The sequence below is a fragment of the Hydra vulgaris genome, chromosome 15, assembly GCF_038396675.1.
Source record: "Hydra vulgaris chromosome 15, alternate assembly HydraT2T_AEP".
Taxonomy (NCBI): domain Eukaryota; kingdom Metazoa; phylum Cnidaria; class Hydrozoa; order Anthoathecata; family Hydridae; genus Hydra; species Hydra vulgaris.
The window spans coordinates 24,417,501-24,531,394 of record NC_088934.1 but is presented as its reverse complement, the minus strand read 5'-3'; the positions used below and the strand labels follow the sequence as shown (position 1 = coordinate 24,531,394).

At 29.2% G+C, this 113,894-nt stretch overlaps 3 protein-coding genes and 1 long non-coding RNA gene across 5 annotated transcripts; 1 reads left to right on the top strand and 3 right to left on the bottom strand.

Annotated features, from left to right (window-relative positions):
• Positions 1 to 12,161: 12,161 nt before the first annotated feature.
• LOC136072067 (transmembrane prolyl 4-hydroxylase-like) lies at positions 12,162 to 91,799 on the top strand. Of its 2 annotated transcripts, none has more exons than XM_065820187.1 (11): positions 12,162 to 12,422; positions 40,786 to 40,867; positions 42,821 to 42,958; positions 49,448 to 49,527; positions 54,647 to 54,708; positions 56,615 to 56,649; positions 65,235 to 65,400; positions 81,213 to 81,270; positions 81,484 to 81,617; positions 89,334 to 89,424; positions 91,245 to 91,799. In XM_065820187.1, exons 1-11 carry the CDS (start codon positions 12,168 to 12,170, stop codon positions 91,557 to 91,559), a joined length of 1,416 nt encoding a protein of 471 aa, XP_065676259.1. In that variant the 5' UTR covers positions 12,162 to 12,167; the 3' UTR covers positions 91,560 to 91,799. The 2 variants fall into 2 exon arrangements, with proteins under 2 accessions (XP_065676259.1, XP_065676258.1); XM_065820186.1 differs by having other exon boundaries at positions 49,445 to 49,527.
• Positions 21,246 to 24,357, bottom strand: LOC136091596 (uncharacterized). Its single transcript, XR_010644105.1, has 3 exons — positions 21,829 to 24,357; positions 21,691 to 21,759; positions 21,246 to 21,422 (listed from the first exon to the last, which is right to left on the bottom strand). It is a non-coding gene; the product is annotated as an uncharacterized LOC136091596 (long non-coding RNA).
• LOC136092297 (uncharacterized) lies at positions 59,164 to 61,752 on the bottom strand. Its single transcript, XM_065820188.1, has 6 exons — positions 61,619 to 61,752; positions 61,052 to 61,245; positions 60,297 to 60,431; positions 60,043 to 60,168; positions 59,686 to 59,939; positions 59,164 to 59,465 (listed from the first exon to the last, which is right to left on the bottom strand). Exons 1-6 carry the CDS (start codon positions 61,735 to 61,737, stop codon positions 59,289 to 59,291), a joined length of 1,005 nt encoding a protein of 334 aa, XP_065676260.1. The 5' UTR covers positions 61,738 to 61,752; the 3' UTR covers positions 59,164 to 59,288.
• Positions 91,800 to 105,127: 13,328 nt separating the features above from the next.
• On the bottom strand, positions 105,128 to 108,737 carry LOC136092172 (uncharacterized). The gene is made up of 3 exons (XM_065819903.1): positions 107,145 to 108,737; positions 106,726 to 106,974; positions 105,128 to 106,639 (listed from the first exon to the last, which is right to left on the bottom strand). The coding sequence occupies exon 3, from the start codon at positions 106,478 to 106,480 to the stop codon at positions 105,512 to 105,514; it is 969 nt and encodes a 322-aa protein (XP_065675975.1). The 5' UTR covers positions 106,481 to 106,639; positions 106,726 to 106,974; positions 107,145 to 108,737; the 3' UTR covers positions 105,128 to 105,511.
• Between the last annotated feature and the right edge of the window lie 5,157 nt (positions 108,738 to 113,894).

Sequence of the window (113,894 nt, the reverse complement as noted above, 5' to 3'; positions counted from 1 at the left end):
TGTTTTCTGGAGAATTGTTTTGCTGATAGATATGGAAGTAACGGTTTCGATTGGCAATCACAGCAGCACAGTTTGAGGAAAACCATGGAGGAGAGTGAGGCTTGACCTGGAATTGTCGAGAGGGAATAAAAGATTCTATGTCAGCCTAAATCCACGAGCTTATGTAGGAAGTACATTTGTCAACAGGAAGACGAAAGATTTCTACCAAACGGCTATCACGAAGGAAATCATGGAAAGAATACCAGTCAGCATTAAGGTAGTTGTAAGAGGTACGATTAAAGGGGGATTCAGGTGAGTTAGAGTTAGAGATTGAGTTAGAGATTGAGAAAGGCAAAAGTTGTGAGCTTTAATGGCTGCAGAATCACTGACACTAGAGCCAAGCCATTCAGAGTGGTGAGCATTAAAATCACCAACAACAACTATATTAGCTGATGGATAAAGAGAGAGGGCTTGGTCAATATGATCAGAAATAACATCAAAAAGAGTGCAGTCTTGAGATGAAGGAGAGGGATATAGAACAAAGAGAAAGGCGATAGAGTAAAGTGGTGCTAAACGAAAGCACATGAAAGAAATAGATAATAATAATAGATGAAGAAGGGGTGCGAAGCTAGTCAACAGAGAGAATCTGTTTACCTCTTAAGTCTTTGCCTAGGAAGCCTTTTACAATACAGTAGCCGTATGCATTTAATATCTGCTCAAGATGAGTATTTTTATCGAGACACCATCTCTAGCCTTTACTCAAGCAAGAGCCCCAAATCAGGGGATGTTTAAAGTCGGAGTTGGCATCTCCTAGCCTTTGCCTAAAAAGGCGTATCCTACAAGACAGCAGGACATGAAGCTTAATAACTTTTTTCTTTATTATTTTTCAGAGCTTATTAGAACTAATTACCTGAGCACATTAAATAATATAAGTACTCTATCACGACATATGCGCAATAAATTTCTTTCGGTGCTTTGATGTTTTTAGAAATTTTAAGCCTTTTTTATTCTATTCTTGTCGTTTGTTACAGTATATAATATCTTTACACATGTTATTTATATAATATCTATAGAACTTCAAAAACGTTTTATTTTGTATTTTAAAAAATCAAAAAAGATTAAAAAAAAAGCAAATAGTGGATTTGAACCATGGAACTTGGCATTAGAATTGTACTACACATGTTTTAATAGTATTTAATAATCAAAAGACTTGATAAAACATCAAACAAATGCTATAAATTAAAATTATGGAGATATTGCCGCAGTGCACTTTTTAAGTAAAAGTTACTCTGTAAAACTTGATTTATTTTTTAACATTACATAGTTTGAAGTTTACATAAGTTAGATATTTGCAAACGTTTTTGCTCCCATTTTCTTATATAAAAAAAAAAGTGCTGCGACTCTTTTTCTTTCCATTTCCTTGGTTGCAATGATTGCCGTGAGTACCGTGTCAATCACTCACGAACTAGCATTGACATTTTGCCTAATATATTATATGATTCAAAGTAAGTAATTATATACATAGATTACAGTGATCATGATGGCTGCAGGGTAAGTTGAATCAAATTTCATGGGGTAAGTTGAATCACAATATAACTGCAGGTTTGACAGTTTTACGTACTTTTCTAAATTTTTTTTATCCATTTATTCAACCAAAAATTAAAAAGTCAGAAATTTTATTGTAATTTTCACAAATTCGGGTTAGGTGCCACTCATATTAGTTATACCAGTTATATCTTTATCAGTTATAACTAGATTGGTTATAACTATAATATTAGTTCAAAACTAGTCAATGGAAAGACACCTAAATAAAATAAACAAAAAAGAATCAATATTGTTGATTCTTTTTTGCTTATTTTATTTATTGATACTGTTGATTCAACAATTTTAATAAATAAAAGCAAGCGTAAATTAAAATAATTAAAAAGCTAAATACGATTAAAAGTAAAAAATACATCAATTAATGTTAACAATATAATGAAATTATATATAATGCGCTTATGTTCACAATAAATAATAACAATGATAGAGTTTACAACATGCAACTATAACAATATTATTAATTATAACAATAACAATATTATGATAATAGTAACTGTAATAATAATAACAATTAGTTTTTATACAATAATTATATAAACAAAGTTTTTAAATAATTATATAAACAAAGTTTTTAAATAATAATTATATAAACAAAGTTTTTAAATAATTATATAAACAAAGTTTTTAAATAATAATTATATAAACAAAGTTTTTAAATAATTATATAAACAAAGTTTTTAAATAATTATATAAACAAATTTTTTAAATAATAATTATATAAACAAAGTTTTTAAATAATTATATAAACAAAGTTTTTAAATAATTATATAAACAAAGTTTTTAAATAATAATTATATAGACAAAGTTTTTAAATAATTATACAAACAAAGTTTTTAAATAATAATTATATAAACAAAGTTTTTAAATAATTTTATAAACAAAGTTTTTAAATAATAATTATATAAACAAAGTTTTTAAATAATTATATAAACAAAGTTTTTAAATAATAATTATATAAACAAAGTTTTTAAATAATTATATAAACAAAGTTTTTAAATAATTATATAAACAAATTTTTTAAATAATAATTATATAAACAAAGTTTTTAAATAATTATATAAACAAAGTTTTTAAATAATTATATAAACAAAGTTTTTAAATAATAATTATATAGACAAAGTTTTTAAATAATTATACAAACAAAGTTTTTAAATAATAATTATATAAACAAAGTTTTTAAATAATTATATAAACAAAGTTTTTAAATAATTATATAAACAAAGTTTTTTAATAGTTATATAAACAAAGTTTTTAAATAATTATATAAACAAAGTTTTTAAATAATTATATAAACAAAGTTTTTAAATAATTATATAAACAAAGTTTTTAAATAATAATTATATAAACAAAGTTAAAAAGTTACGCTTTTTATATTTACTTTTTTATTATTTTTCCTGTTTTTAATTTTTTGATTTAACTTTTTTATTATTTTTTCCTGTTTTTTATTTTTTGATTTAATTATTAGATTTATTTTTTCGTTTTTTTCTTCTTTTAAAACTTCTTTTGAGCAGTTAATGTTTTTGAATTATTTTGTTTACTTATTATAGTAATAAATGAAATTATATACATAAGTTTGTAATCTTTCTTATAATATTAATCAAATTTATTTACTATATGGTAGGATAACAGGGGGTATTAGGCTCCATGTTTTCAGTACTTTTTTTACACTTTGAAATAAATAAATAAATATTAAATTCAAACTGTAAATGTTTTTAAGTGATAAACTTCACATTTTTCTATTTCATTTTTTTATTTAAGTGCAAAAGCTTTAGTCAACAAAAAAAAAAAGCCATATTGTGAAAAAAAGGTAAAAAGTATCAACTAATGCTGACTGAAACTTTAAAAAATGGGGGCAATAAGCTACAACATGTTAAACATATATTTTTACATTGTTTATAGGCGATTCTCACAGATCCAGTCTATGGCTTCACTGTCAGCTCCAACTAGAATTTTTGTGCATTAAATGTGGTACCAAACATCACATAAATTGCAGCACATACATTCTTCTTCTTGACCTCAATGAATATAGTGACGAATATAGGAATTTTTGGTGTGTGGGGGGTGGGGGTGGGGGGGAGGGAGGCTGAGGAGGGGAAGGGGGCGGTGGTGGATGTTGAAATATTTTTGTGTTTTGTACCACATTTGCGTCTCCTAAAAAATAAAAAGGTCCTCCATTTCTAAGATATTTAAGGACTTCCAGATTCTGGTAGGGAAGAGGGATGCACCCCTCCCCCGGCTAGATTCGTTACTGCATGAATATCACAACTAAGGCACACAGTGTTGTTATTGTCCTCATCATTGTCACTACCATCTCTATCTGAAAGATTTCTTTTTTTTTCTTGAAGCTTTGTCTTTTTTTACTGCTTCTTCTCTCAGTTATTTCAAACATTCATCACCTGTTAATCTTTCTCTGTAGCAAAACCTGATGACTTTAGCCGACCTACCACACTCAGAGGTTTGGGTATATCTGGGCTATAGTTCTTTGAGAAATTATCTTTATGGACATAAATGAGAAAAGTCTCTAAAGAATGACTTTCCTGAGGAAAGAGTTGACAATAATATATATGTACTCCTTCTGCCGGTTGTGAATATGAATGTGATGATGTTGTTGATGATGATGATGATGCAACAGTTAACAATGATTTTGATAGTAATACATGTAGTAGTGACGTAACTATTTATAGATGTAACTCCATAATGCTTGGATGCCAAGTTGACAGACATCTGCTCACCCATGACAGAATTGTAGTAATTTTAGTAAACTGTATTGTTTGGCTGATTGCATTAGACTTCCTGCCTCCTTCCTCTTTCTTTTGGTATGCCCGAATCATTCTGCTAAATAAAGAGGGCAGTAAGCTTTATTATCAAAGCTATATTTAAAGAAAAATTGAAACTATATTTGTGTAATTTTATTAAATTAAAACATGGATTTTAATTATCTGATCAATATTTGATTGGTTGTGTTTTAATTACCATTTTTAACAGTTCAATAAAACATCAATTTTTACAAACTAATTAAACTAATTAATAATCAACAGAACCATATTATTCAACAATCAACAGAACCATATTTCTCAACAATCAACAGAACCATATTTCTCAACAATCAACAGAACCATATTACTCTTAGAAATCCTTTCCATTCAAAATATTTAATGGAAGTTTAATATTAAAGAGAACTTTAGAGCTATTTATAAACAATCTCTTAGTCATTTATCCAACTGTCATTTTCTGTTGCTAAAATTGCTAACTTTATTTGCTCTACAAAAATTTTTTTTTAACTCATTCATTATTTATTTGCTGCGTTGAACATATGCTCAATGAGTAGTAAACTATTTTCGCAGCCAATTTTAAAACTATACTATAAAAGCAAATTAAAATAAGTCACATACTATAATACTATAATATTAAACTATAACATTATAAGTCACATAATAAGTTCATCAAGTTTTTTTTTATCAATACTTATTTAATCTGTTTGACATCAAATTACAAATTGTTTAAAATTGAGTTGGGATCGCTAAAACAATTTCTAAAGAGTCTACTGTTCTCGGAAATGTATTTTTGATTATAGTTATATTAACGGAGATTTTCAGCTGGTCCTGTTGGCAGACATTGAACCATCTTTAGCTAGTAAAGATTATTAATAGATTTAAAAAAGATAGTTAGTCACTTCTTTCTCTTCTTGTTGATAAGGTTGTTAAATTCAATGAAAATATGTGTCAGATAAGACCTAACATTCTATTTGCTTTAAAAACAAGCAGATATATAATCTTATTTCAGATTGTTTTTTGACATGACAACGTAGTTTCAAATTTTACAATGCTCAACTGATAATCAGTAAAGTAATATTTTTTAAATTTCTAGTGACATGCATTATTTTACATTTTTCTATATTTTATTGCATAAAATAGAATTTGTCATGCTGTAGATTATTACAACTGTTATCACAGATTATTTTAAAAACTTTCGCAATCATCAGCGTAGAGCTTTCATCTATTTTTAGTTAATCTGAAAGGTCACGGATCTAGATTAAAAACAAAATTGGCCCTAGAATCCCAGCATTGGGGTACACCACTTGAAACATTAAACTATCTAGAAGCAATGTCTTTAAGAACAACTTTTTGCCTTCTTTTTGATAAAAAGGACTCAATTCATTTAAGAACTAAATCTTTTTATACTGTATCTTTCAATTTTCAATATAAGTTTCTTATGATGAATCTGTCAAATGTTTTAAAAATATCATTAAAGATGATGTCGATAGGATGTTATTGATCCATTGCTAGAGTTAAAATGTCTTGGCTTTCAAGTAAATTTGAAATGCAAGATTTACCAGGTAAAAAACCATGCTGATGGTTATCATTTTCACCGTAAACTTGAGTAGCAGTATCAAATTTTGATTTGGTTTTGTTATTGTCTTGAGTAAAAACAGATTGAAAAAAAGGGTTTAACAAAATATGTAAAAGACTGTACCATTAGAAAACTTTTAAGTGCGAATTCCTTCCTTATATTTTTGTTTGCTGTTCACGTAAGTAAAAAATTTATTATCTCATATTCAAATTGTTTCAAAACAATAATAATAGAATTTTGAGTCTTACTTTTACTAAGCTTATACTTAATTATTAATTCGTGATTATTTCTGATGCAACAAACTTTGATCATAATCGTTTTTTTTTTATAATTAATTTCTTTTTATCAGATATAATCCACGTTTTACACACGTTTGTTATGTGGATTACAACTGAAGAAGTATTAAGAGGATTTTTAACATTCAAGGTTGTCTATCAGAATTTTTTAACTAACTAAGGTTGTCTATCAGAACTCCAGACTTGCATGAGCAGCTATCTAATGAAGATCTTTTTTTTTTAATTGTGCTAATGTAGGTTTTGTTTTTCAAAAAGTTTGTTATTGACAGACACCATTTTCCTGCATCTAACATTTACAATGTTGATGAGATTGGTATAAAAAGTTAAACAAAATAATTGCTTGTAAAGGTATAAAACAAGTCGGAGCAATAAATTTTCAAGAGCAAGAGACACTAGTGACAATAGTATTAACTGTAAATGCTTGGAAATGCTGTACCTCTAATGTTTCGTTGTTAGTCTATCATTCATGATAAACTAAATGATTGTCTTCGTGCTTCCAATGGATCAGATTGGATGAAGGAGAAGCGCTTCGTTACTTAAAGGCACAAATTTACTCGGATTTTTAAACCAATTAAAAAAAGCCCTGTGCTATTGCTTTTAGACAATCATCAATCTCATTTATCTATTCAGTTATTAACATAGTGTATAGATAATGGTTTATTTTTGCTTTTTCCTCCGCATTATTTGTATTAGCTGGGGTCTTTCAACCCCAGCAGTTGTAAGACCCCAACCATAAAGTAAAATACTTACTAGATCAAAGAGAAAACATACAGAAATACTTACAGATATCCCAGTAAAAAATCGGTTTAGAGCTGAAAAAGAAAATAGTTCTAGAAGAAAAAGTTGTTGTTAAGCTTCTTTTATGCCTTTTTTTTTTTGAATTAAAATTAATTAGTAGGAAAATGTTGTTTGAGTTTTGTTGTTATTAAAGTTCGATTTTTGCTTGATTTTAACGAACGTTTTTTTAAACATTTGTTTTGTTTTTTTACATTTTTTAGATGTAAAAATGTATTGCGTTTTTTAAATCCAAAAAACATAACTCAGATTTTACGAAAATTGTTGCAATTTTTTAAACTGGTTCACTATTTATTGACTTAAAGAATACTTTTTTCAAAACACACTTGGAGGTTTTAAAAATAAAGGAATAAAGCCTCAGTTTCTTTTTAAAACAACTTTTTTTATGTTTATATGTAATGTTATCATAAATTCCGTAAACATGTCAGACCTACATGTGGTGTAGAAACAGACCTATAGGTCGTGTTTTGCTCCAATGAAGTTGTTTGCAAGATATTTGGGTTACGAATACTATAGGAATATCTGTTAAAACTACAACTCAAAGAAAACAAAATTAAAAGAAAAAAGTTTCTAAATAATAATGACAATACAATTTTCTTCAAACCTATACTCTATAGATAGTATAGGTTTGAAGAAAATTGTATTGTCATTATTATTAAGATTTATTATTTTTTCATTGTTATTTTCTATTAATTTTGTTTTCTTGGAGTTGTAGTTTTTTCTTTTAATTTTGTTTTCTTGGAGTTATTTTTTTGGGTTTGTGACATGAAATTATTTAGGAATTGTCCAAAAATTACGTCACGCATTCTTTGATCATTTTAGACCCCTCCTCCCATCGTAACACTTTAGTAACAAGTTCCGTATGAGTTGTCACAAAACCACTAACCCCTCCCCTTCTCCCCCCCCCCCTCCTCTTTAAGCGTGACGTAATTTATGGATGACCCCTTATATTAGGTATGTAACTTTAAATTTTAATTTTGTAATACATTGGAAAATGCTTGAATGCAATATTGAATGCAGTATTCAAGATAAAAATTTCATTAAAAGTTGGACTATTCTACAAAAAGCTAAAGTTTATTACTTAGGCAAACCGAAACAATAGGGATTTTAAAAAGGCTCTAGAAGGGCATTTCTAATATATTAAAAATAATAATTTCCATTACATTTTTTTATCAAAAATATTTTTTATAGCAAACATAAACTTCAGTAAAACTATAAACATGCATCAAGTATATGCAGGTGATATCAACAACGTTGTCTCTTCTGCCACACTTATTTTTCCATTTCTTTTGCTACCAAGAGGATTGTATTTAGTCTTATATATACAAAATGATCTTTTTGATTTGGACTTAGGGTGGCTTTGGCAATAAACAAAAAAAATCAAGCAAGTATATACTTTGTGGAAAGAAAAAATTAAACTCAAGTTTGATAATAAAAAAATAATTTTTTTGTGCCCAGGCTCCGATAACCAAGACTTTTAGTAAACGTTCTTCTCTGACATAAGCATGAACATATTGTATTTGGGGATATTCCGCGATGACGATATCTTTACTTATTCCTTATACAGAAGATGGAGTTGTTTTTATTTTCACGAAGAGGCGGCATAGGTAATTCATATAAATTTGCAGCAGCTTTTGGATAATAGACACTTAACATATTTTTGTATTAAAATAATGCAAGAAAAAGACAACTTTTTGTTTTAATGATAATCTTATTTAAAGTAAAAGAACACAAAATATTTAATGGATAATATATAAGAATGTTAAAGAATTATTTTTATTCAATTTCACATACAGCGGGCAAAAAAATAAATGGCGTTAACATTTTTTTAAATTGTATAAAATGATTGTAGTTTATTTTTTTTAAAAGCAAAAATAAGAAGAATTTCTGAATTTAAACAAAAAATAACACTTTAATATTTAAATCACCAGAATAACAGACGTCACCGATCCTACCAAAGATTTCGTTTCTTCTCAAGTTATTTTCCCTTATGCTTTGACTATGGCTGCTTTTAGATCATTTTGTCTTCTGTAAGCTTGTACTCCAATTTAGAATTCCGGTTTATAATGTACCACAAATTCTCAATGGAATCTAGTTTGGGAGACTGGGCATCACATTAATATAGCAACAAAGGAATACTTTCTTTCAAATATATTCCTTTGTTGCTATGGCAGTATGTTTCGGGTCATTTTCCTTTTAAACCACACAACTGTTTCCAAATCTAAGTTTAAGAGTAGAGGAGCTCAAATTTTACTTTAAAATATCTGTATACAAATAGGATTTCGTAGTTGATTCAATGAAAGTCTGAAATTGTCTGAACAGGAATGTCTAAATTTCAGCTATGTTTTTTGTGAAAATCTTGATTCCTCAAATCAAGGAACTATTTAAATTTTTAGGACTCGTTGATTTTGAGGAACTTTAAGATTTTTTTAGGTATATACTAAGTATATACCAAAAATACCTATTTTAAAAAGTCTCAAAATTGTCAAAATTTGTTGTAATCAGAATTGAAAAACTTGGTTGTCGTTATTTTTGTATCCGTATGACTTTATGAAGCAAAAAATACAATTACAGGCACAAAAATTATCAAAGGTTGAAAGAATTAACAAATTTTTTATCGAAAACAGTAAAAATGGCTCCTCTACCTGCCTCGCTTTAAAACCCCGTTAACCAACCAAATGAAAAGATAATTGCCCCATTTCTTTTTCTTATGAAAGCTCTTTGAATACACTCTAGCCTTATACTAATGTAAAAGTTACGATGCTCTTGTTAACATTTTGATGAAAACTGTGAATGCGAAAAATGGTTTATAATATTTTTTTTTTTATATAGTTGGTATATTTGAGCCTCAAATATGAATAAATCATTTTGGATAAAAGATCCAAAAGTGGTTTTTGTTTAACAAGAACAAGTAAAGTCTATAAAAAATCACATTTATATCGTTAAATCGAATATAGATAGGTATTTAGTCATCATTATTCAACCGGCATTATTTTTATGTTCAAAATGTTTCGGAGACTGTCTAACTTCAAACTCAATTTTCTCTTTCAGACGATGTAACCAGATTTTTATACCAAATGAACTCTGAGTGTCAATAGTTTAACAAATATATTATCATTTTTTTGTTCTCAATTCGAAGGTTAGGTCCAAAATAAGCAAATTGTAAATCGAAAGACAAAGCTGCATCTAAAAAAAAGCAGAGCATCAACTTTCCACATATCATTCAGATTCTCTTTGTTGTTTCTGTATACACCAGCAGCAAACAGGATGCCAAAAGTGCGTCGAGCTCGGCTTAAACAAATAGCTTCAATATTTTTTTCAACTCTTCTGCCCTTTCAATTTGTTTCTCGTAATATGATGTCATAAAACTCTCTACTCATAATTGACATGAACAACTTTTGGTGTATCTGATGTACAGACGGCTGATTGTGGGAGGCCTATCTCTTTATCGTGGAATGTTAAGAGACCTTGTTTGTACACTTGGAAGTAGATTACTATGCCAATCAGTTTTATCCATAGATGTCCAAATGCTATCGGCTATTACAGGCTAATCCTCAACACTTTTTTTCTGAGTCGTAATCTTCTTTCTGTTTGACAAATATTTCTTGTTCAATGTCCTCTACAGTACATCCACTTTTGGTACATAGTTTTTATCATCAGATGCAATATGTGGGTCTTCCTCATGTTCAGAATCAGATTTCTCAATCCGTTTTTTTAGTTCAGCGGACGTTATAATAAGAAATATAATAAGAAATATATAAATGCAAATGAGTAACTATCAAATCCAACTAAATTATAGACTTAACACAGTATGATACTAATGGTTAGCGATCTTTAGTATGCTTCAAAAGGAGGTTTCGCAAATTTTGAAAATTGCAGACTCCGGAATGCTTCAAAAGGAGGTCTCGCAAATTTTGAAAATTGCAGTCTCCGGAATGCTTCAAAAGGAGGTCTCGCAAATTTTGAAAATTGCAGTCTCCGGAATGCTTCAAAAGGAGGTCTCGCAAACTTTGAAAATTGCCGACTCCGGAATGTTTTTTCGCAAATATTCGCAACCTACTTTTGAAGCATACTAAAATGTTGTTTACTGAATGTCTCTTTTATTATCGGATATTTTGGAGTATGATAATTCAATTAACTTTAATATTTAATTAAATTATATAAAAATAATTTCTAAAAATTTTTCGACTGATATGGAAACGTCATTTTTTATTTTACAAAATTTTTCGGAGTCTGCAATTTTTAAAATTTGCAAGACCTCCTTTTGGAGCATACTAAAGATCGCTAACCGATACTAATCTCCTCGTCCTTTGATAATGGCAGTTACATGATACCAATTACGCTGAATGATTTACTGAATACATTTTCAGCAATGGTTTAAAAATAAACATTTGTAACTTAATATGAATAACTACTCGTAGATGGCTCTTCAAAATATTACGCGGTACTAACTGCAAATTAAAGGTTATTTTATCCAAACATAGCTTATACATTTATAAATACCTCACAATAATACAAATTTGAATAACAATTCCTACAAAAGTTTGCATCACACAAATCCCCACAAAAGAAATTTGTATTCAACAATCTGAAAATTAATAATACTTTACAAAAAATAGATTAAATAATGTTTATTTATATCTATATAAATACCGTATGCATAACATACTTGAACTGTTAGTTTTCATACAAAATAGTTACAATTTTACTTATGTTGCCTATTTGCGTTTTAATGTAAAATTATGTAGCTCGACTTTAAACCAACAAATTTCGTGTAATTGCACGTTTAATTTAATAAAACAGAATAAGACGTGCTCAACCACATTTTTTTTTACAGCAACGATCAAGAATAGCTAAATCATTCAGAAAGAATTGAGTGTTTACTTTTGAAATACTCGATGCTTCTTTAACGTTTCGAAACGTTAAATTAAAAATTTGTTCTTGAACTCTAAATAAATAAATAAATAAATAAATATATATATATATATATATATATATATATATATATATATATATATATATATATATCACATACATTTTTCTCTGATATAAATCTGTTTTTAATATTTTTTTATCAGAACTTTTTTAATGTCTACTATTGTATAAGCAATGATTTGACTTTTTTATTATTTAAATTTAGAAAATATGAACTTGTTTATACTGATTGGGTTGCTAGGAAATGTCTTAGCAAACTTTGAAGAAAATTATTGCGTGTTAAATGATGATGGTACTGAGTGCCTCGAAGAAGAAAAAAAGAGTAGCTTTCTATTGGGCTATGAAATTGATAAAAAAAAAGGTCTTTCTGATAATATTTCACAAACAAATTATGAAGAGTTATTGGCAAAAATTGAAATTGATAAGAAAATGCCAAATGGTTTGTCAAGGCGGAATGGTGTAAAGGTATGGCTTACGCTTACTATTACAAATCATTAGGGCAAGAGACTCTAAAACCTTTCATTATCCTAATTTACTTTTATATTAATTTAAAAGTGAAACTTAATTATATTTAACTTCATTTTATTAGAAGGTTTTGTTGCCTCGGCTGTTTCTAATACAAATAATCTCCTTGGCAAAAATCTTATTACCAAAACACTGTTTCACCTATAAAAGCTAAATGTTCATGAATTATTATTTCTTTCCATGGAGGAAAGACAGTGTAAAAATAAAACTAAATTTAACAAGCTACAGTGATTGCAATTTGTTTAGGGTTAATTTCGGAATGACAGAGTTTTAGTGACGTCACAAAATGATTTTGCCCACACATCAATTCCATAATAAACTGCGTTATTAAAATGTTTTAGTGTTTCAACGAAACGTTTGTCTACATATCAATCCCATAATAACTTGCGCTACAGAAAACAATTCCATTTTTAGCTCCGCTACCCATACGCTATACTTTAATCTACATTTTCTTTTTAATTTTAGGAATTTGAAATACGAAAAGCTCAAATTATTAAATTTCATTTTAGAATAAATAATTTTCGATACAATCATAAATACAACACATTTTAAAATATCTCAATATTACCAAAATGGCAACTATATAGTTAAGTGTAATTTGAATAGGCTATTTAAAGGCTTGCAACTTGTTTTTGTTGCAACCAGTGTTTTAAAATCCATTTTGAGTAAAGTTTAACATTAGATTTAAAATATAAATTTTTTTCTAATATTTCGATATTTAAAAAAATTTACTTTTAAAATATCCAAATATTTTAAAAGCAAATTAATATGCCGGTTAAAGTACTGAAATATCTTAAAAGTAAATCTTTTAAAATATCGAAATATTTAAAAATATATAAAAGTAAATCAATATGCCGCGGCATATTAATTTACTTTTAAAATTTCTAAATATTTTCAAGAAATAATTTTATGACAATGAATTAATCTTTTCTATTATAATTAGTCATTTTAATAGGAAAAGTTAACTTATTATCTCATCTTCCCCACAAACAAAATGTGTTAAAAACATGAAGTTTTTAGCAATAATTGTTTATTAAAAACTTCATGTTTTTAACACATTTGTAACTATTATAAACTTAAAATAATAAAAAATTTGGAAGAAAATAAAAACAAATGACATTTCAAAAAAAAAAATCATAATTCGTTATGTGTTCATTAGGGTTATGACTTTTTTTCAAGCCCCTGCTCCGGTACTGTAGTTAGATGAAAATTTACCTAAAAAGCACGAAATGAACTATTATTTGCATATCTTTTCAAAAAAGTTCACTCCGCCATTGAAAAATTTATTATGACATAAGTACTACTATGTAATACATAGTAAAACTTAAGTCAAAATTGATTTTTCAATGGCGGGGTGAACTTTTTTGAAAAGATATGCAAATAATAGTTCATTTTGTGCTTTTTAGGTAAAAGTTCATCAAACTACAGTACAATAGCATGATGTTGAAAAAAAGTCATAACCCTAGTGCCTATGCCTTTTCCAAAACTGTAGTTTGGAGTTGGCGTGTTTTTGCTAAGAAGTGAATAGTTTTGAATAATGTCTTCTACTTAAGTTGCATACTGTTATAAAAAAAAATTAATAATAATAATAATATATATATATATATATATATATATATATATATATATATATATATATATATATATACATATATATATATATGTGTGTGTGTGTGTGTGTGTGTGTGTGTGTGTGTGTGTGTGTGTGTGTGTGTGTGTGTGTGTGTGTGTGTGTGTTCCTAAAGAAAAGAGTAATTATAAATTAGTAAAACACTTATCTAACTTTCTTTGAAAGTCTGTTTCGCTTTCTGTAGGTTTATCTTCCTGATATATATACATATATATATATATATATATATTTTTTTTTCTTAGTGGGGTTCACACAAATTTGTTAATCACAAAGAAACATTTCTAGAAAAGTTTATTAACTTACGACTTTATTAATTTACATACTTTTCCCATAAGAGATTTGTTTCAAAACACCTCAGATGTTGCGTAACATATATCACACACTAGTCCGAAATGGCTCAAAACTTGAACTTGAGTTTCCGAAGAAACCCTTTGGGGGGATTAAAGTACACATGGTCTAATTTAAAAAAAATTAAAATCAAACAATTTCGTCCGAGAAAGAAAATTGATTTTGAATTTTTAACATTTTATAAAGAAATACCGGTTGACATAATTATTGAAAAAAATGATTTTGACTCATTCTAAACTGGAAATATTTCTATATGCAGCATATTTGAGTGTTTGGAAATTAACTTTTATGTTATTGTGTTTAAAAGTTTATAAAAATCTTTCTTTTTATTAAGATTTTCACTCATTCCTAAAAAATCTAGTATAAGAATGTTAATATTCAAAGATCCTAAATTTTCAATGTATATTTCTAAACACCTTATTTTGAAGTTCAAAGTATAAGTAATTATAACAGGACAGAAATAATGCTTTTTGAATTAAGGTAAAATTGCTAAATTTGTAGTTTGCCCAATGTCATTATAAGGATGGCAATCTGGCAAAATACATTTTTCTCTTTTTTCGGGAAAAAGCATTGACCCTTAGTTGCTTTGGTATATGAATTGTGTCAAATCAAGTTATTTCAACAAAAATGCCTAACTCAGCTAAATCCCATGATGGTTGCAGAAAAACCGTTTATTTTCTTTAAATGAGAAAGTCTGAAAGAGTTTTAACCTTCTTTTTGATTGAGTGAGTCAAAGAAATATTTTCTGATGAAATTGATTTTGCCGATCAAAGGGTTCCCTTGGGAGTTTGTGATCGCTCCAGAGTTATTCTTCAAAAAAGGCACAATGGCAAAAATGTGACACTTCCAAGTCTTTTTAATTTTGACCAAAGTGAACTCATCCCTCAACAAGAGGCCAAAACTGTGATTGTCTTATTTGCAAAATTGGCCACCGCAAGCTAAATGAGAGAAACATGAAGCATTGGAAATATCAAGCATTCCATCATCATCTTCATCATCAAAATCTGAGAAAAGATGTTCAGGCTGCTTAACAATCATTAGAAGAGGTTTTCCAAACACTTGCAGTAAATATACCTTCAGGGAGAATATGAAGCTGCTTGCATCTAAAGATTGGAGAGCAGATTGCATCATCTGTAATTTTTTCAAAAGATGCATCTCCCCATGCAACCATCAAAATAAGAAGATCTTGGGGTGGAAGACCATTGCCTTTAAGACAAGGTATTGTTTTGGAAGATTTGTTTTACTTTTTATAATACAGATATATTTGTAATTCCACCTATGAATTGAAACAAAAAACTAATATTATGATTTTTTATCAACTTCCCATGGACAAGTCTTTGCTTAAAGGAATAAAATAATACTTACCTTTGTACGAAATTAATGAAAAGTAAAAGAAAATTCTACATAGAATGAACTATTTCATTTTTCTCACTTCTACTACGTTTTTAGGCCCTGCATGTCTAAAGAAACTCTTCAAAAGGAATCTGAGTTGACTGCCCAAGATTTAGTGCATGTGCAATCTAACACAGGATTATCAAATACAGGAATTAAAAAACTTGCTACAACTCTCAATCAAGTGTCAAAATCCAAAATAGTTGAGACTAACTTTCGTGAGAAATTCTCTCAACTTAATAAGCAGCTTTTTGATCACTTCACCCAAACAACAATTGATGTTCATTATGATCAGAATCAAATCAGTCATCAAACAGTGGTCCACTGCAAAAAACTCTCTGCATTTACAGATAAAATTTTGAAGAGAAGACAAGTTTTTACCGATCATATAAAAATTTTTGGCATAGATGGAGGTGGTGGTTTTCTTAAAATCACCCTTGGAATCCAGGAGGATCTATCATCTCAACCACTCTGTCCACCTAAAAGAAAGTTATTGACTTCTCAGCTATGAAAGGACAGTAGTGTTAAATGTCAGTTTCTTGTAGCCAATGCTGAAGATGTTCCAGAAAATTATGAAAATCTGAAAATAATCCTGAACCTAATTAAACCAAACAATGTGAAACACTTTGTTTCATGTGGCATGAAAGTAGCTAACATTCTGTGTGGATTGCAGTCACATGCTAGTACCCATCCATGCACATGGTATGATATAGACTCCAAGAATTTGCTCTTCACATCAAATGTCAGCCTTTTCATGGAGGTTAATTTGCTGGGAAGGAGTGTCACAAACTTTTGAAAAACATTGATGTATTGCAACAGCTTGCTGAGAAAAATTTCGCTTTTGAAACATTTCCCATCATTGACACGTTCAGGAAGTTTGATTCTGTTGTGACAGCTTGCTTTGGCAATGCACTGGATGAAAGCTATATTGATAAAATCAACAGCTTTAAAAGCTACTATCTTCAACTTACAATGGTCAGTGTCACTCTAAAGGTTCATTCAGTTTTTATCACATTCAAGACTTTGTTGCTCAGAAAAAAGAGTCTATGGGGCGTTACAGCGAACAAGCAACTGAGTCAATTCATCTCAGCTTTAGTGTTCATTAGACTAGATTTAAAAGGTCCTCTCATCACCCAAAATATGGAATGAAATTGGAAGCATCAATGGTCGAATTTAACAGCAAACATTTGTAGAATGTAAAAAGAAATAATGTGATTTTTATTTTTTTGGAAAAATAAATGTGAATTAAAGTTGTTTAGTGTTTATCATTTTAACTTAATTGTGATAAAAAAGACTCAATATTATGAATATTATGCTTTTGTTATATTCAAACAAAATTTCTACAACTACCACTTAGTACACTAATGTTTTTTTTAAACTAAGGATTTTCCTAAATCCATACACATAATAACGGAATGTTTCAGCACGCAAATATGCTACATACAAAAACATTTGGATGGTATTTCCAGTTTAGAATGAGTCAAAATTATTTTTTTCAATAATTATGTCAACCGGCATTTCTTCATAAAATGTTAAAAATTCAAAATCAATTTTCTTTCTCGGACGAAATAGTTTGATTTCAATTTTTGTATTTTTTGAAATGGGAACATGTGTACTTTAATCCCCCGAAAGGTAAACCTGGCATTGAATCCACTGTTCTCTTGATCTGCTGTAAGCAAATGATTCAAAACAATAGATGTATTGATACTCTTCATCTTTAGATGAATTTAACACTGTAGAAGTTTTTTTTTTGGCAAGATTTGATTTTATCAATTCTTTTTTACTTCCAATGATTTACGATTCTTCTTATTATTTTTTTATTAGTTTTTTTTTTTTTACTATTAGCAAGTTATGCTTTGACAGGTGAGTCAGTAAGAATCATAGTTGAACGTTTTTTCCAACCTCTTTTTGATGCTAACTTTGGACCTGCTTTAGGCAGAGGCCTAATACTCTCAGGTGGTATGATTAAATTTTTAAAAACTAATGAGGTGTTTGGGTGCTGATTTGAGGTTTTGTTTGATACAACTGGATTTTCTATTGTTATGTCTACCCGATTATCTGGTATCGAAATAGATTCATTAAACCTTTTATTTGTTGGTTTATTTAACAAGATGGCTCCTACTTGTTTTAATCCTTTTTTGGCAATAACCCTTTTAGTTCTTTGTACAGTAGTTACAGCTGTTTCATCCATGTTCCAAATGTCTTCTGGTGAGAACAAGTAGCTTTGCAACAAAGTACTGCAAATTGCTAAAAAATGATGCAACATTCTGCATATTGAAACTTGTTGCTCGACTTAAACTAGTAGCTCCAGATTGCCTAATGGAAATATTTGAATGGCGCTTTATAATGGAAATATTTGAATGGCGCTTTGTAATGGAAATATTTGAATGGCGCTTTGTAATGGAAATATTTGAATGGTGCTTTGTAATGGAAATATTTGAATGGTGCTTTGTAATGGAAATATTTGAATGGCGCTTTGTAATGGAAACATTTGAATGGCGCTCTGTAATGGAAATATTTGAATGGCGCTTTGTAATGGAAATATTTGAATGGCGCTTTATAAATCCTGTAAACCAATCCTTACCAGCTTGTTCCTTTACAACCCAAGAATTGGGAACTTTTATATTAATTTTAATTGCAAGCTTTTTTACTTCAGTAGGAGTTAAACCAAAATAAATTTCGGCTGCTCGCAACAGGTAGTGATAAGTTCTTTTTCTACTTTGTCTGGCAACATCTGTCGATTTTTGTATCCTATAATATTATTGCAGGTGGAGTTTTAATTTTTGTCAACTAGATCTGTTGTAGAGCTTTGTGACGGGTTAGTAATGATAATTTTTTTACAATAACGTGTTATTGTAATTACGTTGTTCTGAAATTAATGCCATTGTTTTTTGCTGCTAATTTAATAGAAATGTTATTAATCTTTACATCTTTAACATCACGCATAATGACATCTTCAGAAGTAAAACCTCTATTAGTTTTTCTTTTAAAATTTTTTACCATTTTTTACTAAGCAAAGAAAAGAAATATATTTGCAAATAATGAATACACATAGTATTCATTATTTACAAATATATTTCTTTATATACATATATATATATACTTATATATATATATATATATATATATATATATATATATATATATATATATATATAAATATATACACACTTATATATATACACTTATATATATATACACTTATATATATATATATATATATATATATATATATATACATATATATATACTTATATATATATATATACTTATATATATATATATATATATATATATATATATATATATATATATATATATATATATATATATATATATATACACACACACATATAAATTACATACTCCTTCTCATCGCTAATTTTAATATTGTGAAACTGCTTTTAAGAAAGCAGGGGTGGATCCAGACCATCTAGTAAGAAAGGGCTTAAGATCTTTTTAATTCGGTGGATTCAGACCATCCATGAAGGAAGGAATGAGGTTGGGGACAATTTTTTGATTCGGTGGATCCTAACTCTTTAAAAGTAGGGAGGGGGCAGTATTCAGGTTTGAATCATAAAACTTTTTAAGTTAGTTTTTTTAGAATATTAGTCTTACACTATCTTAATTTATATAACCATGAAATTACGCCATATTGATATCCCAACAGTCCGATTTTTTTTTTTGCACCACAAAAATTTATTAAAATTTCGTTTATCATTTTAAAGTTGCAAAGTATATATCTTAACATAAAGTTACTAACAGTATTTATATTACAAGATTCAGCCTTGAATGAAACCGCGGCAACGGCTCCCATTCCAAAGAAAGTTGGTAGACCTAGTAAATGTTTGGGAAATATTTGAGACATTACTCAGATCAGGAAAAAAGCGTGTATTAGATTCTATACATATTGCTATAAACAAAAACATAACCGCTAAAAAAAAAGAAGACGTTTTGCTCGTTTAAATCATCGGATTGTTAGTTTTTTTCTTTGAAAACTATAAAGGAAGAAAGCTACCATTAAATAGAGCTGTACTGCAAAAATATCTTTTTGAGAGAGAAAACGATCCTAATAAAGAAACAAAACTCAATCAGCAATCCTCTAGTTATCGATATTATAAAAAACTTTTGGTTACCTATTTGTATTCCAACCAAGTCTAACATAAAGGATTGCGCTGATCAGATTGTTCGTTTGGTAAAAGAATATTAAACACTGAAAAAAAATTCTTGAAAGCACAAGAACAAAAAGTAAAACAAAAGTTATATCTTTTACATTGAATCTGTTTGATACATCACATACAGTGAAACTGGACAATCTGTTTGATACATCACATACAGTGAAACTGGACAATCTGTTTGATACATCACATACAGACACTTACACATTGCTGAAACATTCTGGTAATGACGAGTGGCTTATTGATTGGAAATTCCTAAAATGCCAACGAAAACTTTCTCAAGAGGGCTCAATGGCTGGTGTAGACAAAATATCTGGTCAAAAACAATGTTGTTCAGTAATGAGCCTAGTTAGTAAATGGCAATTAAAAGCATCTTTGTTGCACTTGTCTATAATACAACATCTGTCTATAATACAACATCTGCATCATCTGTCTATAATACAACATCTGTCTATAATACAACATCTGCATCATCTGTCTATAATACAACATCTGTCTATAATACAACATCTGCATCATCTGTCTATAATACAACATCTACAACATCTGTAATACAACATCTGAAAACAGTGTAGTGTATAATGGAGCTGCGATTTTAGTTGAGAAGCAAATTGGTCGTTCTCTACCCCAGTGAAAAAGCGCACATGGGATACGCGTGGATTTTTTCCATATGGAACCCATGTGGGGATTATTATTTTGTCCCATGTGGGTTTCATATGGTAAATCCCACATGAATTCCATATGGTAAATCCCATATGGGATACGCGTGGGTTTTTACCACATGTAACCCATATGGGGATTATTATTTTGTCCCATGTGGGTTTCATATGGTAAATCCCACATGGGTTTTATGTGGTAAATCCTACATGGGATATAGGTGGAAAATACTACATGTTATAGATCTTAAATGCCACATATATTTTAATCCAAATGGTATAAAAGTAGTCAATACTAGACAAATAAAAGTCTGAATGCTTCTATGATAATTTTTAAAGTTCTTTTAATTTAAAAATTACTTAAATAGTAATTTAAAATTAATCATCGAAGCGTTCAGAGAGGCTTAACTTAATCTGGTATTTGCTACTTTATCCCATTTGGTATTCAAAATGTGTAGCACTTTTGATCTTTTACATGTGATATTTTCCACCTATAACCTATGTGGGATTTACCTTAAACAATTATAACGAAATTTTATAAAATTAAAAAACGTGTTGCAAAATGAATTTATTTTAAAATAAATGCTAGTAATCAATACATCCAAAATGAATATTAAAAATATTATTTTTTCTTTTGCGATTTACACGCCGTTTTTTGTCGATTGAATTAATGAAATCGCTTCGGCTTGCATAATACCAAGGTTTTTAGTATCTTCTAACTTTCTTCAAACATTTTCTAAAAAAAAAAATAAAGAGAGACAGAGAGAGAAAGACAGAGAGAGAGAGACAGAGAGAGAGAGACAGAGAGAGAGAGAGAGAGAGAGAGAGAGAGAGAGAGAGAGAGAGAGAGAGAGAGACAGAGAGAAAGAGAGACAGAGAGAGAGAGAAAGAGAGCAATTTTAATAAGGAATCTTATTAGTCGAGCAATTTTAATTATTAGCCAGGTTGAAGTCATTAATGACTACAATATTTCACAAATAATTATTTCCTAATTTATTACTTACAATGACTAACGCATTATGGGTAATTGAACACATATTATGCGTAATGAGCTTGAACCCATGAGGAGAATCCTGAAAAAAAGTGACCAATTAGGATAAGTAGTTAAACAAAAAAACAAAAACAAAAATGTAAAAACCTACGTTTTCAATGATGTAGACGTTGGGTGCAATAGCCACTGGATGCAAAAGTATCTTTTTTTTTTCGTAACACACACGGCCTTCTATGATAACAGGCCTTGACATCGCACAAAATGCCGTAAAAACTGAAGGCCGATTAAACTTTCACTTTTACTTATATTGATATACTTTTATATTAGGTAGGGTGTAATGGCAGTCTATGTTTTCTAATAATAATCTCTAGTAAAGACGGAAATATAAAAAGAAAACCAAAAAATTGTTAAAAGATAATCATATTTTTCGTATTTCAAATTTCATTAAGAATATTTATGTAATAAATAGTATCAATAACAAGCAGAACCATAACAAAGTATATATCTATATATTAGAAAGATAACTGTATTTTTAATTTTTTTTGCTAAAAATGGTAACAATAAAAATCACCAACAAAAGTTGATTCAAGCAAAACAAAAGTTTTATCAATATATCTCAACAGGGTAAATAATTACAAATCCAAACATATTGAGAGACATATAGGCTAATGAGAAAATAAAAAACATAACAAGTAATTAGCATAATAAATTACAAAACTAATTTTCACATAAATTATGATAGCTTTAGTATTTTGAGAGTGGTAATTAGAGAGTAATTCTTTAGCAGAATATTAGAATATACTCTGCATTGTTTTTTTGTGATTTTAAATTTATATTTAGCAGCAATGAACTGAAACTGAGTAACACAAAATGTTTTGCATAAAGGGTCAGTAGCACCTTGAAAAAAAAAAAGCAAAATATTGACCATTAGACAAGAGTATCAGAAGGAATTTCAAGTCCGCCTCTGTTTAGGCTATACAGATAACTTCCATATTTATAATAATAATTGGTAGAATAATCATAAATTTTTATTTCGCTTTTTTGCACATAGCCAGCTATGTAAACTAAAGCCACTAATGTAGATTTATTAACTGACCTTTCAAGATCATGTATATTATCCAGAAGTTCTTTTTCATCAGTAGAAATATCTCTAAAACATATGTCACAAGTATGACCATCAATACCATCAAACAATCATATAAACTTCGTCGCATAGCAAAATACTCATATGCTCTACATATAATATCTGAAGTATATAAAACTTCACCAACATTACATTTTTGATTGTATGTGTAAACTTTTTTTATTAAGCTAGAAAACAATAACATAGTTATTATCACTTAACAAAGATTGAATATCGTCAAATATAAGTTCATCCTCTTTTAGAAAATCATTTAACTCATTTGGTAAAATGCTTCGAAAACTGCTTGAAGTTACAGTTTACTTGCTGGTGTGGCTAAACAACTAGGCGGAATATTTTTAAAAACAGATGGTCGGTTAAAAGGTCGTTTCTTCCCATATTTGCTTTCAAAAGGTGCATCATTTGACCAATGAAGTTGACATACTGCTGTATAGTCTGTAACAATAAAACCAGTTCTTGGGATAGCTTCACTACATCTTTTTCTCTCCTCTAGATTCTTCGGGAATTTATAAATTGATATTTTTGTTGTAGTTGAGTATTGATATTTTTGTTGTAGTTGTAATTGATATTGTAGTTGTAGTTGTATAAATTAATATTTTTGTTGTAGTTGAGATAGTTTGACTTGCAAAGAGATACACAGCATTTTAAAGGCATTTTAATTATTAAAAAAACTTACCGTTAGTTTGACAATATTATTACCTTACAATGTAACGCCTTGAACCTTACAACGTTATCGTCTTGAAGTTGCGCTATCTAATTTATAAACCAATCAAATTTTTAAGATTTATTAAAAAAGCGTGAACACAAACTTTCGTCTAATGTTAAAAGATGAAAACACAGTATTAGTGAAATGAAAACACAGTATTAGGAATTGGCCTTTAGTTTAACAACTTTGTTGCGCAATGTCAAGGCCTGTTATTATAGAAGGTCGTTGTCACACATAATATAATATTCTGAAACTAATAAACTAATAAACTAATAAACATCTAAATTTCTATAAGTAAATTTATTCTTTGATCATTGCCTTCATATCCTATCTTATTTTCATATCATAATCTATTATGGTATTATTTATATAACATATCACAACAATATTATTAAATTTGTGATGTTCAAATACCATATGAACATTCTCTAACATGTTCATATGATATTTGAATATAGTTCTTGAGTATATTATCTGCAAACAATTGACTGATGCAAGTTCAAATATTGTCAAAAACCAAGCATGCATGCATGCATGGGACACTGCAGTGTCCCACAAAGAAATGCTGGTTTGAAAGTCAAATTTTCTTTATTAAAAAAAAAAAATTAAAATAGGGGGGAGATAGGGAAGTTTCTGTAACTTTTTTTAAGCTCCAAAAATTTTAACTTTATATATAATAAGGTTCATAAAACTTAAGGGACTTACGAAGTACATTGAGGAACAAAAACAGGATATTTACAGAAACTTTTCAATTTTTAATCTGGAGTACCACAGTGTAATTGGGAATAAAGTCGCTGGGTCCAGTATTCAAAGTAATATGATTTAAAGTAATATATAAATCAAATAAAATGCTTTAAAATGCATGCAGTTATACATATAACTCCTGATAGTTAACTATATGTATAACTAGTTATACATAAAATTTATTATATAAACTTATTTTTTAAGGTTATGCTTGAACAAATTAGTACTAATTAATTCAAATTCAAGATTTAGTTCAAGTTCAAGTTCTTATTTGTTCATTGTTTTTTCACTATTTTATATTTATTTGTTCAAATTTGTTAACTAGTACTAATTCTTACTACAGTAAGAATATTTATCATTGTTGAACGTGATTTTATTAGTAACTTAATTTTACTTTCAACATATTTTGACAACACCTTTTACATTTTAAATGATGACAGCTTTTCTATTGATGTTAAATTTATTACGTTTCAATAACTCAGATTGAATTTTAACTGAATTATTGTAAGCTTTGTAAGGGTTTGTTGTATATGAAATGGTGTAAAAATAATATATATATATATATATATATATATATATATATATATATATATATATATATATATATATATTATTTAGGCTATGGGATTATCCATAAATGATGCCAGTAGATAGAGGGGCAGTGTGAGTTTAACAATAATTGACAATGGGGAGGGAATGTTGAGACCAAAATAATGTCAATTAAAAAATTCAATTAAAAAAAAAAGTAAAATATTTTATTTCAAAAAAAAGTAAAACAATTTATGCTAGCTATGAGCAGGTTTTAGAGGTATTTACACCAACAATGTGGTCTAAAAACTTCTTGCTTTTGTTGCTTAAAACTGTAGAAGATTTTAGAAATTACAATTTAAATTCAGAAATTAGCTTGCTTATCTGAAAGAACAATTTATGTTTGTTTTTTTTACTTATCATACTGTTGAGAATAAATGTATAATTGAACCAGAAAAAAATTGATGGTATATGCATTTTTTATATTATATTAACAATTCAGATATACCATCATAATATGATAACAAAAACTGACATCATTTTCAATGGGAGATGGCAAAAAATTGACTGAGTTTGATAAAGGGTGAAGGTGTTCAATAAACAGGTCATCATCTGACATCATTATGCATAGATGACCCTATGATTTAGGTAAAATAAGTAATCAATTTCCCATATTTCTCTTTAGAAAGTGTAAGAAAAAAGCATTGTTATGCTGAAAACCTACCTATTGAGCAAGCTGTGACCACCTATTTTATAAATTTGAGAGACAGAAGTGGAAGTGCAAATCGCAAAAGAACTAATAACAATGCTCTAAATTGATTTTAACTTTGTAGACTAACATTAATATAGTATTTAGAAATAATGAATGAAGTTTACATGATTTTTATAATTTGTATTTATTTCCATTAGCTATCAGTTAAGTGAATTGGAAAAAATTTTTGTTAAGTGATTTTCTACTAATATATATATATATATATATATATATATATATATATATTATATATATATATATATATATATATATATATATATATATGTATATATATGTATATATATGTATATATATGTATATATATGTATATATATGTATATATATATATATATATATATATATATATATATATATATATATATATAATTTTTACTTTATTTACAACACCATTTGATATACAACAACCCCCTACAAAGCTTACAATAATTCAGTTAAGATTCAATCTGAGTTATTGAAACGTAATAAATTTAACATCAATAGAAAAGTAAAGCTGTCATCATTTAAAATATAAAGGGTGTTGTCAAAATATGCTGAAAATAAAATTAAATTACTAATAAAATCACGTTCAACAATGATAAACATTCTTACTGTAGTAAAAAATAGTACTAACTGATAAATTTGAACAAATAAACATAAAATTAACAAAAACAATGAATAAATAAGAACTTTAACTTGAACTTTAACTAAATCTTGAATTTGAATTATTTGGTACTAATTTGTTAAAGCATAACCTTAAAAAATTAGTATTTATAACAAATTATATGTATAACTAGTTATACATATAGTTAACTATCAGGAGTTATATGTATAACTACATGCATTTTAAAGCATATTATTTTATTTAAACATTACTTTAGATCATATTACTTTGAAAATTGGACCAAGAGGCTTTATTCCCAATAACACTGTGGTACTCCAAATTAAAAATTGAAAAGTTTCTGTAAATATCCTGATTTTGTTCCTCGATGTAGTTCGTAAGTCCTTTAAGTCTTAAGGACCTTATATCTAAAGTTAAAAGTTTTGGAGCATAAAAAAAGTTACAGAAACCTATCTCCATCCTATTTTTTTCTTTTTTTAATAAAGAAAATTGGGAAGTCTTTGACTTTCAAACCTGCATTTCTTTGTGGGACACTGCGGTGTCCCATGCATGCAAGATTGGTTTTTGACAACATTTCAACTTGCATCGGTTTATTGTTTGCAAATAATCTACTCAAGATCTATATTCAAATAACTATTATATTATCCTAATAATACGTCTATTTGCACAAATCTTAATCTTATTTCTATAAAGAAAGATAAACATTATTCGTGGTACTTACATACTTGCTTGCCATTCTCTATATTATTATAAAATATTTTCACACAATGTAAACGTAACGCAATGCAATGTCGATTTAAAAATATTTTTTTAGTTTTTTTTTTAAAGTTTTTTTTTTAGTTTCCAGCTTTCAAATTAATTCCCATGCAAATGCAAATTTCCCATGTGTGTAAATACCATATGGTTCCCACATGTAACCCATGTGGGATTACCCACATGGGTTTAAGGTGACAAATTTCCATACGGATACCACATGGGAAAATCCGTCCCACGGAAATCCCATCAATCCCACACGGAACCCACGCGGAGTGAAAAATAAAACCGCGTCCCACCCATGTGGGACGCGGTTTTATTTTTCACTGGGACTCCAACTTGAAAGTAGACATCATATTCCAGAGCTCTTTATAAAAGCAACATCCAACGCTACTTGTGGTCCAAATAAATCACCAAGAGTTCTGCTGTTTGAAAAGTTCAAGGAAGAATTTCATAACCTTAACAAAAATATAAAAGAACTTATAGTGTAGAACTGGCCTCATGATCAAAATAGTTTTTTATTTCAACAAGCACTTGAGGTGACAGTGAAATGCTTGGAGAGAAAAACATTTTCTCGTGATGACTATCGAGAATTAGTGAAGCTTATTCTATTTTTTTTGGTGGACATACAAAAAGAGGTCTCCGCATACGGTATTCCGGTTCTGATTATCATGCAAGATGGATGTCAAAAGCTATTTATAATATAATTCAAAACTATTTAGTACTTTTGAATTTAGTGATGAAGAAGCAAAAAAAGTTGAGATGGCTGCCTACATTTGCCTTTTTTACGGAAAGTACTTACTTCAATCTGCTATTACTGCTGCATCTCCAGCTAATAATGTGCATTACTTTTATTTAATGAGGAAATTTAAACCAATTGACTTTGAAAGAGCAGTAGAAACCATCGAGTCTTTTAAACGACGCATGGGAGACTTATCTTAGGAGCTAGTCTTTTCCTGGTTCGGCGACTCTGTGAGTTATACAGAAAAGACTATGATGGGTCAAAAACTTATAAACTTACCAAGACCAGTATTCATTTATTTTTTTTATTTTCTATCTTATTTACTTAATTTACTTATTTTCTTACTAAAAAAGTATTCACTTCATATAAACCGAAGCTTCCGATTATTATTTTGCGCGACAAAGAAAAACCTTGGCTAATGGCTAAATTTTCCATCAGAGGATTGGAACATTGGAAGACTTGTATGCAAACTTTCTTGTGTCAACAATATTGCAGAAGTATCGAGCTTATAGGAGACATCGAAGAGAGAGAGAGAGAGAGAGAGAGAGAGAGAGAGAGAGAGAGAGAGAGAGAGAGAGAGAGAAAGAGAGAAAGAGAGAGAGAGAGTAACTTGCTCAAGTTGTGGAAAAACATCAAAAAAAGGAGCATATTAATCAAAGAAATCAATTAAAATAAGTTTTCAACAAATAGAAAAAATAAGATTTTAGTAACGTTATTAATTGTATGTTTATTAGTCCATCCCATTTCGACCGTCATGAACAAATTTTAATACGCGGATTGTCGTAAAATATTCCCAAGACATTGTTTTCTAAATAAAAATTTTTTATTTTTTATTTTGGATAACTATTTATACTCGCACCACTCTTTTAAAGTTTAACATTTTTTGAGTTTTTACGGACACTTTCAAACAATCGGCGCGAATAGAAATTTACAAATCATTAACTATATAATAACATCATTAGAAGTAATGGAAGGTTTTTTATCTATATCGATTGTGCGCATTTTTATTACGATTATTTTTGTTAAATGGCGGTATTTTAAAAATGATCAAATTTGATATAACATTAAAAAAACGTGGTTTATTAAACACGATAGCGTTGAGGCCCAATACATTGCAATTAGATATTTGTTTGATGCTTTTTATCTCATACAGTTCACCCACTTCAAACCCTGACTATTTGTACAAGATTTGTACACTATTTGTAAAGGGGTTTGTACAAGATTAGCTAAGTTTCCTGGCCGACCATTATTCTTGATAACCTCCTGCCATCATATCGGAGAGCTTCATATAGCCGTAGCCCTAAATAAAACTGTTAAGCTGAAGAATAAAGTATTTATATCATAAAACCATAAAAAGTTAAAAAATAGTAAAGTAAAGGTAAAACTGCTTCACTTTAAAATACCTGTTTGCAAAAACAAAACGTATAAGTTTCTAATTTTAAAATGATTTACATTTAGACTTTTGAGAAGTGCAGAGATTATAGTGAACTTGCGGGAAAAAATCAGACCATTAGTTTTTATTTTGAGTTATAAAATTCTGAAAGAGATCAATAGAATGGCTGACTACATTTCTCTCTCCCGGGCATCGTGGTTTTTGACCTGCAACTTTTCTGATTTTGCAATTTTTAAAGTAAAACTTAATTTCATAAGTTTTGATATTTTAATCTTATTATTTAAGAATAATTTATGTTAAAAAGTAACAAATTGTTTAAAAACAATGGTTTGCAAAATGGTTTAAAATCAGATGTAAAATACAAAGAAAATAACTCAAAACCAATTTTTTTTCTAATGATAGATTTTTCTTAAAATCAGTAGAAATATAATAAAAATGAAATAGCACTTTGATTTTATCTTGTCAAAAATAAATGTAATAAGTATTTAGCAGTGTCATTTTAAACCTTACTTTATCTACATTGCATTATTTTTAATTTACATTTTTAAGATCAACAAAACTATTGGCAGATGTATAATGCACCCCTAAGGTTTTACCATGATTTGAATTTAACCTGCTGCAGAGGTTAAATTCAAATCATGGTAAAACCTTAGGGGTGTTTGGTGCTGGCGTTAGCGTCTTTTGACAATATAAAAATGGTAAAAAGTTCTGTATTCAAAAACAAAGGGAGGTCCGAAAAGATGTAAAAACAGATTGAACCAAAGCTGAAATCCTTATGAAAGCAGTTTTTATTAATAAAGACCAGCCACTAGGTCTTGAGCTGTATATTTCACCAGACTACTGGTTAATTATTAATAAGTCATAGTTTGAAAAAATGCCTACGGATTAGACTCTCTCAGACTTTTTAGATATAATGAATTCCAAAACATTTAAAATCTCATTTAAAATCAGAGCTTATTGCAAAATTGTAAATCTATTAAGCATAGTTTAAGAAATTTACTTCTCAAAACAAGAAATATATTGCTCGTTTTTTAAAAAAAAAGTTTTAAGAAAAATATTACGTAACAAAAAATTCAATTTTGCTGTGCTTACAGTAAAATTTATTCAAGATAATGTAGAGCGTGTGAAGAAGCTACTTCAAATAAAGAGTTTTAGTAAAAAACCATTAAAAAAGAAGAATAGTGGATTCAAGGACCTAGCTACGGCGACTGCTTTCTCACTTTCTCGTTATTGAACGGCTCTTAAAAACTGAGTTTTAATCTGATACCTAACTGTAAACTCTGAACCTTAAAAGTACATTAAAAAAATTTTTTCTTTCATATTTTCTAAAGATACTTGTCTTAAGCTGAAAATTTATATTTATATAAATAGTTATTGCTCATTAGCAGCGTTTAAACGCTGAATTTTGAAGCGAATTTTCTTCAGAAACAAGAGATCTGTGGCAGTGATGGATCCAGTATTTTTTGGTGTTTGAGATAGCTAACGTGAAGTAAAATCCAAACATATATATTTATACTTATGTTAAATAATGATGCTTTTTAAAAAGGTGCAATAATTGAAGGCCGGAAAAAAAACCCTAAATTTTTTCCCTCCTGCCCTAAACGTGAGAGCAACAAGTTGATGAAATAATTTTTTTGGTATTCTTAACTAAATTTATATTCATCAATAAATTTTAAGTAAAAAATTCAAACCCCCTCAAATTGAGAAGGATTTGAATATTATATTGTCATAATTTATGAATTTTGAGAGACAATACTATGAAAATTTAAATTTATCGTTAAATATAAACTTAGTTAAAAAAAGCAAAAAACAAAAGTCATAGCACACTTTCACACGATGCTCTGCTGCCTCATTCATCGCCTGAAGTTTGTCGACAATTTCATGTTTTGATAGTCTTCTCTATTAATCTAATCATGTGCTGGATATGGAGGAATTTGTAGTGCATGCTGAAAGAAATGCTAAAAATATGAATGAATCCGGCCAAATTGGGTCAACTAGAAAAGTACCATATTCTATTGTAGGATGTAGATAGGACTTGCCATATCCCACCAAAGTTGAGTCCAACTCTCATTGCGACAGAAGTTTTTTCAAAGATAAGAATGGGTTTCCTCATTTTATCTCTTACTGCTATCATAGATGTTCTTACTGCTATCATAGATGATATATGATATGATAGTTCATGATATGATAGATATATGATATGATAGATATATGAGATGATATGATATAATAGTTCTTACTGCTATCATAGATGAGAACAGAGCTTATGGAATTAACTCCTCAGATAAGTACCAAGTGTACCAACTAAATGCCTTGTGAGCATTTTCAACTAGAGTTGAAAATGCTCACAAGGCATTCAGATATAAAAAAATTTACGAAAAAATTTAGCCATCTCTTGCTGGCATCTTTTTCTATAGGCATCATTTAAGGGTAATTGCACTTTTTTATCTGATGAAAAATGTTTATCTGAGGAAAATATTTCTTGAACCTAAAAAAATGATATAGTAAATAAATTTTAATTGTTGTTAGTTAAAACTATAAATAGTAAGTTCACTACATTCCAATTGTAAAAAAACAACCTCACCTTTAGAAGATCAAAGTATTTGGACAAGCTGATATCACCATTTTCAAACCTTCCCAGCAATGACACAACAGTAATCCACGCACATGCCTGCAACAAGCAAACTAAAAAAAGAGCTTGAGCTCCTTTTGTAGAGACACACGTGCAGCAGTTCTCTTTACTGAAAATATATCATTAGAGTGTAGCTGTATGATATTCATTCAGATATTTTATGCTTAATTTATTAAGCTTACCTGTATTTGATGAAGTTGTATCGAAAACCAATCGAATAACATTTTCTTTACACTTTCATTCTCGGAGAAGTTTTTTAGTTGCCTTTGCTATATGGTTTCCAAGAGCTTTACCAATTTCTTTATTTAATTTTGGATGTGGGGGAGCGCGAAGGAGCTTTGTATCATCAGACATAACAATTGTATTTTCCAGACACAAGAATTGGCAATCGGTCATCCGTTCCTTTGGAATCAGGAGTGTCCATAAGTTTTCCACCCAAATCTGTGAGTATTTTTGGCAATGGCATCCAATTTTCTTTGATCTTCAAACTTTTCTTTGATATTCCTTGCATTTAGATATAGCTTGAAAGGGTCACTGCCGCGTGTTGCTACAAAGGAGTACACAGTGGCACTACCCAGCAAGTACACTTACGTTTAGCCAATGTATGTAAATACATTGTAAACGTCGGCTATTTTGCCCGATGCAAATACAACGTTGATTCAATATTAGTTTTATTATATTTATACTAATGAAGACTTAATAACGACATGATTAAAAATAGTTAGGAAAATTACATTGGTGCACTTAAGTAAAAACATCGTAAAAGTTGGTTATTTTTCCGATCAAAACCCAACGTTGATCTAATGTATAAGGATCAATGTTGATCCAATATACATTGGATTATATACAACTGGATTATATATATTGGATCAACGTTGCTTCATATACACTGAAAAAACGATGGATTATCTACAGTTGGATTATATACACAACGATCAATGTTGCGTTTGCATCGAGAAAAAGCAGATATACAATTATATGTTTGTATAGTTTATAAGAAGTATTTTTCATCTAAATATTTCAGTTGATTATGGAAACATATTTTGCTAATATATATTTCTCTTTCTTATATAACAAAATATCAAGCCACAAGAAAGCAAACATGAATAATGCAATCAGATGAATTTGTTATAAAGTTTAAACATGGTTATTATAATTTCAAACAAACGTTATCAGCAATGTCGATTCATCAAAATGGATGAAAGATACATGAATACTCACATACATACAATTATAAATATTTTATAAAAACATATAATATTAAAAGTGTATATATATATATATATATATATATATATATATATATATATATATATATATATATATATATATATATATATATATATATATATATATATATATATATATATATATATATATGTATATACTAAAATATAAAACAAATATATTTAATTACAATAAATAAATATAATGTTGTGCAAACGTAAAATGTAACGTTGAATCAACTTAAAATACAACGTTTTGCCAACGTAAAATACAAAGTTGTGCTAACGTAAAATACAATGTTGAATCAAGGTAAAATATTACGTTATGCCGAATTAAAATACAACGTTGGGCCAACGTTGTTATTTAGTAATTGGCGACGTCGCATTTGTAACCAAAATGATATAAAAATAACGTTGGCGGTCGATGTTGGGCCAACGCAACGCACAACATTGTTCTAACGTTTTATCAACGTATGTGTGCCAACTAGGTAAGTTGGGTTGAGATTTTGTTACGGATACTGCATGAAACATGGTCTGGGTTATTCAATACGTTATGAGAAAAAACGATATCTATGCCACATTTAACAATTCCTCTGTGTTTCCTATTCTGTGCTCTGGTGCTAACTTTTTAAACATTCTCTTCCTCGCAAGAGCTACTGCCTGGTTTAGGATTTATCATTTCAAAAATGCGTTTATATATATATATATATATATATATATATATATATATATATATATATATATATATATATATATATATATATATATATATATATATATATATATATATATATATATATATATATATATATATATATATATATATACAGTATTGGACATAACATTTGCAACCAACATCGAACAATGCTAAAATATGTTCCTAATTTTACATGTCTTAAAAACGAAACGAACTATACTACCACAGCAAACAGTTCAGGAGTCTGGAGTCATAGCATGCCATGACATGAGCAATTAGCTGTCAGGTGACAGCACACAGGCAGAATTTCGTTGACAAGTGCCATTTTGCAGCGGACAAAACAAGTGCAACTATTTTGGTTTGTTTTATTTTCTCAAGTCTGGTCCGTGTCAACGTCACGGAATTTTTTAATAATTAAAGGAAGTATCCAGAAGTTTCCAGAAGCATGCAGAAGCTTCGAGAAGTTTCCAGAAGAAGCATCTGGAAGCATCCAGTAGCATCCAGAAATATCCAGAAACATTCAGAAGCACCCAGACGCATCCAGAAGCTTCCGGAAGCATCAAAAAGAAGCATCTAGAATCTTCCAGAACAGGTTCACACAGGTTCATTTACTATATAAGAGACATGTAAATCGACATGTAATTCAGTCAGTATATGAAAGTCAATCAGTCAGTATTATCAAGACAGTTTATCGAAGTGAGTTTTATCAAGTGTTTTAACGAAGAACATCAATACAAGAAGTGAAATACAACAAGTGTTTCATTACATCAATACAGTCCACATCCAACCAAGACGTTGTGTTCCACAGAGCATTATTGTATCATCGCAAGGTAAATGTAACACGGTAAGCCTTGATAAGCGTGATTATTTATTTATATTATTTTTATGACTTCAAGTGCAAAAATGGCTCTTGACAGTTTTAGATTGGAACTAAGAAAGAAAATTATTGGCGATTACGTAAGTGGAATGTCATAAAAAAGTATTTGTGATAAACATCGCGTGAAAAAATTGACCGTATCAAGACTATGTTCCAAATATCGTTCTACGGGAAAGTTGGCAGCAGATAACAAAGGTGGAAGACCGCGTTCCACCACTTCTAAAGAGGATTCTATGATCGTTAGATCCGTCAAGAAGGATCCCTGGATATCATCAGTCGAGATACAAAAGCAATTAGAGCTGCCTGTATCGGACTGAACAATCAGACGACGTGCTGGTGAAGCCGGATTGTTTTTTCGACGCCCTGCAAAGAAACCGCTGATTTCACTAAAAACCCAGAAGAAAAGACTCCTGTTTGCTACATCTCATATTGACTGGAATGTGCAGAAATAGCGAACTGTCCTGTTCAGTGATGAACTAAAGTTCAACATTATTGGGAGCGATGGCATTTGCCGTGTACGTTGACCGGCCGGAAAACGCCTCGATTTACGTTACTGCCATAAGACCGTGAAGCATGGTGGAGGCAATGTAATGGTCTGGGGGTGTTTTTCTGCTAAAAATAATGGACCGTTTCATGTATAAAAATATCCTGAAAGATGTTATGTTACCACATGCTGAATGGAATATGCCAATAAAATGGGTTTTTCAGCAAGACAACCATCCAAAACACACTGCAAAAGTAGTCAAGCAGCGGTTTCAAGACAACCACCTATCGGTGATGGATTGGCCGCCTCAATCTCCGGATCTCAACCCTATCGAGAACCTGTGGGAGATCGTCAACCGCAGAATTAATCGTGAAGGTGTTCGTAATAAGGATCAACTGTCGGAACAAATCCAAAAGGCCCGGGCAGCGATTCCACAAAGTTTCATTGATCACCTGATCGAATCTATGCCTCGAAGATGCAAGGCTGTAATCGACAACAAAGGATTCGCCACGAAATATTGATAGCGAAATACAGCTTGGTCAACATTTTGTCGAGTTGCACTTGTTTTGTCCAGAAGGAAATCAACTTTTTTTAATACTTTTGATTAATTTATTAGTTTTCGTGTACAAATAATGAACTTTGTGATGAATAAAACTTGAAGAACGTTGTCTCTAAACAGTTATATAGTTATTTCTCTAAATTGAAAAAATGCAGCACTTTTATATAAAGAAACTAAATTAGCATTATTTGGTTGCACTCGTTTTGTCCGATACTGTATGTATGTATATATATATATATATATATATATATATATATATATATATATATATATATATATATATATATATATATATATATATATATATATATATATATATATATATATATATATATATATATGCACAGTTTTTTGTTTTTTTTTAATAACTTTTATCCAATATGTTGGGATTGTGGGTGAAACTATTTTACTGCTATTATAAATCTTCTTTTTTTGCATATTTATTTTTTGCACTTCTTTAAACTTTAATAATTTATGTGTATATATATATATATATATATATATATATATATATATATATATATATATATTATATATATATACACACACACATTTTTTTTATTTCTGACAACACGCAAATGTTGGACTAAAGTCAAAAGTAATTAAAAGTGACGTAAGATGTGTCGGCGTAAGAATCACTTTTTTCCTTCCGCTCTTCCCAAAGACAACAAACTATAGATCTATATATATATATATATATATATATATATATATATATATATATATATATATATATATATATATATATATATATATATATATATATATATATATATATAATGAAATCTATTTATTGTTTTAAACGCTTTTCTATAAAACAAAGCTTATATTTTCATCAAAATTAAAAAAAGATCTTTATTGGATCGAAATATGAATTTTGTATTAACTTAATTTTTACATTAGTTACATTAACTTTCAGACATGAAGCAAACCTCAAACTTGAGTTTATACTTATGTAAAATGATAATATTTTGCAAATTGCAGTAATTCAAACCTGAAAATAACAAAAACCCCAAAACTTGCGCCTTCCTTCAAAAAATGAGGACAATAATGAGTTTAATACTATTACTACTTTAAACTAAATTTTTATTCAGTAATAAATTTTAAATTTCATCTAAAAATGTTTTACTGTTCAAAAGTCATGATGTAAAGTTTATAACCTTCTCATAAATTAAGAGGAATGGAAACTTTACACGATTTCAAATTTCGAACACTCAAATACTGCTAGATGAAGTTCAAAATCTAGCAATGTATATAAATTTAGTTTAGAATGGTAATAGATTTACATAGATTGATAGAGTTATAGACGAGTATGCGATCACAATGTGTTTTAGTTGTAAGTAATGTCTGTATTAAACTAGTTCTATGTTATAATGTTTATCGCAAACATATTGTTATTTTCAGTCGTTGTTTACAGAACATGTTTACAGTAACAGGCATAAAAAAATTAATCAAAGAATCATCATCATCAAATAAGTTGACGTCTTTTTTTAACCTAAAAACTTAAAGATGTTGCAGAAAGTGTTCAATTGTAATATTACAAATGAACACTTTCTGTAGCATCTTTTTCAGGTTAAAAAAAGACGTCAACCAACATATACGTTGGTGAATTATAATTGTACGTGTCATATGTAACGTAGATAAATGTGTTGAAAGTCATGCATTAATATATGGTTATTTGTTAATGACTGTACTAATGACTATTGTTGTTAAAAGTGTTATCATGGGAGTTTTAACTTTGTTCATATATAAGGCTTTGTGTAAAATATATAAACGCAAACGATGCAGCAAGCGATTCCGTTATACCGCCAGTATTCGATGACAATCTTCAGCGGTTCATCGGCGAACTACGAACATGCATAACTACAATTGATACACACGAATCCAAAAGGAAAATGATAACATTAACATGTTTGCCAATATAGATCTATTCAGCGCAGTAAGATCTATGCTGCCCGCATACACAGAATATAAATCAGTTACCTATGAAGACATCGAGGAGAACATTATAAAACTTTTTAAACCGTAGTTATCCTTAATACTACGCTTAATACTACAAAAAAGTACGTCCAGCAGAAGACTTCCGAGCTTTCTACGAATTTTTAAGTTGTCAAGCAGTAAATGCGGACGCTTGTCAAATGAAACTGCGTCGTTTGAGAAAAATTATAAATGCAAAATGACTATTCTATTTGATTCCCTGCTGAATAAAATTTTTAAGAGAAATTCAACTGGATTAGTCGAATTGATGTGGTTTTATTTTCGAAGATTGTAACGAAAAACTGAAAGAGTTGCGTTACCGAGTGAAAGAGACTTGGCTTTTGGGAAACTGGTACTAGTAAATGGAAAAGCTGAGCTTTACTGTGACTATAAGACTTGGTCTAGTTTTGTGTATTTGAGTAGTTATTAAAGATGCATTATGGTTTCTGCTGGCGAGTGATACACATCATATTAATATAAGTGATTCGATACTTTGAGGAGCTAAAACTTAGCTAGTGAATGGGATATAAAGAAATACAGTTATAGAAAGAGCACCGTGGAATGGATAATCACAGTTTTGAAGGTAGAATATCGCGGAAGAATTTCTCATTTGTTAGTACGAAATCGGTTGAATATAAGGAGGTTTAGGTTTATTAAAGCACCTTGGTTGAAAAGAAAGTATAAGTATATAGAGCGGCCGCAGCGCATTGTTAACTTGATGGGAATTTTTTTTGTTTTTGTTTTCTTTAATTTAAAAGTCATTACAGTCTTATCACAAAGATGTCGCAAAACTTGCTCAGAGGTTGGGATCCTTAGTTTCTGAGGCAAGTGCTCTACCACTGCGCCACGGCTGCTCTAACTGTACATTAAATTACGGGGACTTCTACACCGGAGTGTGACTCTTAACTACCATCTTTTAATTTATTTTCTTTTGATACAAAGCCAAATTAATAGCACCTATCTTTAATTATTAAAAAATAAAAAAATAGTGATTTAAAATGTTTTAGTTATCGTAATCAAACTCGACTCAAATTGTATCAGTTACAGTTTTAACCTGGAATACTTTAAATATAACATTCAGTATATCCTCCTTTGTTCTCTTTTTGGCTTTTTTATGCCCTCTGTTGTGCACCCATAATCATCCTACATAAACACTGTGTCAAAAATAGTTTTTATCTACCCATTTTTTACATCTTTTAATTGTGATGACATTTTATTCAGTAAAGATATAAGCATAATTTTAACAGAATTATACCAATTAAGCATTTCAATAAAACATTCAAGGAATATTGTACAAAAAGACTTTTTAAAGTAATGAATAACAAATAAATACAAAAATAAAAAATGCACGTTTTTGCACCAAAAAAAATCTACTTAACAAAAATCAACTAAAACTGTTATAGGAACTCAATTTCTTAGTGTTCTTGTGTGTTTTAATAACTTTTGTGTTCTAATAACTTGTGTGTTTTAATAACTTGTGTGTTCTAATAACTTATTACCTCCACCATGAACTTTTATTACCTCATGTAGTCTGTTTTTCATAGTACTAACTGATTTTTTGGTAATATCTGGAGCTCCATATTAAGCTCCACTCTTCCGTAAATATTAATTTTAGTTGTTCCTGATTTCTCACATCGTTCATCCTAATTCTTCTACTTAATTCATCCCAAAGATGTTTGATGAGATTTAAATCTAGAGATTGTGGGGGTATGTGAAGTTAGTTAGTTTTTTTTAATTTTCCTTGACATGTATGGGTCATTATGTTGCTGAAAAATTAATGACCCAGCACGTCCCATTTTTTGAGCACTTTCCAGATTATTTTAAAGAATGTTTAAATAGACATTGATCTATAGTTCCATCAAGGAGTACGAAGTTTTCTTAAGGTTATTCTTACAGTTTCAGGATTCACTTCTAAATTGTAATCATTTTGTAGCATTCCAGCATGTTTTAAAGTACTTGTTTTAGGATTTTGATTTATTGAAGATAGCTTGATGATGCAATGATTCGATTTTTCTCAGCTATTCTGTGCAAAGTTTATCAGCTATTTTTATAGTAGATATTTCTTGATAATAAATTGCACAGTTACATGTGATTTCTTTTATATCTTGTTGTGATTTTCCCTCCTTCAACAGCCTAACAATACATGATCAAATTTCCACTGTAACTCTCATTTTTAATCATTAGTCTAACAAAAATAAAAAATATAAATAAAAAACAAAATTTATGCACAAATCTAGCTTAATCTAATTTATATAGAAAAACGTTGCTTAATAACAATTAATTAAAATATGTGAAAAGATTTATTAACACATGGTTTATTAACATATGTGCATGGAGGGTAAAAACTTTTTTGGCGCAAAAACATGCTTTTTTTATTTCAAAAATCTGTATTTTATTTGTTATTCATTATTAAAAAAAATTATTTTGTACAATATTTCTTGAATGTTTAATTGATAAAATTCAGTTGAAATTATGCTTATATCTTTGCTGAATAAAAAGTTATCACATTAAAAAAATGTACAAAATGGGCGAATGAAAATTTTTTTGACACATTCTACATGAAATAATGACTTTCTACATAAAAAATTCTCCTTATTTTAAACTAAAAGTTTATTTATGAATATATTATATGAATAGTTATATTTTAACAGTAAAAAAATAAAAATTTGGTTTTACACCTTTGGTAATTCCTATAAACTAATTGAAGACTTTGTGATGCTTAGTTGATACTTGGATCAAAATATATTGTGTAAAAAATTTTGTCAGATCTTTGAAAAAGAATAGATTTTTAGCTTCAAATGGAGCCTTTAAAAAGACATTCAAATTGCACAAAATCTAATTGCACAAAGTTATTAGGTACTATCTTAAGATTTCAATTGTATAATGATAATCAATTGTATAAGTATATATGACTAATATAATGTATAATTAACAACATACTATACTTACCTTGATTGTTCATGATTACACTTTTTGTGTTTAATTGCTTACAAGAAATGCTCCTTCATGACATCTGTAACTAATTGCATTTTTAGTGTTTATGGACAAACCTTTTAGCAGCTTACATTCTGTGTTGCACAGAACGTGAGCAGAAATAAATGTCATGACTTGCTTAATCATTTATCAGTAGACCATCTAACCTCTTTTAATTTTTGATACTCTTTTGCATGAGATTTATCAGAATATTAGAGCCAAGTTTGGACATTTGTTAGTAATTAATAAAAAAAAAACTGCATAGGGAAAGCAAATTTCAAACATAGAAATGAAATATTTTTTTAGGTTGGACACACTGAAGATGTCAATGTAGGAGATGGAAAAGTTGTAAAAGTTATTACTAGAGCTTTACGACCTCTACTTTTTGGTAACAATTTTTATAAATTTATTTTAAAGCAAGAGACTAACAAATAGTTTTTAGACAATTTGTTGCAGTTCTGAAAGTTCAGCAATATTGATAACTTATAATGATAGTTGTAATACAAATTCTTTATAATAATTGAAAAATTGAATTGACATATTTGTAATAGGCATTTTTTTAAAAACTTTCATTGACTTGTCTGGATTTTCAATATTTATTATTTTTTAGTTTTAATAATGTAAAAAACAAAATATTAAGTTAAAATAATATAAAAAAATAAAAAGTTTACTAAAAAATGGTTATGAATTGCTGTTTATAACTACTAATATTAAATTGTGATTCAACATTTAAAGACTACTAGAGATTTCTTTTAGACTTAGACATTTTTTCTGTATAAAACTTAGATCAGGTTTATATTAGAGAAGATACCATAACAATTTTAAATTTACAAATAAATTCTAGAATACAATATGTTACAAAACTTCAAGTTTTATTTAATATTAGAGGGTGTAGACTGCAATATAAAATTTCCTGAATCCAGGATGAAAAAACCCAGAGTTTTGACCTCCTGCAGAGTTTTGACCTTCATAGCTTTTTGTTTTTACACTTCTAAACTGTAATTAAGTTTTTTTAACCTCTGTAGTCTTAATTTGGATTAATCCAGTTGTTGAAAAGATGAAATTTCTGGTTTCTAAATAAAAGAAGTAAAATGCACTGCAGTATTATTATTTCATTATTAAAATATATTTAAGTTAAAATTATCAAACTTTATATTTGCTCAAAAGTGTTATAGAACAAGGTATTGGTTAACAGAAGACTTGAAAAGGTATAGGATGTATGAGTCAAGAAAACATGAAGATGGGAGAGAGTTTAAAAGCATTGAAGTGAGAGGAAAAAATCCAGATGAATAAAAGTTTTTAGAGCATGCAAAGACAAATACAGTAAAAGGATGTGACTTTGCAAGTTGACCATAGAACAAGAAGATCAATATCAGTACTGATTGTCAGACAGTTATTTATTAGACTCAAGATAAGAAGTTAGAAATTTTTCAATTAAAGACTCAAAGACCTTGCTTATAATAGAGAAGACTGATTGGATGGATCAGTCTTCTCTTGTATAAGCAAGGTCTGTATTAATATAATATAAATCTCTATTAATAGAAAAGTTATAAAAGATATAGTACATATACTAATAAACAAATAATACATTTATAACACAAAATGTCTACATCATTCATCTTTTTTTAAAATAGTAACAAACATAAGTAGGTCTGTACATTGAGTTTTGAATAAAATAGGCTAATGGCCATTTTAAATTAATATTTAGCTCTCAAATGAGTTGCTTTGTATAGGGTTTAGATATTAGTAACTAGGAGTTATTTTTGACTTTTTCTACTATTTCTGCATGTCAATTTTACATTTTCTAAAAAGTAAGGGAGGCTCTTTGAAGAAAAAATGAACTTGAGTTTATTGTTGGACAATAAGTGAATTTTTTTCACTAGACCAATTTTTTAGCTACTTTGACTTTGCCCATATACGCCTACATCTCTTAGTGACAATTAATAACAACTTTAAGTAAGATAAACAAGTAATTTTTAGTAATGAAAGCAAATAATTTAAGCTGTATTTCTATAGCTTTATTGTCAATTAGGTTGGTGCCATTTGTATAACATATGAAAGCATCTGATATAATAAAAAAAAGCTAAAAAAAAAAACTAGACAAGATGAACTTTTAAATGTCAAACACAGCAATTATCATGTGTTGGGTTTGGGTTCATGGGACCTGAGATATCTGAATTATTTTTTGGAGTTTTTTGTTAAACTTTGTTGCTAATAATAAGCTTCACACCAAGTTAAAAACGCTTTAAATCTGATTTTTTACTTATTGCCTATCTATTTTTTCTTTATTTATCTATGGATCTATTTCTTTTTTTTTTTTAAATGTTTTTTTTATGTTTAGAGATTCCAGATATACTCACACATGAAGAGTGTGATCACATTATTAAAAGGGCAATAGATCCGAAGGAAGGGGGTATGTTTAGCAGTAAAGCAAAAGGTGGTTTGACTCCTAATGAAGTGCAATATAATTATACTGGTGGTAAAATAATTATTTTTATACAAACTTTTAATTGAAAAAAAAAATATATATATATATATATTAAATTTTTATTTTATTTTAACTTACACTAATTTTTAATTAATTTAAGTTAAAGTTAAATTAGAGAGGCATTCAACTTAATAGAGTTGTTGCACATTATGTGGAATGGAGTTGCATTTTTTTTATTTTATATTATATAGGTCTGTACCAATAGCAGGTTAATGGTAGTTTATAAATCTTACTTCTTTCTTAACATCTTAACTTCCAACAAGGCTGCAAGCAACCGCTATTAGAGTTGAAAGTTACTGGAAGAGAAAAGATAAAGTTTATAAAGCAAGATAACGATTAACAGATGACTTAAAAGATTGCAAACTGTTTAAGTCAGGAAAACAAGAAAAGGGAGAAAAAACTAGATAAATAAGAACTTTTAGAGCACTTAGGAACAGTCACAGTAAAAGGATGAGACTTAATTAAATGATGAGTAACATGAAAACGAATTTTAGTTGATAGCACAAAAGGTGCTAGCTCTTTAGAGCAGCACCCATTATAGTATTTATAGAAAAGAGAAAACAATATTACGACAATGTGACAATTGAAGGTTGGCTGCAAGAACAGGCCCAACTATGTGTACAATGCATTTTTGCACCTTGTCTAAAAGAGAAAGGGGATCATTCGAAGATCCGCCCCAGATATGGCAACAGTATTCCATACAAGGCCGGATTTGAGATTTATAGAGATAAAGAAGAGAATCTGGGATAAGAAAGTGGTGACGATGAGGTGCAGCCATAGCAGATGATAATTTTGCCATGGATTTGATATATGGTTTTCAAGAAAGATTGGAAGTTAGAGTTCATCCTGGTAGACAAGGGGTAGATGACTCATCAAGTACGTTATTGTTCATAAATAAACAGGAAGATCTAGATTGTTGCAATAATGATTTGTTAAAAAAAAATAAGTTTTATCTGAATTAAAGTTCAACAGCTACCAAGAGCCCCATGCTGTAGCATAGGTTAGATCCTTTTCAAGCTCAAATGCCCCCTCCAAGTAATCAGAGAGTGTTGGCTTATTAGCAAGACAAGAATAAATGGTAGTATCATCAGCAAACAATGCTACATTAGATGTAAAAATTTCTAGTAGATCATTAATTTAAATTAAAAAAATATAGGGTCAAGGAAAGAACCTTGAGTAACCCCTAAAGTTACAGGAAATAAAGAAGAGTGCTGTCCATCAAGGACAACTTATACTTTATACTACAATTGGTAAGAAAGTATTCAGCAATCTTAAAGATGTTACCTGATACACCATAAAAAGAGTTTTATGGAGAAGACCAACATGCTAAACTTTATCAAATGTTGAGAGTAATAGCCCTAACCTCTCTAGATCAATCTAATGCACTAAAAAACCTATTGGTTATTTTTTTTGGTTATTGGTAAAAACCATTAACAAATAAGCAGTAGAATGAGAAGATCAAAATCCATATTGATGATCAGAAAGTTAATTATTAGATTCAAGATCTGGGAGATGCAAGCTCCGACTTGAGACAAACCCTGCCTTGAGGCTCTTGGTTGAGTGAGGGCTGGAGATAGTGCCTCGATAAAAATACTCAACTTGGGCAGATGTTAAATGCATCCGGCTACTGTCTTGTAGAAGGCCTCCTAAAAAAAGCCTTAAGGAGTAAACAGATTCTCTCTGTTGACCAGCCTCACACCCCTTCTTCATCTATTAGGCTGGCACAAATGTATTTTTAATACATTGTTTCCAGTTTAGGATGTTGAATGCTGGATCTTCTTGACTCAATGCATGAGTTTTGCTTGTACCTTTGTTTTTATGACTAGGCAACTCATTCTATTATCTCCTAATGTGGGTACAGCTCTAAAACTCAGTTTTATGGTTCTGAGGTCGGCTGGTAGTCAGGTTTCCCAAACTCTGTGGTAGCTCTCAGAGAGGCTGATTCCATCAACAGCTGAAAAATATCAAAGTATTAACAGTGCCATATTGCACATAGATGGTGTCCCTGTTTGTACTTTTGGTGTGCATTGCAGAGGCCACATTTGGAGCCCTTTGTTAGGTCTTAGGGTTTAATAATAGTAATGAGACAATTGCTTGGGCTATTAAACAGTGTTCTAGTACTATCTATGCATTGAGTCAAGTTCTTCAACAAATTTAAAAATGAATAAAGTATCAAAAACTATAAAACAAAAAACCAGCATCGTCACCAATTTCTCTTAACCTGTCATAACCTAATAGTCGTGGTCTTCAAAGTAACTTTTCTTCTGTTGAGTCTTATCTCTTGCAAAGTTCACCAGACCTAATTGCTCTTTGTGAGACTAATTTGAGTTCAGCTGTCTCATCCTGCGATCTTAGTGTTAATTTTCCTTTAATCGTAAGTTCCTTTAATTCATAACGACTCCAATAGTCACATGCTTGGCCTGGGCATTTACATTCGTAAGAATTCACCCATTTGTTGTAAAATTAGTTTTGAATCCACAGACTATTCTTTCATGTGCTTTCGTTTAGCACCACTTCACTCTATCGCCTTTCTCTTTGTTCTATATTGCTCTCCTTCATCTCAAGACTGCACTCTTTTTGATGTTATTTCTGATCATATTGACCGAGCCCTCTCTCTTTATCCATCAGCTAATATAGTTGTTGTTGGTGATTTTAATGCTTACCACTCTGAATGGCTTGGCTCTAGTGTCAGTGATTCTGCAAGCATTAAAGCCCACAACTTTTGCCTTTCTCAATCTCTAACTCAAATAGTCAACTTTCCATCTCGCTTTCCAAATAACCCGAATCATTTACCTTCTCCACTCTACTTATGTCTTGTTTCTGATCCTAGTCAGTGCTCAGTTTCTCCACATTTACCCTAAGGTGCTTCTGATCACAGTTTGATCTTTCTAAAACTAATATCTCATTCTTCTTCATTAGCTGAATCCCCCTATTATTGTACCTTTTACAACTACAGTAAAGCTGACTGGGATTCTTTCCGTGATTTCCTTCGTGATTGCCCTTTGGTAGAAATCTTTTGTCTTCCTGTTGACAAATGTACTTCCTACATAAGCTCGTGGATTTAGGCTGACATAGAATCTTTTATTCCCTCTCGACAATTCTAGGTCAAGCCTCACTCTCCTCCATGGTTTTCCTCGCACTGTGCTGCTCCGATTGCCAATCGAAACCGTTACTTCTATATCTATCAGCAAAACAACTCTCCAGAAAACAGACGTCTGTTTATTAATTGCTAGAAACCATTATAAAAAGGTTTTGTCTAATGCCAAAGCCAGCTATTCTCAGGTCATGAAATCTTGTATCTTATCTCAAAAATTAGGCTCTGGTTACTTCTGGAGAATCTTTAATAGTATTAACAAAAAGGGAAAATCTTTAATTCCACCTCTCTTGTATGTTTCAGACTTTGTCACCTCATCTAAAGACAAAGCTGAATTATTTGCTAAAAACTTTTCATCAATATCATCTCTTGATTCTACTAGTTACGTTCTACCTGATGTTGCCAACAAACAGGTTGATCTATTGTTTGACATTCGTATCACTCCAGCTTGTGTATCTTAAGTGATTTCCTGCCTAGACTCTTCTACAGCTTGTGGCCCAGACAACATACCTGATTCTTTTTTTCAGAAGTGTTTTGCGGAGCTGTCGTCTATACTCCCAAAACTATTTAACAAGTGCTTATCAGAGTCTTGTTTTCCAGCCTGCTGGAAAACAAGACTCTGGAAGCGGCATCTGTTATCCCTATCTTCAAAAGTTCTGGAGAGCAATATGATTCGTCTAACTACCGTCCCATTAGTCTTCTTTTATCGTAAGCAAGGTTTTTGAATCTTTAATTAACAAACACTTAATCTCTCATCTTGAATCTAATAACTAATAACTTTCTGACCATCAATATAGATTACGATCTTCTAGTTCTACAGCTGATTTGCTAACAGTAATAGCAGATAGATTTTATCATGCATTAGATAAAGGCGGAGAGGTTAAGGCCATCACTCTTGACATTTCTGAAGCTTTTGATAAAGTTTGGCATGCTGGTCTTCTCCATAAGTTTTGTTCTTATGGTGTATCTGGCAACATCTTTAAGATTACTGAATCCTTCCTTTCCAATTGTAGTATAAAAGTTGTCCTCGATGGACAGCACTCTTCTTCATATTCTGTAACTTCAGGGGTTCCTCAAGATTTAATCCTTGGCCCTCTACTCTTTTTAATTTACATCAACGATCTTCCAGATATTCTCACATCTAAGGTGGCATTGTTCGCTGATGGTACTACCATTTAATTTGTCAAGATAAGAAGCTAACACTCTCTAATTGCTTGGAAGGGGCATTTGAGCTTGAAAAAGATCTCACTTCTGCTACAACATGGGGCTCACAGTGGTTGGTGAACTTCAATTCAGATAAAACTCAGTTTTTTTCAGCCAATTGTTGTCACAATAAGTTAGATCTTCATATATTTATGAACGGTGATGTACTTGATGAGTCATCTACTCTTCATCTTCTTTCTTACTTCGGTTTCTATTCTCTATCTCTATAAATCTCAAATCCAGCTATGTATGGAATATCTGGGGCGGATCTTCAAATGATGCCCTTTCTTATTTAGACAAGGTGAAAAAATGCATTGTAAGCATAGTTTGACCTGCTTTTGCAGCCAACCTCCAACCATTATCACATCGTCATAATGTTGCTTCTCTTCCTCTTTTCTACAAATACTATAATGGGCACTTCTTTAAAGAGCTAGCGTCTCTTGTGCCATCTGCTAAAATTCATTCTTGTGTTACTCGTCATTCTATTAAGTCTCATCCTTTTTTCTATGGCTGTTCCTAAGTGCTCCAAAAACACTTATTTGTCTAGTTTTTTTCCTCAAACATCAGCTCTTTGGAATTCGCTTCCTTTATCTTGCTTTCCTGATTCATATAATTTGTAACATTCATCTTTTCTTTTCCAGTAACTTCCAACTTTAATTAGTGATTGCTTGCAGCCCTGTTGAAATCGAAGAATTTTAAAAAAATAAATAAAAAAAGATATGAGTTTTTTTTTAATTAAATACTTAAAAACCTTGTTTATGATAGTAAGAAGACTGATGGGATGGTTATTAGACAAGTTAGATCCCTCTCCAGAATTTTTGAAAAAAGGATATCTTCTGCAAGACTATAACAAGTATGTTGTTCAGACCACCTGCTTTAATAGAGTAGAAAATAATAAAGCAGAAAATCACTTTATATACAGAAACTGGAGTGATACAAATGTCAAGCAATGTAATAACCTGTTTGTAGGCTATATCGGGTAGGATATAGTTAATGGAATCGAGAGTGAGATTGATAAAAAGTTCTTTGCAAACAATTCAGCAATGTCTTTAGGTGAGGTAAAAAATCTGAACCATGCAATAGAGGTGAAATAACAGATTTGCCCTTATAATAGATATTGTTAAAGATGAGGTTTTGTGACCTGAGAATAGCAAGCTTTGGCATTAAATAAAACCTTTTTACAATTGTTTCTATCAATAGCAAGCAGACATGTGTTTTCTGGAGAATTGCCATAGTGATAGACAGGGTTGTTATCAGTCAAATATGTCTGAGACATATTTGACTGATAACATAAATTATGTCCCATGTATTTTCTATCAACGTATTTTGACATAATTTTATGTCTTAATTATTTTCTGCTGACACAAAATTATGTCAAAATGTCTGACATTTTGACATAATTTTATTTGGGACATTGTTTATGTTTTATATTCTTGAAATAAAAATCAAACTAACAATTTAATAACGCATTTCAGAATATTTTGATGAATAAAATTAAAATATCTTAACAAATAAGTTTGACTTCTATAAGAATATAAAACAGCAAATAAATCTGACATAAAATTATGTCAAAATATGTTTACAGAAAACATGTTGGAAATATTTAATGTCAACAGAAAACAATTCAGACATAAAATTATGCCAAAATATATTAATAGAAAATATGTTTGACATATTTTATGTCTGAAAATAAGTCAACAGATCTGCCAGACATATTATGTCATAACAACCTTGTTGATAGATATGAAAGTGATAGCTTCAATTGGAAATCGGTGCAGCTCAATGAGAGGAAAATCATTGAGAAGAGTGAGATTTGATTTGGATTTGTTGAGAGGGAATAAAAGATTCCATGTCAGCCTGTATCCAAGAAGTTACATAAGAAGCACATTTGTCAGCAGAAAGAGGAAAGTCTTCCTGTTTCTTCTCTTCTAAAATCTACTACTATCTAAGTAGTGAGTATTAAACTATTGATTTAAATGTTATAGAATCAACTAGAAATAATATATATAAATAAGGAAAATTGTTTCTTTTTTTGTAACCTTATGGAATTTCAGGGTTTAGAAAATGTAGTATATGTGATAAAATACTTTTTTTACCTAATTTTTTTTGTATATTTTTATATATTGTATATTTAAAAAATAGAATTTATATGCAAAAATAAAGTTTTCTGATTTTTCAAACAGAATTTGGCAAAGCTTCTGGATGGTTTGGGGAATTTTCAGCTTGGGATATAAATGATGATAAATATATAGACATTGATGAAGTATGTTACAATTTGCTATTTATCTTTTCCATCAAATTTATGTGATGTACTTAATGTTATGTGTTTTAAATATTAGATTAAAAGTTATGTAATGTGCTTTAGATATTAAAAAATCACTGATAAAATAAGTACATTCATCATATACATTTATGAAATTTGATTTATTTGTATAATAAATTGAGTTTATATTAATTTTCTATTGTTTTTAAAACATTTTCTATCAGTTATTATTTCATATATTACTAAAAAATATTTTTGTACTTAACTGCAGTGGCAGATACAACATTTTTTGCTGGATCCACAAGCTACATGTGTAGCTATCGATATAACATAATAATACTGCTAGTTACAAAGCTGCAATATGTAGCCATTGATTAGCTACAGATTGTTATGTTTTAGCTAACTACAATGCTATAATTCCATGTCAAGTAATAATTCAATGTCAAATGACCCAGAAATTTAAAAATGTCACCCTACATCTCAGATTTTGCTGATTTTTACAGAGTAAAAATCAGCAAAAGTAAAAAAAGTTGAGAGTACTTAGTAAAACAAGACTTCCTTGAAAATTTTAGCTTCTGGCTCCAAGAAAATCCTAAAATATGACCATTTTACTTTTAACAAATGTTGGCCATACCCCTCTTGTTCCCTCAGAATTGCAACATTTATTTTGAGCTTTCAAGTAACATAACTTTAAAAATATTTAATTAAAGGTTTGTTAAAAATTTTAAAAAACAACAAGATTATAAAATGGTTTTTTACTACTCTCAACCAAAATTATTTTTAAAATTATAAAAAGTTTTAGGGTTTTTTTATTCCCAAGCTCCAGTCATTGTAATCTTTTGCAAAATATCTTAATTTAAATAAACATAAAAATATTTGAAGTTTTCCCTGTGTCTGTCAGTTAGCTATTTCACACACCTAAAAATGCTGCATTTGTTGTTTCACACAGCAGAGAGCAATAACAAAAAAGACTAGGCTAATTGTTTAATTGTTTAAATTGTCTATAAACTGATACAAAAAATTACCAATAAATAGACAATTTTATATTCTTTAAGATGCTTTATTTATTTTTGTTTAATTAATCAATTTGTATTAATCTTTCAGTTATTATCGTTAACAAATCAGCAGTAGACCTAATGTATACGGTTTATGGTAAAAAAACAACTCTTAACGGCTCTTTGTGTTTAATTTTGACAAAATTAGGAGCACTTATTGTAAGAACCATTAAAATAGTTGAGAAAAACTAATTGAGTTTTAATCCTTTTTTTTTAAAAACCACAAAAGTATGACATAACAGACTAAAATATTTTTTTGTTTATTTAATTAAGAGTATTTTTTCCTTTTTTTTCATGTTTTTTTTATTTAGTTTAATCACTTTTATTTAATTGTTTTTTAACTGACTTGAATAAATATATTGATACATATATCAACTCACTTAAATAGGTTGAATATGCAAGGAGTGACTCTACATTAATATATATACAAACTTATATGTTTATATATATTATATGTAATATAATTATAAATAAGTACAACATAGGTTGAAATAAAAATAATGTTTTGTGCTGGTTGAACAGTTTGGACATGGTTTGAAATACCAGCAAAGTTTTAAAGAAATACTAGCAAAGTTTGGGGAAAAGGGTAATAAAGCTAAATTTAAAGGCTGTGGTGTGCAAAAGTTTGGTAGTTCAAATTAAAAACTCCAAAGTAAATCTAATATTTTGAAAGATGTTCAAGATAATGGGAACATTAATATTTGTTAAGAAACTAAAAAATATCAATCAGAAACTGAAGAATATCAATCAGACGACTGAGGAAGCACATCTTTTGAGAATCATTTTTTGAGAAAACTGAATCTAGTCAATCTACTGTGGATAGCAAGATGGTGTCAATTAAATTGATTTATGCCTTATTAAAGCTATAAAATCTGAAAAAAAGCAATTTATTAAAAGAAGCAACTAATTAAAAGAAGCAATTAATTAAAAGAAGCACCTAATAGAATTGTTATTAATATAAAATTACTTGATACTTTTTACAAGAACAGCTGTTCTGGTTTTCTTCATGATCAGTTTGTAATGAGTATTAATGGGTGGGGCCATTATGAACCTATTAGTTTGTTGAACAGTAACAACAATGAAATAAGATATCTATTTTGCAAATACAAGTTGATACATCAAGCCATTTACATACTTCTGACTTTTTGGTTGGTGTTCTCTTCAAATAAATACAAAAAACATGTTATCTCTTTATAAATAAATGCAAAAAACAATTTGGTTGAAAAGTTACAATGTAGTAACTGATAATGCATCAAATGTGTCAAAAATAAAACAGCAATTGAAAACTCAAGATGATGTTTAAGTTATTACATATGAATTTTTCAGCTCATATACTCAAACTATTAGTCCAAAACTTGTCAATTGCAACAAAAAGCAGAAACCGAATTAAGGAGCAGGTAGTTCAAATTGTTAAATATTTTAGAAATTATATAATACCATTTAATAACTATCAACAGTTAATTGAAAAAAAAAACATAGCGATAATTGACTAGAATATATAACAAATATTGTAAATAATCTTTGTGTAAACTACAGGAGAACTGTTAAAAATACTATTGCAGAATACTATTGCTTTTTACTATTTTTACTAAACCAATTGCAGATGCATTAGATCTGATGCAAAGGGACAGTCATATTATTGGTGACAGTTTAGTGATATGGAAAAACCTTTAAAAAGAATTAAAACCTATGCTTAGCCAAGATGCTAGGAAAAAGTTAAGCAAAAGAGTTCAACAGGCAACGACTCATCTCTTGAATAATATTATTGATTTTTAATACAGAGGTAAAGATTAACTGATAAAGAAATATGGAGGTTGGAATGATTTTCTTCCAATTTTGATTAGTTTTAAAGCAGAATTTGATCTTTTTAAAAGTTTATATTCCATGACAATATTGTTCAAACTATAATACCATGCAGAGTTGTTAGTCCTTGGCCTTGGCCTTAGCCTTGGTCTTGCCTTAAGGCCAAAAATTAAGACCTTGGCATTGAAACTGTTGGCTTTGGCCTTGACAATTTTGGCTTTGCAAAAAAAAAAAAAAAATTAAAGAATTAAAAGTTTTCATTCTTTATTTTTACGTATTTTTGTTTTCGACTTTCATACATATCTAAGTTTTTTTATTGACTTCGTAGAATTTTGTGCATAATCTTGGTTTATTTTTACATGTGGTTTATTGTCAGAGTGATTGTTACCTACAGTTTTGTTAATAATTGGCTTAAATGTTAGGCAAAAATTGAAGTCTTTGGTCTTAAAAATGTTTGCGTTGGCCTTGAAACTCTTATTCTTGGCCTTGACCTTAAAACTCTTGGCCTTGGTCTTGTCCTTGGCCTAGTAACTTTTGATCTTGTTCTTGGCCTTGGAGTTGTAACATGTGGTCTTGGCCTTGCTACTTTTGGCCTTGTTAACAACTCTGATATCATGTGTAGTGAAAATCTTATAATATTTGAGTGAATTAAGAATTACTGGAAGTTGTTGATCAGTTACCTACTACTTAATCTGCAGGCATTGAAAGAGTATTTTAATCATTTGGTCTTGTGCATTCAAGCATTAAAAATCAACTTGGAATTGAGGAAGAAAGCTAATTGGTATTCACACTATTTAATCATAAAGCGTAGGAATCAATGAATCAAGGAATTGATTGAGTCTTTAAAAGTTTGTAAACAATCAGTATTAAAAAAGATTTTAAAATGTTTTAAATTGATTTAATAATGATTTTATAATAAAGTTTAACTTATTATACAATCATTTTTAAATCATATATTTATTATTATAGTATATATTTAATATTATAGTATATATTTAGTATTATAGTTTAATTAAGTTTCAAAAAATGATATTAAAAGTTTCATAATTATATTTTATTTCAATATAATAAAAATTTCATTATGAAATTTAACAAAAATTTTATTTTTATTATATTTCAAAAGTTTGGGGAAATTCAATATAAATCAAAAAAATCTGATTAAACTAGGGAATTGATTTTTTTGAATTTTTTTCAAAGAATCCTAATATATATATATATATATATATATATATATATATATATATATATATATATATATATATATATATATATATATATATATATATATATATATTTATATATGGTGACCAGAATACTTTTATTTTAGTAGAGCGCAGTGCCATGGCCCCCACATTCTGAATCAGAGCCCCATGTTGCAGTCTTCTGCAGCCCTCAACCCCCCCCCCCCCTTACCCTAATGGTTGTGCATTGAAAAAAGAAATTCTTTTCTCTTGCAGATAAAAAAAAGGAAGGAAACCATAAGAAACAAATAAACTTTGTTATTTAACTAAGCGCTTTTACTTTTAAAATCATTTTTGTATTTATTTAGAGAATGTTTTAAAGTCAAATTTTTAATTTTTCAAAATTGATTTTTCAACTTAATAAGACTGAAAAAATTTTAATTACCTAATAAAAATTTTTAATTAAATATTAATTTAATAAAATTTATCTTTTGCACTGCTTCAAGACAAATCTTTTTATCAAAATTATTTTTTTTAATTAAGATCTTCAAGACTTAGTATTAAAATTAAGGAGATCAAACAGCCATCATTATGTTATTCATAAAATTTTGCTTAATAAATATTATGCCATTTTTCACTAAAATATGCTTGTCAAGTTTGGGGACAATCTAAGCAGCTTGCAAGACTAACTCATCTCCAAAATAAAGCTCTTAAGTTAATTTACTTTCAACATACTGATTCTAACTGTAACATACTCTATTTTTTATCTAAAGTTCTTAAATTGCGCAACCTTATTCAGCTATCAAATTACCTTTTTATTTGGAACCAAAATCACAATAACCTACCTCTTTCATTTATTAATTTATAAACAATATTTTTTTGGAAAAATATTATTTCTAAATCTTATAGCTTTCTACAACTTATTATTTATAATATGTATATATATATATATATATATATATATATATATATATATATATATATATATATATATATATATATATATATATATATATATATATATATATATATATATATATATACATTTATTTATATATATATAAATTTAACAATTTTTAGGTGATAAGTGTTATTCATGCCTCATTTTCATTGTGGATGTTAGAAAATGATATCAAAGAAATGTAAGAATTTTTGTTGTGTTAACAGATAAAAAATTTTAATCATTTAAATAAATAGAAAATAACTGGTGGTAATTGCTTGCAATGATGACGAATAAATCTAAAGTATAATTGCTGGCAGCAAAAAAACAATTTAATTGTAATAAGTATATGTTGACAGTGTTTTGCTTGTATAAAAAAAAACAGTTAAATTATACTTATTTTTAATAGCTAAGCTAATTAATTTGTATAAACTACCTGCAGTGCAAAAAAAAAAAGAATGAGAAAACTTTATTTAAACAAAAGTGTGTCTAAACTAAAACCCTCAATAAACTTTCCACTGGTTCGATGACTTTATATGAACATCTTCAAATAAAAAATAAAATTTTCTGATAAACTGTTTGAACCTGCAATTCTGCCTTCATAAATCATATTGGTATCCACAGTGCTAAGCTGATAATTGTGAAATAGACTAATATTTAATTTAAAGAAATAGGTTCAATTCTTCCTGCTGGCAATTAACTTCAGAATTATTCACCAGCACTGTTGCCAATTACTTTTTGAATAAATAAATTAAATAAAGATAAAAAAAATTTATATAAGTTTTATATACAATTTTTTTTTTTTTACCATAATTTTGCAGCAGTATGTTGTTGCAGTTTGTTATTGTTGCAGTATGTTTTTGTATTTTGAAGTTGTTGATGTATGTTGTTGTTACAGTAAGTGTTGCAGTATGTAGTTGTTGCAGTTTGTTGTTGTTGTTGTTGTTGTTGCAGTAAGTTGTTGCTGTAGGTTATTGGTGCAGTAGTCTTTCTTCAGACCTACTTATATAAGAAAATGTCTTACTTTAAACCAAAATTTGAAACTTAAATCAAAGTGTAAAGTTGTGTTTTAATTGTAGAGCAAGGTATTTTTGGTTGTTTTTTTTTCTTTCTTCTTTTCATTTTTAATAAACTTAAAAGCTGTAAATGAGGTTAATGTTAAAACATAGTTATCTAAATATGTATGTGATCTTTTTTTAACTTCACGATACATTTTTTGTCTTTATTTATTGATAAAGAATTTTTTATATTTAAAATTTTTTTATACAAAATATAAATTAGAATTTATTATTAAATATTATTTATAAGATCTTTTTAACTTAGATAACTAAAATAAAAAGGTGGTAAAAGATGGCGTTAAAGTGATTCTGTGATTAATTTAATGACTAAAAAGATGACGTTAAAGTGATTCTGTGATTAATTTAATGACTAAAAAGATGGCGTTAAAGTGATAATGACTAAAAATTTGCTGAAAAATTTTTTTAGCAAATGTAATTTTAAAAATTGTTCATTTCTTTATTGATTTTTTTGTAACTTTTGAGAGATGACTGATTTCTTCACATATCAAATTTATTTAAAAAAACGGAAATAAATATAAAAATAACTAATTTATTTTTGTGTTTTTTATTTATTTTTCTTTCATTATGCAATCATTATGTAAACTCATTTATAGATATATAGATGTATACAGGGGTCGAAATAAATGTCAGGCATTGGCACCCTCAGACTGTTTTTGAGACCTGTTTGAGGGGGGTAACCAACTCTTGTTTATTTTTTAATAAAAATAAGTAAACAATGATTAGATGCACTCCTCTAGCGTTCTCAAGAAGGGTTAGCGATGTCCAACATCTATTTCTTCCCCTGTATATATATATATATACATACATACATACATACATACATACATACATACATACATCCTACATACATACTATATAAACATATATATATATATATATATATATATATATATATATATATATATATATATATATATATATATATATATATATGTATATATATATATATTTAATAACAATAACTTGTATATAACTAATATATAAATTATTTTATACTATTATATATAAAGTTATTTGATTTAATTTTAGATGGGAAAAGATGAATGTGACTGTCATGGACGATGGTAATGTTTAATGATTATAATTTTTTATAAACCTATGCTTTTCTTTTTATACCTTATTCTTGAAAACATTGTAAAATTATTAGTTTATCATTCATATAATCATATGATTATAAATATATAGTAAAAGTTGAATCCTATTGATTATTGTATTTACTAAGTTTAAAAAAGATTTTCTATGGATATTTTTTTTTTTAATTTAATTTTAAGAATGAATACTAGGTTAAACCATTAAAAAATTACTTCTTTTGATGTAACATCAATATATGTTGCACAATGCACGTGATGTTGCGGTGATGTTGTGCAGCACAAAATCTGGATAAAATTGGAGAGTAATAAAATAACCCTGCCAGCATTCTATATGGGACCTATATGGGTCCTTTATGGGCTTGTACATGGGCCCCACATGAGGTGCCCATCTGGGGCCCATGCAAGTGTCCGTGGGGCGCAGATGGGCCCGATATGGGCTGCCCCAGTGGGCAGCCCATGTAGGGCCCATATGTCATCCCCAAACACTAAGCACGGGTCCCAGATGGGCAACCCAAGTGGGGCCTATATAGTTTTTTGAAAACTTTGTATGAATTTAGGATAGCTTATATAGCATATTAAATATCAAAATTTTATAATTATTACATTAGATTGTGATAGTCATTAAGTTACAAGTTTATTTAACAAGATCACATTGCATATACGTATGTATACAGCTATAGCCACCATAGGAAAATAAGCATCATATTAGTAATACCAGGTGATACATAATGCTTACAGGCAGAACAAGTCATTAAAGTTAGCTGCATGTTATAACAATATATATGCAGGTAATACAATTGCAGAAACAAAACTTGTGTTGTACTGTTACATTTTGAAATAAAGCATTTATAGTGGGAAAACAGTAAATAATTTGACTAAATAGTTTTTTTATGCATTTACTCAACCAAGTTTGCTTCATATAAACATTATATTATAGCTAGATTATACAGAAGATCCAGAAATATGACATGTATCCTAAAAATAAAACTGGTTAATCACACGAGTACATAAAAAAATTTTGACCCTTTTAATTAAACACATATTTTAAAGCTTTTTATTACTCAATAATGGCATTGTGGATACTTCTCGATGACATTTCAAAGTTACTGAAAGCAAGATAAAATTGTAATTATGTACAATGCAGCAAATACATTGAAGCACCATAAATAATGAAATAAGACGGCAAGTTTAATAGAAAGCATAATATTTGTTCACCAAATAGTAAACTCAAAAAACTCGAATGCATTTAGCATCACAATATACTAAATCAAGTTTGCATCATATATAACAATATATTACAGCTAGATTATGCATAAAATCCAGAAATATTACAACTAACAAGTACTCTAAAAATAAAAGTTGTTAATTACACGAGTACATAAAAAATGTTGTACTATTGACTTTGTTTATGAATTTACAGAATGAAACACATACCCTTATATATAATATTTTACAGCTCAATAATGGCATCGTGGATACTTCTCGATGACTTTATAAAGTTATTGAAAACATGATAAAACTATAATTATGTACAATGCAGCAAGTACATTGAAGCACCAAAAATAATGAAATAAGACTGTATATTTAAAGTAACAGTCCAGGCAATTTCAAGTTGATGTTATTTTATAGTGTTCGCTTTAATAAGCATTATTGGAAACTCATTTTTTGTTTATTAACTGCTCGTAAGTGAAAAAATGTATTTTTCTAACGTAAAATCTAATTAATATTCTGGTTTAGTGACGTCACTAAACCAGAATATCAAGTATAGGACAGCGTAAATGCTTTGCTATTCAACATGCATTGGTCCGTTTTTGTCTTTGCACGTGTTATTGACATCACGGCTTAGAATACTAGCTATTGTTGTGCACTCGTTGGCTACAGATTTATTTATAATTTGCAATTTTCAACAAAGTAGTTCCTTAAAAATATAACTTTAGAAAAAACAAATAACAGATAATTAAAATAATTTTATAGACACAATTCTAATAAAATGACACTCAACTTAAAATTGGCTGGACTGTCACTTTAATGCTCAAAACAATTTGTATCTATTACTCGTAAAGAAAGCATAATAATTGTTCATAATGAACATTGAACAATAAAACGAAATAATAGTATATATCTGCATGTGCACGTAATAAGATCAAGTGCTAATATGCATCAACACTATTTGTTTTCTTTTGTTTTTCTCTCTTATCTCTATCTGTGTGACGACCGTCCCGGTCTCTGGCACCTCCCAACCATTTTCTCACTTGTTGTTCAACATCTTTTCGGTTACAGTCCCTTGTGCAAGCACTTTTCTTGATGGCTTTTAACATTAATAATAAAACAAATTATTAAAATGTAAACAGCAAAAATTAGTAATAAAATGAAAATATTACATTCATGTTCAACAACCAAATAATAAAAATAAATTATTATTTTTATTATTTGGTTTTTGAACATGAATGTAATATTTTCATTTTATTATATGAATATTAACTTTGGCAATTATTATTTATTTAAAGTGTAAAATAAGTATTCAAATTCTGACATTTAACTGATATTCTAATTCAATAACAAAGCTAAAGAATGTAACATCAGTTAGAAGCAAGTATAACTACATTGATGTATCAAAACCCCAACTCACTGTAAATGACGGTGAAAATTTCTGATGTGCTGAACGATCTTTTGCCTTTAGTTCCCTGCATGTTAAACAAGATAGCCAAGTTTTTTACCATGAGGAATTTCATAATCCTTTTTGTTGTTTCCCAAATATCACGCCCACCCAAATCACTCAAATAGCCAATCTATGCACAATATGAAATATATTGGGCAATATTTTTTATGTAAAAAAAACAAACAAATTTCTAATTATAAACAAAATCTACATAACTAGCGATAACTGTAAAACATCCTTTCAATACATTGGATGGACAAATTTTAATATTAACTATATTCAGAATTGATTTAATGCAAAAAATTTCAAGCATTTTTTTTATAATATTTAAAAAAAATTTCTCAATTTACTAATGCATTAGCAAAGTCATTATTTTTCAGCCGTTCTTCTATTTCTTGAAAGTTATCCATTGATTGCATTGGAAAGACTACATCATCGGGAAGCTCTGTCTTATCTGCACTCTTGTTGTAATGTTGCAGCAATATTTGCAGCATGTTGGTCTGAATGCGTTGAGTCTCCTGAATTTCCTTTTGAGTTTGCTTCATCTCCTCCATTGGCGTTAAAATTCGTAATATTAAGGAGTCAGTAGTTGCCGATTTTGCTGCTATATTTGAAAAAAAAGCATAATAGTAATGAATTCGTAAATTTTGTCTTACATATAGATACACTGCTAAATGGAAAAACAAAACCAAAATTTAAATGCTAACATTGAACAATGTTCTGACGCTTCTGGGTCAGTATATTCTTTTGGTGCCCCGCCGGTGTAGTTTGGTTTAATAGTAGTGGTGATGTTTGGTCTACATGAACTATTCTTCGCAATACATCACCAGAAGCTGTTCATAAACAGTAATATTATATAATCAAAACTATGCATCTCAACATTAAAGTTGTATACCATAACAATTACTTTTTTAGGCATTAGTAAAAATAAAATGTAATCGAAACCGTAAAATAAACATACACTTAACATGTTCACTTTGCTGCGATAAAACTGATTCCTCTGATTCAATTTGTTTATTTGCATTTTCTGAAAGTGTGTCTCCTACTTCAGTTCGTTCATTTGCATTCTCTGAACGTGTGTCCATTGCAATGCATCCTAAAGAATATACTAACTTTCACTAACAATATAACTAATTAACTAATGCATATAATGGCTGTTATCAAATTGTAAACAATAATTTCATAAATGGTAACACGCTTAAAGAGGTAGTCTAGAAAATTTTAAATTTCAGTGAAGTAAAACTATTTAAGTGTTAGATTAATGTAATGTAATTTAACACAGAAATAATTATTTCTTTTAATGTCATCACCAGACCAGATCGATAATAATCATTTCAAAGTTTGGTTACAAATATTACCTTTTGGATGACCTTGAATTAAAAAGTAGTCGTTAAAAAAGCCATTATCTTGTTTTCGTTAGCATATTACATCTTTTTTGCATATTCAATAATATGTGTGTGTGTATATATATATATGTATATATATATATATATATATAATATATATATATATATATATATATATATATATATATATATATATATATATATATATATATAGTATAATTAAATTATAAATGTCTGGATTAGCCATTCAAAATTACTAATTATGCCAAGGTAAAATGTTACATCAATATATTAATTAATATTCCGTAACTTCAACAATGCAGAATTTATGTACACTCTTGTTATGAGAAATTTAATTAACAAAACTGACCTTGTGAGGTTTGGTGTGGCTGCACGGATAATTCAGCAGCAGATATTGTCTTACTAAATTCAGTGGGGGGTGCTGGAGGTAAAAATTCAGTTTGCCGGTCAGATAATTTATGACATTTCTTCTGTTTTTTTGATGTCATTTTTGAACTTGTATCACTATCACTGTTAGTATCATCTGCCGGTGCAATAATTTTTCTAAAAAGTACAAAGTGTTTGTGAAAAAATGAGACGGTACAGAAACTTGATACAAAGCTAGTTTAGTGATCAAATCAATTCTGCTATAGTTTTACTAATTCGGTTAACAAACCTTTTGCCATGTCAGTTATTTTATAATAGCTCTAATATATAATTTATACGACACTTGAAACATGCTGACTGTCTCGATACCATGCGAATTGCAATATATAATTACATTAACCTTTACCTTAAAAAAGTAAATCAATTTAGTTTAGACTCTGAATTTATCATTGTTTGCTCTGTAATATATTACTTCAATTAGTTAAATTGTAAATTTTATGTGAAATACATCACAAGATTTCTTTTATATAATATGAATGCAGAAATGTACCTTTTACGTCTTTTACCATCTTCTTCTCGATCTGTCTGCAAATCAGACGAATATTCAGCTTCTTTGCATTTTTCCACCGTTCTCTGATACGTAACTAAAATTATTGTAGAGTATACCATGCATGCGTTTCATTTCTATAAAGTTTTATATTTATATTATTATATAATTAATTTAACTGCAATTTATAAATAAGTACAAAAAATTTGTATCACTTCGAAAAATTATTCTGTATTACACATTTCATTAATAAACTATATATACAATATTACTACATTCAGTTATGTAAACCTGCTTTTCCAAGTGTTCTAATTTTGTACTTATTCCAATTCTTATTGGGATTAGCACTGGTCTGCACTAACTTCGAAACCTTATGTTTTGCCTCAGTGTCAGGCCAGAAACACTCATCTTCTTCTGCATAAGTAAACCATTCTACTGGAATGGTGTCTACTGTTCCGTAAGTTATGAATTCAACAACTGCAAACATTTCCTACTAAAAAAGTTTAGTTCAATTCACACAGCTGTACCAGTTATGTTGTTGCAAAGTTTATTAATTAATAAAAATTGTCTTAATATTAAAAACTATTAATTGCTATGCAACAATGGTACTGCAATATTGCCATCTTCAAATGGCAATAAAATATGTTTTTGGTTCAAATCCTTTATAGATATATAACTTAGTTTCTTTGATAATCTTCTCACTTTATAAATTCCTAAACTTGATGACGACAAAGGATATGTAAAAAAGGGGACAGCTTCCAAAAAGTTTTCATATACAACTATTGTATCATAATTTGATGACTTCAATATATTTCGCACAAGAACAATGTCTTCATGAATTTTAAAACAATTATTTCCAGGTGAAACCGTAATAAACAAACTAGCTCCTTTATATTGGCCATATTGTTCGTAAGTATTTCGTGGAAGATTATCCAAACTGTCATACTTCCTACAGTCATTTACTACATGAATAATTGAATGTACATTATATACAAGTTCATGCGACCCATATATAATTTCAAAGTTTTTCACAAAAGTTATTAGCAGGTTTTCAACATAATCACAAAACTTATTACACAACTTTGGATTAAGTAAAAATGTCATAGACACGCTTAACAGTAAGAAATTACAATAAACATTATCAGATACCAACTTAAATAAAATAGTAGGTCCAGTATATAATAAAAATTGGCGCAACTCTGTTGCCTTCCATTGTTGGTACTCATACAGTGATCTTGGACGTCTTGCAAACTCTTTAGGAAAATATTTTTTAAGTGATATAAGTTTTTCAGATACTTTATTAACTGTGTTAGCAGACAATCTATTTTTTAAATCGCCCTTGATCCATAAAGATATGATCCGCCTAACTATTCCCAAGCATACAAGGTGCATGTAATCAAGAGGACATTGTGTAACAAGTCCTACTGGCAATTCAGTTAACGGTGAAAGTGCGATATGATGATCTTCATCTTTTTGCATGATAAAGTCCGCATCAGTAGGTAGTGTTGAATTTGTATCATTAAACGTCATTCTATATTTTAAATGGACCCCTTCTTGTATACAGCGTTCACAGCCATTGTAACTGCAATGTCCTTTTATACATTTAATAAAAGCTCTAGCTGGGGCGTCACAAATTATCGCATTTATAAATATGTCATATCGTTTTCCACGGTATTCTAAACCTTCCGACAGAGACTTTATTTCTAAAATAAAATCATTTAAATATTCCTCTACTGATGTTGGCTTTGTCTTGCCTGTATAAAGTCCAATAATAAAAACTTGTTTTTTAGGTAATTCATTTACATATTTGAGTATTGGCCAAAGTTGCGTATTTGAACTATGAAAGAGTGGAATGCCGTCAACATTTATATTTAAAGATAGTGCAGAAATGTCTGATAATGTTGATTCATTTAATTGCGATAATGCACTCAATAAGGCAGTTTTTACTCCAACATAGTAGTATGATCCACCAGCTCTGGCGATGATATTAGAAACCTTCTTAGGTGTTTCCATCAAAGTGCGTTCATCTTTAGGAACATTTAAACCTGCCAACCATAGAATATGCAATAGAGCTGTTACTGCAGTAGTAGAAATATTATGTGTAACTACCCACATAGCTTGCTGATCACGAAGATCACATTTACAAACATTCTCTTCATCATCGCTACTGCCTACGAACTTGTCAGAATATTCACTGAAATTGGATTCATTGTCGCTATAGTTTCCATCAGTAAGATCATACGTACTTGCTTCACTATTAAATAATTGGCTTTTACTTTCAACATCGTATTGCAATGATACATCTGAAAGATTATTATCTATCTTTTTGGAATTTTCATCAATTTCATTTTCATCCAATATGCAAGAGCGTATTTCTACATCTCCACTGGTCATTATATTATTAACTGATTCATAACACAGACCTAAGTCATTGTTAATATCGGGCTCTTCATTATGTTCATTCACACTCTTTAGTAACTCATCCACTGCCCTTCTCACTCGCCTCCTTTTTGTTCTTTGACAACATTCAAAATTTTTGGCCATATTCTATAAATATTTAACTTAGATAATAAAAAATTTATCGCAGTAAAATGTGAATTCACAAATAAAATATATTATTAAAAATTTTATGACAACATTACCAACATATTTTATGATCGATGGCATCTCGGAAAATTGTTGAAAGCTTAAATTGAAATTATTTAAAGATACCGGATAATTAACTTAATGCATTATATTACTAACCACTAACCAATAAATTAAAGCCTAATAATTACATCAGTACAAGTACTAGTAAGTTATTTTCTGTCCTTTTATCGTAAAATAATATATTATACAAGCAATGACGTTTAAAACAAATTGATCAGTTTCTTATAAAACATATGTATAGTAAATATACTATTTTCAAAACAAAACATTAGTACTTACTAAATGTTCGCTGTTTTTTTCAAAATAATTTGATAATTAATATTTCACTATAACTATAGTGTTGCAAATTGGCGCAATTAACAAATTCCCGATCAAAATACACAAATTCATAATCTAGCTGCTATGGATGAACTGAACACTTGAAGTTAAAACAAGTTTTAAATGCTATTTTATTATATTCCAATCAAAATAAATGACAGAATACGAAAATTATATAATAATAATAGTAAATAATGAGTTTCGTAATTTTAATAATTTGCCCATATGGGACCCATATAAAATCATATGACAAGCCCACATCATGCCCGGATGCCCACGCAATCCCGGGATACAACCCATCTGGGCATGCTGGCCGGGAAATAGCTATTTTTTAAGAAATATTTTAAATTATCATTATAAAGATTTTAAAAGAAAGCGCCACAAGCAGTTCAGATCAGAAAATTCTTATGATTTTGAATATATCTGTTGAATGTTCTTAAAGTCTTCTGCTGTTGAATGATCAGAAAGTTGTTCTAGTTGTTTAATTAAATAATTTTATGATGTATAGTTGTTTTCAATTTGTTTGATTTGGTATGATATAAATTATATCTAATTAAACAAATTTATAAAACACAATTAATTAGAAAATAAGTTGTTTTAAATAGTTTCTTTTAGCAGAGTTTACTCTTTTTTTTTATCACAATATTATTAGGTATTATCAGTGAAGAAGAGTTTGAAACTTTAAATACATTTGGTTTGAAAGAATATTTGCACAAACTTAGTAAGAATGACCCAAGATTTAAAACAAGAACAAGCAATCAAGTGTGGTTAAATATGGATCAGTCAGTGGATCCACTTATTCATAAAATAAGAGAAAGGTAAATCTTTATATGTATATATATATATATATATATATATATATATATATATATATATATATATATATATATATATATATATATATATATATATATATATATATATAATATATATATATATATATGTATGTATTTATGTGTCTATATATATATATATATATATATATATATATATATATATATATATATATATATATATATATATATATATATATATATATATATATATATATATATTTATATATATATATTTATATATATATATATATATATGTATATGTATGTATATTTTTTTAGACCTCGGCGGGAAGCAAGAGCTTTAGCTCTCTGTTAATAATTCATAAAATGCCTGCATTCTATTACAACAACAAAATATTTAAGTTTTTTTATAAGCAGTAAAAACAACGCTCGTCTCAAGAATATTTTTATGCTGCAAGAAATGACATGTTATGTATATATTAACCAAAAGCTCTTCTAAGAAGCTATTTAGAGGAGCGGCTTGCATGGTTTGTCATGTTCATTTTAGGAGAGCTTTTTACTACTCTTGCATTCATTTACTCCTGCCAAGGCTTGAATACTTTATATATATATATATATATTTGTGCGGCCGTGGCGCAGTGGTTAGAGCACAGGAGATCCAGGTTCAAAACAAGCTTTAGACATATTTTCGCGTCACGGTAAGGAAGGATGCGTGAACTTCCTGATTAAATGCACTTCCGTGGTGCTCTGTGACAAGACCTCTAGGTCTTTTTGGGGCACTTAAAAAATATATATATATATATATATATATATATATATATATATATATATATATATATATATATATATATATATATATATATATATATATATATATATGCATATATTTGCAAATTTAAGTAGTTTTTTTTTCTTCTTCAGTAATACCTTAAGGAAATGTTTTTAAGATTAAGGGGCCCTATATATGTATAAATAAATATATCTATATATATATATATATATATATATATATATATATATATATATATATATATATATATATATATATATATATATATATATATATATATGTATGTATGTATATATATATATATATATTTATATATATATATATATATATATATATATATATATATATATATATATATATATATATATATATATATATATATATATATATATTAAGCAAGGGTGTTTGATTTTTTCTTCTGTTAAATCCGTCCATTACCTTAAAAAATTTTAACATATAATGACATAATTTTAACATATAATTAAGTTTATTTTTATCTAACGTTATGGAAATGATGAATATTATTTCCATAACATTAAATAAAAATAAATAAATGTCAAATTTTTTGACATTTCTTTTTATATAGTTTTTTTATTATAATTTATTATATATTTTGTTAAGCAATAAAATATTGAATTAGGTATTTGTGAGGGCATTAGTACATGCATGGACCTTGCTAAAAAATTCTATAATTTATACTTACTGAAAAATACATAGGTTTTGGTTAGAGAACCCAACCTATTTCAAAAAAGAGTATTGTTATAAATGCAAGCATAGGAACAAAGCTCTTGTTTTTTAATTGTTGCTTAACCAACTTAATTTTCAAAATGTATTTAGTGTATAATAGGTTGTCCCAAAAAACACACTTTTTTTAAATTTGAATTTACTACTGTGATCAAAAAGTAAGGTGAATTTTTAATTTAAACTTCCCGCCTTATTCGAGTCATCCAATCTTTTTTATTTTTAAGTTGGTAGGAATGTCATTAACATTTGCGCCAAATTACATGTCAAACTCATAATTATTTTTTTTTTGTTTACGCTTGTTTCTGAAGTACCAAAAGTGCATTCGGCGATTTTCACGATGTCTAATTTTGTTGAGCAAAGAAGTGCTATTAAATTTTGTTTGCGGAATGATATTTCTGCTGCTGAAACGTATCGAATGTTGCAAAAGGACTTCGGTGAAGAGATTATGTCTCAAAAAAATGTTTACAAGTGGTACAAAGACTTCAAAGAAGGCCAAGAATGTGTTGATGACTTGGAACGCTCCGGACGACCATCGACTTCGATTGATGATCGCCACATCAACAAAATCAAAGAATTGGTGCTTGCAAATTGTCGGTTAACCATTCGAGACCTTGTTGACATGGTTGGAATATCATTTGGGTCGGTGCAAGCGATTTTGAAGGATCATTTGGGTCTCAGAAGACTCAAATCACGTTTGGTGCCGAAATTTCTCAATTTCTTTGAAAAAGAGCGTCGCGTTAAAACAAGTGAAGCAATGCTTTCTGACTATCAAGACGTCTACAAACAAATTATTACTGGCGATGAGACTTGGGTCTATGCATACGACCCTGAAACAACCGACCATTCGAGTGAATACCGTGAAAAAGGCGAGCCGAGACCAAAGCAACCACGTCAAAGTCGCTCAAAAATCAAGGTCATGTTGACTGTTTTCTTTGACTATTGTGGTGTCGTGCACTACGAATTCCTTCCAACTGGCCAAACTGTCAACAAGGAATATTATTTAAGCGTTATGCGACGTTTGCGTGAAGCTATTCGTAAAAAGAGACCGAAATTATGGGCCAATAACTCTTGGATTTTGCGCCTCGATAATGCGCCTTCGCACACAGCACTGGTTCTTCGTGAGTTTTTCGCCAAAAACTCTACCCATGTTGCTCCACAACCACCGTATTTGCCCGACTTAGCACCGTGTGACTTCTGGCTGTTCCCAAAGCTCAAGAGATCACTCCGGGGAAATCGTTTTGAGTCCATTGAAGAGATCCAACGTGAATCGGCACGCGCATTGAAGGCTATCCCTACCGAGGACTTTTCGGCATGCTTCGAAGACTGGAAAAAACTTTGGCAAAAGTGCATTGGGGCCGGGGGGGGGATTATTTTGAGGGGGACGATAGAGATTTGGAAGAATAAATAAAGATTTTTCATTTTATAAAAAAATTCACCTTACTTTTTGATCACAGTAGTACACAAAGTTTTTTTTTATTTTCTAATGAACATCGATTGCAATTATATCCAAAAAAACATATTTTCTGACTTAAGTTTTAGCAATATGTAATTCTCCATTTTTTGTTATCAACTGATAATTTTCAAAACCCAGCAGTATATCATCAGTGCTATCCAAATCAGGTGATGTAACACTCACTGCTGTCTTTTCTACAGCAATAGTTATAAACAGATCTTTTTCAATCTGATTTATCAGCTTTCCACCAAAACAAACACAGAGCTTCACTCCCTTCAAAGTATTTATAATTTCTTGCCTATTATTATCTGCTAATATTTCAATTTTCTTAAATCTTTTTCGGTAGAAAGTACTAATTAATATCTTCTAGATTCAAACCAGCTTTATTACAGATTGCAGTTATTAATTAGGTTTGCGGACACATACCTACTCTGATAGATATACATACCTAATTAGATAGCAAACTGAAGCAGTCAACTTCAACCAGATCTGCAGCACTTTTGCTTATTATTATTCTTAGATTTATTATAAAACAGCGAAATCTTTATCATCTAAAGAATTTAGATTAACTTCCCAGATCCAGATGAATGAAAAGAAACCTCAAGTTCATTGTATTTTACCTTTTGCCTTTTCCATCCCTATGAACCAAACCTTTTTATTCTTTGCTAACTTCTGGAAACTTTTTCCAGCTCTTCTGTAATATATATATATATATATATATATATATATATATATATATATATATATATATATATATATATATATATATATATGCATATACATATATATGCATATACATATATATATATATATATATATATATATATATATATATGCATGTATGAATGTATATATATATATATACATAAATATATATATATATATATATATAAATATATATATATATAAATATATATATATATATACATATAAATATATATATATATATATATTTATATATGTATATTTATATATATATATATATTTATATATATATATATATATATATATATATATATATATATATATATATATATATATATATATATATATATATATATATATATGTATATATATCTTAAGGGGTATATATTACAGAGTATATATCTTATATATATTATATATATTACATATATAATATATATATTATATATATTACATATATAATATATAACAGATATATATATCTTAAGGGGTAAACAGATTCTATCTGTTGACCAACCTCGCACCCCTTCTTCATCTATTAGGCTGGCCCAAATGTATTTTTAATACATTTTTTCCGGTTTAGGATGTTGAATGCTGGATCTTTTTGACTCAATGCATGGGTTTTACTTGTGTCTCTGTTTCTATGACTAAGCAACTCATTCTATTATCTCCTAATGAGGGTACAGCACTAAAAAGTTTTTTAGTTCTAAGGCTGGCTGGTAGTTAGGTTTCCCAAACTCTGTGGTAGCTCTCAGAGAGGCTGATTCCATCAACAGCTGAAAAATATCAAAGTAATAACAAAATTAATTAATGTTGCGCATGGTATTAAACAAGTTATTATTAATGTTGCGCATGGATAGTGTCCCAGTTTTTACTTTTGGTGTCCATTGCCGAGGCCACATTTGGAACCCTTTGTTACGTCTTAGGTTTTGTTAATAGTAATGAGACAATTGCTTGGGCTATTAAACAGTGTTCTGAGTACTATTTATGCTTTGAGTCAAGTTCTTCAACAAATTTAAAAATGAATAAAGTATCAAAAACTATAAAACACAAAAAACCAGCATCATCACCAATTTCTCTAAATCATTCACTAATAGTCGTGGTCTTCAAAGTAACTTTTCTTCTGTTGAGTCTTATCTCTTTCAAAGTTCACCAGACCTAATTGCTCTTTGTGAGACTAATTTGAGTTCAGCTGTCTCATCCTGCGATCTTAGTGTTAATTTTCCTTTAATCGTAAGTTCCTTTAATTCATAACGACTCCAATAGTCACATGCTTGGCCTGGGCATTTACATTCGTAAGAATTCACCCATTTGTCGTGAAACTAGGTTTAAATCATTATACTTTTCTTTATATGCTTTCATTTAGCACCACTTCACTCAATTGCCTTTCTCTTTGTTCTATATTGCTCTCCTTCATCTCAAGACTGCACTCTTTTTGATGTTATTTCTGATCATATTGACCAAGCCTTCTCTCTTTATCCATCAGCTAATATTGTTGTTGTTGGTGACTTTAATGCTCATCACACTGAATGGCTTGGCTCTAGTGTCAGTGATTCTGCAAGCATTAAAGCCCACAACTTTTGCCTCTCTCAATTCCTAACTCAATTAGCCAACTTTCCAACTCGCTTTCCAGACAACCCGAATCATTTACCTTTTCTACTCTACTTATGTCTTGTTTCTGACCCTAGTCAGTGCTTAGTTTCTCCACATTCACGCTTAGGTGCTTTTGATCAAAGTTTGATTTTCCTAAAACTAATATCTCATTCTTCTTTATCACCTGAATCCCCCTATCATTGTACCTCTTACAGCTACCTTATAGCTGACTGGGTCTCTTTCCGTGATTTTCTTTGTGATGGCCCTTGGATAGAAATCTTTCGTCTTCCTGCTGACAAATGTGCTTCTTACATAACTTTGTGGATTCAGGCTGGCATGGAATCTTCTATTCCCTCTCGACAATTCCAGGTCAAGCCTCACTCTCCTCCATGATTTTCCTCATATTGTGCTGCTGTGATTGCCAATCAAGACCATTACTTTCATATCTATCAGCAAGACAATTCTCCAGAAAACAGACGTCTGTTTATTACTACTAGAAACCATTGTAAAAAGGTTTTGTCTAATGCCAAAGCCAGCTATTCTCAGGTCATAAAATCTAGTATTTCATCGCAAAAATTAGGCTCTCATGACTTCTGGAGAATCTTTAATAGTATTAATAATAATGGCAAATCTTTTATTCCACCTCTCTTGTATGTTTCAGACTTTGTCACCTCACCTAAAGACAAAGCTTAATTGTTTGCTAAGAACTTTTCATCAATATTATCTCTTGATTCCACTAGTTGCGTTCTACCTGATATTGACAACAAACAGGTTTATCCATTGCTTGACATTCGTATCATTCCAGCTTGTGTATCTAAAGTGATTTCCAGCCTAGACTCTTCAACAGCTTGTGGCCCAGGCAACCTACCTGTTATTGTCCTGCAGAAGTGTTTTCCGGAGCTGTCGTCTATACTCTCAAAACTATTCAACAAGTGCTTATCAGAGTCTTGTTTTCCAGCCTGCTGGAAAGCAACATCTGTTATCCCTATCTACAAAAGTTCTGGAGAGCATTAGTGTTCTTTCTATCGTAAGCAAGGTTTTTGAATCTTTAATTAACAAACATTTAATCTCTCATCTTGAATCTAATAACTGACTTTCTGACCATCGATATGGATTTCAATTATCTCATTCTACAGCTGATTTGTTAACAGTAATAGCAGATAGATTTTATCATGCATTAGATAAAGGGGGAGAGGTTAAGGCCATCACTCTTGACATTTCTAAAGCTTTTGATAAAGTTTGGCATGCTGGTCTTTTCAATAAGTCTTCTTCTTATGGTGTATCAGGTAACATTTTTAAGATTATTGAATCCTTTCTATCCAATCGTAGCATAAAAGTTGTCCTCGATGGACAGTACTCTTCTTCATATTCTGTAACTTCAGGGGTTCCTCAAGATTTAATCCTTGGCCCTATACTTTTTTTAATTTACATCAACGATCTTCCAGATATTCTCACATTTAAGGTGGCATTGTTTGCTGATGATACTACCATTTATTCTTGTCAAGATAAGAAGCTAACACTCCCTAATTGCTTGGAGGGGGCATTTGAGCTTGAAAAGGATCTCACTTCTGCTGCAGCATGGGGCTCACAGTGGTTGGTGAACTTCAATTCAGATAAAACTGAATTTTTTTCAGCCAATCTTTGTCACAACAAGTTAGATCTTCCTATATTTATGAACGGTGATGTACTCGATAAGTCATCTACTCTTCATCTTCTAGGATAAACTCTTACTTCTGAACTTTCTTGGAAACCATATATCAAATCAGTTGCAAAACTAGCACCTGCTAAGGTTGCATCTTTTTATCAAGCTTGACACTTTCTTACTTCGGATTCTATTCTCTATCTCTATAAATCACAAATCCGGCCTTTTATGGAATGCTGTTGCCATATCTGGAGCGGATCTTCTAATGATCTTCTTTCTCTTTTAGAAAAGGTGAAAAATTGTATTGTAAACATAGATGGACCTGCTATTGCAGCCAACCTCCAATCATTATCACATTGTCATATTGTTGCTTCTTTTTCTCTTTTCTACAAATATTATAATGGACACTGCTCTAAAGAGCTAGCGTCTCTTGTGCCATCTACTAAAATTCATTCTCATGTTACTCGTCATTCAATTAAGTCTCATCTTTTTTCAGTGACTGTTCCTAAGTGCTCCAAAAACTCTTATTTGTCTAGTTTTTTTCCTCGAATATCAGCTCTTTGGAATTCGCTTCCTTCATCTTGCTTTCCTGATTCATATAATTTGCCATCTTTTAAGTTATCTGTCAATTGTTATCTTGTTCTACAACCTTCATCTTTTCTTTTCCAGTAACTTCCAACTTTAATTAGTGGTTTCTTGCAGCCTTGCTGGAAGCGAAGATGTAAAAAAATAAATATATATATATTTCCCTATCTTTTTTAAGCTATAAAAATAAATATATATACAAATATATATATATATATATATATATTTCCCTATCTTTTTTAAGCTATATTGACATACTTCTTGTTCAAACATTATAGAGAATTATCAAATAGTGTGTTACTCTCCACTAAAAACTCATTATGTATTTTTGAGATGTTGCTAGCACTAGAATTTCAGTTCAATGATAAAATCCAGATTTGTTTACTTATTATGGATTGTCTTTAAGCATGTACACAAAATAAGTGTGAAAGAATAAGCAAGTTATTTTTTTCAGTTGTTGTATTAAAATCTTTTTAATTGTTTTGTATTTTGTTTACAACGTGTTGTGGTTTCAAAAAAATATGTTTTAAAAATGACAAAAGAAGAATACATGAGAGAAAAAATTATGCACTAATGTTTACAAAATCCTAATAGTAGCTACAATTTGATAGCAAAATTGTTGCAAATACATCCATATACCGTTAGTCATGTTATTCAATGTTTTTCTAAAACAAAATCGATCAAATGCAATTCTGGTGGCGGAAGAAAGGAAGGCTTTAAAGATATAAAACTAGTTAGAAAACTGATTAACAATTTTAAGAATAACCCAAGCCTTTTACTAAGGGAAAGAGCGAAAATATATGGATGTTCTCATGGTTTTGTTGCAAAAGTTAGAAACAAACATTTTCATTCTTTCAAAGCACAAAAAATGCCCAACCATTCTGAAACTCAACAAAAAAGTGCAAGAACCCGCGGCAGAAAGTTGTATGACAATCTTATTTCTAAAAATTTCTGTATTATTGAAGGCGATGAAACTTATATCAAGTACGATCATCAACAAATTCCTGGTGCTGTTTATTATATTGCCAAATATTGAGGAAAAGCAGATAAGAAATTTAAATACACAAAACATGACAAGTTCGCTAAAAAAGCTTTGATTTGGCAAGCTATTTGCAGTTATGGCAAAAAATCAGCATATTTCTCAGTCCACACTTTCTGGTCAAATATATGTTAAAGAATGTTTACAAAAACGTCTTTTACCTCTCATTAAATCACACAATAACAGACCCGTGTTCTGGGCTGATTTAGCTTCAATTCATTATTGTAAACTAGCTATGGAATGGTATAAAAAGAATAATGTGAAAATTGTGCCTAAAACAGAAAATCCTCCAAACTGCCCAGAATTGAGAGTTATTGAAAAGTACTAATTGTATTGTAATTGTAATTGAATTGAGAGTTATTGAAAAGTACTGGGCTATTGTTAAAAGAAAAATGAAAAAAAACAAAAAAGTTTTGCAGAAACATTAAAGATATTAAAATATCATTTAAAAAAGCATCAAATAGTTTTGATTCTTATTCTGTGCACAAGCTTATGGGTACCACTAAAGCAAAAGCTCGAAATTTTATTAGTTTCCCACAGGAATAATTAATTAATTTTTTTTAATGTTTGATCTTCTTATATTATTGTATTAAAACTATTACTTGGTTCGAAATAAAAATTGAGGAGTACTTTTTTTTAGTTGTTTTTCTACTTTCACATTTATTTTGTGTACACGCTTTATTCCTAACACTGATCTGTTAATGATAAACTCTAATTAGAAAACCTGCTTTCTAATTAGAGTTGATCATTAACTAATCCAAGTATCTATCATGGCAAAAGCAACACATCTCTGTTCAGGATTCTTACAGAAAGTCTGCAAATCAGACCTCTGTTCTTATGATTTTGAAGGCAAGCTACCACCAACTTAGTAAATTGAAATTTAATTAATCTAGATTATAACTGAAAAGTTATTTATTGCTATGGTTTTGTTGTTACATTTTTATATTTTTGTTCATCAAATTTTACTTTTGTACACTTAATGAGTCAAATTTGTATTGCATAAAATAGGCAATCATTAATGAGATTTATTGTGATGGTCACAACACCTGAAAATAGAACTTAATAAATATAATACTCAGTTTGCGATTTTCTGCCCTAACCCTCAAATTAAGGATAAAAGAGCTTTCAGCAGAAAAAGGAATGGGGCAATTATCTTTTTATTTGGCTGATTTACGAGGCTTCTAAATGAGGCAGGTAGAAGAACCATTTTTACAGTTTTTCTTAATTATTTCTGCCTTTAAGAATTTTTGTGCTTCTAACTGTATTTTTTGCTTAATAAAGGCGTAAGGATGTAGTTAAACATTTTGGCTGTATTGTTAAACATTTTGGCTGTATTGAGACTTATTAAAATAGTTTTTTTAGTATACTTAGTACATTATATACTTAGTATATAATGAGTTCCCAAAATTTAAATAGATCCTTGCTTTGCACAGTGGGCCAAGATCGACATTAAATGAACAAAAGATCATAACTTCTTTATTTTTAGATTTTTCAGATTGAAGTTTTTATCAGTGACTTTAGTCATCATAAAGATTTTTTTTTTTTTTAATAATTGTTTTTATTTTCAGATGCAGGCGGCACCCTAAACACCCTAACAGAAGAGTGTACAGGGCGTTAGGGATTTTAGATATTACTTTTAGTTGTTTTGAGAAACAGTTTTTCCCAGATTCAAAGCATTAATTAATTAAAATGTTTGTTATGTGTTAGACCCTTTTTTATAAACAAAGAAACATTTAATTATTAGATATTTTATCAGAAATCAAAGTAAAAATATACAAAACTTAAATTAAAAAAAGTTACAATAAAAGTTTAATACAATCTTTGTTAAGTTCTTTTATACATTTCAAACCTCTTCTTAGAGAGCTTATAAGTGTATATGAACTGCATAACTTTACATAACATTTTTACTGGTGACTTCTTGAATATCTTCTCATGTAGTGTTCTCTATAATTTTTAATGTATTTTATTTTATTATTCCTGAGCTTCCTCCGAAAGAAAACCTACTGGTACTGGTTTGTCTCTTATGACTTGAGAACTATGAGTTATAACTTTATGTACAATTTGAGGCATTGGGAACCATGGGTAGAGAGAAACTTAGAGCTCTGCTGTTTCTTTAGTGTATTTTTCAAGTTCACTAGCATTAATTTGATGTTTGCACAATAAAACACAAAGAATAACGTTGAAACGCTTCATGAGATTTTTTATCTAAACCAAGTATTTCAGCAGACACCTTATAGTTTTGAAACACTTTTCGTTCCATGTTTTCATCATTTGTTATACTTGAACCGCTGCTTTTTGGTACATCCACAATTAAAACTTAGTGATCTTTCATCTTTTGTTGAACAATAATCTTTTTTTTTATAATTTCTTTAGCATTCTCTCCCCTAACTTGCCACTTTTCTAATTCAATTCTGTAACTTATAGGAAGGCAGCATTCATAGCATCTAATCCATGCATGTAATGTGCGCAACCCAAACTCAGTGGAAACTGTATTAGAGATTTTTAAAAAAGCGACATTTAGATTGTTCATATTTAAAGGAGTCAGTCCGCTAATACTACGTACTTGAAAAGAATTATTTAAAGCCAAAACTATAGTAGCCACTTTTCCATCAATCATTGTGCATTCTAACTTATGTTTGATAATAAAGGAATTAAAGAATGTTGGTTTTAAATTACTGTTTTTAAAGGAAATATATTCTTGTGTAATAACCTCAGCACTTTGTTTTACATATTAAAATTGTACTGGACAGCAGTAAAGTGTAGAGAATGGTTTTTCATTAGTCCATAGTGATTTGCCAGATTCTTCAATATAAAGTTTAATTGGAACAATGCAAGATAAAAATGAAGATTGTTTTTTTTAACTATAAAAAATTTTATTACTTTTTATAACTTAATATAACTGATTCCTATCTTCTGTCTTCTGTACTTTGTTTGTATAATGATCGGTTAAACCATCAAATCCTACTTTGTGTATAAAGACAAGAATGGATTTCTCAGGAGCCTTTACAGATTCATTTTTAACAACCTGTAAGTAGTATGGTCAATAAGGCTCTATAAATCAACTGAGGCTGAATAATCAGTAGTTTGTATTCGACAACAAGGTATGCATAAATCTTTTTCTTCCCTTACTTCATTATAAGTTGGATACAATTTGTTTCCCTTAAAAACTGCTCCAATGCAAATTGTTTGGTAATCAGCTTTACTAAGTCGGCATTCCAAAATCAAAGCTAATGCTTTCTCTCATTTTTGTTGAACTAACCATCTTTCTTTTGCTTCACAACCTTAAGTGTAAAAATGTAAGTTTGAAGAGTGAGATGAGTACAATCCACTCATTAAATTTATCACCCATAGTATTGTGGAGATTTTTTTTTACTAAATAAGATAAATTAAAAATGACTACAGTATAGATGTTAATGTACCTTAGCATTGCTGAACCTTTTTTCCTCTTTTAGTTATAAAATAATTGAGTAAAACAATTCCTCTCATTCGACAGCAATGTTTGCTTTTTCTGCTCTCCTCTTCTTTGTTTTTTCAAAAGCTTGAGTGAATGGTATGTAATTTGCACCTGGTGGTCTTCTGCAGACAATTTATTTAAGTTAAAGTATCAGATGATTGTATTTAGTATAAACACTTGCTAAAACACAATTAAATAGTAAAAAACATCATGAGTCCATTACTTAAATCTTTATGAAATATTATACCTAAATTGTTAGAATTATGAAAAGTCAAGCCCGAGTTTTGGCCCTTGTCTAGTTTATCTGCTTCAAAACATGCACCCCTTGTTTTTCTAACCAGATTTTGTAATGCAACTCAAGTTTACCTTTTGTCTGTTTACTTTATTTTTATTTTTTGTTAAATTGTTTAGAAAATAATTTGAAGTCTATGTCAGAGATACCTGTAACTTTATAAGCATCAGGATCGATAACTGATTTGATTAAGTTGTTTTCCAAAGCATGGAACAATTTTTAAGTAATTTCTTTATTTTTCATAATGATTGGTAGATTTAAAAATACAATTATAGTTTTTTAAAGTTTTTATTCTTATTTTAGATAATTTAAAATATAATAAATAATTAATTGAAATAAGTTTATAAATAAAAAACCACATTACTTAATAAAGTAGAATAGTGAAATTTTATTGTTTCCTGTAGTTTTCATAATTGCAATTAATGAGTTTAACCTTAACAACAATGTGCTTTAAACAAATGAAAATGACAAACGAGTTGTATGTTTAAAACATGCTAAACTTTAATTTGCACAAATTTGTGCAAGATATTAGTAATAAAAAATCATTTTCAATATTGAGACACTGTAAAAAAGTTATTTCCATAGTGGGGAAATGTGGGCAAAAAAAGATCTTCAACCTTTCATGGTAACTTTTTATTATATTTTGTAATACTTTAACTGTCATATTTAAAGTTAAGAAAAAAGTTAAAAATAAAAAACAAGATTATTTTTGTTTGTTTGGTTTTTTTTAAAAAAGAATGTACCCTGATATGGAGATTTTGAAATTTTAATTAACTCAAAGAAAACTTAGGATGAAGTTTAGAAGCTTTTACATACTTAATTATTTTATACTAGAAGTAAGTTCTAATAAATTCTTATTAGTAGGCTAAATTTAAACTAAATAAAGCAACTAGAATATGTTTAAGTATTTTAGAAAGGTTACAAACTCTTGTTAGTCAGGGAAAATGCAATGTTTAATTGTTTTTGTGCTTTATTTCAGGGAAAATACCTTACATTATACAAACTCATGAAAATTGAACTCCAGATTGAACAACTTTCAAAGCATCAAGATGACAAGAAAGCTCACTGACTATTCATGCTCTATTTGTCAAGTTTGCAGATTAAAGTGTTATCAGGCTCCCTCTGTTGCATGACATGCAGCAAGCAACAGTCCACAAAGCTCTTTCTAGACACGTGAAAAGCTGTGCTCTGACAATGCTCAAAGAGTTTCACAACAGAGTGCACAAAAGGTTCAAAATTTGAAAGTTTGAAAAAATGGTGCCAACTTACTCTAAAGTCAGAGAAAAACTGGCTACATCTGTCTTTGAGCAAAAAATACTTAACCTGCAGGATAGAATGCCCCTTACTCCTGGACCTTCTTGCCGAAACTCAGGAAAGAACTCCATGCTCTCAACCACTGACATGGTCTTTCCAACAACAAAATTAAAGTCTTGCATCAACTCTTAACGTTGGTGAAATCAAACTTCAGGGATGAGTCAGTGCTGGAAAGAAGTTAGAATCCTTCTTTACCACATCTGCTATTTGTTATTTCAAAAAAATGACACCTCAATCAAGGTCTGTTTGAGTTTGCTGCCTTGGTTTCTGAAAAAAGAGGAATTTCCAAATCAAGCAGCATCACCAAAATTGATATTGATTGGTGGAAAAACAAGAACAATTGAATCAATTAGAACTTGATTCCAGCTTTACAATTCACATTCAAGGTATGAAGCAAATTTAAGGCAAAGAAGTACCTGATTGTAGTTCACAAGCCTCTTATCCTAGCAGAGCATGCTTTCAAAACTGTCTTGGAACTTATTTCTCTAATGGAACTCCATCTCTTGCTTGGGGTGGTGAATCATCTTTACAAGAGAATCTGGAAAGGAGCCAGTGATTGGCCTTCAAAACTGCATTTGAACATTCAACTCTAACACAGTAGAGAGCTGATGACCAAACATCAAGTTATTTCTGCCATGAACTTTGTCAAGACTTTCAAACACTTTCAAAGTGTTGTTTGTTGTTCCTTCAGAAACAATCTGTCTCCATATTTTGTAGTTCACATCAAAGAATTTCAAGAATGCTACCTGACACTGCTGGTCACAATGACTACAAAAGTTCACATTGTTTTTCACCACGTTGAAGAGTTCATCAATATTTACAACACTAAGCTTAGTCATTATACTACAACAGCAAACATCTTTAGGTCAAAAGCTGAAAAAGAAAAATATCTTTGGTTCAACATCAAACTTCTGCTAATTTTCAAATACAGAATATCCTTTATGTGCAATTTGAATTACTTTGAAAACAATTTGAAACCTGTTTGAAACCTGTTTTGTAAAAAAATTAGTCAAGAAAGATTCTTTTATGCTTTCTTAAATTAATTTATGATTAGAAGGAAAAAATAAAACTTTTAATGATGCTTTTATTTCTATGGCTCAAATTCTTGTCATCTATAACCTAACCTGGTGCATAACCTAACTTGGTGCATAAAAAAATAAAGAATGAAGCAGTAGGCAATCCAAGCTTTTATTTTGTCTTATTTTTGTATCTTTATGACTTATCTTTGATCTTTATGAAAGCTAAAAAATACCATTACAGGCACAGACAATTATCAAAGACTGAAATATTGAGAAAAATTTCTTCAAAAACAGTATATATAAATTGGTTCCTTACCTACCTCGCTTTGAAGCTCTAAAAATCAACCAAATGAAAAGATAATTGCTTCATTCATTTTCTACTGAAAGCCCTTTAAATACTCTTCAGCCTTATACTGTTTTAAAAGTTGAATACTTATTTTGCCTTATTTAAAAGATGGCTCTTTAAAACATTTTGATGGAGACTGACTGAACTAAAAATTTATAAATTTTTTATAAAATTTTGCTTTCTATCTAGTATGTTTGTCTCAAATAGGAATAAAACATTTTAAACAAAGGCAAAAAAATGGTTCTATTTTAACATGAAGATGAAAAATCTATGAAAAGTCACATATATATCATTAAATATAAAATAGATAAGTAATTGGCCATCATTTTATTCAAACGCCATTTTTTTATGTTGATAATGTTGCAGAGACCATCTTACTTTAAACTTAATATTCTCTCTTGGACAGTGCAACCAAAATTTAAGTTTTATGCCAAATGAACTCTAAGTATCTCAACTGCACATATTATTATTTTTTTGGTCTTCAATTTGAGGGTCAGGGCCATAATTGGCAAACTGTGGATAGGAAAGTAAATTATATATTTTTTTTTATGTTTTTATTTTATATACTTATTAACAAAGTTTTTACTTCGAAATATTGTTATTTATGCAATAATTTAATAGTTATAGCTATTTATATATATTTATAGTTGTATATATACATTTATTTATATATATATATATATATATATATATATATATATATATATATATATATATATATATATATATATATATATATATATATATATATATATATATATATATATATATATAGATAGATAGATAGATAGATAGATAGATAGATAGATAGATAGATAGATATATTGGTAATGATAATAATATGTATGTCTGTATAGATTGGTAAAGTTAACTGGACTGGATAGAAAAATAATATATGGAGGTGAAATGTTGCAGGTAGTTATTATTAAAAAAATATTCTTGAACTTTATAACAATTTTTTTAAAGATAATGAGTTTTCTAATTAAAATTCAAAGTTAATTGTTGATTCATAGTATTTGTAATATGTGGTTTTTTTTTTTAATTTCTTTAACTTAATTAATTTGAATTCAACTGATCTTTTTATTATTTAAAATCTTTTTAATAGCTATTCTTATCAAAAATATTTAGGTATTAAATTACCTTCCTAATGGGCATTATCATGCTCACCATGATAGTGAAACTCATCAAAGGGCGGATCTTCCATGTTGCCATCAATATTCAGGTGATGTTCTCACTAGTGTTGGTGAATGTAAATTATGCAGGTATTGTGATAAAAAGTATTTTCATTACATGGTTTTTATAAAAAGCAATTTGTATTACATTATTTGTAGATTTGCTTAAGCTTTTAACACTGAAACAGTTTCTATTATAATTTTGCAATGAGATTTATTATATTTTTGCTTGATCCTAAAACTGTTTATCAGATTGTTCTATTGTTTTCTCAGTCATGACTGAGAAAAAAATCAAAAAGTTGTAATGGGAGTGGTAGGTAGATATGGATGGAAAGATTACAGATAAACTAGATTTACTTGAACTAATATGTTCTAAAGGAATGCAAGAGTTGGACACTAACAGTGTGCCCCTAAATAAGTAATGTAAACTCTATATCAGTAAAATATAAAATCATAAAAATTTATATTAATAATAGCAATAAGAAAAAAAATAGCAATAAGACGCGCATAAGCAATATTAGTTTATGCCTTCTTGGCCTTAGGGAGGTTAACATAAATAAAAAAAACAAAAAGATCTAAAATTGTATGTATCTTGTTACATATATTATGTATCTGGTTGCATACATCATGTATCTTGTTGCATACATCTTGTAGCATTTATCTTGTTGGATACATCTTGTTGCATAAATCTTATGAGTTTAAAGATAGCACTTAGAGCATAATTACATGATGAAAAATATTTATGCTATAAATAAGATTACTGTTTTGTGTGACATGGCTTTTAGTTCCACTCTAAATAAAAGGGTTCAAAGTCTCTTTTTAAAATTGGTAGTTGTGCATCAGTTTTTTTCAAGAAGTGTTCAAAACATCAAACAAGAGGAAGAAAAATCAACTAAGAATTTATTGTGAAATGTGTAGTTAAACAGTTGTTTTATTGTTGTTGTTTTTTTAACATCTTTACTTCGAACAAGGCTGCAAAAAACTACAATTAGAAGTTACTGGAAGAGATCAAGTTTATAAAGCAAGATTATGATTAACAGATGACTTAAAAGATTGCAACTTTTCTAAAAGAGGCACAGCATAATTTGAAGATCTGACCCAGATATTGCACCAGTATTCCATACAAGTATAGATTAAAGATTTATAGAGATAAAGAATAGAATCTTGAGTAAGAAAGTGGCAGATGCTAATTTTAGAATGGATTTGATATATGGTTCCCAAGAAAGATCGAATGTAATAATTATTCCTAGAAGACAAAGGGTACATAACTCATTGAGTACATTACCGTTCATAAATATAGGAAAGATTGTTGTGGTATAGTTTTATATGAGTTAAAGTTCACCAGCCACTAAGTAGCAGAATTTAGATCCTTTTCAAGCTCAAATGCTCTCTCCATGCAATCAGAGTGTTGGCTTCTTATTAAGACAAGAATAAATAGTAGTATCATCAGTGAACAATGCCACCTTAGAATTTGGGAGATTGTTAAAGTAAATTAAAAAAGTATAGGGCCAAGGATAGAAGCTTGAGGAATCCTTGAAGTTACAGGAAATGAAGAAGATTGCTGTCCGTCAAGGAAAACTTTTATACTACCAGCATGCCAAACTTTATCAGTGGCTTTATAATTGTCAGGAGTGATAGTCCTAACCTCTCCACATCAGTCTAATGCGCGATAAAACCTATCAGTTATTACCGTTATAAAATCAGTAGTAGAGCAAGATCAAAATTTATATTGATGATCAGGAAGAAAGTTATTAGATTCAAGATAAGAGATTAAGTGTTTGTTAATTATGATAAGCACTTGTTAAATAGTTTTAAAAGTATAGGCGATAGCTCCAAAGAACTCTTTTGCAAGACTATAACGGGTATTGTTGGACCACATGCTGTTGTAGAATCTAAGCAGGAAATCATTTTAAATACAGAAGCTGGAATGATACAAATGTCAAGCAATGGATCAACCTGTTTGTCGGCAACATCAGGTAGGGTATGATAAGTGGAATCAAGAGATAAGATTGATGAAAATTTTTTAGCAAACAGTTTGGCATTGTCTTTAGGTGAGGTAACATAATCTGAACCATTCAAAAGAGTTGGAATAACAGATTTTCCCTTCTAATAGCCACCATTAAAAATTCTCCAGAAATCTCTGGAACCTAATTTTCGAAATACAAGATTTTGTGACCTGAGGGCTTTGACATTAAACAAAACCTTTTTACAATGTTTTCTAACAATGGTAAACAGATGTCTGTTTTCTAGAGAATTATTTTGGCAATAAATATGGAAGAAATGATTCCGATTAGAAGTTGCAGCAGCACAATGAGAGGAAAACCATGGCAAATAGTGAGGCTTTATTTGGAATCTTTGTGGGGGAATAAAAGATTCCATGCCAGCCTGAATCCAAGAAGTTACTTAAAAATTGCATTTGTCAGCAGGAAGACAAAACGATTAAAATTCTGGTGGTGCTATGAAAAGAAATTATTCAAAAAAAACTTGTCTCAATTGATATAACTATAGTCTGTCAGAACAAGTTGCTGGTTGATAAAGACAAGGAAGGGATAAAGTTACAATACAAGTTTCTAAACTAAACCCAACCTTACTAGCAGTTCTATGAAAAATCTTATATAAAGTACTATGTGTTACACAGGGACTTCTTTATGCTTTTATGTTCATGAACGTTGTTTTTTTGAATTAAATTTTTACTATTAGGAAATGCATATGCTAAACAATCCAAAATAAATATTTTGCTAATAATATTGGGTGGTCAGATCTTTTAAGCCAAAACTTCTCATTTAAGATTGAGTCTGTTTGTAAGTGAAATGTTTATTTAGTCCTTTAAAAGAATTATTCTTTTTTTAGTTAGCATCTACAGAAATAACAAAAAGAATTGTGTATATGTATTAGGGTGGCCCTTATATGATGATAAAAAATTAAATAAGAGCAATGTTAAGTCTGACCATTTTAAATGGTTCCATTTCATACAAAAAAATTATGTGTAAAGTTTCATAAAAAAATATTAATATTTAGAGGTGGCTCAACGCCGTCAAAGTTTTCTCATATACGAATTTTTGATGTCTGTGACAGAATTCAGCACATTTTGCCATCAGTTTCATACAGAAAATTAATTCTAACTACTAAAAACAGTTCTTAATTACAGAGACAAACACAGAAACAATAGAATACACAAAGTTACACATCTTCACTTAGTTGAACTAGTTAATTGTGAAGTAAGGTGGATTTTTTCACATTCGGAAAGTTTGCCCGGTTCTGTTCGATAACCTGCAGAGCATATTGCAGCTGTTCTTCGCTCTTAAATCGGCCAGACTTTGTTGCATCTTGGATCAAGGCAACTCCTCGTTCTGCATGGTCGTTTGTTACTGCCTGGGATTTCACGATTGCCTCTGCAACCTTGAAGTCATCTCTCCTGTTCCATGATTCAGGATCTTCGGCCAGGAATCCATCTGGCATGCCCAGAATAGAAAACAGGTTTCTGCTTCTTTTTGAGACAAAATCAGGAAGCGTCTTTTGTTGTACTGTCGCCAAGTCCACCACGACACGTTTCAAAGGTACTTCTTCTCCTTCCTGTTCTAATGATCTTTTAACAATTTCGCGCTTCGTAGTGAAATCCACTTCTGGATCGAAGAGGCTGAAAAGGATCAAATCTTCTGACAGGTACCAAAGATGGCCCGCAAGCTTGCGTGATGTTGCGGCACCAATATCTTGATCAGGGTAAGCCTGGAGTTGTTGAATAAGTTGTAGATCATTCCTAGCGGCTTTGTAAGCCAGAGGCGCCAAAAACCAGAACGTGATATAAACCTTTGCAAGAAATATGTTCACACGTAGGAGGCCACGAGACTCTCGCAAGGTCAGCTTAAACTGTGATCGAAACAGCCAAACCTTTATACTGTAAATGGCTTTCGCCATCCATCGAGCTTGATGCATTGACCCAGGCGCTCGAAAATTCTTCCAATCTGTAGGCTTTCTTCCTAAAAAGATGAGCATCAGTTTGAGCAGCTCGCGATAGTCATCTCGTGGCTGATGATCTTGCAGCTGCTGTTCACAGAAAACAATGATTACATGTTTGACTTCGGAGAGTTCAGCTGAGGCGACATCATCCGAAAAGGCATCTTCATAACTTTCCTGGTCAAAGGATGACCACTGTGCTTGAAATCGTTTGAAAACGAGTATTTCCGGAGCTTTACTGGGTCCCATACAGACACAAAAAGCAGCAGCCAATACCAGTTCCATGATGTGATGTCGACAACCAAAGTGCAGTAGAGGCCGTCCTAGTAGCTGTTCGAGAAGAACGCAAGCGCCAGACAGCCGACCGGTGTTGGAAGAGGTTGTATCGAAACACATACCATGGACAAAGTTTTCCAGCTCCCATTTTCGGATAGCATCATAGACTGCTTTGGCCTCGTCTTGTCCAGTGCCTAAAAGTAATTTATAGTAGTCTTTATTAAAGTTTGTCTGACATGATTTCACATTCACATTTCATAATAATAAATGATTTCAAAATTTATAAAAACATTTAACTAAAATAAAAGTAGGCATATATATTATACCATTATATATTATACCATTATGTATTACCTGCAGGAATCTTTGGAATATCCAAAAGCTTTGTCTGCCCCATTGTTTTGACAAGAATGGGCAACCTATCCACCTTCTCTGTTCCAGTCAGATCTTGCATCAGCTTGCCATCCCAGTGTACTGTAAGAGCAGTATTTGGCTTGAAATGTTGAATGATTCCGGAGGCAATTTGCTGTCGGTGTTTCCGACGGAGTTGTTGGATGGTTGATCTATTCAAAGCGAGTGATTCAGCGTCTTGTCCAAGAGCCCTCGAAGCCTCAACGATGACCATCATAGCAGCCCTGTCGCTCATTTTATTTCTATCAAGCATAGATGCCAGCTGTGGTGAAACAACACTTTGGCGCCCTCGCTTTCGTGATGAAGAAGAAGGAGTAACAGTACTTGTGCTTAGAACTGGATCCTCATCTTCAGGTTCAGACTGACTTTCTTCTGAATCAGCGCTGCTGCTCTCCAACACAGCTTTATCTAGCAAGGTGTTTTTATTAAGTTGAGATCGATGTACTCTCTTTTGCAATATCTGCTTTCTCTCATTCTGCTTTTTTTGTTGTTGAAGCAGAACCTTATCGATTCCGCCCATGCAGCCAGGTCGTCCCTTTTTTCTTTGAGATTCCAGAAAGACCTTTTCTTCTTGATTCTCAATTAGCTCCATGGCGTCAGCATGTGCAATGTCGAACAGTTCTTCTATTGCGGCTAAAAATGCGGTTTCATTTGTTTGTTGAGTCTCGGTCTTGCGGCTCTTGTTTTTCTTTAGACTTTTCCACTCGAAGAATAATTGCTCAAGCTTTTTGATGGAATCTTGATGATGCCTGGTTGGAATTTTAGCTCGAAACCAGAAATCTTCAACTTTCTCAATAGCGTGGGTTGCAGCCTTTCGAATATCCTCTTTCAAAACATTGTGGAGATGTAGAAAGTGACCAAGAACCTGCTTCCCTGATGGCAATTTACTACCTTCAATTCTTTCAGCAGGGCTAACAAGATAAATTTGTGAACGCAATGCCATCTGAAAATGCCAAACAGATTTATACTAATCATCATAATATTATAACATAATATTTAACTATGCAATTTTTGGCATAAACAAATTACAAAATTACACATGCCATTGACATGCCATGCAATAATACAAAACGAAATCTACAGTCATACAGACTCCCTCATATAATTATATATATAACATAATATATTTTATAATTAAATTGACATATTAACCTTTGCTGATTGCTAATATCTGTGATTATTGATAACTATTAAATAGAAATTTTATTTTGATTAATTAACAAACAACAGTAGAAGAAGAAATTTATAATACAAGATGGCTACAAAGAACTAGCACAAGATTTATTTAAATATTATATAAGATGCCCAATAGGTGCTAATATTAAATTATATTACATGTTTAGTTTTGTTTACTGAAAAAAATGACTGAAGAAAATTATGAATTAATAAAATTACTGAGGAAAATTATAAATTATTTATTTAGATATATTGAAGAACATTTTTTTATGCGTTATTACCTTTATATTTATTATAATTTTATATTTAATTATTTTTTAGATTAGTACATTATTGAAACATGATATCTAGTTCAAATTATTGATTGAAATATATTTATTCATTTAATATTCAAAATCATTTATTGAAAAGAACCTGAAATTTTTTTTCGCCGATTTTGGTATTCTCACAAAACTAAAGCTTAGTTGAGCCACCTCTAAATATTGTTCAATCCTGCTCATATTTGGCCTGAATTATTTTTTTATATATTGGAACTCATCTGAGGGGTCAGACAATGATATTTTAAAACTTCAAAAATAAGGGCCACCTTAATATGTATTAGTATTGATATTTTAATTTATGAATTAATTTGAATAGCGTTTATTGATATATTCACCTTTTATCACAATCTTTTGTTTTTTGAAATAAATAAATTGTTTTTGTTATTTTTCAGGTATTTACATGGATGTGGGGAACTTTTGTTTTATATACCAATGCGGTAGTGGTGTAGTGGTAGAGCACTCGCTTCATAAGCGAGAGGTTCCAAGTTCGATCCCCACCACGTCCCTGGTAGTACTGCGCTCAACTTGTTTCTCCGCGCAGCGGCCTTTTTGTCAAGTTTTGTGTTTCGGAGTTATAGAGTTGAGAGAGGGTTATAACCACAATTAAGTAGCCTCCTTGTCTGTAGTAGCCTTCTGGGCCTTGGGGAGGTGAATTAACAAAAAAAAAATATTGTTATAAAATCGGTCTGTCCCAATCAAGTAGAGATCTGAAAAATGGAATTTTTTAATTTACTGGAATCTATTTGTATATGTTTTGAAAAATCGAGTTTTTTTAATTCACTTTTTAAAATTACTAAACTTAAAGTTACTTTTTTTATAGGTATTTTTAAACAAGAGAATCTGAAATCCTTTTTTTTATATTGAGTACTTTTTAGTATTTAGTATTTTAAATACTTTTTTAAAAGTATTTTTATTTTAAATAATTTTAAAGTATTTGTATTTAAAATACTTTTTTGTTCCAGTATTTGTATTTGTATTTAAAATACTTTGATAAAGTATATATACATGTATATATATGTATGTATATATATATATATATATATATATATATATATATATATATATATATATATATATATATATATATATATATATATATATATATATATATATATATATATATAAAGATACTTTTAAACAAGATTATTTTATTTTTGTTTCTTTTATTAGAACATCTAAATTATGGTTCTTAGTTTGAGAGAAACTTTGCTTTGAGTTTTGTATGAAAAGCAGAAAAATGATAATTCATCAACATTTAATAAACCTTGGGTTCAAGTCAGGCTTTAGAAGCATCTTTTCTGCCTTTTATAAACTCTGTTTATAAAGTTTGCAAAATATTTAACCTACCATTATAAAGTTTGCAAAATATTTAGCCCACCATTATAAACAAGAAAAGTTGTAATTTTACTACATTGAATCCAGCTCTAAACCAAGGTCTGGATGCATTTTATCATTCCTATGCCTATATGCTTATCAACATCATACCTATTGATATCAAACCTCAAGTGGTTACATTATTGACATCATACTTATTGATGTCAAACCTCAAGTGGTTACATTACAATTACATATATCACTTTTTGATTTATTTTTAGAAACATCACTTTTGGTTACTTAAAGTTTTCAAATACACTTTGAGTGGATAATATGTAAATTTGTTGCTTTTTAGGTACATTACTTTTGTGTTGTACTTGAATAATGTAGAAGAAGGGGGTGGAACAGCTTTTCCAATTGCTGATAACATCACATTTAACGAAATGGTGAGTAAATTGTTAAATTCATTTAATGAGATGGTACATAAATTGTTAAATTAGAAAGAACTTATATCTAAGGAAAATTTAAATAAAAATTAAAATATTTATTGAGAACTATTTAGGGGAAATTAATAACTATTGATAAAATTGATAATTTAGTAAATTATTAAAGTAGAAAGAAAAATTAAAATTAAAATGTTTGTTGAGAAGTATAGTTAAAAAGCTTTTTTTACCAATCATAAAAAATGTTAATAAATTAAATGAATTAATTTTAAATAAACATCTTTTTTTTATTTAATATAGTTTTTGTAAATTATTTTTAAAATATAAGAAAGTTTTTATTATGTTTATGATTGTCAATTTTTATTTCGTTTTTTTAAAAGGGTACAGTGGTTGGCCATCACATTAGGACCACACATTTTTTTACAATTTGTATCAAATAAATGGCCTAAATTCATATATGATAAGAAAAATATGATGTTTTCTTTTGTTACATGTTTCTATTCTCAGTAATGTTTAATAAAAGTTTAATCAATTGGCTATTATGACTGTTATCAAGCACCTGTCATCTGTAAATCTGTTGCATTTTGGGCAATTTAAGGTTATTTTTATTTGTTAGTTTGATTGAAGTTTTAATGTGATTTAGTTTAATTCAAAGCTTAATTGTTTCATTTCATTAATTTTTTGTGAACTCAAATCATCAGTAAGCAATTATCTTTATTTTATGCTTTTTTCTTATATTTATGTAAAGATAGCAGCAGGTTTTACCCATTTTTAAATGGCCAGGCAGCTCACCAGATCCTACTCCCATCAAAAATATTTTGGTTTGAAATTAAGTATTAACTAACAAACAAGATCTTATTGAAAAGATTATCAAACTTTAGCACAGAAACTTAGAGTTAGCAGAAACTATAAAAAAAATAAAATGCAAGCATGCCACGACCCATGATGCTGTTATTGCAAATAAAGGCAGTTTTTAAAATATTAATTTTATGATATCTATAAATAAAATATTAATATTTTATTGTAATTATAAATATTCAAAATGTTTAAATTTTTTTGTTTATTTGTTTATCGCATAATACTTTTCTTAATGAAAAGCTTTGCATTATACTTTTTATTTATTTTTTTGTTTTAAAGTTTGTTTTTACGCGATATTTACAAAAAATTGCCACTGGTGATGGCCACCCACTGTAATTCCTAAATTATTTATATGACCTTAGTTTTTAAATTTGTTTAGTTACTAGCTTTTAATTGTTTTTTGTTGTTGTTGTTTTTTGAAACTGCTTTTGATATTTTATTCAAAGTTTAAGTATAAGCTGGTTTTTTTCAAGCAGCAAGTTTAAGCTTTCGAACAAGAATTGTAAACTTCTGCAAAACGACATTTTAGGTTTATGGCATAAAACTAATTATAAGCAAGTTACACCTTTGTAATCTAAAAGCGAATATTAAAATAATATTAAATTAACTGGTGTGTTATACAGTTAACAAATCTGGTTTAAGAGCAGAGGTTTTCTTTGTTTTAATATGTTACTATTTGACTCTATCTTGTTTTTTTAAATAGGTATCTATTTTATATCCATTTAAAAATCGTTAATACAAGTAAGAAAACAAAATTTGAACCATTCAACAACAAGTAACAAATCTTTAAATTCATAAGTCATGATGATTTCGTAATGATTTTAAACTTTTTGTTCTAGGAAATCCGTCCAAGGAAAAGCATTTTCTTTTCGAATTCTATTAGTTTCTGGGAACAGTGCATATATATTCTGTTTTCTGAACCATTAACTTTTCTTTTTTTACATTGAAAATTATTTAAATTTTAGAACATGGTGCAGTACGGAAATGTTTCAACTGACAAGTATAACATGATGCATGGATGTAAACTATCCAACTTAGTTATTCAACCGAAAAAAGGTTCTGCGGTTTTGTGGTACAATCATTTGCGCAATGAGACGGATGGTTGGATGGGTGAACTAGACTGGTACAGTTTACATGGGGGATGCAATATCATAAAAGGAGAAAAATGGATGGCTAATATGTGGATTCCTGCACCGTTTGGTAACTCAAGACATATCCCTAGTATATATTTAAATAATGAAGATTATGAAAAAGCTGAAGCAATTAGTCAGAAAGAATAAGTTTATACTTATTCTGAGTTAACAAATAATTCATAACAAAAAAATAAAAGTTTTGTTTCAAAATCTTTTAAATGAAGTAACAAAGTATAACAATTGAAAGGTTTTCGGTTAAATATTTTTTTTTTAATTTTTAATTAAATAACAAGTTAATGTTATATTCCCAAACTTTTTTTATTTTTTATTATTATGATTTCTTTTTTTATTAGTTTGTATTTAAAAAAAATACTTTAAATTCTTAAACTTTAATTTGTATTTTTTAAACGTTTTTACACAAATTTCCTAACGCTGAAGATTTTAAGGCTCGTCAGGGTGGATATTTTTAAGGCTTGTTAGGGTGGATATATTAAATATAGTTTCTTAAACTAGATGAGAGTTTATCGGGGGGTTTAAAGTTATAATAATTTAATTTGTTAAACTTTTTTATTTGTTTAAATGGCGGATAAATGAGAATATTAGATATATAAAAAAAAAACTACTATTAAAAAAAACCTCGTCGAAAGTGAGAATGAGAGACAAATGAACGTTTATCATCAATATGTGTTGGGTTTTTGCAAACCTTACAAGTGTTCCCGCAAAACGACAGGTAAAAAAAGCTGCTGTGCATTAACAATCGATAAGAATTTGTTTTATCTTTTTCATTTTAAATGTCTATAAATCTTTTCTTAATCATTCTGATTGCCTTTCATAACAAAAAAACAATCATCAATTTATAACAAAAAAATTAAAGACAACTTTATTGCTTCAATGAGTTTAAGCTGTTAAACGAAGAAGTCCTCGACAAGAAAAAAAAATGAAAAATGATTTTTTCATGACCTTATTATATCAAAGTGACGCAAGGTAATAATACTCTTAAAGTATTTGTATCTATTTTATCAGTTTTTGGCGTTGGAAAAGAATAAAATTAATGAGAGGACTGGTGAGTAAAGAGTAACATTTTTTAATACTTGTTTACTAATTCATACTTGCTCATATAAAATATTCAATGCAAATGTGCAAAAAATAAACTTCATTCTCAAAATTAACAAAAAAAATGATTTTATGTTAACTTGAAAGTTAGTAGATTGATTTAATAAGTTAATAAAACATTATAAAGCTTGTACATTTGATCATTTTAAGGAGTCTCATATAAGGAAAACATACAAACCTCATGTCTTTACCGAGCATAATGTAAATGTTATTATTGTTCATATCAAGTCTTTCAAATGATAACAAAGTCATTTGCTTTTACATGACACTAAAAAGCTGCATTCGTCAAAAAAACTTAATTTATCAAAAATGGCATCAAAAAACTTAGTTTTGACATATTGGCTGCCATCAAAGTTATTTCCAGATATTTTTAATAAAGAACATGTTTTTTATTGCCTTCCTTACTTTATTTAAAAACTTAACATTTTCTACTTTTAATTAATTATTTTTGTTGCAATGAAAATATTTAATTTTTATACTTTTTGCAAACTATTTCAGAAACTTTTTAACAACTACGGCATCTCTATTGACAAGAGATTTGGTTCCATGGAGTTGGATTACGCGAACGTGATTATCTGATTATAACAATTGAATAAATTCTATTTTTTATTTGACCTGAAAATTTGTTAAAATTAATTCACAAATTTGTGTTACGTTGTAAAAAACGATAACTATTTATCAGAGGCGATTCTAGAAATGAAATGAGGAAGAATGGGAGGGGGGGGGGAGAGAAAATATAAGGAGCACTTTTAACTTAATAAAATTTGTCGTGAAATCTACAGTTATTTTAAAAATATTGGATATTGTCTAATTGTCAACTTTTTTTTTTACCAGGAAAATGATTGCAGAAATCATTAGTTTCGGTTATCATCGTAAATATACAAGCTAAACATGTGACTAGCTCAATATTACACTTAAAAATCTAGGCACTTCTGTGAAACAACGTATCAGAAAAATAACTTTATTTGTTTAAAAAAGAGATATGCTGGAATGACAGAAGCTCGTCGTAATGCATTTTTGTATTTGGCTAATAAATATGAGTGGTCCTAATGTTTTTACAAATGATGTGTATTATTGTAGAAAGCTCTCTATGCATACATTTTATATTAATAAACATATGATGAATACTGTTTAGGATCAAATAGTGCTCACCTGTTTTTGTTACGATGAATCTTATAATAAAAAGAAGCAGACAATTTAGCAAGATTATTGGAGTACTATTTTACCATTTTACTATTTTTGTGGTTGATGTAATGGACAAAATAAGAATTTTACTATATTTGCACTTTAATGTAATGAATAAGAAATGGTTTCAAGATAAGGGGCCACGCTATATAGAGTGTGACCGTTGTATGGTAGATATTAATTAACTACCAATAAATAAGATAAAAGAATTTCGTATCAGTCGTAAGAAACCTTCACCATTTAAAATTTCCTCTAAAATCCTTTGAAAAAAAGCAAGTTCACACTTGCTTTTTTTCACTTAACAAATTGAATTTGTAGTTTATAGTTAAAGTATAAAATAATATTGTTATTGTTTTGATCAACAGATTTTTATATCAATTACACATTGCATTTTTGACAATCTTTACTTTATTTTATGGCGATGTTAAAGAGTGAAGTTAATTTTCTGTGTAGAGATAGGTTTGAATTTAGTTATTTTCTAAAAGTAAAAATAATGCCTAAGTATAAAAGTAAATTTCAAGACTAATGGCTAATAGAAGAAGATTTAATTGAAACATGCTATTTGTAAAGAGATAACAAAAGATAAAACAAATGCTTTTTGTAAAGTTTGTTTGAAGACCTTCAGCATTGCAAACTATGAATGAAGAATATAAAGCAGAATTTTAAGAAAGAAACATTTGGAAAGATGTCCACACGATATAAGAAATATATATATTTTTTTTTAATCTGATGTTACCGAACAGAAAGCAACTCAAAATCAAACTGATTTTAGTTGATATGTTGTCAATAGATCAGGCATTGAATGCGGAGGTAATTTGATTTAAGTTTTAAAAAATAAAGTAGTTTTACCTTTCTCTAGAATCAAATATTAGACTGTTCTGTTCCATGTTTCCCGTTTATATTTTTTGAGGAAATTTCAACAAACTGACAAGCTAATGGTGCCGTTTATTTACCTAAATCTAACACACTGATCTCAAAATATAACATAATATAATATTGAGATCAGTAACAATCTTAAGCCTGATACTTTACAGTTCTTGTCAAGTTTATGTAAGCATTTAACTGAACAATTTTATCTATGCATTTTACAGAACAAAGTGTATTAAAAAAATAATCTTGTTCAAATAGGGAGTTTAGTCGCGTGATTTTTTATCACGGAAAAAAAACTTTCAGAATATTGAAAAACTTCGTCCAAAATACGAAGTAAATGATTTGTAGGAAGGAAATGAAATGTAGGTGTCGAAGAATAAAAACCCACCCATGAAAATTAATTATATACATATATATGTTGATGTATTATTTTTCAGAAAAGAACGTAGAACATTTATTTATGTGATGCCGACAGTTTTCTCTTGAACTGAAAAAGTTATTCCCTTTTAAATGATTCAATTTTGTGTAAATACCAGTAAATTAACATAATTCATCCGGAATTAAAGTGTTGTTAATTAAATCATCTGTAATACAGATGATTTAATTAACAACACTTTAAAACTTTTTATCTACTTATCAGTAAATAAATAGTTTAATTTATTTACTGACTACAAATTTTTACCTAAATATAAAATTAGAAACAAATTACTTAACTGAAGTAAATTGTTTCTAATTTAATATTTAGTTTATATTCACTGAAGTCTTCAGTAAATGATATAAAAAATCTTGTTTCGAAAGTTAATAATAAATACTTATCAAAAAAGTTCAGTTAGATATATCAACCAAAATCATATATTATTATATATAATTATATATAAAATTATTATATATATAAATTATATAATATAATATTATATTATTTATATATAATAATATAAATATATATAATATAATATTATATTATATATTATATATATAAATTATATAATATAATATTATATATATAAATATATATAATATAAATTACATATATTATTATATATAAAACTTACAGGTTAGTTAAAATAATAAAAAACTTAATGATAAATATACAGACTGTATATTTATCATTAAGTTTTTTATTATTTTAACTAACCTGTAAGTTTTATATATAACATTGTATATATTATTTAAAACTTATTTTCATTGTAACAGTGAATCTTAACATCATACCTAAATTGATATCAATAAATTTAATTAACTATAAGGTTATTTATTTATCAAAACAATGATTGTTTTGATAAATAAATAACCTTATAGTTCATTAAATTTTTAGATATCAATTTAGGTATGATGTTTAGATTGATTTAAATTTATATATTTTCTTGACTTGATTTATGAAAAAATAGTTTAGATAAAATGTTTAATGAAGAAATTTATAATTGGAATTTAACGTTAAAAGATACCTCTAACAATGCATTATATTGTAAATTTTGCAGTGACCCTAATGTTCAGCTCCTCTGCTATGAAAACAATTAGCTACAAAGATAAATAAATTAGTTGATAATATCAGAAAAATAAAGAAACAACGAAAAAATAAAAAGTTGGATTTGTTATTAAGTGAAGCCTTTATTCCACCTGTGACAAATATTCCTAATAATACATCTATTAGTTCTGAAGTTTGTAAAGAAACAATCTTAATCAGTGAAAACAAAATGCTCAAAAAAGAAAATAAAAATTTAAAAAGGAAACTTAAATCGATGATGGATTTAGAATTGGATTATTTTAAGCACCTAAAAGATTTTGAAGATATGTCAAGCAATCTGCAAATACTTATTTCAAAAAACTCTTTAATTGAAAAGGAACTAAACAATGTTAAAAAACCTTATTGTGAAAAAAAAGAAAAGCTCAATATTATTGAAAACAAATTAGAACTATTAAAGTCCAAAAATAAATTATTTAATGTTAGAAATTTGAATAAAAAAATAAAATATTGTAATACTCAACTGGAAATTAAAAAAAAATGAAATAAATTCATTAAAAAATGAAACAAAATATAAAATATCACAATTAAAAAAAAAAATAGAAGATATTACTTCAGTTCTTGAAAGTTCCGATATAAACATTTCTGAATTAAAAAACGAAAAAATAAAGCTGCAAAAAAAAGTGAATCATTTAAAAATTATTTTGCAAAATAAAACCAACTATATTAATGACTGCAATATCAAAGATGTTATAAGTTTAGAGGATGAAGTTGTTTTGATATGTAATAAGACAAACATTTTAAACGAGAAGAACTTCAAAAATTGGTTTCTTTGTTAAATGACGAGGAAGTAATAACATTTGAAGATGGCAGATACAGCGATGACATTCGAAAAACTATCATGAAACTTCTTTCAATGAATGTGAGTATGAATAGTGTCAACGGAGTCATAAAAGTAGTATTAAACAAACTAGCAAAAAAGAACATATCTAGGCTACCATCAGCCGCTGTAAAATGTAGGTTAATGCAGGAAGCTTCAATTTTAGGTCAATTTCAAGTTGCTGAAGCAATGCTTGAAAATAATTTGACAAATAAAAACTCTAATATAGGCAATTGTTTGCATGGTGATGGTACTCAAAAATACCATAAGCATTATCAAAATTTTCAAATTGCTACAACCAGTAAGAAAACTTTATCTTTTGGCTTGTCAGAAGTGGTTGGAAAAGATGTGGCAACTGTCTTGCAAAACTTTACTAATATAGTAGATGACATTTGTGATGTTGTTAGCAACTCAGCCACTGAAAAAGAAATTAATTTTGCTAAGTTAATAACATCAATTAAATCAACAATGTCTGATCTATCTTCAGTTAATCCTCTTTTTAACTCACAGTTAAAAACATTAAGAGAACAACTTTTGCCGATTGCAATTAATAACTGGCATTTGGTTTCTTCAGATGTCAAAGACAATATGAAGGGCATGAGTAATTTTTTCTGTAAACTTCATTTGCTCACTAATTTTGCATCTGAAACTGATAAGGTTTTGAATTCTTTTGAAAAAATTCTGCTTCAAAATGATTTTGAAACTGTTTTTGCTTTTAGTGGTAAAGAATGTGGTGCTTTAAGGTTAGTTCGTACCACATGTAAGGCATTTCATTCAAGGGGTAGTGAGGAAGCTGGTGTTGCATCATGGTTTAATTCTTTTCTTTTTTCTCGTAATGATAAATCTTTTTTTGTTCCATTTATTGGAAATCGTTTTAATATTTTATATTACAATGCAGCTGCCCTATACTATCGTAAGGATTCTATGACAGAATTTCTTAATGCTTGGCCTAACCCTAATAATTTATTAAAAGCAATTAAAGAAGACATCACAAATCTTGTATTCATTGCTGAAGTTCGTGCATTAGGTATTGTTGACAAACTACTTACTGGTCCGATGTGGCAAACTATCGAATCACTTGGTAGTATTTTATTTTTAAACCCCTACCTACTTCGCTTAAAAATTAGACTTTCATCACTTTGTATGGATGCATCTTCTTTATTATTTGCTAATGGATAAATTTTTGAGGATACTAATCTCCTACATCAAGATATGGTTTACACCAAACTGTTTGAATGCATTCAAAATGATGAGTTTGATTCTTTAACTGTGCAATCACTTGAAATTATTTTCCATGCGATTCTTGTTATTTTGGAAAGTCAATGTGCTGATCAGTTACCATGTGGTAAATATTGGAATCCACCCAGGCTTTGACAATGTGGTCTCAGAACCAAACATTAGAATGGCTTAATGGTAAAACAAATGAAGAAAGAAAACAATTACTTGAATATTCAAGAACTAAAGTAACATTAATGAAAAGCAAATATGATGAAAGAAAAGAAGCTCTTAAAAAAGATAAAGCTATGCACCTTCTACCAAAGCAAGAAGAAAAAAAATTAGAAGAAATTAAACTACAACATAAAAAAGTTGCAGCTTGTAGTGATTTGATAAATTTAAATCTAAGGGTGTGGATATCATTAGAGGAAGCAGAGGAAACAGTTTCTAATATAGAAGAGCTATTGAAATCAAAAGTACTCCTTGCTCAACTTAATTTTTATCGCATAATCTTAGATGTCGATTGTGACAAAAAACTTTTTTGTAAAACAAAGGTAGAAGGAAGCAAAAGAATAAACTTGTCTTCAGAGGAGTTATATCAAAATCTTCTTATTGTTATTCAAGCAAATTTAACACCAAACAAACAATCTTTAAGTAATAATATAAGTAATAATTTAAAGCCTAGTAAAATGCGTGATGCAGCTGTTGAAAACAAACAAAAAAAGAATTAATGGAAAAAATTCAAGATGCGAGACTAAACAAATTAATAGAGCAACAAAAAAAGCACTCCTTATCAAAATTTATTAACAATCCATCTGATTTTGTAGGTTTTTCTATACAACATCGTGTTAGAGAAGATGCTCATGAAGTATCTTGGGAACGTGCGCAAGTGGTTCAAATTGATCAATTAAACGGTAGACGAACTACATACCTTGTTAAGTATGATAACGAACCTGATGAAGTATGGTCATTTCCTTTTTTAATTGATTTTGAAAAAGGTTATTTATTTTATTGTTATGTTCCAATAAAGTGTTTTTACTGCATTTGAGTTCAGTGGTTTTTATCTTTATAAATAGTATGAATCATATCTGATATGTTTATCTGTACCAATTTTGTTTATTTGTTGTTGTTTATTTGCAGCTTAACTGCACATTATTATTAAAAAAAAAAAAAAGCTTATGCAAAAATACTATTACTTTTACATGAACTGCCTAGTAAAAAAAAGAATCCAGAAATGGAGGGCTAACCTTAGGCTAATTTATTATTACTTTTACATGAACTGCCTATCAAGTAAAGGAAAGAATCCAGAAATGGAGGGCTAACCTTAGGCAACATGACAGCTCACTGATGGAGTGCAAAGCCCTATGGCTTACCTTCTCGTTGGTGCACTTTGTTAAGTAAGTTAGACAATTTTGTCTAATTTATGAACGGAATAGCCAAGGCAAATTATGTATAAAATTGCATAAAGTTACAGATATGATGTCTGCAAAGTTTTGAATGAATTTTGAAAATTGAAATTTCTTTTATCAAATAATTTGCAACATATAGTCAAACTTGGGTACATTAATAGTGCGATAATTTATTTCGAAGGAAAAACGATTTAAGACATCTTTAAAAAATTTAAGACAAATAGATAGATAAGATAATCCGTTTTAGTATTTCCATGACTGTTAATCTATGTTATTATGACTGTTTATTTCCATGACTGTTAATCTATGTTAATTCCATATCTTTTAATCTATGTACTCTCAATTTCGTAATACAAGAGGGAGGGGGTAATAAAAGTGTGGGTGGGGGTGGGGAGATTAGTCAAGATTTAATAAACCGGAGGGAGGGGGGGGGGTCAGAATTTACGCTGAAAGTTTTATTACTTATCAGTAACTAGTATATATTTTTTAATTTTTAAAGCTGATTTTCCCTGATTTTTTTTTTTAGTTTTTAGATATCGTTTTTTTGTTAATAACAAGTAAAAATTAATAAACGGGAGGGGGTCTTAATAAGCTTAGGGTGGGTAGCAAAGTTTCTCAAAAATTAATTAACGCCCCCCCCCCTTCCTTCAATTATGGTCTCGAGAGTACACAATCAAATAAAGCCAAACACAAAAAAAATAGAACAATTCAACGAGTTTTTCATTCATTGTTTTCAAAATTTTCAAAAAAGTTAAAAGCCCTAACCCCATTAAAAACTAGAAATTTATCGTAAATCTTTTATCTACGATAAATTTATCCATAAAATATTATCGTAAGTGCTGAAAACAATAAATTAGTTGAAACAGTAGACTATAAGCGGTTAAGTCTCTTTTTGAATTTATAATAATACTGAAATTATTAACAAGTCGTTGACTAAAATCTTTTTTGTTTGTGTAAAAATAAATTTTAGATTTATTTTGTACGTATTTTGACGTTTTCGGCCTGTTTTATTTGGGTCCACGTTGTTCAATTGATAATCTATTAAAGAAAGAGAAAATTAATTTATTTTAATAAAAATAATTTAAGTTAATATTTATCATCAAAGTTTTGTTACGCTTAACGTATTATAAATTAAAACATTTGAAAATTTATTTTGTACAAAAAAATTTAAAACAAATTCAAAAATATTATACTGTTAATTGACTATTTTATGGTACGTCTGCGTTGACCCTCCAAAAAACTCTACTTATGAATTGTTCAAATAATTTAAATTTACAATTTAATTTCTAATAAAATTTTATTATAAGTTAGTTTACGCAACTTTTTATGCAAGAAAAAAAAAAGATAAAAACGTTTTTTTTTTTGGGTGCCAAAAATTTAACGAGATACTTAAGAAAAAAGTCTATGAATTGAAAATATTTAAGCACATATATCTTTGGAACTAAATAAGCTACAGAGGTGGTTGAAACCATTTTGAAAATGAAATATAATAAGGAATGTAATGCATTTAATATAAAAAATATTTACATTCGCTATAAATTTTGCCTAAACTCCCGAGTTCAAAATACTCCTTGTTTTTCTCAAAACGTTATGTTGGAACTTTCTGAGTTGTCAACAACTTTATTAGACAAAATTCTTGTTTGTTTAAAAAGCTGACTTCTGAAACCGCAATGAAAGCCAAATAAAAGAATTCAAAATTTTTTTCAAATATTATTAAGGCTAACACAGAACTATTCAAGAACCTATGATCAATTGATTTCATTTTTTGGAAGCACATTAATTCAGATCCTAACTATAAATTTCTTTGGTATGTTGCCCAAACAGTTTTTATCTTACAGTCAGACAACTGTTGAACGATATTTAATGAAAACAAAATGTTTCTTGTTAAAACTTAGCATAGAAAGTCTTATTTTTAAAAAGTAAACTAAGAAATTTTGAACGTTTTCAGTTTTCTAATGTCAAAGAATTCGTTATCTTACGCCAAATCTATTTGTCAAAAATATCAACAATTGCTTGTTTATAAACAGTACCGTGCTGTGACTTTTTGGGGCCCTTTTTTTAACTTTATTGAATTCACTTTTCTTGGGTCTTATTTCTAAAAAAAATTTTACAAAGAAATTATAAATCAATTTTCATAGTCCTTTTGATTGCAAATTCATCAGTTATATCATTGTAACCAATTGTTCTGGCGGTTGCATTTTCTATCGACGGTATTGCTAATCGTGAAAGTCTTTTCTCTGACTGAAGAATTTAGATTATTTTTAATTAGTTTTGAAAATGATCGGCCACAGTAATGGGTATTGTTAAAGTTATTCGATATATGATACATATACTTGGATATAATTCTTCCAAATTCTTATCTAAAATGAATTCCGAATTCTCTTTAATAGTATGACTATCTTGTAAAACATATCTTAAAATTGAAAGTTAATTTATGGATTCCGCTTCTTCAACATCATTTTCTGAGTGTTTGACCAGATTTGTACAATTAGTATTGAATTCTTCTGTATTCATAGTTTTTAGATTTTTATTATTGAAAAGAAAACCGAAAACTTGATTTAAAGAATTATAAGATTCAAATCGTTCTTGCAATGAATCTTTTACTTTGTCGATTAATTAATTAAAATAAGATAGTTTAAATTTATCTTCAGCCGTTTGAGTTAGTAATACAGTGCGTTTCATAATTATAGCCGCACACATAATTTCTTGAGATCTATATATAATACAATAATTAAATAAATATTACTCATATTATTTTAAATATGTAGGTAAAAGAAATTAAAATGTAGGTACAATAATTATTTTTGTTTTAGTTAGTAGACGCAATAGCGCAAAATCAATTTTGCGGGCATTTCATAATTATAACCGCACTTGTGATTACTTTTATTTAAAATGTAAGTTAACTTTAAATATGTGTGTTATTAATGCTGTAATGACTTTTTTATTATATATTACTATTCCTTACCTAATTCATTTATTTATTTGCTCATTGTAGCAATATGCCTCGCGGGAAAACATTAACTGAAGCTGAAAAAGCCCAAATACTAATTCTACATAAAAAGGGAGAACCCAAACGTGAAATTGCTCGACTAATTGGACGTTCAGATCGCGTAGTAAGAAATTACTTGGCTAGTCCAGCTACTTAGTGCCAAAAGGAGCATACTGGACGTCCAAAAAGACTCAGTGACCGTACCCAGCGCAAAATTATTCAAGCTGTTTCGAATTCTAACAAGAGTTGTCTCACGGTTAAACGAGAATTAGACCTGAATGTGTCAAAATGTACGATTTGGAGGACCATACAACATGCTCCACACATTGTTCGAGAAAAAATGCTACCTGTGCCACGTCTGCTGCCACGCCATAAAGAGGCGAGATTGGATTTTGGTCGGAACAATATGTCTCTTGACTGGGCCAAGGTAGTGAATTTTTAAATTCGGTAGTAATAATTATATTTAAAGAATTAAGGGGTTTTTATTTTCACTTTTCTACATCAGGTCATCTTTAGTGGTGAAAAAAAGTTCAATCTGGATGGAGCAGATGGAACAACTCACTGGAGAGACCTCCGTAAAGAGCCACATTTCTTCTCGAAACAGAATTTTGGTGGTGCTAGTCTAATGGTATGGGGGGCTTTCTGTGTTCACTCTAAACTGCAACTGGCGTTTCCTTCGACAAAAATGAACAGTGAAGAATACCAACTGGTACTTCAGAACAATCTTCTACCTTTCATCCGACGTTTTCCACGCCGTCGTTTGACTTTTCAACAAGACAATGCAAGTGTTCATGCCAGCAAAAGCACTACAGCGTGGTTGATTGAGAAAAATAATCCACTTTTACAGTGGCCCGCGTGTTCACCCGACTTAAGTCCTATTGAGAATTTATGGGGAGTGCTTGTACGACGTGTGTATGCGAATAATCGTCAGTTTCAGACCGTGCCCGAACTAAAAATGGCGATTTTGAAAGCTTGGGATGAAATTGAAGTCCAGTTGCTTGAGAATCTGATCAGAAGCATGCCGAATCGCATTTTTGAGGTTATTAACAACAGTGGTGGCTATATCGGTTATTAGAAAAAAAACCTGCGCCTTAGTTTTCCTTCTTCATGGTTATAGGTCGTACTGCGATTATAATTATGAAACGCACGTAAAATCGATTTTAGGCCATAGCTGGCTGTAAGTAAAACAAAAATGATTATAACACATGTACTTTTTCTACTCTTACTTATCCATAAGAAGTAGCATTAATACTATTTGTTTATTCGTTGTGGAAAACATGGACTAAGAGAAATGGGGGATGCGGCTATAATTATGAAACGCACTGTATACTCATCATCAATTTCAGAAACCGAGATCATGTATATCAATATTATCACAGCATTCAATTGGATCAATTTCTTCGTCTATTAGTTTAATTTCTTCATTTGGTATATCATCAATATCGCCATATTTCTCAATTGCTTTATTTTTATGGTCTGTATAATAACAAAAGTTTGCTAATCTCTTGAGATTACGTACTTTCCATTTTGGTAATGGTAAACTACTCAGCGAACATTGAAAGACGGATACCGTATGGTTTTTAACTGGGCTCACGGGAACGGGATTAAGAAGGGTTTGTGTTCTGGTTTTTAGTCTGGTCCTCGTACGGTCGAAAAATTAGGCAAAACCCAGCCAACATTGACAGACGGGTACCGTATGGTTTTTGTCTGGGTTTACGGGAACGGGATTTTAACGGGAAATTGTTTTGGTTTCCGGACGGGCCCCATATGCTTAAAAAATAAAGCAAATTTGCTTAATTAGGTTTCAACTGGGTTTTATCAGGGCCGAAGGATCTGGGGATTTGACGGGTTTCCTATAAGGTTCCCAAAAGGTTTAAACCGATGATTAAAAAAATCATATCAAAACTTACTCGATGGTTGCCATTCAAAACTTACTCGATGGTTGCATAATTCGTATTGTGCGTGAAATAAATTTAAAAATTTAACTTTTATGCATTATATTTTTGTATACATTATATTTACATTGTAATTAAAGATGAAATTTTTTTCTATGTATTATTTTTACTGTGAAACTCCATTAAAAAGACGTTGTTTTATTACCATTATAAAAGCATTTTTTTATATTTTTTTAAAAAAAATTTACAAAGTTTAACATATGTTCCAGTAACTATTAAACATGAAGTAACTATTCCATTGAGACACTGTTTGCATTTTTAAAATGATCAAAATATAAAGATTTGTTTCTGCTAGTGATTGTAATAACTGCTTTGAGTTTAATCAAAACTTTGGTTTACAGGTAGACGGGCCCCAAAAACTCATGGACCCCAAAAGCCACACGCTCACATTAGTACCTGTAACTCATAGATAAAGCCTTATTAAGCAGCAAAATAGATTTTTTTATTTGACAAGATAGTTTTTTTAAAAGAAACTGTTAAAAATAACCAAATTAGCATAAATTTTTGAAAATTATACTAAAAACAATAAAAAAATTTTTTTTTCAATTTTATAACATTTTGACATTATAGTCCATAAATACTTGAAATTTTCATTTAAGTTTGCAAAGTAGTGTTTTTTGTAAAGATTTATGTCATACTTCTACAAAAAAAACACAAGAAAATAAATGAAAAAGACAGTTGCTAAAATATTTTATCTTAACCAAAGTAGAGTTTCTGTGTGGTCTTTGGGGTCCCTTACTAAAAAATATATATACATGGATCAAAAACTCAATATTAAAATGGAGTTTTGCTTTTTTCTATTAACATTTATTTTTCTATTAACAATCAAGTAAAATTACTTTTTTACTAGTTATTTGTATAAAAAAAATTGAAATGTTGCTCTTTAGTCTTTAAGACAATTTAAAAGTGTTTTTATACATCTTTGAAACTATTTACTCTTTAATAAGTTGATCAACTAATTGACTAAGAATAATGAAATTATCTCCTTATCACTGTAAGGTCACTTTCTTGGTGTATCCTTCTAACTTCTAGTATCTTCATCACTTTCATGCTCAATAACCTTACGTTTGAGTGAGTTGTTGGTTACTGCAGCAGCTAAAAACATTATTGGTTTTTTTCCATCCACTTTACAAGATAACTTTCCACAGACAGATTTTTGTACATTGTGGCAAGAAGAGCATTGCTGTAGCTTTATGGCATGGCACACACCTTCTCCACAGCTGCATTCATTTTTACACCGTAAAAATGCTTCTTTTTGTTTTTCTTTGTTCCAACTTTTTTCTTCCTTATCTTTTATTTCTTGATTTTTATTATCTTGAATTACCTTCATTAAGTCCAACACATTTTTTCCTTTCATTGATCCGTACACCTGCGTAACCCTTGTAGTAAGTTTGGAAACTTTCGGCTTAACTTTCTGTACTGTCAGTAAGCCAGGAATTTCTTCAAGTTGAATGCTTTTTTCGCTCAGCTCTTGAATAAGCTCTTGAGAACGCTCAAACTTTTCTTTCCAATACTGAGCTGAATTTTTTCTTTTATCAGGAGATTTAATAGTATAACTTCCAGGAGTTGTTGTACTGGATGTAACACTTTTTGAAAAATCAATACACAAAGCAGCTCGTGCAAACTTGTCCTGTTGCATGTCATTGACGCTTAATGATGTGAAAGTTACTCCTACACGTCTTGCAGCTTTGATTATAGATTGTCTTGGGGCCCAGTTGTTCCAAATACGTCCTAAAATCATCATAAAAGCTTCTTTATTTAGTGAATTGAAATCAGTAAAAATATTTTCTTTCATACCACGATACTCATGATGAAGGTTTTTGTTGAGTTGGTCTAAAAGCTGTGTCACACCAGTGGTATCTGGTGGAGTTAAGAACATACGTATGTTTTTCGATTGTAAAAACTTTAAGACATCAAAATTAAAGCGTGAACAATGCCCATCAGAAAGCAAAACTACTGGTCGTGCCACTTTTTTCAGTAAGATATTCATCAAACTCTTTGTACATATCTAATAACGAGTTGTGATCAGATACACCATGGTTGCAAGTTGTTATCAGAAGATGCGGAATACTTACCACAGCTTCCTTTGGAGCCATTTGATTAGTTATTCCAACGGTACCAAAAAGTACTTGACAGACACAAAGGTCTCCTACAATTACAAAGAAAGATAATACATATCATCTATTCAATCCATATTATAAATATTTATCAAAAAAGTGATAAGGCAATAACTACCTGAAAATGATACTAGAGGATGTATGGTGACGCATTCACGGTTCTCTCTGATCATTTTACAACATGTTTCCCCTTTTGCAGCAAAAACAAGACCAGCAGGAGTACCATCAACACCAAAATTGATGAACTGTGGTGTTTCGTCGTGATTAAATATTCTGCATGTATCAATATTTCCAGTCCAAACTCCTGTCCCCTTTTGTACTGCTTCAGTCATAATGCCAGTCTCAATCAATTCTTCTGCAAGAGCGTCTAAAGGCAACCATGAAAATTAATTAGTAACTCAGTTTTGGTAGAACTATTTTTCATGAATGTACAGTAGCAATACATAAACTAATAAAAAGGTGTAGCTATGAGTTAAATTTTAAATGAAGCTATGGTGTACTATGAAATAAAATAAAAAAGTCAATGTTTACTCATACCAAGGTGGAGACATGCCATTTCCCTCGTGCAATTGAGAGCTCTATCTATTGACACATTTCCTTGTCGCTTGAGTGTTAAGCTTGGATTCTTAGCTTTAAAGCGCATCCAAAACGATTTACCTAACCTGTGTTTAAAACAAAAATAAAAAGTTAACTAAAAAAGCTTCTCTTACAAAGCTTCAACTCCTGGACTACAAGCAATCTCTTTATATCTTAACATGTTGACTATTACTACCTTTTAAAAATATATATAAGAAACATAAATACTTGTTTTGTGTCAAAGCATTTTTTGCATTTGCAGATAATGCTATGAATTTTCTGCCACCTTTCAATCTTTTATTTGTGTGTTGTCTAACTTTCAGAACGTCAAGGACAAGTTTTGTTAGTTCTGCTTTGTTTATGCCTTGCATTGCTCGATTTTTATTCTTAATGTATGAAACAATTGACATCTCTTCTTCCTCCAAGAGAATTGCACAGTACTGTCTTTCAAGACCATTGACTATTTTCCCATCAAGTCTACGGTTTATTGTTTCACGATCTTTAATAAGTGGATATTGTCTTGTTTTAATTGCAGCATGTCCTCTTACATTGTTTTCTTTGCACCATTGAACAGCAGCTTCAAGTTGTTTGTTTTTTTCTAATATAGCTTTTCTTTTAATTAGTGCTTCAGCATTAGAACTTGGATTTAGTGACTTCATTTGCAAGCGAGTTTTGAATTTTTTGTTGCTGTTACTCATGTTTATTTATTTGCTTACAAATAAACTAATATCGCAAATTCACATACTGCAAACTGAACTAAAACTATCCTCTAAGCAGGAGCGTAAAATAAAATCTCTATATAAATTCATTATCATCAAAAAGATAGCTCCAACTACTACAAATCTACTTTAAATCATGAATTTTTGTAATATCACTTATATTTTTGTTAAAAATAATAAAATTAATGTGGTTTTTGGGGTCCCAAGCATGTGGTTTTTGTAGCGCTTTAGGTACTTCCCTAAAATATAAGTTTGCAATCAAACTACCATATGAAGGGGATTTTAATATAACAAGCTATTCCAAAAAATTGGAAAGTTGCAACTAATTTCATAAAAGTTATAAACAATTTAAGCCATGCGGTTTTTGAGGTCCCCTACTAAAATATAGCGAAACTTTACTGAAAAAAAAAAAGCAAACAAAAAATACCAAAATACTTCTAAACCCCTGGGAAGAACTTTTACCATATAAAAGCATATAAAAAAGCAAAATAAAGTTAAATTGTTTGTTTTGTACAAAAGATACAGCAAAAGAAAAAATCATGTGGTTTTTGGGGCCCGTCTACCTGTAGTCAGAAACATTTAAAAAGAGCAAACAGGCGAATGTTGTGATGGATAGGTTATATTTTGGGAATTTAAAGCTTTTAAATTGTTTTTACAGATCCACTCTTTTCCATTGATTTTTCTATATTTTATGCAAGCAAAATGACTGATGTTAATGAAGTTTACCCACCGTGAGATATAAATATTAAGTGTATACATATAAATGCAAAAAATGACTTTATTGTTATGCATCTACCTCATTTTTCAGTCATTGATATTTTTTGACTTTGATTTAAAGTTGTACGCTTATAATATTAACAATAATATCATAATATACATTATATTATGTATTAGTTGTATATTATTTAAATACAAGTTATTTATATATAATTATATATATATAAATAATATCATTAATATATTATATGTGATATTATATATATAAAATAATTATTATATATAAAATAATATATATAATTATATATTAATTTATATTTAAGTTATTATTATTGATAATAACTTATACTTACAATGCTTATACTCATAAATACTTATAATACTTAACTTATGTTTACAATACTGATAAAATTTTTATTGATATGAACTTTTGCATTCAAAATTTAATTATAAAACTTTAATTTAATTTGATAACTTTAACATAAATAACGATAACTAAAAAAAGTTATATAGATCTTGACCATATGCTTATTTATTATAACTGAGTTATAGTAAGTTGAACACTGTTTTTGTTTTCCATAACTTAATTTTAAAATTTTGAATAAAAGTATTAAGTTCCAGGTCATAGGTCTTATATGATATGTATCTTATGTATATCTTGTATTTTGCAGCATGTTTAAGAATATTTCTGCTTGGTGCACTCTGACTGTTAACAATATTTGCATACTGATATGAGTAAAAGTGACTTCAACAACCAGAATGTAATTTTGATAAATATTAGTAATGACAGGTTAGTAAATATAATTATAATAATGGTAATAACTTTTGTTTATTTAAATTAGTGAAAGAATTATATATGAAAGAATTGCATTAACTTTGGGGGACAATTGGAATGGAGTAAATTTTACCTTTGTTTATTACCATGATTAAGTAATGTAAGAAAATATTATTTTTATCTAAAGAATATTCCACAAAAATCAATATTTTCTTAAGTATTAAATACTATAAAAAAACAGGTATAAAAAAAAATGTGTATTATAAAATAAAAAATAAGTATTCAGGTATAAAAAAAGCACATGTATTATGATAAAGTATATACCTCACATTAACTATGTTGTCTGTAAGTTAGGGGTTGCAGCTGATATTTCAGCTTCAGCTTTAAACTCATTAGCTTCAAGTTAAAGCTGAAGCTGATCAAGTCAGTTCAATCAGCTTGATAGATGATAGTAAAAGAGAATAATACTCCATAATTATTTTATATTAAAAAAACATGTTGAAAATTATTCAATGAAAATCTAAAATAGTGACAAAATTTAAACATACATGTAAAAAATTTTAAATAAAATTTGCAAAAAGTTTCCGCTGTTTATAAATGCTGTTGTCAGAGCCTAGGCATAGGACTTGTAATTTTGGGCGACCCAAATTGGATTTTTAGAGATTTGTTTAAAAAGTGGCGCCCAAAAACCTATTTCCATTTTTGATTATCTACACAATTTTTTGGTAGAGTTCAAGATTCTTCCAAAAGATGGTTTTATCTATTAAAATATTGAGTATGAAATCAGTCTTGATGTTATCATATGTGATGCACCAGCTAGAACATTTGTTAAGTGTACTAGGGGCACAATGGTTATAACTGGTGTAAGCGTTGTGTTCAGAAAGGAGAGTGGTGTGGCAAGATAATACTCCCACATGTTTCATCAATTTTAAGCACTGATTCAGATTTTTGTCATCAAAAGCATTCTGAACATCTTAGTGGTGTGTTAAATGGAATTAAATTTTGACATGGTGACAAAGTTTCCTATAGACTTTATCCATCTAGTATGCTTAGGGGTATGCGAAGACTCATCAACTTATGGTTAAATGGCCCAAATGTTGTCAATTGTCTCAGATTACAGTCAATACTTTATCTGGCGGATTGTTCCAGATATGTCTTTACATTCCAAGAAAATGTTCTAGAAAACCAAGGTCTTAATTAGATATTAAAAAATCAAAATCAACTGAAGTTAGACTTTTTAGGATACACTGGGCCAGTTGATTAAAGAGGATGATTTAGCCAAAAATCTATTCAAGCTTTTTAGTACTTTCAGTCGCAGTTCTAACTTTATGTTTTATTTTGTTGAAAAAATGTGTTGATTTTGCTTGTCAGTTACTAACTTATTTTGTGCAGTTATTTGGTGAACTTTGCTGTAAGGATCAACTAGTTTACAATGTCCATTCTTTAATACATTTAAGAAATGATACAGTTAAATTTTCAGTACTTGATAGGTGTCCCTCATTCAAATACAAAACTTTTTCAGATCAATTTAAAAAGCTTGTTCAAAGAACAAAGGGTTGCTTAAATAAACACTAGCACTGAGACACTGTTTACAATTTGAAATTATCAAAGTTTAAAATTTTTTGTTCCAGCTAATGAAGGTGATATTTGTTTTGAAATTCCAAAAAAAAAGGTTTAGTTAAAAAGGTTTTGAAAAGCAGACAAATCCTGTGATATATAGGTTTTGTTTGAGGAATTTGCAGCTTTTTAGTTGTTTTATATATATATATATATATATATATATATATATATATATATATATATATATATATATATATATATATATATATATATAATATACACACACAGTGGGTTGCATAAATATAGAGTCACTACTTGGTTTGTGTGAAATTTTTGTTTTTTTCACAGTTATCTTTGAAACCAATTAATTAATACGATTAAAAGCGTATTAAATGTCTTAGTTAATTAATTCTCTATCAAATTGTATATAATTGGAACTCGTTAGGTTAACCAGTCTTTAACCAGAAATTATTAACTTAATTAGAACATCCCTATATTTCTAATGTAGTAAAAATATAGTCAACTAAAATTTAGCGACTTAAATTGAAATATCTCAACAAAATGTTATCAGAGCGATCTAAAATTGGTGGTTTATTTCTTTCGAACTATATAAACATTCTTGCAAAAATAAAATAAAATTATTATTTTTATATCTTGAGTTATTCGCATTGGTAATTATTTGGTAAAGTAAAAAGACAAAAATGGGCAGAAAAGCTGTTTCAGACAAGGTACGATGGCAAATTGTAGGTCTGCTAAAAGATAAAACAAAAACCCAACGAGAAATAGTTCAAATGTGCAATGTTTTGCTTAAATGTGTACAAACAACATTGAAAAACCACAAGCTATATAATGTTGTCAAAGATTTACCAAGGCTTGGTAGGCCTTTAAAGCTAACTTCAAGAGACCAAAGTTATCTCTAATAAAAGATTTTACAAGATCCTAAAATTTCTTACTGCGAACTTGCTAAAGAGTTCACAAATATGCCAGGTAATGTTAGTGTTAATAAATGGACTGTACGAAGATGCCTAAATAAGTAAAACTTAGGTTGCTGTCACTGCTCGGAAACCACTTTTGCGTGTCTCAGATTGCCTAAAAAAATTAAAGTGGTGTAGAGAAAGACTATTGGTCTGTAGAAGACTAGGCCAAAGTCATTTTCAGCGACAAATCCAATTTTGAGGTGATAAATTACAAGTCAAGATTAATCATCAAGATGATGAAAAGTTCAAAGAGTGTTTTTGTGTACCAAGGATACAAGGCGGAAGAGGATCAGTTGGAATATAGGGATGCTTCTCCCATAAAGGAACAGGGTCATACAACATTTATAACTGCAGAATTAAAAGAATCTATTTTCTTTGTTAAAAAAATTTCTATTACCTGTTTGTTATAATCTTAAAACATTTTTTGTATTTAACTTATATTTCATTTTTTTTTAAAAAAACACTGCTAAAATATAAGTTAAATACAAAAATTGCTTCTCAATATTTTGAAAAAAAATATTTGACAAAGCACATGTACTACTTGAAATAGACTTTGGAGTAAGACTTGATAAGCAGGGCCGACAACACCACCACTTTTTTTCTGAATTTTAATGCAATGTATAAATGACAAATATTTATTTGGAACCTAACATTATAATAGTTAAGAATTATTTAAATTTTATTATTAAAACAATATCTTACTAACTTTTCTCAAAAGGCTTATCTTGATTAAAGGACTGGCTAATTATCAAAAGTCGTTACTTTGATGCACGTTACGGTGATGAGGAAGTTATCGGACAAATCCGATAACTTTTCAAAAAACTAATTATAATGCTCATTATTTGAGCATTATAATTAGTTTTTGTGGTTTTATGTGTAAGCATAAACCTTCTATAAAATATAAACTTTATTATTTGAAACACAATTATTTAAAATGAGGTTAAATGCAGCTGAACAAGAATCTTTTCGAAAGCGACTAAAAATGTTTTTTGTAAATAAACCTAATATAAAAAAAAAAAATTGTAAATCATTTTAAAAAGGAAGGATTTGCTCGAAGTACAATATATGATAACCTAAAAAGACTTGAAACTGTTCAATCGTTTTCTGATAGAAAGCACCCTGGTTGTCTGACATCCTGGACTAGAGAAAAGAAAGCCGAATTAACGAGACTTGTCAACAATCGAAAAGGGGTCAGTCAGAGAAAAATAGGTATTAAATTCGGTGTAAATCAATCGACAATTGGTCGTCAGTTAAAAAAAATGAATATTAAATATAGAAAACGTGAAAAGACTCCAAAATACACTATAGAACAACAAATAAAGGCAAAGAAAAGAAGCAGGAAACTAGTTAACCAACTCTATAACACAAAATCGCTTCTAGTCATCGATGACGAAAAATACTTTTGTTTTGCAGGGGACAACATGCTTGGAAATTCTGGATACTACACAAACAACAAAAAGACATGCCTAAAAAGTGTTCGTTTTATAGGAAAAGAGAAATTTCCAAAACAATTATTAATGTGGATAGCCATATCTGACTGTGGTATGTTCAGACCATTGTTTCGCACTTCCAAGGCTGTAGCGATCAATTTATCAATCTATATTAATGAATGTTTAGAGAAATGTCTTCTTCCATTTATTCACAAGTATCATAGAGACTTTAACTATTTATTTTGGCCAGATTTAGCAAGTTCTCATTATTCTAAAGATTCTCTAAATTGGATGGACCATTATGTCTATTACGTTGATAAAGAATCCAAATCCCCCAACTGTGCCTCGAGCACGACCAATTGAAAATTTTTGGGGACATTTGGCACAGAAGGTTTACGAGGGAGATTGGCAAGCTTCAACAGAGCAAGTTTTGATTGATCGCATTAAACTAAAACTACAAGAAATTGATTTAAACTTTTTACAGTCGCATATGAAAGGCGTCAGAGCAAAATTGAGATCAATTGCAGATGGTG

Bases quoted from the DNA above. Each gene is read 5' to 3' on its own strand.
- LOC136072067 (XM_065820186.1), top strand. From the start codon at position 12,168: ATGAACTTGTTTATACTGATTGGGTTGCTAGGAAATGTCTTAGCAAAC. The intron at 12,423-40,785 runs GTATGGCTTACG...ATATTTTTTTAG, and splicing joins CAAGGCGGAATGGTGTAAAG to GTTGGACACACTGAAGATGT. The intron at 49,528-54,646 runs GTATGTTACAAT...AACAATTTTTAG, and splicing joins AATATATAGACATTGATGAA to GTGATAAGTGTTATTCATGC.
- LOC136092297 (XM_065820188.1), bottom strand. From the start codon at position 61,737: ATGGTATACTCTACAATAATTTTAGTTACGTATCAGAGAACGGTGGAA. The intron at 60,432-61,051 runs GTCAGTTTTGTT...TATATTCTTTAG, and splicing joins GCCACACCAAACCTCACAAG to GATGCATTGCAATGGACACA. The intron at 60,169-60,296 runs GTATGTTTATTT...GTTTATGAACAG, and splicing joins GCAAAGTGAACATGTTAAGT to CTTCTGGTGATGTATTGCGA.
- LOC136092172 (XM_065819903.1), bottom strand. From the start codon at position 106,480: ATGAATATCTTACTGAAAAAAGTGGCACGACCAGTAGTTTTGCTTTCT.